General features: G+C 48.2%; 8 protein-coding genes and 1 long non-coding RNA gene across 9 annotated transcripts; 5 read left to right on the forward strand and 4 right to left on the reverse strand.

Moving 5' to 3' along the window:
- Positions 1-14,434: 14,434 nt before the first annotated feature.
- Positions 14,435-16,483, reverse strand: LOC125343363 (crooked neck-like protein 1). Its single transcript, XM_048335742.1, has one exon. The coding sequence runs from the start codon at positions 16,481-16,483 to the stop codon at positions 14,435-14,437; it is 2,049 nt and encodes a 682-aa protein (XP_048191699.1).
- A 6,729-nt stretch (positions 16,484-23,212) lies between these two features.
- Positions 23,213-24,826, forward strand: LOC125344068 (SNW domain-containing protein 1-like). The gene has a single exon (XM_048336671.1). The coding sequence runs from the start codon at positions 23,213-23,215 to the stop codon at positions 24,824-24,826; it is 1,614 nt and encodes a 537-aa protein (XP_048192628.1).
- Positions 24,827-51,321: 26,495 nt separating this feature from the next.
- Positions 51,322-52,935, reverse strand: LOC125344079 (SNW domain-containing protein 1-like). The gene has a single exon (XM_048336681.1). It carries the CDS (start codon positions 52,933-52,935, stop codon positions 51,322-51,324), a length of 1,614 nt encoding a protein of 537 aa, XP_048192638.1.
- Positions 52,936-60,429: 7,494 nt separating this feature from the next.
- LOC125343371 (crooked neck-like protein 1) lies at positions 60,430-62,478 on the forward strand. Its single transcript, XM_048335754.1, has one exon. The coding sequence runs from the start codon at positions 60,430-60,432 to the stop codon at positions 62,476-62,478; it is 2,049 nt and encodes a 682-aa protein (XP_048191711.1).
- Positions 62,479-75,855: 13,377 nt separating this feature from the next.
- LOC125344089 (SNW domain-containing protein 1-like) lies at positions 75,856-77,469 on the reverse strand. The gene has a single exon (XM_048336692.1). It carries the CDS (start codon positions 77,467-77,469, stop codon positions 75,856-75,858), a length of 1,614 nt encoding a protein of 537 aa, XP_048192649.1.
- Positions 77,470-85,477: 8,008 nt separating this feature from the next.
- On the forward strand, positions 85,478-87,526 carry LOC125343377 (crooked neck-like protein 1). Its single transcript, XM_048335768.1, has one exon. It carries the CDS (start codon positions 85,478-85,480, stop codon positions 87,524-87,526), a length of 2,049 nt encoding a protein of 682 aa, XP_048191725.1.
- A 704-nt stretch (positions 87,527-88,230) lies between these two features.
- LOC125343384 lies at positions 88,231-98,987 on the forward strand. The gene is made up of 3 exons (XR_007209324.1): positions 88,231-88,352; positions 89,137-89,138; positions 98,942-98,987. It is a non-coding gene; the product is annotated as an uncharacterized LOC125343384 (long non-coding RNA).
- A 7,744-nt stretch (positions 98,988-106,731) lies between these two features.
- On the reverse strand, positions 106,732-108,346 carry LOC125344096 (SNW domain-containing protein 1-like). The gene is given in 2 exon segments (XM_048336703.1): positions 106,732-107,952; positions 107,954-108,346. Coding segments are annotated over 2 exon segments (1,614 nt in total).
- A 6,723-nt stretch (positions 108,347-115,069) lies between these two features.
- On the forward strand, positions 115,070-117,118 carry LOC125343388 (crooked neck-like protein 1). The gene has a single exon (XM_048335789.1). It carries the CDS (start codon positions 115,070-115,072, stop codon positions 117,116-117,118), a length of 2,049 nt encoding a protein of 682 aa, XP_048191746.1.
- The last annotated feature ends 5,232 nt before the right edge of the window (positions 117,119-122,350 follow it).

The following is a 122,350-nucleotide window of genomic DNA, read 5'->3' on the forward strand; positions in this document are numbered from 1 at the left end:
AGAGTTCTTAGGAAAACCCAGAGAAAGGTTTGAGCATCTGTCCTTACAGTTACCACTACATTTATCCCATTCCAAGACAAATGTGCATAGATCTTTCTACAAAAATGGAACACCAGAAGACAAACAAGAGTTGCTAATATCTGTCCAACAGGTGATGTCTAGCTTTCACCAAAATTTAGAAGTCAATGCTACTAGGAAAATTACTCCAAAGAGAATCAGAGGACACATTTTTGAATGATCAGAATATGAGAGCAACATGTGTAAACCTCTAACAATTAGTCACACCATGAGGGAACAGATGAGTGATATAAAAGAGAACTTCAAAAAGCCCTCCAGGTCTTAGTAACAGTGGACCAGAATTAGTGAGCTTGAAGCTAGGTTAATAGAAGTTTCCCAAGCTAAAATACAAAGAATACACAGCTTCTCAGGACATCTGACTGTGCAGAATTCAGCATCCCTACACTCAGATAGACATGTTCCCAGAGTGGAGAAGAGGTACCTGGACCACATGGGTGGTGGATTTTCTCTACCTGGGGCATCCCCAAGTCCTGTCTGTGGCCAAGAGGCAAGAGGTCTAGAGCCTTCCCTTTTTCTACACACCCCTAGTTTTCATGCTACAATTGTGGTTTTCCTGCTGAGGCTTTGCTATACACCAGTGGTCAGTGGTATCTTTTCTGTTGGCCTTGTTTCCCTCTTCTTGGTAGGGAAACTCCTAAGTTTGGATGCACAGCCAAAGCCCCAGACAAATATTTACAGTACTAGTATTGCAATTCAGGGCGTACTGCTTGCTCGGTGGGCACTCTGCCACTTCAGATCTGTTTCCAATCCCTTAAATAGTAATTTTGGTAGGTAAGAAGCAGTGTCCCAGAATTCTAGCAATACTTTGATTTCCAGCATGGCTTGGAACCCCCAACTTTTTGACATCAGGTAGCTATCAGGAGCTATTAGCTATTATGGAGATAATAGCTATTAGGATATAAGGGAGATCATACATATATATGTATATATAAACACACATGTATATACATATATATGCATATTCCATGAGACTGGCCCCCATACCATTCCCTGTGGAGGCTCTCTCTCTGCAGGGGGAAATAGGAAGTGTTCACATGTCTTCTAGAATGAAAAGTAGGTTATCAGGCAACTGAATATTGAGCCAGGATGGTCTTTCAAAGACACCTGACACTACTTTCATAGTTTTGTCAAAGCTTGGGAGGCCTAGGAGGTTAAGAGCTGCCAAGAAAGCAAGACCCCAGTATTTGCTCATCTGCATATAGATACACTAAAATGCCCTTAACTCCAAGAAATGAGCAGCCAGAAGACAGTGGATCATCATCTTCATTGTGCAGAGGGATAGAAAACAAGCCAGAGTTTTGCTTGATGATCTTCAGATATTATGGTTGTAAAGCTGTGAGACACCAAAAGACTCACACTAGAAATGATCAGGGAGGGGTGAGAGATCAGGAAGGAATGAAAAAAATTCAATGGAGTCCGGAGAAATTGTAGATGCAGAGAAAGTTGTTCATGCCCATAGCAAAGACTAAGAGAAAATGTGGGTTAGACCTAGAAAGCCCTGCTGACAGCTGAGCAAGTATCTTCCATAGCCAGTTACCTCAGTGTTAAAGTAACCCTGGTGTCCTTCTGCCACAATGATCTCTTATCTTCCCTTGTCCACGCTGGCCCTAGAGACACTTGTGAAAATTCTCATCTGGTGGACTGCAAGCTGGCTCCTGTACTCAAGGAACAGCAGGCCCAATGAGACAGCCATGCGTCCTAGTGAAGAGGGCAGCATCATAGACCCAGCTGTCATCTGACTTAAGAGCTAGGGAACCTAGATGGAAGACAGGATTACAATTACAGGAGAAGAAAAACACGAGAATTTTTTTTAAGTGCTGGAAAGTAGTTTTACAGAAGAATGTTTACCACTTTTCGTTCTCAGCAAGTAAAAAAGCCAAATGTGAGGCTGTAGGCAGCCTGAAGAGGGCTCACCCAGCATAACCTGAGCCCCAAAGGAAAATGGAGTAAACCATCAGTCAGGTAGGGTATGGATTCCAAGACAGAAGCCCTCAGCACTTCCTCTTAATAAAGGAAAGCCTTGGCTTGTTCTAACCTCTCCTTTCCCACTTTTAGGCTGTCTGACTCCTTCCCACAAACAGGATAGACACAATCCTGCAGATCTGCTTCAATCTTGCCAGGATTCCTTTTTCCTCATAACATATTAGGTCAACAGACACATTCATTCCCCTTCTATCCTCCACATTATGACAGAAGCAGGAGGCAGGCAGACACAGAACCCATCCAGTGCAATCGTCAAAGCAATGAGAATGTGAGTTTAAGCTTTGTGTCCTTGTCTTTCAGGACATCCAGGTAGGATTCAGGAACTGGCTGTGTCCCCTTTCAGGTGCCTGGTAGCTCCCTGAGCTCAAGGCTGAGCTTCTGTGCAGTCTTTAGAACCAGACATCAATCTCAATGGGAGGCATGTCAGCTCATCCTCAGAGTGACAGGGAGTAGAGTCAGGTTCAGATTGTGATCCAATTGGGCTTCTTGAATTGTGCAAGGACTTTTGGAGTCACCAAGACTTTAGCTCAATAAAAAGTCAGAGGGTAGAAACAGAACAGGTTTGGAAGCTTTGATCCTGTTAATGAGGCCAAGGGAACAGGGATGTAAGTCAGTACAGAACAGGTTTATGCATTTGACATTGGGCCTTTGAGTCCATACAACCAAGTATTGGATTTGCTTCTCTTTACTGGGAGTAGCGAAGGCAGGGCAAAGTCCTAGCTCAGCAAGTCAGTACTAATCTCTTTGAGTCAAGGATTATACCTGGTGCTAGCCCTCAAGATTCTTGGCACATTTTCCAAGAATTTCTACTAGGTTCAGAACTAAAGAAATTCTTGAAGGGAAAAGACAAAGCCTCCAGATAGGGTGCTGCTAGACCTGGTAGAAGTGGGTGGCTCTGTTGCCCAAGCAGGAGGTAGCTTGGCACACCTGAAGGGAATGGACCAAGCTGAGTTCAACTCCTGCTCCGCCCCAGATAGATCACGGCATAGCTTGCTTCATACCTGCAGGAACTGACATCTCTGGGTGTGGTGTTTTCATTAAGACAATCTAGTCAGAAAGTCTTGATGTAAACAGGTGAGAAGTCCCCACATCTTCCTTGACAAGAAGCCTCCTTCCCCCTCTTCACCATCCCTGTTAACACCCACTCCCAAGGCTGTATGCTCCATCCTGGCTTCTTGTGGTTCTCTGCCTGGTAGCCAAAGGAGGCTCTGCCCAAGAAATCATTTGAGATGTTTCAGGATGCTCTGATGCCAAACTCATCCCTCTCTACTTCTGCTCCCTGGCGATGAAGAATGCTTCAAAGGCTGAGGTTTGGCCCTCCTCATAGACATTACTGGATAGGTGCAAAGTTCTCCAGGAGAAATGATCTCAAACCAAAGTGAAGCAGACTCCTTCAAGATAGTTAACTACATCACCTGCCTGGGGTTAAGCATTTCACATAGGCCAAGGGGTTCAAGGTGGTAAGCCAAATACTAAATAAGGCCTGAAAAACCATTTTATATATAGTAATCTAACAGCTCTACAAGGAATTGATCCAACAAAAAAGCAAGTGAGTTTTGTTGAAATCAGGATTGACCAAAAATAAAGTCCTTCCAGTATAGTTAAGAGGAAGAGAGGGGATGTATGTCTGAAGGGAACATAATGAATCAGATTGAAGAGAGCACAAGGACCCAGACCCCAGGCCAGCTGGCATGCACTGTTAGGCGCTTTACTGGGAAGGAAGACATGAAATTAGAAGGCGGGTGACTGACATTAGCAGGCTCCTAGAGAGTGGGAGACAAGGCTTCTTGGAGATAGTAACCTGCCAGAGAAAATTTCCCCTCCTGTCAATACCATACAGGAAGTTGCCCCTTCTGGGGATGCTACTTCCTGAGGAGACTATAGAGAAAGAAGTGGGCTAGGACAAAGAAAAGCCTCTACCTCCCTGGAACAGAGCAGCCTCATCCACAATCCACAGGGCAGCGGACATGCTCAGGAGGGCCAGGCAGCCCACATGGACTCTCTACCCCCACTGGGAGCAGGCACTTTGCAAACACCCCATGTCATTTACCCAGCTGCCTACACTTAGCACGATTCTAGCCTTCCTCAGCCCTCTGGGTAAGTGGGCCTCCCCATTCTCCCTTCCCTCGGCTTCTCATTCCAAAGAAACCTCAACCTGGTCTGCACGTTCAGGCCTGTCCACACCACAGCTTGACAGGTTCTCCTTTCAGAGATAGGCATCAATATCCGCCACCTGAGCTAGGGAGAGGCCCTTCATGTTCTTCCTGCTCCTGGCTCTGACATATGAAGTCACTTGTGTCTTTTTGCCCCAAGCACTCAGCCAATGTTAGGGCTCACTTCTTCTCAAGTGCCAATAACCTGGCCTGCTTCATTAGAGGCCTGATGGCCCAAGTTGGGATCTGTCCTTATATCAGGAGACCGATCATGAGCTCTTATTAGCTGATTTGAGGTCCAGTTTGGGCACATTCAACACTCTTGTTCCTTATCCAGGGAGCCCTTCAAGACCTGGGATCTGGCCCCCTTCCTCCCTGTCATAGCTGGTCAGTGGCTCACACACTCGAGACAAGATAGGAACAGACAGCTCAGTAGTCCACACTCAAGCCCTGGGCTCCCAGTGCCTGTCTGAGCCACCAGGCCAGGCAGACTTCATCACCAGAGCTCAGTGGCAGCAAGAGTTCAGAAGCAAACAAAGTTATTTCCTGACACGTGACAGCCATCTCCTTGATTAGTCAAGGGTCTTTACAAGCCTGGACTTGTCAAAGCCCAGCCTTATAGGAAACACACACACAAAAAAAACACTCTTTCTAGACAAAGTACCCAAGCATGGGCTGGGAGAGGCGTTTTCGGGGGTCCTCTCTTTCATGTTGCCTCAGTAACTGCGGTAGCGTTCAGCCCTTTTTGGAGCTAGACAGAGGCTGAAAGACCATTTTTAAGTAACTGAGGCCAACAATCTTTCTCCCTATCCAACTTTCCAACCCCCAAAGCACACCATGCACGCCAGGCAGCCTCAGAAAGCCACTGTCCCATTTCCCCTGTGTTCAGTTTACACAGAATCAGTGGTGGCAGCCTCTCCTGGCTTTCTTCAGCCAACCCAGACGCCAACATTAGCCTCCCTCCAGATCAGAAGTTGCTCCAATTCTAGCTACCTTCTCCCTTCCCTTTCACCTTTAGCAGCGGGGATCCTACTCTATACTCTATACTATATACACACTCTTGAGATATCTTGACCCACTGCCCCGCAGTACTTTCTCCTTTCATGACTGCTTGGCTAAGGACTGCCAGAATCACCCTCCTCCCTGCCTCAGGCCTGTGCCCATAACGCCATGCTGAAGCCAGGCTGAGCATTCTCTGGCATAAAAGGCACAACTGGTCTTCAAGCCCCTTGTCTTCTCCCTTCCTAGAGAAATCCTTTCTCCTGGAGAGGCAGGCCCAGTCCCTGTGGAGGAGACAGGCCCCACTTATCAGCATTTACAGGTTCATGACTTCCCTAAAAGCTAGGAGTCCCCTCCAGTCCCAGCGGGGTATGACTTTTTCCCAGTCCCATCCCTTCCCCTAGTCCATAGAAAGAAGCCCAAGAGACCCACTGGCACAGATAGAAAACGATAACTTCAGCTTCTACTGGAGACCTGCTTTAGCCTAGAAAATGACAGGTTGGATAGAGCAAAGCCCCTGACGGGCTGGCAGTAGGAAGCCAAGCCGAGGCCCTGCTGGGAGGTTTATATAGACCCTCTTGGGCTCCTTCTTCTACCTCAGCTGTTCTCAAACCTGCAGCCTGCATTAGAAACACATGGTGAGCTTGTTAACACCCACTAGCTGGGCCCCACCCCCAGAGTCCTGGATTCATTAGGCCAGGGCAGGAATTGGAGAATTTGTCTCCAAACATGGTTGGTTCCCAGGTGGCACAAGTGTCCCCAGTCTACTGCCCCCACATTGGGACCCTCTGTTCTCAAGTCTCCTGAGCCAACAGGCCAATGGGGGGCCATCAGCCAGGAGCTGTATGGATGGAATGGATTCAGGATTTGGGGAATGGATAAGAATGGAGCAATAGATTTTCTGGGTTTCTTAATGTTTTCTTATGTGTTATTGATTATGGTTGTTGGAGGTGGTGTGTGTGTTAGTCCTGGGCTTGAATTCAGGGCCTGGAACTGTCCCTGAGCATATTTGCTGAAAGTTAGAATTCTATTACTTGTGGCATAGCTCCACTTCCAGCTTTGAGGTGGTTAATTAGACCTAAGAGTCTCACAGATTTTCATGCCTGGGCTCAATTTAAATTATGATCCTCAGATCTTAGCCTCCTGAGTAACTAGGATCACAGGTGTGAGATACCAGTGCCCAGCTTTATTTTGGTTTTGGTTGACCACAATTATACCCATTTATTGGATACAGAAGGCTGTTGGATACATTATATTGATTATACAATAAATACCTTATACATTTGGTTATATATATGTATATATACATATACAGAGAGAGAGTAATGAACAATTTTGATTATGTAGCATACCTGCTACTTAAGATAAACGTTCCATTACTTGTTGGTAATTACTTTCAAAATTCTTCCTCCCAGATATTTTGAAATTGTAATCTCCCTTTCATGAAATAGAACTGCACAAGTGGTTTTGTACACATTGTAATTTTGAGCTCCTTGATAAACTTTACAGCCTCTGGGGCAGTGCTGGCAATGGGAGGGCCATATGGTGCTTCCTGGGACTGGAGGCAGGCTGGGCTGAAGAGAAGAAAAGCAGCCAGTAGGGTAGGTTCCTGCAGCTACTCTGAGGCAGGTGGTCCACCCACCCGTGGGAGACCAAACACCAGCTCTCAGAGACAGAAGTGATGCTTACATCGGATGCAAAACAGGCCTTTGAAAGCATCTATCTCTGGCACCCCAGGTTCACTCAGGCAGACTGGGAGCCTCAAGAGACCCCCACTGTTTCTGTGGTTTTTACCAATTGGATAGTTTGATCAGCATGGCAAGGGAGAGAACACAGACACAACCCAAGCAGGTAAGCAGAATCTCTGGGAGGGCACTCAGGCAGCTGGAATTTCTCTGCAGAATCCTTAGTTGCTGGAGAAATGGGTGTTGCAGTTCAGAAAGGAAACCTATTTCAACAGCAGCTTCAGCAGGGGTTACTGGGAAGCAGAGCATCCCATGGAAGTGCTGGGGAGGATGCATGAGAGACAGGGTGGGGTGTGAAGCCAGGGTGAATCAGCTTTAGAAGGCAGGTGGGCCTTCCTCAGTAAACTGAAGGAGCAGGTAGCATCTTCTCCCAGGAGAATGTGGAACCATGAAGGTCTCAGAGGAGAGGCATGATGTCAAAAGTTGGCAAGTACAGCAGTCTGTCTCTCCTCCTGCTGTTTCTTTTATTCCCAGGCTTTATTACTTTTAATTATTTGTAATTCTGTCGGCTGTGGGACTTGACCTGAGGGCCTGAGTGCTATCCCTGAGCTTGTTCTGCTTAAGGCTAGCACTCTACCACTGGAGCCACATCTCTACCTATAGTTAAGTGGAAATAAGAATGTCATAGACTTTCTTGCGTGGGCTAGCTTTCCTTCTGATTACCTTGGATTGCAGGCATGAGCCATTTGCACCCCATTTAGACTTTATTTTTATCGTGTGGCATAATGGAAGCGGCTGCAGCCTCAGAACTCATTATACAAGAGAATGCAACTTTAGACAATGGTAGCAACACAGAGGGTACAGATAGCCCAACTTAGGAGATTAGGGAATTGTCAGAAGCAACTCCTGCTCTTCATAACATTGACATTTCCCTAAGTGTCCTCTGGACAAGGAGGTCAGCATCTATTAGACCCAGTGGTCAAGTAAGGTTCTTGAGTGTGGAAGAATACACAGATGATGCTAAATTATGCTTGGAATGAATAAACGCCCTATGTAGAACAAAGATGAATCTTAGCCTCCTTTGCTGAGCCTAGCAGGCAGTGTTGAGAGGGGCAGAGAATTGGATGATTGGAAGAACGTGTGAACAAGTCACTTCCTATTAAGTTCCAAACCTGAACAAAAGCACCAAGGTTGGTGGTGTAAACCCATCTATTTTTCATGCTCCCAATCTCAGACCCAAGAAGTCATTCAGAGTCGCATTTTCAATCTTTCTATGTTCCTGATTAGCTGGGGCATTGTCGCTTAACAGCAAGACAGTCAAATTTTGCAAAAGACATCTGGGGTCAGCCTTCAGCAGTTATCACCTAAATTTCAGATCTCAATAAGGACACAATCTCAGAGAACCCAACAACCTGGCCCAAGGGTTCCAGCTTCGCTATATATACTGAGGACACTTTCAGGAGAGGTCAGGAGATGAGCAGATTATCCACTTTCCCACATGAAACAGAATTACCCCTGTCCCTCCCTGGCCAAACTCCTGTTGGCCAAACTGGTCTTGCCACCAATTGAATCTCTAATGGTCTCCAGTACCCATTTTAAGGTGGAGCAGAAGATTTACTTCTACACTTTACTTTCAGCTTTCTTCTTTTTCACCCCTGCATCCTAAGACTCTTTTGCATATACGCATATACACATTCACAACCAAGGACCTGTTATGGTACCTTACTCTCATCCTTCTCCCCCTACAAATGATCCCCTGTGTAACCAGGATTTAGCCAGAAAGCATTGTGGGGCTTTCCACACAAAGAAGGTGGAATTTTTGCTCTCCCTGGGCGAATAGCCCCCTCAACTCACCTCTTCCTCTTGTAGAAAAAGAGCATGGTAGCATTATTCTCAATCACCTTTGGATAGGAAGGAGAAAGAGGAAGGAGTACATACTCATCTCTTCTGACTCATTGAAATTTGTCCAGAACCCTAATGTAACAAGTCATGGGGGAGAGCTTATAAATGATCAAAATTGCACAGAAATGTGGGTGCCAAATACCACTGATAGGTTCTATTATAAAAAAAAAATTAGGGGGGATTGAAAATGCAACCTTGAATGACTTCCTTTGTTAGGAGTGTGCTGTGTTTGTGCTTCTGCCACCATGTGGCACTTAGAGGACTTACCCTCCCTTTCCCTGCCCAACCCCATAATCAAAACCACTTCCTTTTGTATGCCATTAGTAGTCACAGGGGTGATCTTTTGCATAAGAATGGCTGCTTATCAATGAAATAACCCCAGTTGCAATGAGGAGAGTGTTCACAGTCTGGAAATGTGCTAGCAAGTGAAACTTTCCCCTACTGTTCTGTTTGACTTTGACGTGGAGAAAAGGAGGTCTTGTTTAGGGCAACTGTTTGTATTGATTGAAAATACACATACAAATAAGTACCTATGTAAGTAAATGAGTGAATCAATAAATGAATAAATTCATTTTGGAGAGTTGCTGACTCACAAGACGGTATGTCTCCAGGAACTTGGAGACTGATCTGATCCACAAGGTTTATAGGACTCCTCACTAGGGGACCAGAGGGAGAAAATCTAGCTTGAGTTTAATGAGCTCCCTGCCATGGAGAAGATCATCCTCAGTCATCTCTCCCAGAGCAACCATCAGAAGCCCTTTCAGGCCCTGATATCAGACTTATGAGAGAAGGAAAGAGTGTGAGGATAAGAGAAACATAGAAGGCCTAGGGTAGTGCTGAAGTAGAATAGAAAGTTAGAAGTATAAGGATAGAGACAGAAGGGAAAATGGAGGCAGATGGGAAGGGTAGAAGGTGACAGGAATGGGAGAGGATGAAGGGGAAGATGGAAGTTGAGGAGAAGTGTGGTGGGAGCATGGAAGTTTGGAGGGGAAGTGAAGTGTAGAGCAGAAAAGGAAGGATGAATGGAATGATACATAGGAAAGGAAGGGTGGAAGGGAAAGAGAGGAGTGATTCAAAAAGGGAAGGGTGAAGAGAAAAGAAAGGTTGGAGAAAGAGGGCAAGGATAGATGTGAATAGAAAGGTACAGGTGAAGGAGAGAGTAGAGAGGAGGTAGTGTTGGGGGAGAAGAGAAGGTTTGAGGTGGAAAGGATGGGTGGATGTGAAGTGAAGGCTGAGAGAGAAGAAAACCTTTGAGGCAGACAGGAAAGAATGTGAAAGAAGGATGCAGGAACCGAGCTACCGGGCTGTGGGAAGGGAGTATTGCATATGTAGCCCCTCAAGTCCAGGATAGGGGGAGAGTGGGAAAAGACAGTCTGGGACTTGAGCCGATAAGTGTATCAACCACTTGAAGTGCCATGGCTGTTGTCACTCTGGTATTTTTCATTCCCACAAGTTATGTCCACACAGCAAAGCCAATCTTTGTACCAACTGTTTGGTTTAGTTTGTTTCACTGTGTTTTATTGGCTGTTGCTTATTGCTTTTGTTTTGGTTCTGTTTTAGTTTTGGGTTTTTTTTTTAACAATTTTTTTTTGTCTTTGGTATTTTATTACTAGGGATCGAACCCAGGATGTTGCACTTGCTAGGCAGGTGCTTTGCCACTGAGCTACATCCCAGCCCTGTTTTTGTTTTTTTTTGGTGGGTTATATGGGTTTTGTGGCAGCACTGTGGCTTTAAATCAAGGCATTGCACATGGCTCAGCTGGTCCTCTGCAATTTGAGCCATTCCACCCGCCTGGCTTCTTGTCTGCTGGTTCATTTTGCTTTGTGGGTTAGTTTCCAGTCCTGGCACTTGAATTGAGGCCTGAGCCCTGTCCCTGAGCCTGAGGTGCTGCTTTCAGTTATTTTTGAGCAGTTTACTGGAGATGAGAGTCTCACAGACTTTCTTTCCTACCTGGGCTGGCTTCCAACCATGATCCTCAGAGCTCAGCCTCATGGGTAGGTAAGTTCACAGGTAGGAGCCACCAGAGCCATGCACACATTGTTTTAGAGAAAGGACTAAGCATCCTAGCATTCTGGTAGCCAAAATGGTCCTGGAGCCAATCCCCTGTGGCCAATAGGGGGCAGACGTTGCTCATTGCTACTGTGGGAAGAAGAGTTTCCAGTTGTCCCCCTCCTAGGCAGAACCAGGAAACTTGCTGGGTATATTTATTTGATATGTATATATCCTGGTTCCAGTCCTGGGTCTTGAATTCAGGCCTGGGGCACTGTCCCTGGGATTCATTTGGCTCAAGGCTAATTTTCAGCCTCTCGGCCACAGATCCAACTTCCAGCTTTTTCTGAAAATTTCATTAGAGGTAGGAGTCTCATGAACGTTCCTACCGTAGTTGGCTTTGAACCCCAATGCGCAGATCTCAGCCTCCTGGATATCCTGTATTACAGGCTTGAGCCACCAGTGCCCAGCTAGCTGGCTAGCTTTGAATCCGGCCTTCTGCCTTTTCCTGCCACCCACACAGACACTAACACAGTGCACCAAGACAAGAGGAGATGGCTTGACAGCTTGTTCTAGCAGCCACATCCTAATCGTTAGTGACCACTTTTGACCTGCTGCCATCAAACACTGAGAATTTGGTAATTTGAAACAACAGTAACAGAAAAAAGGGTGGGTTTTTTCTTGTGTGTTTTTGTTTTGTGTTTTTTACATTTATCAATGTGGGCCAGGCTGGCCTCAAGCTCTCACTTCTCTTGTCTCAGTCTCACTAGTGCTAGGATGGCAAGCAAGCCCAACTACACCTCAAAACCAAAAAATGTTCTTCCTCTTGCTTCCCTAAGTTGACTGGTCTTACTCGGCACTTGCCTTGGAGCAGCAGTCAGGTGCCTGCTGGGGCTGTAGGGTAAGCAGGTCTGGACATGCACAGAGCTGGCCAATGATGAGCAGAAGCCATGTTTGGGTCACAGCTCCTCACTCAAGTCAACCAGGCACAGGGCAAGTACCTGTCAGATGGGACATAAAAGAAGAAAGCCTCCCAGCAGCATACAGTGAAGACCTAAGATGGAATGAGCAGGGTTAATGTTGCCAACACTACTTCCTTGCTTAATTAATCTCCAGTTGGGCAGAGTTGTTTCCTCGGATATGCCTCTCCCCGAATTGGTCAAAGCACTGTGGCATTTTCCTAGTAGCTTCTAAATAAATACACACCTGCTGTGGTTGTGGCAATCCCTTCCTAGGTACCCAACCAAGTACAATAAAAGCATGTGGTGTCCATCTAAAGTCTCTTATGTGGTTGTCTGAGCGCCGATGTCCACCCTGGTCAATGGGTCAGCACTCTACATGAACTAAGTAATCCTATTAGTTAATTGATTGTACCTAGATATCTTCTATATAGAAAGAAAGGACTAGGATACACAAAGCACTTGGGACAATGTATTCCTGCATTCATGTGTAAGGAGGATTATGGGTAATCTCCCCAGCTCCTCTTTAATGTGCCCTGAGTAAAAATAAAGAAGCCCAACCCTCTGGGCCTGGTTGATAGATTCCCTCATGAGAAAATCACTGAAAGGAGACCACCGCATGTTTCAGGCATGAAATATTTTATTTAATTTCATTTTTTTTATTTTGCCTTCCGCAAGGAAACAGTCATTTAATTCTACAAGCTTACAAATCAAAATGTAAAGAAAGAAAACATGGAAGGATGCAGAGGAAGTGTACTGAGTCAGGTGTGGTGGTTGAAGGCCGCTCTGGATGGAGGAGCCAAGTCTGCATGAAGCTGGGTGGCTGGAACTTCATAGCTGGAGGCTGAAGCCCCAGCCCCCAGCTAAGGCCCCCAAGCTTGTGGTGGTGAGGTGCAAGCCGGTCTCCTTCAGGTCTTGTCCCCTGGATGGCTGTAACCTAGACCCCAGGGCTGGTGGGTGCTTCCGCGTGTGCCATTCAGAAAAGGCAGGCCCTGTGGGGAAAAAGGAAGGCTCTATGGCTGGGGTAGAGGGTGAGGAGTTGCAGGGGAGGGGGAGGTGTCTCATGGAACAAGTACTGCTTGAGGCCATCAGACTCCCAGGGAACAGGTCAGGAACTTTCCCATGAGATCCAAGTCCTGGTCTGAGAGCAGGGCCCCAAGGGGTTTCCGGAGCTGGTTGTAGAGCCATTGGCTGAAGGTCATCTTCTTCAGGGCCAGGCACTCTGTCCTTGGAGCCTGGCCAGATTTTCTCACTTGGCATCCCCAAGGGAGGGGTCCTTGCAAACCTTGTGGATCAGATCAATTTCCAACTTCCCTGGGACACAGGGGCTTGTGAGTCAGCAGATCTTTCAAAAAGCATTTATTGACTGATTCATTCATTTACTTACATAGGTTGTTATGTATTTATTTGCATGTGTGATTTGAATCAACCATTTGAATACAAACAGTTCCCCTAAACAAGACCATCTTTTCCCCACTCCAAAGTCTAACAGCACAGCAGGGGAAAGTTTCACTTGCTAGCACATTTTCACACTGAGAACATCCTCCTCATTGTGATTGGTGTTACCTCATTGATAAGCAGCCATTCTTATTCAAAAGATCACCCCTGTGACTACTAATGGCACACAAAAGGAAGTGGTCTTGACTGTGGGGCTGGGCAGGGAGAGGGATGGTATGTTCTCTAAGTGCCACATGGTGGCAGAAGCACTAACACAACACACTCTTGGCAAAAAGGCAGTCATTCAGAGCCATATTTTCAATCCTTCTATGTCTTATAATGAAAATTAGCCCTGGGAGCTGGCACCCAGATATGATTTCATGCTGACCATTTACAGAGTGTACCCCCCTCACTTGCGTCATTAGGGTTCTGGACAAAGTGCACTGAGCGGGAAGAGAGGAGTATCTACTGCTAACTCCTCTTCTTGCCTTCAACATCATGTTCCTCGGTGCTGGAGGAGAAGGTGGTCCCCATGGAATTTTATGCTTGATCTTCAACCTCAGAGCATCCATGGGAGCTTTGCCTTTTCTTTCTTTCTGTGTGCGTGTGTGTGTGTGTGTGTGTGTGTGTTTGTGTGTGTGAGTGTATGTGTGTCGGTCATGGCACTTGATCTCTGGACCTGGCAGCTGTCCCTGAGCTCATCAGCTCAAGGCTAGCACTCTACTACTTGAGCCACAGTGCCACTTCCAATTTTCTGGTGGTTGATTGGAGATAAGGCTCTCACACACTTTCCTGTCTGGCTTAGCGTTGAACCTCGATCCTCACATCTCAGTCTCCTGAGGAGCTAGGATTCATTCTGCATGTCTACTGTCCAAAAAACCCTCCTTTTAGCTCCAGATGTCAGCGTGTAAGATGTACAGTGAGCATGAGACAGTGTCTCAGCTGCTCAAGTTGGCAGAGCTTCAGCAGCCTTATTCGGGAAGAGTTTCTTTCTCTTTTAGATTTTCATTCAGTGGTGAAAAATTCTTTCACTCAAAACTCCCCACCCCTGACTAATCCAAAACGTCTCTGTGAAACCATTAACAAATATACCTGTCAAAGCTTTGAAAGCTTTCTAGTGAAAGATAGGTAAAGTTCCAGGGGCGAAGAGTCCCAAAGGAAGTTTATAAACCACAAGACCAAAGAGAACCACAATGCCCAATGCTTCTTGCTTTGCAGGAATGTTGGAACTGCACTCTCCTTCATGTCCTCATGAGCACGTTGCTCGGCAGCCTCCTTTCTCCTGTTGTTGTTTCTTCCAATGTTTGGCCATGGCCAGGAGCTTGAGGTTAGCTAGGTTGGCGGCTGCGTCTTCTGGGAAGATATAGTCATAGTATTCTTCCCAGGCTGCCTCAGACCCATAGTCAGTCTGGACCTTTCTTCTCTTCTTGGCTTTCTTTGGCATGAGTTTGTTTACTCGGTCCTTCTCTGATACTGTCCCAAATTCATCTTCGAAGCTCCTCCAAGATTCCAGCAGCAGCAGCCTGTCTTCCTTGTCTTCACAGTTCCTCATGGTTTGGTTAGCCTCCTCATAGATCTGTCTGCATCTAGCCACACTTCCTTCTTCTCCTGTAGACAACTCAAAGCGAGCCCAGCTGATCCATACTTTGACGTGTTGCGTGCGCTGGAGCAAGCGTCGGTAAAGGTTTCGTGGTCTCTCCGTTTCTTCCTGCTCCATTTCAAAGTCGATGTACGATTTCCAAAGCACCTCTGGCATGTCTAAGCGTGGCTGGCTGATGGCTAACTCATAAATCGCCCGGGCTCTCTCCAGATCCCCAAGGAGTGTCTCTACTTCCGCAAACTGAATCCACGAGGCACAATTCTCAGGTGCAAATTCCAGCCACTTCTCGTAAAGCTTCCGGCATCTGTCGAATTCTCGCAGCTGCAGTTCCAGCTCTATGTAGCCTTTGAACAACTTGTTCTTTGGACATTTGCCCAGGGAAGTCCCCAAAACTCTCCTGGCAAATGGTACATTTTTCTGTCGTATTTCAAATTTGGCGTAATAGAGCCACATTTTGGCAAATGTGAACTTGCGGTGAGGAATTAATTGCAAAGAGGCCTGATACACCTGTCTGGTCCTGTCGGGATCCTTTGCCTCCAGTTCTTCATAGAGCGCATAGTGGACCCAGAGGTAGATGTAGCGCTTCCAGTGCCTCTTCTCCTCACTGGGGGGGACGTTGGCCACGGCTCTCTCATAAACCTCTCGCACTGTTTCCGCTTCTGCGTGGCTTTCCAGCAGGCGCAAGTAATCAAACCAGGCATCGAAATTGAGCGGATTAGCCCTCACTTCTGCTTCATACTTGGCCCTGCATTTGCTCTCGATGAGAGCTTCAATACCCGGCCTGTCACCAAACTTCTTCTCAAAGATGGTGTAGCTTTTCAAGAGCTCCTGGGCCCGGTGTTTGGGAATTCTGTCCAAGGCATACTTGTAGATGACTCGGGCCCTCTCCACTTCTTTCTGGTTTTCCTCAAACTTGGCAAACGCAACGAAAAGGCGTTCATCCATGTGTTCTTCTCCAAAGAACTCCACAGCTCTCTCATACACTTGGCGGGCATGGGCAAAGGCAGCCTGCTTCTCTTCGGAGCGGGCATATTTGATCCAGTTCTTCACGTGCGGGTGCACAAGAACAAATCGTTGATAAATGGTGCGTGCCCGCTCCACCTCTCTGTATCTCAGCTCCAAGTTAATGTAGGCGTGCCAGGCTTGCTCCTCGGGCTGCCATTCCATCCAGCGCTCAAACACCTGCCGGGCACCGGCAATGTTCCCCAGCATCTCCTCCATGGCCGTGTACTTGTACCAGAACTGGCTGACTCGCGGCAGCGTGGTGACGGCCCGCTCCCACACATTCCGGGCATGGTTGACCTGGCGATTCTTCATTTCCATTTCTGCGTAGCTCAGCCAGAGGGGGATGTTGCCATAGTCCACATCTAAAGCACGCTCGTAGATGGACCGAGCCCTTTGGATCTCCTTTAGACTTTCTTCCCACCTGGCGTATTTGATCCAGTTCCTCAGCACAGTCCTGTTTTTCCTGAGGTTGTCTTCGAAAGTCTTCCTTCTCCTCAGCTTGTAGTCACTGAGTTCTTCCTGGTCCGCGATCCTCTGTGCAGGCGGAGGCGGCCGAAGTTCGAGCTCTCGTTCTTTGGCTTCTCGGAGCAGTTGCTCGGCAGTGATCTGAACGGGAGCTGCAGCTTTGTTTTTGACCTTGGCTGCTTGAGGAATCCTCTGTTTCCCGGCTGTGGCGGAGGAGGAGGCCGCCATGTCTGCAGGAGGAGAGCCCCGGAGACACCCGCGCAGCACGCACTGGAAACCCAGTCAGCGGCCCAAGTTCAGGAGAGTTGCCTACACTGCGAAGAGTCCCCAAGACAAAGCGAATCGCTGGGCAGAGCTGAGCCCTAGGAGAGACAAACAGCAGCCAACTCGCCTGCCTGCCCGCTGGCCCAGCTGCAGGAGATGGGGGCTGGCTGAGAGGCCTTTGCCTCCTGAGGTGGAGCAGAGGGATTATATAAGGGAGGGTGAGGAGGAGGCGTGGCCAGGGTGGATCCGGAATTGTCTTGGAACCCAGGGAACCTGTCACTGGGCACGGGAGGCGGGACCAGGGGGAAGGAGGGCGTGGACTCAGAGCAGCAGGAAGTGACCTCCAAGCCTGGGGCACTTTGCTGACTCATGCTCAGGAGCTGGACAGCGGTGATCACATGATTCCCTCAGGGGGAGTCTGAACAAAAGCCTATGGAGGAGAGCAGGGGAAGGGGAGGGGAGGGCATCATGCTCCCTTCTAGACCGAACTTTCAAAAATCTTTATAGTTAGGGAGGCTCATGGAAAACCAATCATCCAGAAGCCTAAGCCAGTGAGACCCAGCAAGAATATCTTGAAGGAGAAGGATGAGATGGAACTTGACCCACCAGATATCCCACTAGAGAAATGGACATGGCGCAGAGTGGATTGATGGGCTAAGGGAAGCAGGCACTGAGCTACGTGGAAAGGGAGCATTGCACAAGTAGCCTCTCAAGTCCAGGATAGGGGGAGGGTGGGAACAGACAGCCTGGGACTTGAGCCCATAAAGTGTATCAGCCACTTTAAGTGCCATGGCTGTTGTCACTCTGGTGTTTTCCATTCCTACAAGTTATGTCTACACAGCAAAGCAAATCTTTGTAGCAACTGTTTAGTTTTCTGTTTGTTTCTCTGGGTTTTATTGGCTGTTGCTTATTGGCTTTGTTTTGGGTTTTGTTTTTTGGTGGGGTATGTGGGTTTTGTGGCAGCACTGTGGCTTTAACTCAAGGCCTTGCATGTGGCTCAGCTGGTACTCTGCCATTTGAGCCATACCACCAGCCTGGCTTCCTGTCTGCTGGTTCGTTTTGCTTAGTGGGTTGGTTTCTAGTCCTGGCACTTGAATTGGGGCCCAGGCCCTTTCCCTGAGCCTGAGGTGCTGCTTTCAGTTATTTTTGAGCAGTTTACTGGAGATGAGAGTCTCACAGACTTTCCTACCTGGGCTGGCTTCCAACCATGATCCTCGGAGCTCAGCCTCCTGTGTAGATAAGTTTACAGGTAGGAGCCTCCAGAGACTTGCACAGGTTGTTTCATTGAGAGGACTTAAACATCCTAGGATTCTGGTGGCCAAAATGGTCCTGGAGCCCCCTGTGGCCAACAGGGGGCAGACTTTGCTGACTGTAACTGTAGGAAGAACACTTTCCAATTGTCCACCTCCTAGGGAGAACCAGGAAACTTGGTGGGTATATTTATTTGATATGTTTGTATTGTGGTTCCAGTCCTGGGGCTTTAATTCAGGGCCCTGGCACTGTCCCTGAGCTTCTTCTTGCTCAAGGCTAATTTTCTGCCTTCCAGCCTTTTCTGAATATTTCATTGGAGTGAAGAGTCTCTTGAGCTTTCCTCCCCAGTTTGGCTTTGGACACCAATGTGCAGATCTTAGCCTCCTGGATATCCTGTATTACAGGCATGAGCTACCAGTGCCCAGCTAGCTGGCTAGCTTTGAATCTTGCCTTCTGCCTTCTTCTGCCACCCACCCAGAAACTAACACAGTGTACCAAGACAAGAAGAGATGTCTTGACAGCTTGTTCTAGCAGCCACATCCTAATCGTTAGTGACCACTTTTGACCTGCTGCCCATCAAATACTGAGAATTTGGTGATTTGAAACAACAATAAGAGAAAAAATATTATTTTTAACGTTTAGCAATGTGCTCTAGGCTGGCCTCAAGCTCTCACTCCTCTTGCCTCAGTCTCACTCGTGCTAGCATGGCAAGCAAGCCTGACTATTCCTCAAAACAAAAAATTGTTCTTCCTCATGTTTCCCTATGTTGACTGGTGTTTCTCGGCTCTTGCCTTGGGGTGGCAGTCAGGTACCTTCTAGGGCTATAGGCTAAGCAGGTCTGGACATGCCCAAGGCTGGCCAATGATGAGCATAGCTCCTCACTCAAGTCAACCAGGACCTGTCAGGTGTGAGATAAAAGAAGAAAGCCTCCCACCTCCTTACAATGAAGACCTATGATGGAATGAGCATGATTAATGTTGGCAACACTGCTTCCTTGCTTAATCTCCAGTAGGGCAGAGTTGTTCCCTCTGATCTGTCTGTCCCCGACTTGGTCAAAGCACTGTGGCATTTTCCTAGTCGCTTTTAAATAAATACACCCCTGTTGTGGTTGTGGCAATCCCTCCCTATGTATCCAACCAAGTACAATGAAAGCATGTGTGCATTCAAATTCTGTTATGTGGTTGTTCCTAACAGCTTCAGGTGTCTGAATGGTTCAGCACTGTACATGAACTAGGTAATCCTATCAAATAGTCGATTGTTCCTAGATACCTTCCATATAGAAATGACTATGATACACATAGCGCTTAGGACAATGTGTTCCTGCATTTATGTGTCAAGGTGGATAATCACTAAACTCCTGAGGCCCCTCTAAGGTGTCCTCGGTAATATGAAGAAGCTGAACCCTCTGGGCCTGGTTGGTGGGTTCCCCCATGGAAGGTTTGCAGAAAGGAGACTGCCACATGCTTGAGGCAGGATAGAGTTTATTTCATTTTAGTTTCTTTATTTTGCCTTCCACAAGGAAATAATCATTTAACTCTACAAGCTTACAAATGAAAGTGTAGGGAAAGAAAACATGGAAAGGCTCAGAGGAAGCATTCTGAGTCAGGTATGGTAGCCGAAGGTGGAGGAGCTGAGTTGGATGAGGCTGGGTGGCTGGAATTTCAGAGCTGGAGGTTAAAGCCTGGGCCCTTGGCTGTCAGCTGAGGCCCCGTGGTTTGTGGTGGTGAGGTGCAAGCTGGTCTCCTTCAGGTCTCCTCCCCATGCTGGCTGTAACCTGGACCCAAGGGCTGGTGGAGTGCTTCAGGGCCTGCCACTCCAAATAGGCAGGCTATGTGGAGAACAAGGAAGGGTCTATAGCAGTGTTGGGTTGGGGGATGGGGGAAAGTGTGTCATGGAAAAACTCCTGCTTGAGGCCATCTTCCATGTTCATCAGACTCCCCAGGTCAGGAACTTTTTCATGAGATCCAAGTCCTGGTCTGAGAGCAGGGCCCCAAGTGGTTCCGGAGCTGGTTGTAGAGCTGTTGGCTGAAGGTCATCTTCTTCAGGGCCAGGCACTCTCTCATTGGAGCCTGGCCAGATGAGTCAGCAGCTCTCCCAAAAGAATTGATTGATTGATTGATTGATTCATTCATTCATTCATTCACTCATTTACTTACGTAGATATTCATTTGCATGTGTGTTTTGAATGAATACAGTTGCCCTAGACAAGACCTTCATTCTCCACTCCAAAGTCAAACAGCACAGTGACGGGAATCAAATGGCTGTCATATTGTTACATGAAAAAACCTATAGTGCTTAACTGAAAAGAATGTTTGGTTTCTGTGATATCTCATCCATGCAGGTTGGTCAGTCTTGATATCCTCTTTGGCAGTACATACTACCTACCCTTCATTGAAAATCACCCACCCATAACCTTCTTGTAACGTACATCTTGTAGTTTAGTAACCTAGCAGCCTAACAGCCCTGCTTACGTTAGCTACCATTTTTAATCACTATATAAGCGGCTGTGCAAAAAATAAAGTTTGAGACCTTGATCAGAATCCTGTCTTGGTCTCCTTCCTTGTGTCTGATTTGTCTCTCATTCAGGTCCACTCCCCCTCGGGTTCCTGTTGACAAAACCCAGCTGGCTGGGACAAGCACAGTAGGGTTAAATTTTATTTTCTAGCACATTTTCAGGCTGTGAATATCCTCCTCATTGTGTTTGGGGCTACTTCATTGATAAGCAGCAATTCTTACACAAAAGATCACCCCTGTGGCTACTAATGGCACACAAAAGGAAGTGGTCTTGACTGTGGGGTTGGCCAGGGAGAGGGAGGATATGTTCTCTAGTGGTGTCAGAAGCACAAACACAACACACTCTTGGAAACAAGGCAGTCATTCAGAGTCGCATTTTCAATCCTTCTATGTTCCTGATTAGCTGGGGCATTGTCGCTTAACAGCAAGACAGTCAAAGTTTGCAAAAGACATCTGGGGTCAGCCTTCACCAGTTATGGACCTGGAGACTGTTAGTGGGGGATGCTACAAGGGACTTTTGGTGCCAGTCCCCTCCTGCTATGTATACATTAGTTACTTATTGGGGCAGTAACTTGATTGCCTGGTGGAGCACCTGGCATTTCAAATATTTATCTGCTGATATTCCAGTACACAGCACAATTATCAAGCAAGGCAGTGAAGCATCTTACAAACAATGGCTAAAGCATCCTAACTTTAACTGACCTCTGGTCAAATGAATTCTCTCTGGCTACCTTGATTATTTTAGACTGCATTTTGTGCAGGCTTCACACTGACATGTTCCGCAGTTATTCCAGGACGTTTCAGGGCCCAGTCAGGCCCAAGCTACAATATGGAGGTGCACTAGCTGCTCAGGCTCCTCAAGGATTGAAGTAGTCAGGTCTCTTCTCTACCATCTCTCATGTGATTCAGGGAGGAGGTGTGGAAGCATGATCAGTAAAAGCTAAGAATCCACCCCTGCTCAACCTGGAAGTGCTTTGCTTGATCTGAGTCCCTGACTAGCCAGTGAGTGCCTGCAAAACTGACAATAAGGAGAGGTGGGGGTTGAGTTAATTTTCATATACGCTCAGGTTCCCTGATTAAACTTAAGAGCCATACTGTTAACACAGAGATGAAACGACCAGGGTAGACCATCCCCTGCAGAACTCTAGGCCCCTTAGCTTGTTGACTGTGCAAAGGTGACTTGGGTACAGTGGTTAGATCTCAAGAAAAAATTCTTGACATATTTTCAGAGGAGTAGGTTAACTTGGAGGAGAGTCTCCACCATGATTTTTTCTAGGAGTCCTCCTAGGCACCCACCAATATTTTCATGTTCAGCATGAGGTCTGCCTAGACCAAGCAACAGAAGTGCAGCTCGCCACTACCCCATACTCGCCACTATCGCATAGGCCTTCAGGGTAGTCTACGCCACAGCCAACTTGCACAGGAGTGCTGGAGGACAAGGGCCTTGCACCTGCCACCACACATCAGGGGGCATCAGCCTTGGGCCCCAGATTCAGCCCCTGGCTGTGAAGCTCCAAAACCCAGGCCCCTCCAGATGGGGCTCCTCCATCCAGAGCCGCCTTCAACCAAGAAACCCAGCTGACGTGGCTCGCTTCCTCTTAATGATTCTTTTCAGTTTAGAGTGTGATCTGTGAACTTGTGCAATTCAATGAATATTTCCTCGTGGGAGGTAAAAATGAAATGAAATAAACTGATTGTTGCCTGAACCATGGACAGGGTGGTCTGTCTCCTCTCAGGGAACCTTTCACAAGGGAAGCCAACCACCTGGCCTGGCTTCTCTATATTTACTGAGGATGAAAGAGGCCAGTCCATACCAGCCCCCCTTGAGTAGGAAGTTACCTGAGCCCCTCTCCCTCCAGCATACAAGGACAAACCCGCGTCCTGTTATTTACTGTTATCTGAACTTTGCAGCCTGCAAGCAGGAACAAGCAGAAGGCACCAGCCCTGCTCCGGAAAATTGTGTCTAAAAGGACACTTCATCATTCCAAAAATCTGCGCACCCATGCAGCTTGGCACGTATCCCCTACTAGCCCAAATTAGTGTAAAGGAAAAGAAAATTCTTTCCCTAAACAAGGGTAGAGTTGGGGACTCCACCGTGTGAAGGAAACATCTGCAATTGGTAACCGCTAGACAAGGACACTTTCAGGAGAGGTCAGGAGGTGAGCGGATTACCCACCTTCCCACAGAAAATGGAATTATCATGTCAAATCCAATCAGCCCACACCCCTCCCCATTGCTCCAATGCCGGCCCTTATCTTGGATCAAACTCCTGTTGCCACCAGGGGAAACACCAAGTGGAACAGGAGTTCTCATTCTCCACTAGACTCTCAGCTCTCTTCTTGTGCAGCCCCTGCATCCAGACTCCTCTGCGTAGACCCATGTGCACATTTACTACCATGGGACGGTTACTGCTGCCTTCATCTGATCCTTCTCCCCCTAAACTCCATGCCCCTGAGTGACCAGGAAGGAGCCAGAGAGAATGGGTGGCCCTTCTGAAGCACAGAGACAATGCAGTGCAATGTTCCCTCTCTCTGGGGAAGGGCCCCTCAACTCCTCCCCTTTCAGAAGGAAAGCATGATAGGCCTTATGCCAAATCACCCGAGCATACCCAACCAATTACCTCCAAGGGACCATCCCTTGACTGTGAGTCAGCCAAAGGGCCCCAGGCACTGAGGCCACTTCCCCTCTACCCAGACAGACCGACCACGCCCTCACCCACCCTGGCCACCTCTCCTTCAGACAGTGAGAGGTCCCCTAGGCTCTGAGGCCCTTTCCCCATCTGCTCTGGCCACACCTCCTCCCTGCCTTCCCCTATATAGGCTTCTCCACCCCTAAGCTTGGCCAGTCCCGTGGCAGTCTCACCTGAGCAAGCAGGAAGTTTGATCTTGCTGGCGGGCCCCTCCTCAACCCACTCTTTCCCCTGAGGAGATGGTGCTCACCGCATGCTTGCCTGCGCCCACTGGGCTATCTCAGAACCAAACTGAAGCCAGAGAGAAGGCTAGATGTCACGGACACTGGCAGGCCTCCCTGGCCTCCTCCCGCAGAGAACCTCCCCCATATGGGCTCCGCAAAGGCTGGACACCCTGCTGCTTAGAGGACTTTGGAGACGGAGGCGCGTTCCCAGAGATCCCTGTGGCCCAGTGGCCGCTGGATATGGGTCGCGGGAAAACAAGGGCCAATGCACTGGCCATTCAGGTCGATTCCCGAGGGCGACTCCAATACCAAGCAATTGCTCGACAAGGACAGCCAAAAGCCAGGGTCATTTACAGCCAGCACGCTGACCTGGTCCCAAAGGAGGTGACCAATGCAGAGGATCCAGACCTGCGGAGACCCGACCAAGAGGCCATTCAAGAGACCACAGCAAAGACTCGGGCAGCCTTAGAGAAGCTTGTGTGGCAGAAGGTTGCTGCAGCCATGCCGGCTGGAGAAGCTGAGAGACCGGCCCCTGCTCAGTATGTGCGATACACGCCCTCTCAACAAGGAGAGGCATGGAACTCAGGGGCTAAGCAGAGGGTGATTCGGGTGGTGGACATGCAGAAAGATCCCATGGAGCCTCCGAGATTCAAGATCAATCAGAAGATTCCCCGGCCACCGCCTTCTCCTCCTGTACCTGTGCTGCGGTCCCCAAGTCGACGGATGACTGTGAAGGAACAACAAGAGTGGAAGATCCCCCCTTGCATTTCCAACTGGAAAAATGCAAAGGGTTATACAATTCCACTAGACAAGCGTCTGGCCACTGGTGCGAGAGGACTCCAGGCGGTGTGCATCAAGGATACCTTTGCTAAGCTGGCCCAAGCTCTCTATATTGCTGACCGCAAGGCTCGGGAGGCTGTCGAGGCCCGGGCCCAAGTGGAGAGGAAGATGGCTCACAAAGCAAAACAGAAACATGAGGAGAGACTGAGAGAGCTGGCCCAAAGGACCAGGGAGAGCAGAGCTGGGAGCAAAGCCCGAGTGGACAGAGAGGATGGGGAGCCACAGGAGAGGGCAGGGATCCGACAGGAGAGGCAGAAAGACAGGCGGTGTGACCGCAATCTTTACAGGGCAGCTCCGAAGAGGACGTGGAAACGACAGCATATTGAGCAACGAGATATCACTGAAGTCATTGCTCTCAGTGTCCCCAATCCTGGAACCTCCAATGAAGGTCAGTATTATGACCCAAGGCTCTTCAAGCAGCCCAAGGGTATGGACAGTGGCTTTGCCGGTGGAGAAGATGACTTTTACAACCTTTATGGCCACTCCTGGAGAGGGGCTGAACCCATGGCCCATACTATCTATAGGCCCAGGCCAGATCTGGACAAGGACATGTATGGCAACGACCTAGAAGCCAGAATGGAGACCCACAGGTTCTTTCCATGCAAAGAGTTTTCCGATTCAGAACAGAGGCAGGGAAGATTAGAAGGACCTGTTGAGTTTGAGGAAGATCCTTTTGGTTTGGACAAGTTTCTGCAAGAAGCAAAGCGGCAAGGCGGCTCAAAAAGACCCTCGGAGAGGAGCCAAGCCCTGGAACAGGAGCATGGAGGCAAGAAGAGGAGGAAGGCATAGATACTCCTTTCTTCCCCCTCGGTGAACTTGGTCCACAACCCTGATGGTGCCATTCCTGGGGGTACACTGTGTAGATGGTCAGAAGAAATCCAAATCTGGGAACCAGTTTCCAGGTTTGCAGGTGCTTCTGCCACCATGTGGCACTTAGAGAACATACCCTCCCTCTCCCTGCCCAACTCCACAATCAAAGCCACTTCCGTTTGTATGCCATTCGGAGTCACAGGGGTGATCTTTTGTGTAAGAATGGCTGCTTCTCAATGAAGTAACCCCAATGGCAATGAGGAGGATGTTCACAGGCTGGAAATGTGCTAGCAAGGGAAACTTTCCTCTACTGTTCTGTTTGACTTTGAAGTGGGGAAAAGGAGGTGTTGTTTCGGGCAACTGTTTGTATTGATTGAAAACACACATACAAATAAATAAATGCCTATGTAAGTAAATGAATGAATCAATAAATGAATAAACTCATTTTGGAGAGTTGCTGACTCACAAGACCTTATGTCCCCAGGAAGTTGGAAACTGATCTGATCCACAAGGTTTATAGGACCACAAGTGAGAACATCCCTGCCATCAAGAAGATCATCCTCAGTCATCTCTCCCAGAGCAAACTTCACAAGCCCTTTCAGGCGCTGATATCAGACTTATGAGAGAATGAACGAGTGTGGGGATAAGAGAAGCACAGAAGGCCTAGGGTAGTGTTGAAGTAGAATAGAAAGACAGATGGTTAAGGATAGAGACAGTGTTAGGTTTTTAAAGTAGGTAGCTGGTAAAGGAGAATGCCACACGGTATTCAGGCAGGAGAGAACATTTATTACTGAACTGCTGGCCTGTGGCCAAGATGATCCATGGCCAGAGAGAAGGGAGAGAGAGAGAGAGAGCGCGACCCCCACCCAGCCCTGCTTTATTTAGGGCAGGGGCAAGGGGTGTGGCCAGGTGGATTAGGAGGTGACCTCAGGGAAAGGGGAGGTAACTTCCTCCAGGTCTGCTGGTTACCCAGGTAACTGGATGGAGACTTAATGAGGTGGAGGCATCTGCATGTAGCCCTCAGGGAGAGGACCTTACAGACAGAAGGGACAATGGAGGCAGATGGGAAGGGTAGAAGGTGACAGGAACGGTAGAGGATGAAGGGGAAGATGGAAGCTGAGGAGAAGTGTGGTGGGAGCTTGGAAGTTTGGAGGGGAAGTGAAGTGTAGAGCAGAAAAGGAAGGATGAATGGAATGATACATAGGAAAGGAGGGTGGAAGGGAAAGAAAAGAGTGATTCAAAAAGGGATGGGTGAAGAGGAAAGAAAGGTTGGAGAAAGAGGGGAAGGATAGATGTGATTAGAAAGGTGCAGGTGAAGGAGAGAGTAGACAGGAGGTAGTGTTGGGGGAAAAGAGAAGGTTTGAGATGGAAAGGATGGGTGGATGTGAAGTGAAGGCTGTGAGAGAAGAAAACCTTTGAGGAAGAAGGGAAAGAATGTGAAAGAAGGATGCAGGCACCGAGCTACCACCAGGCTATGGGAAGGGAGCATTGCCCTAGTAGTCCCTCAAGTCCAGGATAGGGGGAGAGTGGGAAAAGACAGTCTGGTACTTGAGTCAATAATGTGATTCAGCCACGTTAACTGCTATGGCTGTTGTCACTCTAGTATTTTTCATTCCCACAAATTATGTCCACACAGTAAAGCAAATCTTTGTACCAACTGTTTGGTTTTTGTGTTTGTTTCTCTGGGTTTTATTGGATGTTGCTTATTGCTTTGTTTTGGTTCTGTTTTAGTTTTGGGTTTGTTTGATTTTAAAGATTTTTTGTCTTTTGATTTTTAGTACTAGGGATCAAACCCAGGTCGTTGCACTTGCTAGGCAGGTGCTTTGCCACTGATCTATATCCCAGCCCTGTTTTTGTTTTTTAATGGGGTATATGTGTTTTGTGACAGCATTGGGTCTTTAAATCAGGCATTGCACATGGTTCAGCTGTTGCTCTGCGATTTGAGCCATTCGAGTAGCCCGGCCACCTATCTGCTGGTTCATTTTGCTTTGTGGGTTGGTTTCCAGTCCTGGCACTTGAATTGAGGCCTGGGCCCTGTCCTTGAGTCTGAGGTGCAGCTTTTAGTTATTTTTGAGCAGTTTACTGGAGATGAGAGTCTCATGGAATTTCCTACCTGGGCTGACTTCCAACCCTGATCCTCAGAGCTCAGACTTCTGGGTAGATAAGTTTACAGGTAGGAGCCTCCAGAGCCCAGCACACATTGTTTTATAGAAAGGATTTAAGCATCCTAGCATTCTAGTAGCCAAAATGGTCCTGGAGCCAATCCCCTGGGGCCAACAGGGGGCAGACTGTGCTCATTGTTACTGTGGGAAGAACACTTTCCTAGGCAGAGCGAGGAACATTGCTGGGTATATTTATTGGATATGCATGTAATCTGGTTCCAGCCCTGGGTCTTGAATTCAGGCCTGGGGCACTGTCCCTGAGATTCAATTGGCTCAAGGCTAATTTTCTGCCTCTCAGCCAAAGATCTAACTTCCTGCTTTTTCTGAGAATTTCATTAGAGGTATGAGTCTCATGAACTTTCCTACCTAGGTTGACTGTGAACCCCCATGCGCAGATCTCAGCCTCCTGGATATCCTGTATTACAGGCATGAGCCACCAGTGCCCACCTAGCTGGCTAGCTTTGAATCTGGCCTTCTGCCTCTCCTGCCACCCACACAGACACTAACACAGTGTAACAAGACAAGAAGATATGGGTTGACAGCTTGTTCTAGTAGCCACATCCTAATCATTAGTGACCACCTTTGACCTGCTGCCCATCAAATACTGAGAATTTGGTGATTTGAAACAACAGTAACAGAAAAAAAGATTTCTTTCCTTTTTTTTTTTTTTTTTAACATTTAGCAATGTGATCCAGACTGGCTTCAAGCTCTCACTCCTCTTGCCTCAGTCTCACTACTGCTAGTTTGGCAAGCAAGCCCGATTACACCTCAAAACCAAAAATTGTTCTTCCTAATGCTTCCTTAAGTTGACTGGTCTCGTTCAGCTCTTGACTGGGGGCAGCAGTCAGGTACCTGTTGGGGCTGTAGGGTAAGCAGGTCTGGACTTGCACACGGCTGGCCAATGATGAGCAGAAGCCATGTTTGGGTCACAGCTTCTCACTCAAGTCAACCAGGAACAGGGCAAGGACCTGTCAGGTATGACATTAAAAAAGCCTCACAGCTGCTTACAATGAAGACCTATGATAGAATGAGCAGGGTTAATGTTGCCAATACTACTTCCATGCTTAATCTCCAGTTGGGCAGAGTTGTTCCCTTGGATCTGCCTCTCCCTGACTTGTTCAAAGCACTGTGGCATTTTCCTAGTAGCTTCTAAATAAATACACACCTGATGTGGTTGTGGCAATCCCTTCCTAGGTACCAAACCAAGTACAATAAAAGGATGTTTCTATCTAAAGTCTCTTATGCAGTTTTCCGAGCGCTGATATCCACCATGGTCAATGATTAAGCACTGTACATGAACTAAGTAATCCTATCAGGTTGTACCTAGTTGATTGTACCGAGTTATCTTCCATATATAGAAAGAAATGGCTAGGATACACACAGCACTTGGGGCAATGTATTCCTGCATTCATGTGTCAAGGTGGATAATGGCTAATCTTCCCAGCTCCCCTTTTAATGTGCCCTGAGTAAATATAAAGAAGCCCAACCCTGTGGGCCTGGTTGATGGATTCGCTCATGAGAGGATCGCTGAAAGGAGACCACCGCATGTTTCAGGCAGGAAAGAGTTTATTCCATTTTATTTTCTTTATTTTGCCTCCCACAAGAAAACAGTCGTTTAATTCTACAAGCCTAAAAATCAAAATGGAGGGAAAGAAAATATGGAAAGGCTCAGAGGAAGTGTTCTGAGTCAGGTGTGGTGGCCAAAGGTGGCTCTGGATGGAGGAGCCAAGTCTGCTTGAGGTTGGGTGGCTGGAAATTCACAGGTGGAGGCTAAAGCCCGGGGCCCCAGCTAAGGCCCCTCAGGTTGTGGTGGTGAGATTCAAGCCAGTCTCCTTCAGGTCTTGTCCCCCAGCTGGCTGTAACCTAGAACCCAGGGCTGGTGGGGTGCTTCAGCGTGTGCCACTCAGAACAGGCAGGCCCTGTGGGGAAAAAGGAAGGCTCTATGGCTGCGAAGAAGGCGTGGGAGGGGGGCAGGTAGGGGTGGGAGGGAGGTGCCTCATGGGAAAACTCCTGCTTGAGGCCATCTTTTCATCAGACTCCCCAGGGAACAGGTCAGGAACTTTTCCATGAGATCCAAGTCCTGGTCTCAGAGCAGGGCCCCAAGAAGCTGGTTGTAGAGCTGTTGGCCGAAGGTCATCTTCTTCAGGGCCAGGCACTCTCTCCTTGGAGCCTGGCCAGATTTTCTCACTTGGCATCCCCAAGGGAGGGGTCCTTGCAAACCTTGTGGATCAGATCAATCTCCAACTTCCCTGGGACACAGGGGCTTGTGATTCAGCAGCTCTTTTGAAAAGTGTTTATTGATTGATTGATTCATTTATTTATTTGCATGTGCTTGTGTGTGTGTGTGTGTGTGTGTGTGTGTGTGATTTGAATCAACCATTTGAATACAAACATTTCCCCTAAACAAGACCTTCTTTTCCCCACTCCAAAGTCCAACAGCACAGTAGGAGAAAGTTTCACTGGCTAGCACATTTCCAGACTGTGAACATTGTCCTCATTTGCCCAGGCCCGCGGGGTTTTGTCAACAGGAGCCCGAGGGGGAATTGACCTGAATGAGAGACAAACCAGACATAAGGAAGGAGACCAAGACAGGATTCTGATCAAGGTCTCAAACTTTATTTTTACACAGCAGCTTATATAGTGATTAGCAAGGGGGTAACTGACGTGAGCAGGGCTGTTGGGGGTGCTCGGCTCCTAAATCACAAAATGTACATTACAAGAAGGTTATGGGTGGGTGATTTTCAATGAAGGGTAAGATGTACTGCCAAACAGGATATCAGAACTAACCAACCTGCATGGATGAGGTATCACAGACACCAACCATTCTTTTCAATTAGCCCTATAGATTATTCATGTTACAATATGACAGCCATTTGGCTCCTGGCACTCATTGTGATTGGAGAAACTTCATTGATAAGCAGCCATTCTTACACAAAAGATCATCCCTGTGACTACTAATGGCACACAAAAGGAAGTGGTCTTTGTTAGGTCTTTTAAAGTAGGTAGCCAGTAAAGGAGAATGCCACATGGTATTCAGGCAGGAGAGAACATTTATTACTGAACTGCTCGCCTGTGGCCAAGATGATCGATGGCCTGAGAGAAGGGAGAGAGAGAGGGAGAGAGAGCGACCCCCACCCAGCCCTGCTTTATTTAGGGCAGGGGCAAGGGGTGTGGCTAGGTGGATTAGGAGGTGACCTCAGGGAAAGGGGAGGTAACTGCCTCCAGGTCTGCTGGTTACCCAGGTAACTGGGTGGAGACTTAATGAGGTGGGGGTATCTGCATGTAGCCCTCAGGGAGAGGACCTTACATTCCAGCCTTTTAATAGTTATGAAGAAGGGTGGAGACTCTCTCTGGCTGCTTCCTGCTGGCAAGGAGCGTAGGCATTAGGGGTAAAAGGCAGAAATGTGGCCCTTCCTGGAGAAAGCGAGCAGCAGGGTCCCTTGGTGGTAGATGCCAGTCCTTGAATGAAGCCTGGAAGAAGTCTCATGAGGCAGGGGCTGGGAAAAAAAAATATTAAGGCAAAAGGAAGAGTTTAGGGCACAAAATTAAAAATTGGGTGACTTGGACAGTTCTTATACTCAGGCATGGACATTAGATGGACAAGCTACTATCTCTTGATCCCCCGGCTCTGATTAATTTTGAAAGGGCGAGACAAAGTGACTCCATTTAGGATGCGATCATTCTCCTCTTACTCCACTCCATGATACTTGTTCCCGGAACTGGCTGAGTCCCAGTGGTCTAGGTGCTTGTTGCTGGGATGGCTTGCCCCCATTGGCATTCACGGGGTTTGAACTCCGGGCCTGGGCACTGTCCCTGAGCACTTCTGCTCAAGGCTAGTCCTCTACCACTTGAGCCATAGCTCCACTTCCAGCATTTGGCTGGTAAGAGATAAGTCTCTTCAGCCATGCTTCCAGCCTGGCTCTTCGCTGGTTAGTTGGGAGATGGAGTTTGAGGGATTTTCTGCCTGGGCTGGCTTCGAACTACAATCCCAGGCGTCTTTGCCACAAAAGCCCTTTTTGATTTCCAATTAAAACAACAAAGAGACCAAGGGGACTAGAGCTTACCTGTACCTTGTCAAGAATTGACCAAATACTTGCCAGAATTCTGCAATGACAAAACTCAGTAGATGTGATGAGTTTTAGCACAGATATATAGCTAGATGGACATACTAACAAATGACATTTACACAGACATACAGACTGTGCACATAGGTTTTACAGAATGCAAAAATGAATTTCAGCAGTAGACTCTTTTGTTTTTTTTTGTTGTTTTTTTTTTTTTTTTTTTGCCAGTCCTGGGCCTTGGACTCAGGGCCTGAGCACTGTCCCTGGCTTGTTCCCGCTCAAGGCTAGCACTCTGCCACTTGAGCCACAGCGCCGCTTCTGGCCATTTTCTGTATATGTGGTGCTGGGGAATCGAACCTAGGGCCTCGTGTATCCGAGGCAGGCACTCTTGCCACTAGGCTATATCCCCAGCCCAGCAGTAGACTCTTTTAGAATTCCAATAGTAAATGACTTTTTTTTTTTTTCCTCAATATTTTAAAACCACGTGGTCGGTTAGAAAAACAATTTTGCTAGCAAACAACAATTTTCAGATTATAAAATGGAGAAACCATATTTTGATAAACTCCAGTGGGATGCCATGTTTAGGGGGGTGGCAGGAGGACACAAACACACTAATAGAGAACACGTGGCATGGCATAATGGCGCCTGAGCTGATGCCTGTTAAACCCAATATCCACCACGTGGTCAATGCTAGAGAAAAGAACTTTTAGATATCTTTGCTGACAAAGCACATTGGTGGTCAAGCCTCAGTTTCGAAGGTCTGTGAAAAGAGGCAGCTTTGTGAGCAAGGCACACAACGATGGTACGACTTGGGAATTTTATAAAGTAAGCAAGTAAGCAGGAAGATGAGAGAGAGAGGGAGAAAAAGAGAGGAAAAGAGAAAGAGAGAGAGCCTGAATATAAGTGACTTCTAACCATTTACCATTGCAGTAGCAAAACCTGTATCTGAGCGAGTATTTCGAGCAGGCCTCATTGTCAAGAGGTGTGCTAGCAGTTTCCTGGCTTGGGTGTGACTGATGCAAAACCCAAAAAAGCATGGGAGGAAGGCGCCTGGTGAGTGGATGAGCGGCAGAAGCGGCGGACGGAGCGGCAGAGAACCGAGCAGCAGCAGTTTCACTCACCAGGGTAGACAAGTGGTGTGGAGGTGGAGGTGGATGTGGAGGCCAGCAATGGTATTAGTGAAAAGTGCCACGTGGCGACTCGCAGCAGGCAAATAGAAGGGAATTCCACCTGTCCTAATTCTGAAGCCCTATCCGAGTCACAACACCATATATGTTAGGTTTTTTTAAAGTAGGTAGCCGGTAAAGGAGAACGCCACGCAGTATTCAGGCAGGAAAGAAAGTTTATTACCAAACTGCTGGACTGTGGCCAAGATGATCCATGGCCGGAGAGAAGGGAGAGAGAGAGAGAGAGAGAGAGAGAGAGAGAGAGAGAGAGAGAGAGGGAGAGAGAGCGACCCCCACCCAGCCCTGACTTGTATCTATGGCAGGGGCAAGGGGTGTGGCCAGGTGGATTAGGAGGTGACCTCAGGGAAAGGGGAGGTAACTGCCTCCAGGTCTGCTGGTTACCCAGGTAACTGGGTGAGACTTAATGAGGTGGGGGCATCTACGTGGAGCCTTCCAGGGACAGACCTAACAGTCTTGACTGTGGGGTTGGGCAGGAAGAGGAAATATATGTTCTCTACGTGGTGACAGAAGCACAAACACAACACACTATTGGAGACAAGGCAGGCATTCAAAGTCTCATTTTCAATACTTCTATGTCTCATAATGAAACTCAGTATGGGAGCTGGCACCCAGATCTGATTTCATTCTGACCATTTACAGAGTGTACCCCCCCTCACTTGCATCATTACAGTTCTGGACAAAGTGCATTGAGCAGGAAGAGAGGAGTATCTACTCCTAACTCTTCTTGCCTTCATGATCATGTTCCTCGGTGCTGGAGGAGAAGGTGGTCCCCATGGAATTTACTGGTTGATCTTCAACCTCACAGGATCCGTGGGAGGTTTGCCTTTTCTTGATGTGTGTGTGTGTGTGTGTGTGTGTGTGTGTGTGTGTGTGTGTGTGTTGGTCCTGGCACTTGATCTATGGGCCGAGGAGCTGTCTCTGAGCTCTTCAGCTCAAGGCTAGCACTCTACTACTTGAGCCACAGTGCCACTTCCAATTTTCTGGTGGTTGATTGGAGATAAGGCTCTCACACACTCTCCTACCCAGGCTGGCTTTGAACCTCGATCCTCACATCTCAGTCTCTTGAGGAGCTAGGATTCATTCTGCATGTCTACTGTCCAAAACCCTCCTTTTAGCTTCAGAGCTAGATGCCATTCCTTGTGGAGACAGCGTGTAAGGTGTACAAAGAGCAGGAACCAGTTTCTCAGCTGCTCAACTTGGCAGGACTGCAGCAGCCTTATTCGGGAAGAGTTTCTTTCTCTTTTGGATTATCTTTCAGCGGTGAAAAATTCTTTCACTCACAACTCCCCACCCCTGACTAACCCAAAACGTCTCTGTGAAACCATTAACAAATATACCTGTCAAAGCTTTGGAACTTTTCTAGTGAAAAATAGGAAAACTTCCAGGGCTCAAGAGTCTCCGACCAAGTTTGTAAACCACAAAACCAAAGAGAACCACAACGCCCAATGCTTCTTGCTCTGCGGGAATGTTGGAGCTGCACTCTCCTCCATGTCCTCATGAGCATGATGCTCAGCAGCCTCCTTTCTCCTGTTGTTGTTTCTTCCAAAGTTTAGCCATGGCCAGGAGCTTGAGGTTAGCTAGGTTGGCGGCTGTATCTTCTGGGAAGATGTAGTCATAGTATTCTTACCAGGCTGCCTCAGACCCATTGTCAGTTTGGACCTTTCTTCTCTTCTTGGATTTCTCTGGCATGAGTTTGTTTACTCAGTCCTTCTCTGATACTGTCCCAAATTCATCTTCAAAGCTCCTCCAGGATTCCAGCAGCAGCAGCAGCCTGTCTTCCTTGTCTTCACAGTTCCTCATGGTTTGGTTAGCCTCCTCATAAATCTGTCTGCATCTAGCCTCACTTCCTTCTTCTCCCATAGACACCTTGAAGTGAGCCCTACTGGTACATACTTTGACGTGAGCTGGAGGAAGGGTCAGTAAAGATTTTGTGTTTCTCCGTTTCTTCCTGCTCCATTGTAAGGTGGATGCATTATTTCCATAGCAATCTAACCCTTATTTTCAAGAATTTTTATAGTTGCGAAGGGTCTGCAATTTTGGTGGGCGACTTCCTGATAACACAGGGTTGTCATTTTTAGAGGTAGAATTTGGGGATTTCATCTGGTCTGAGACAAGACAGCAGTATCAGTTCCTTAATAGTGAATGTGAATGTGGGTCCATTGAAAGAAGTCTTAAACTGGCAGGTTTGATCAATAAGAAAATAATTATTTATTAGAGGGCACAAAAATGGCAGAGGAAAGGCAGCCATCTATGCATTGAAGAAATGAGGTGGAGATACAGGAGAGCATTCAGGTTGCTATTCATCTCATCTTTAGCGATTGGAGACAGCTTACCTTAGAAGGTCTGAGAGAGAAGCAGGCATGCCTTAGAATCACAATAGGAGTGACAGGAGCATAGACCTTTCTTACTCTTCACAGATGAAACCACTGTGGCTGTCCATTGAGCTTACCTGTGATGTTAGAGCTGGTTAGAGCCTGTCCACTTAGGACCTAAACCAGATGGATTAAGGGTTTGAAGAAAGACTTGATCCCCAGGAAACACTGGTAGAGGAGGGAAAGGGCCTTGATGAGGCTGGGGGAGGCATTGGTCAGCAGGTTGGTATAACATATGTCTAAGAAAGTTTAGGAGAGGAAAATAATCCATTTTGAAAATGGCAACGTTTGTGAGTTATGTGACTCTGACCCAGAGAGCTAGTCTTTCCCTCTGGTCTCCTTGTCAGGCCTCTCTGAGCCCCAACCATGTGTAGTTAGTCTGAACTAATAGGAAATTGTATACCTGAGAACTGAAGACCTTCAGGAGTTCTTCTCAACTGAAGCCAACCAGGAATGCTCTACTTTTGTTGTAATTTTGAATATTTTTTCCAGTTGAAATAGGACTTTATGTATGAAGTGTACAGTTTTGCTGTGTGACCTGGACACTTGATATTACTTCTCTTAGCCTCATAAGGGCTCATACACCTGTTGTCCCATGTTAGGCTAGTTCAGGTCATTCGCACATTGCTATGATCAGTTTGGTATTTAAAGCTGGAGGAAAGCTTAGGAGAGGTGAGTCATAAAATCAGTGTAAATAACTAGCGTCTTCATAGCCTGGCTCACTTCAACTCCTGACCTACCCCTTAGACTGCATCATTCCTTGTGGCCCTTCCTCAAGCTGCAGTTGGTTTAGTCTTCTCCTACCTGTTCCCTTCCATTCCTCTTTGGAGTCCTTTTTCTGAAATTTAGCTGTCCTCGGAGGAAACCCTGGGGCCAGGAAGCATTTTCTAGAGACTGCAAGCCCAGGAGACCCTGACGTCATACTAGAGGGTCAGTCTTCAAGGCTTGTGGCAAGGCAGGAGCACCCAACCTGGCCATGACTTCCCTAGGGCCAGAATGCTACAGGGCTGGGAGCCCAGCATGATCAGGGTAAGCCATGCTTGGGCCCCCAAATCTCCTGGGTTTTTGCTCTGTTCTACCTCCACGGGTTGGTGGCAAGCTCAGGAGGGAAACCAAGAATCTCACCAGATTCCTTATGATTCCATCCCAACCCTGCAGATGGCCCAGATGGCCCCATGGAATGGGGACAAGTCCCACACCCCTTAGAGAGCCTCATGCCAGGGTTTCTACAAACAACTTTGCAGAACAACAGTTCAGTGAGGCATTTGGGATTTGAAATGCCACGTGCTTAATTAAGGTTGAATTAGGATTCCCACATTCATTTGCTGGGTGACTTTAGGTAACTTGCTTAACCATTCTGAGTCTTTGTTTTTGTTTTGTTTCTTCTTAAATGAGGTGAATTCTTTCTCTTAGAATTTTTGACAGGCTTTAATGTGATGCTAAAATAAACTCACCAGGTTGGAATCCCGCTGCCCCTGCCCACAGCATGCCTTTGCTGTGGGTGGAATTTAGCTATGGGCTTAGGCCCACCACAGGGCCAAACTGCTTAAGGCCAAGAAGGCTCTTGGCTCCATCGGTGTCATTGTGCGAAGCTTTCATAGAATGACCACAGAAAGGGCTGTGGTCTCCAGACCTGCAGGGGCCCCATCTTTGAGTTCTAGTGGTGGCCTGACTTAGGCTACCTATACTTTTTATGTCCCAAGCTGCCTGGCCTTTGTCATAGACTAAAAGTCCAGCCCCCAGATGTGGGAATGACCCCATCCTCATGTGGAGCTGATGGCAGGCTCACTGTCCACCTCATCCAGCACTCCAGCTGCCCGGAGGCAGCCTCCGTCCACAGCTGAAGTAGATGGGCCAGGGACCAACACCTTCTAGGGCGTGACTCCTGCTGATTGTAAGTCAAACTGATGTCAGGGCTCAGGTGACCCATCAATGGAATTTCTTTTGCCAGAACCTAAAACAGACATACTTTGACTATTTCAATTTTTTTCAAGCCCCAGTCCTGGGGCTTGAACTCAGTGTCTGAGCACTGTCACTGAGCTTCTTTGGCTCAAGGCTAGCACTCCATTACTTGAGCCATAATACCTCTTCTGGTGGATTCTCTTCTTGTGGAACTGAGAAATCAGTCCCAGGGCTTTGGGCATGCTAGGCAAGTAATCTACCACTAAGCACATTCCCAGATCACTATTTCCAATTTTGACCCCTGTTAAACCTCAGCATCTTACTGGAATCTAGTGGATCTTACCTCGAATCCTAGCTAATCAGGAGGCTGAGATCTAAGAATTGCGGTTTGAAGCTAGCCTGGGCAGGAAAGCCCATGAGACACTTAGATTCAGTTAAATACCAAAAAAGCCAGAAGTGTAGCTGTAGCTCAAGTGGTACAGTGCTAGCACTGAGCACAAAAGCTCAGTCCAGCCTCAGACCCTGAGGTCAAGCCCCTAAACATTCACACACACGCGCGCGCACACACACACACACACACACACACACACACACACAAATATCAGGATCTTTTGCAGAGCAAATATGCATTTCCATTTCTTCCTGACAGGCGAGTGGGGCAGGAATCCACGTGGTAATGTCTGCTAATGTCCAATGGCCATCCCCTATTCTAGGTAGGATACCGTCTGCACAGCTTCGCATTCAGCTGGCTCCATCCACAGTGTATTACTGCCTGTCTACAGAAGCTTTGAGGACACAGTTCTGTGTGCCCGAGTTCCCTCTGCTTTCTGCATGCTTAGTCACTGCTTGAAAGGCATGGAGGACCTTTCTCCATGATCCAGTCCTTTGTCTGGTTTCTGGTGGCCTCAAAGCCCTCTGTCAGCTTCTTAGTCAGGCTCCTCCCTGCGTCCTGGCTGCTTTGAGGTGGCATGGCCTGGCAGGTGTAAGAGGGCACTGCCAGTCACTTGGGTGGTGAATTTGGGACTAAGCTCACACCTCTGTCTTAGACTTTGGGGCAGAGACACTAAGGAAGAACTAAGTTAGCCCTGATGGGAATCTGAGGCCTATTGCTCCTCTGGGGATGAAATGAAGCAACTAGGTAAGATGAGCAGAGCACTGACACCCTACCCTGCTACCTCAGCCAGAGCTACCTCAGAGCTTCTCCCAAGTCCTGGGAATCCTGTTTTGGGGGAGTGGGGTGAGCAGGACCCAGGCTTGCACACTTGAGGAGTAACACAACTCTATGGAGAGCTGTAAAACATTATTGCCTATACATTATTCCCTGACATCCATAAATTATTGAGAGAACTGAGAGGATGGCAAGGTGAGCTGATGCTGGGTCTAGGGACAATGCCAGAGGGGTAGGGAAGGGGGCTGACTTTTCTCTCCACCTTCTGCAACTCCTGTATCCTTTCACCCACTTCCCTTTGCTGGCACTGTCTCCTCCCTTCCCTCCCCTTCTCCTTTCCTAGCCTCCCCTGTTCCTCCTCCTCACCCTATCAGACCTAGAAGAAGACTTCAGTGAACTGATGGACAGCCAATAGAAGCAGAAGGGCAATTAACCATGCTCAGACACCAAGGGCCAGCATCTCATTGCCTCAGACAGGCAAAGTCACAGAGACAAACATTTGTGGGGGCAGTGGGAACAAGACTCCTGGTCAGCCTATTCACAAGGCTGGTAGCAGTTATACCAAGTACTGCCAAGGGGTCGCATTGCTTGTCCTATTAAAGCAAGTGGTTTAGATGGTCTGGAAGCATTTTTACACACTGACACATACAAATCACACACACACTTAGAAGCAGCTCAAATGCCTCTTGAAGAAGAAGCAGCACTGCAGTGCCCGTTGTGGCTGACTGAGTACTTCAGGGGTTGTGAGCCAGGTGTACCCAGCCAGTTGTGTGCTGGGTTGGACAACACTGCTATCCTCTCAAAGGTCACCATCTTCAAAGAGCTAGGAGATCCCATTGGACAGCTGGGAAAACTGAGGCTCAGAAATCTTGGGGGCCCAGGGCCCAGAGCCCAGAGGAGAGTTACAAGCCCATCTAGAGGAGCCTGGGGAGCTTTAGCCTGCCCTCCTGGGATACCCTAGCAAGTCCCCATGCCCCAAGCAGCTCAGCTCTGAAGAGGGGCACAAGGCTGAGGGAGTCTCCTTCCCATCCACCCACAGGCCTGAAGAGTCCAGAGAAGGAGCCAGCAAGGACAGTTGCTTTGACTCTGAGCACTGTGGCTACACTTGACGGCTAGGCAAGGCACCTGGAAGATGGAGGATACAGGGAAGTGAGTCTTGCCCCTGTCAGCTTCCCATGTGGTGGTCGCTGAGCTGTGGGGCAGGAAAGGACAGAAGCCACAGGCAGTCCACCCTCTCCTGTAGCCATGAAAACCCAGGTTTGGAGCTGAGAATGGAGGCAGAGGCCTATCTATCTTGCCCCAGATGGTAGACTAGGATTTCTGAAAGAGGTGGGGTCTGGGCAGGGTCCGGGGCCTAGGGAGGGCAGGGTAACCTGGAAGAAGATCTGTGTGAGAAGACACAGGAAGGCACAAAGGCCCAGACCAGAAAACTCAGCAGAGCCTGGGAGTGGGGCAGTATCTGCTATCTAATGTTGTGGCCAAGGCCATTGGAGCCACAACCACGGTCACTGAAAAACCCAACTCTTCTGTTGTTTGTTTTTTTTCTCTTTCTTTCATTTATCTATGTATTTATTTTGGGGTACTTGGGATCAAACTCAAAACCTCATGCATGTTAGGCTAGTGATTAACCATTTATTCCATATCCCATCTCCTGGCTTTTTCTTTGTTGTTGGAGAGAGAGAGAGAGAGAGAGAGAGAGAGAGAGAGAGAGAGAGAGAGAGAGAATGTATGTATGCCATCCTGGGACATGAACTCTGAGCCTTTCACTCTTGCTCTGCTTTCTTGCTCATGGTTGTCAAAATTTGTGTGTGTGCACACCTGTGCACCAATCCTTGGCCCTTTCCCTGAGCTTCTTTAGCTCAAAGCTGGTACCCTACAACTTAAACCACAGTTCCACTGACATCAGTTTGACTTACAATCAGCAGGAGTCACGCCCTAGAAGGTGTTGGTCCCTGGCCCATCTACTTCAGCTGTGGACGGTGGCTGCCTCCGGGCAGCTGGAGTGCTGGATGAGGTGGACAGTGAGCCTGCCATCAGCTCCACATGAGGATGGGGTCATTCCCACATCTGGGGGCTGGACTTTTAGTCTATGACAAAGGCCAGGCAGCTTGGGACATAAAAAGTATAGGTAGCCTAAGTCAGGCCACCACTAGAACTCAAAGATGGGGCCCCTGCAGGTCTGGAGACCACAGCCCTTTCTGTGGTCATTCTATGAAAGCTTCGCACAATGACACCGATGGAGCCAAGAGCCTTCTTGGCCTTAAGCAGTTTGGCCCTGTGGTGGGCCTAAGCCCATAGCTAAATTCCACCCACAGCAAAGGCATGCTGTGGGCAGGGGCAGCGGGATTCCAACCTGGTGAGTTTATTTTAGCATCACATTAAAGCCTGTCAAAAATTCTAAGAGAAAGAATTCACCTCATTTAAGAAGAAACAAAACAAAAACAAAGACTCAGAATGGTTAAGCAAGTTACCTAAAGTCACCCAGCAAATGAATGTGGGAATCCTAATTCAACCTTAATTAAGCACGTGGCATTTCAAATCCCAAATGCCTCACTGAACTGTTGTTCTGCAAAGTTGTTTGTAGAAACCCTGGCATGAGGCTCTCTAAGGGGTGTGGGACTTGTCCCCATTCCATGGGGCCATCTGGGCCATCTGCAGGGTTGGGATGGAATCATAAGGAATCTGGTGAGATTCTTGGTTTCCCTCCTGAGCTTGCCACCAACCCGTGGAGGTAGAACAGAGCAAAAACCCAGGAGATTTGGGGGCCCAAGCATGGCTTACCCTGATCATGCTGGGCTCCCAGCCCTGTAGCATTCTGGCCCTAGGGAAGTCATGGCCAGGTTGGGTGCTCCTGCCTTGCCACAAGCCTTGAAGACTGACCCTCTAGTATGACGTCAGGGTCTCCTGGGCTTGCAGTCTCTAGAAAATGCTTCCTGGCCCCAGGGTTTCCTCCGAGGACAGCTAAATTTCAGAAAAAGGACTCCAAAGAGGAATGGAAGGGAACAGGTAGGAGAAGACTAAACCAACTGCAGCTTGAGGAAGGGCCACAAGGAATGATGCAGTCTAAGGGGTAGGTCAGGAGTTGAAGTGAGCCAGGCTATGAAGACGCTAGTTATTTACACTGATTTTATGACTCACCTCTCCTAAGCTTTCCTCCAGCTTTAAATACCAAACTGATCATAGCAATGTGCGAATGACCTGAACTAGCCTAACATGGGACAACAGGTGTATGAGCCCTTATGAGGCTAAGAGAAGTAATATCAAGTGTCCAGGTCACACAGCAAAACTGTACACTTCATACATAAAGTCCTATTTCAACTGGAAAAAATATTCAAAATTACAACAAAAGTAGAGCATTCCTGGTTGGCTTCAGTTGAGAAGAACTCCTGAAGGTCTTCAGTTCTCAGGTATACAATTTCCTATTAGTTCAGACTAACTACACATGGTTGGGGCTCAGAGAGGCCTGACGTGGAGACCAGAGGGAAAGACTAGCTCTCTGGGTCAGAGTCACATAACTCACAAACGTTGCCATTTTCAAAATGGATTATTTTCCTCTCCTAAACTTTCTTAGACATATGTTATACCAACCTGCTGACCAATGCCTCCCCCAGCCTCATCAAGGCCCTTTCCCTCCTCTACCAGTGTTTCCTGGGGATCAAGTCTTTCTTCAAACCCTTAATCCATCTGGTTTAGGTCCTAAGTGGACAGGCTCTAACCAGCTCTAACATCACAGGTAAGCTCAATGGACAGCCACAGTGGTTTCATCTGTGAAGAGTAAGAAAGGTCTATGCTCCTGTCACTCCTATTGTGATTCTAAGGCATGCCTGCTTCTCTCTCAGACCTTCTAAGGTAAGCTGTCTCCAATCGCTAAAGATGAGATGAATAGCAACCTGAATGCTCTCCTGTATCTCCACCTCATTTCTTCAATGCATAGATGGCTGCCTTTCCTCTGCCATTTTTGTGCCCTCTAATAAATAATATTTTCTTATTGATCAAACCTGCCAGTTTAAGACTTCTTTCAATGGACCCACATTCACATTCACTATTAAGGAACTGATACTGCTGTCTTGTCTCAGACCAGATGAAATCCCCAAATTCTACCTCTAAAAATGACAACCCTGTGTTATCAGGAAGTCGCCCACCAAAATTGCAGACCCTTCGCAACTATAAAAATTCTTGAAAATAAGGGTTAGATTGCTATGGAAATAATGCATCCACCTTACAATGGAGCAGGAAGAAACGGAGAAACACAAAATCTTTACTGACCCTTCCTCCAGCTCACGTCAAAGTATGTACCAGTAGGGCTCACTTCAAGGTGTCTATGGGAGAAGAAGGAAGTGAGGCTAGATGCAGACAGATTTATGAGGAGGCTAACCAAACCATGAGGAACTGTGAAGACAAGGAAGACAGGCTGCTGCTGCTGCTGGAATCCTGGAGGAGCTTTGAAGATGAATTTGGGACAGTATCAGAGAAGGACTGAGTAAACAAACTCATGCCAGAGAAATCCAAGAAGAGAAGAAAGGTCCAAACTGACAATGGGTCTGAGGCAGCCTGGTAAGAATACTATGACTACATCTTCCCAGAAGATACAGCCGCCAACCTAGCTAACCTCAAGCTCCTGGCCATGGCTAAACTTTGGAAGAAACAACAACAGGAGAAAGGAGGCTGCTGAGCATCATGCTCATGAGGACATGGAGGAGAGTGCAGCTCCAACATTCCCGCAGAGCAAGAAGCATTGGGCGTTGTGGTTCTCTTTGGTTTTGTGGTTTACAAACTTGGTCGGAGACTCTTGAGCCCTGGAAGTTTTCCTATTTTTCACTAGAAAAGTTCCAAAGCTTTGACAGGTATATTTGTTAATGGTTTCACAGAGACGTTTTGGGTTAGTCAGGGGTGGGGAGTTGTGAGTGAAAGAATTTTTCACCGCTGAAAGATAATCCAAAAGAGAAAGAAACTCTTCCCGAATAAGGCTGCTGCAGTCCTGCCAAGTTGAGCAGCTGAGAAACTGGTTCCTGCTCTTTGTACACCTTACACGCTGTCTCCACAAGGAATGGCATCTAGCTCTGAAGCTAAAAGGAGGGTTTTGGACAGTAGACATGCAGAATGAATCCTAGCTCCTCAAGAGACTGAGATGTGAGGATCGAGGTTCAAAGCCAGCCTGGGTAGGAGAGTGTGTGAGAGCCTTATCTCCAATCAACCACCAGAAAATTGGAAGTGGCACTGTGGCTCAAGTAGTAGAGTGCTAGCCTTGAGCTGAAGAGCTCAGAGACAGCTCCTCGGCCCATAGATCAAGTGCCAGGACCAACACACACACACACACACACACACACACACACACACACACACACACATCAAGAAAAGGCAAACCTCCCACGGATCCTGTGAGGTTGAAGATCAACCAGTAAATTCCATGGGGACCACCTTCTCCTCCAGCACCGAGGAACATGATCATGAAGGCAAGAAGAGTTAGGAGTAGATACTCCTCTCTTCCTGCTCAATGCACTTTGTCCAGAACTGTAATGATGCAAGTGAGGGGGGGTACACTCTGTAAATGGTCAGAATGAAATCAGATCTGGGTGCCAGCTCCCATACTGAGTTTCATTATGAGACATAGAAGTATTGAAAATGAGACTTTGAATGCCTGCCTTGTCTCCAATAGTGTGTTGTGTTTGTGCTTCTGTCACCACGTAGAGAACATATATTTCCTCTTCCTGCCCAACCCCACAGTCAAGACTGTTAGGTCTGTCCCTGGAAGGCTCCACGTAGATGCCCCCACCTCATTAAGTCTCACCCAGTTACCTGGGTAACCAGCAGACCTGGAGGCAGTTACCTCCCCTTTCCCTGAGGTCACCTCCTAATCCACCTGGCCACACCCCTTGCCCCTGCCATAGATACAAGTCAGGGCTGGGTGGGGGTCGCTCTCTCTCCCCTCTCTCTCTCTCTCTCTCTCTCTCTCTCTCTCTCTCTCTCTCTCTCTCCCTTCTCTCCGGCCATGGATCATCTTGGCCACAGTCCAGCAGTTTGGTAATAAACTTTCTTTCCTGCCTGAATACTGCGTGGCGTTCTCCTTTACCGGCTACCTACTTTAAAAAAACCTAACATATATGGTGTTGTGACTCGGATAGGGCTTCAGAATTAGGACAGGTGGAATTCCCTTCTATTTGCCTGCTGCGAGTCGCCACGTGGCACTTTTCACTAATACCATTGCTGGCCTCCACATCCACCTCCACCTCCACACCACTTGTCTACCCTGGTGAGTGAAACTGCTGCTGCTCGGTTCTCTGCCGCTCCGTCCGCCGCTTCTGCCGCTCATCCACTCACCAGGCGCCTTCCTCCCATGCTTTTTTGGGTTTTGCATCAGTCACACCCAAGCCAGGAAACTGCTAGCACACCTCTTGACAATGAGGCCTGCTCGAAATACTCGCTCAGATACAGGTTTTGCTACTGCAATGGTAAATGGTTAGAAGTCACTTATATTCAGGCTCTCTCTCTTTCTCTTTTCCTCTCTTTTTCTCCCTCTCTCTCTCATCTTCCTGCTTACTTGCTTACTTTATAAAATTCCCAAGTCGTACCATCGTTGTGTGCCTTGCTCACAAAGCTGCCTCTTTTCACAGACCTTCGAAACTGAGGCTTGACCACCAATGTGCTTTGTCAGCAAAGATATCTAAAAGTTCTTTTCTCTAGCATTGACCACGTGGTGGATATTGGGTTTAACAGGCATCAGCTCAGGCGCCATTATGCCATGCCACGTGTTCTCTATTAGTGTGTTTGTGTCCTCCTGCCACCCCCCTAAACATGGCATCCCACTGGAGTTTATCAAAATATGGTTTCTCCATTTTATAATCTGAAAATTGTTGTTTGCTAGCAAAATTGTTTTTCTAACCGACCACGTGGTTTTAAAATATTGAGGAAAAAAAAAAAAGTCATTTACTATTGGAATTCTAAAAGAGTCTACTGCTGGGCTGGGGATATAGCCTAGTGGCAAGAGTGCCTGCCTCGGATACACGAGGCCCTAGGTTCGATTCCCCAGCACCACATATACAGAAAATGGCCAGAAGCGGCGCTGTGGCTCAAGTGGCAGAGTGCTAGCCTTGAGCGGGAACAAGCCAGGGACAGTGCTCAGGCCCTGAGTCCAAGGCCCAGGACTGGCAAAAAAAAAAAAAAAAAAACAACAAAAAAAAACAAAAGAGTCTACTGCTGAAATTCATTTTTGCATTCTGTAAAACCTATGTGCACAGTCTGTATGTCTGTGTAAATGTCATTTGTTAGTATGTCCATCTAGCTATATATCTGTGCTAAAACTCATCACATCTACTGAGTTTTGTCATTGCAGAATTCTGGCAAGTATTTGGTCAATTCTTGACAAGGTACAGGTAAGCTCTAGTCCCCTTGGTCTCTTTGTTGTTTTAATTGGAAATCAAAAAGGGCTTTTGTGGCAAAGACGCCTGGGATTGTAGTTCGAAGCCAGCCCAGGCAGAAAATCCCTCAAACTCCATCTCCCAACTAACCAGCGAAGAGCCAGGCTGGAAGCATGGCTGAAGAGACTTATCTCTTACCAGCCAAATGCTGGAAGTGGAGCTATGGCTCAAGTGGTAGAGGACTAGCCTTGAGCAGAAGTGCTCAGGGACAGTGCCCAGGCCCGGAGTTCAAACCCCGTGAATGCCAATGGGGGCAAGCCATCCCAGCAACAAGCACCTAGACCACTGGGACTCAGCCAGTTCCGGGAACAAGTATCATGGAGTGGAGTAAGAGGAGAATGATCGCATCCTAAATGGAGTCACTTTGTCTCGCCCTTTCAAAATTAATCAGAGCCGGGGGATCAAGAGATAGTAGCTTGTCCATCTAATGTCCATGCCTGAGTATAAGAACTGTCCAAGTCACCCAATTTTTAATTTTGTGCCCTAAACTCTTCCTTTTGCCTTAATATTTTTTTTTCCCAGCCCCTGCCTCATGAGACTTCTTCCAGGCTTCATTCAAGGACTGGCATCTACCACCAAGGGACCCTGCTGCTCGCTTTCTCCAGGAAGGGCCACATTTCTGCCTTTTACCCCTAATGCCTACGCTCCTTGCCAGCAGGAAGCAGCCAGAGAGAGTCTCCACCCTTCTTCATAACTATTAAAAGGCTGGAATGTAAGGTCCTCTCCCTGAGGGCTACATGCAGATACCCCCACCTCATTAAGTCTCCACCCAGTTACCTGGGTAACCAGCAGACCTGGAGGCAGTTACCTCCCCTTTCCCTGAGGTCACCTCCTAATCCACCTAGCCACACCCCTTGCCCCTGCCCTAAATAAAGCAGGGCTGGGTGGGGGTCGCTCTCTCTCCCTCTCTCTCTCCCTTCTCTCAGGCCATCGATCATCTTGGCCACAGGCGAGCAGTTCAGTAATAAATGTTCTCTCCTGCCTGAATACCATGTGGCATTCTCCTTTACTGGCTACCTACTTTAAAAGACCTAACAAAGACCACTTCCTTTTGTGTGCCATTAGTAGTCACAGGGATGATCTTTTGTGTAAGAATGGCTGCTTATCAATGAAGTTTCTCCAATCACAATGAGTGCCAGGAGCCAAATGGCTGTCATATTGTAACATGAATAATCTATAGGGCTAATTGAAAAGAATGGTTGGTGTCTGTGATACCTCATCCATGCAGGTTGGTTAGTTCTGATATCCTGTTTGGCAGTACATCTTACCCTTCATTGAAAATCACCCACCCATAACCTTCTTGTAATGTACATTTTGTGATTTAGGAGCCGAGCACCCCCAACAGCCCTGCTCACGTCAGTTACCCCCTTGCTAATCACTATATAAGCTGCTGTGTAAAAATAAAGTTTGAGACCTTGATCAGAATCCTGTCTTGGTCTCCTTCCTTATGTCTGGTTTGTCTCTCATTCAGGTCAATTCCCCCTCGGGCTCCTGTTGACAAAACCCCGCGGGCCTGGGCAAATGAGGACAATGTTCACAGTCTGGAAATGTGCTAGCCAGTGAAACTTTCTCCTACTGTGCTGTTGGACTTTGGAGTGGGGAAAAGAAGGTCTTGTTTAGGGGAAATGTTTGTATTCAAATGGTTGATTCAAATCACACACACACACACACACACACACACACACAAGCACATGCAAATAAATAAATGAATCAATCAATCAATAAACACTTTTCAAAAGAGCTGCTGAATCACAAGCCCCTGTGTCCCAGGGAAGTTGGAGATTGATCTGATCCACAAGGTTTGCAAGGACCCCTCCCTTGGGGATGCCAAGTGAGAAAATCTGGCCAGGCTCCAAGGAGAGAGTGCCTGGCCCTGAAGAAGATGACCTTCGGCCAACAGCTCTACAACCAGCTTCTTGGGGCCCTGCTCTGAGACCAGGACTTGGATCTCATGGAAAAGTTCCTGACCTGTTCCCTGGGGAGTCTGATGAAAAGATGGCCTCAAGCAGGAGTTTTCCCATGAGACACCTCCCTCCCACCCCTACCTGCCCCCCTCCCACGCCTTCTTCGCAGCCATAGAGCCTTCCTTTTTCCCCACAGGGCCTGCCTGTTCTGAGTGGCACACGCTGAAGCACCCCACCAGCCCTGGGTTCTAGGTTACAGCCAGCTGGGGGACAAGACCTGAAGGAGACTGGCTTGAATCTCACCACCACAACCTGAGGGGCCTTAGCTGGGGCCCCGGGCTTTAGCCTCCACCTGTGAATTTCCAGCCACCCAACCTCAAGCAGACTTGGCTCCTCCATCCAGAGCCACCTTTGGCCACCACACCTGACTCAGAACACTTCCTCTGAGCCTTTCCATATTTTCTTTCCCTCCATTTTGATTTTTAGGCTTGTAGAATTAAACGACTGTTTTCTTGTGGGAGGCAAAATAAAGAAAATAAAATGGAATAAACTCTTTCCTGCCTGAAACATGCGGTGGTCTCCTTTCAGCGATCCTCTCATGAGCGAATCCATCAACCAGGCCCACAGGGTTGGGCTTCTTTATATTTACTCAGGGCACATTAAAAGGGGAGCTGGGAAGATTAGCCATTATCCACCTTGACACATGAATGCAGGAATACATTGCCCCAAGTGCTGTGTGTATCCTAGCCATTTCTTTCTATATATGGAAGATAACTCGGTACAATCAACTAGGTACAACCTGATAGGATTACTTAGTTCATGTACAGTGCTTAATCATTGACCATGGTGGATATCAGCGCTCGGAAAACTGCATAAGAGACTTTAGATAGAAACATCCTTTTATTGTACTTGGTTTGGTACCTAGGAAGGGATTGCCACAACCACATCAGGTGTGTATTTATTTAGAAGCTACTAGGAAAACGCCACAGTGCTTTGAACAAGTCAGGGAGAGGCAGATCCAAGGGAACAACTCTGCCCAACTGGAGATTAAGCATGGAAGTAGTATTGGCAACATTAACCCTGCTCATTCTATCATAGGTCTTCATTGTAAGCAGCTGTGAGGCTTTTTTAATGTCATACCTGACAGGTCCTTGCCCTGTTCCTGGTTGACTTGAGTGAGAAGCTGTGACCCAAACATGGCTTCTGCTCATCATTGGCCAGCCGTGTGCAAGTCCAGACCTGCTTACCCTACAGCCCCAACAGGTACCTGACTGCTGCCCCCAGTCAAGAGCTGAACGAGACCAGTCAACTTAAGGAAGCATTAGGAAGAACAATTTTTGGTTTTGAGGTGTAATCGGGCTTGCTTGCCAAACTAGCAGTAGTGAGACTGAGGCAAGAGGAGTGAGAGCTTGAAGCCAGTCTGGATCACATTGCTAAATGTTAAAAAAAAAAAAAAAAAAAGGAAAGAAATCTTTTTTTCTGTTACTGTTGTTTCAAATCACCAAATTCTCAGTATTTGATGGGCAGCAGGTCAAAGGTGGTCACTAATGATTAGGATGTGGCTACTAGAACAAGCTGTCAACCCATATCTTCTTGTCTTGTTACACTGTGTTAGTGTCTGTGTGGGTGGCAGGAGAGGCAGAAGGCCAGATTCAAAGCTAGCCAGCTAGGTGGGCACTGGTGGCTCATGCCTGTAATACAGGATATCCAGGAGGCTGAGATCTGCGCATGGGGGTTCACAGTCAACCTAGGTAGGAAAGTTCATGAGACTCATACCTCTAATGAAATTCTCAGAAAAAGCAGGAAGTTAGATCTTTGGCTGAGAGGCAGAAAATTAGCCTTGAGCCAATTGAATCTCAGGGACAGTGCCCCAGGCCTGAATTCAAGACCCAGGGCTGGAACCAGATTACATGCATATCCAATAAATATACCCAGCAATGTTCCTCGCTCTGCCTAGGAAAGTGTTCTTCCCACAGTAACAATGAGCACAGTCTGCCCCCTGTTGGCCCCAGGGGATTGGCTCCAGGACCATTTTGGCTACTAGAATGCTAGGATGCTTAAATCCTTTCTATAAAACAATGTGTGCTGGGCTCTGGAGGCTCCTACCTGTAAACTTATCTACCCAGAAGTCTGAGCTCTGAGGATCATGGTTGGAAGTCAGCCCAGGTAGGAAATTCCATGAGACTCTCATCTCCAGTAAACTGCTCAAAAATAACTAAAAGCTGCACCTCAGACTCAAGGACAGGGCCCAGGCCTCAATTCAAGTGCCAGGACTGGAAACCAACCCACAAAGCAAAATGAACCAGCAGATAGGTGGCCGGGCTACTCGAATGGCTCAAATCGCAGAGCAACAGCTGAACCATGTGCAATGCCTGATTTAAAGACCCAATGCTGTCACAAAACACATATACCCCATTAAAAAACAAAAACAGGGCTGGGATATAGATCAGTGGCAAAGCACCTGCCTAGCAAGTGCAACGACCTGGGTTTGATCCCTAGTACTAAAAATCAAAAGACAAAAAATCTTTAAAATCAAACAAACCCAAAACTAAAACAGAACCAAAACAAAGCAATAAGCAACATCCAATAAAACCCAGAGAAACAAACACAAAAACCAAACAGTTGGTACAAAGATTTGCTTTACTGTGTGGACATAATTTGTGGGAATGAAAAATACTAGAGTGACAACAGCCATAGCAGTTAACGTGGCTGAATCACATTATTGACTCAAGTACCAGACTGTCTTTTCCCACTCTCCCCCTATCCTGGACTTGAGGGACTACTAGGGCAATGCTCCCTTCCCATAGCCTGGTGGTAGCTCGGTGCCTGCATCCTTCTTTCACATTCTTTCCCTTCTTCCTCAAAGGTTTTCTTCTCTCACAGCCTTCACTTCACATCCACCCATCCTTTCCATCTCAAACCTTCTCTTTTCCCCCAACACTACCTCCTGTCTACTCTCTCCTTCACCTGCACCTTTCTAATCACATCTATCCTTCCCCTCTTTCTCCAACCTTTCTTTCCTCTTCACCCATCCCTTTTTGAATCACTCTTTTCTTTCCCTTCCACCCTCCTTTCCTATGTATCATTCCATTCATCCTTCCTTTTCTGCTCTACACTTCACTTCCCCTCCAAACTTCCAAGCTCCCACCACACTTCTCCTCAGCTTCCATCTTCCCCTTCATCCTCTACCGTTCCTGTCACCTTCTACCCTTCCCATCTGCCTCCATTGTCCCTTCTGTCTGTAAGGTCCTCTCCCTGAGGGCTACATGCAGATGCCTCCACCTCATTAAGTCTCCATCCAGTTACCTGGGTAACCAGCAGACCTGGAGGAAGTTACCTCCCCTTTCCCTGAGGTCACCTCCTAATCCACCTGGCCACACCCCTTGCCCCTGCCCTAAATAAAGCAGGGCTGGGTGGGGGTCGCGCTCTCTCTCTCTCTCTCCCTTCTCTCTGGCCATGGATCATCTTGGCCACAGGCCAGCAGTTCAGTAATAAATGTTCTCTCCTGCCTGAATACCGTGTGGCATTCTCCTTTACCAGCTACCTACTTTAAAAACCTAACACTGTCTCTATCCTTAACCATCTGTCTTTCTATTCTACTTCAACACTACCCTAGGCCTTCTGTGCTTCTCTTATCCCCACACTCGTTCATTCTCTCATAAGTCTGATATCAGCGCCTGAAAGGGCTTGTGAAGTTTGCTCTGGGAGAGATGACTGAGGATGATCTTCTTGATGGCAGGGATGTTCTCACTTGTGGTCCTATAAACCTTGTGGATCAGATCAGTTTCCAACTTCCTGGGGACATAAGGTCTTGTGAGTCAGCAACTCTCCAAAATGAGTTTATTCATTTATTGATTCATTCATTTACTTACATAGGCATTTATTTATTTGTATGTGTGTTTTCAATCAATACAAACAGTTGCCCGAAACAACACCTCCTTTTCCCCACTTCAAAGTCAAACAGAACAGTAGGGGAAAGTTTCCCTTGCTAGCACATTTCCAGCCTGTGAACATCCTCCTCATTGCCATTGGGGTTACTTCATTGATAAGCAGCCATTCTTACACAAAAGATCACCCCTGTGACTCCGAATGGCATACAAACGGAAGTGGCTTTGATTGTGGAGTTGGGCAGGGAGAGGGAGGGTATGTTCTCTAAGTGCCACATGGTGGCAGAAGCACCTGCAAACCTGGAAACTGGTTCCCAGATTTGGATTTCTTCTGACCATCTACACAGTGTACCCCCAGGAATGGCACCATCAGGGTTGTGGACCAAGTTCACCGAGGGGGAAGAAAGGAGTATCTATGCCTTCCTCCTCTTCTTGCCTCCATGCTCCTGTTCCAGGGCTTGGCTCCTCTCCGAGGGTCTTTTTGAGCCGCCTTGCCGCTTTGCTTCTTGCAGAAACTTGTCCAAACCAAAAGGATCTTCCTCAAACTCAACAGGTCCTTCTAATCTTCCCTGCCTCTGTTCTGAATCGGAAAACTCTTTGCATGGAAAGAACCTGTGGGTCTCCATTCTGGCTTCTAGGTCGTTGCCATACATGTCCTTGTCCAGATCTGGCCTGGGCCTATAGATAGTATGGGCCATGGGTTCAGCCCCTCTCCAGGAGTGGCCATAAAGGTTGTAAAAGTCATCTTCTCCACCGGCAAAGCCACTGTCCATACCCTTGGGCTGCTTGAAGAGCCTTGGGTCATAATACTGACCTTCATTGGAGGTTCCAGGATTGGGGACACTGAGAGCAATGACTTCAGTGATATCTCGTTGCTCAATATGCTGTCGTTTCCACGTCCTCTTCGGAGCTGCCCTGTAAAGATTGCGGTCACACCGCCTGTCTTTCTGCCTCTCCTGTCGGATCCCTGCCCTCTCCTGTGGCTCCCCATCCTCTCTGTGCACTCGGGCTTTGCTCCCAGCTCTGCTCTCCCTGGTTCTTTGGGCCAGCTCTCTCAGTCTCTCCTCATGTTTCTGTTTTGCTTTGTGAGCCATCTTCCTCTCCACTTGGGCCCGGGCATCGACAGCCTCCCGAGCCTTACGGTCAGCAATATAGAGAGCTTGGGCCAGCTTAGCAAAGGTATCCTTGATGCACACCGCCTGGAGTCCTCTCGCACCAGTGGCCAGACGCTTGTCTAGTGGAATTGTATAACCCTTTGCATTTTTCCAGTTGGAAATGCAAGGGGGGATCTTCCACTCTTGTTGTTCCTTCACAGTCATCCGTCGACTTGGGGACCGCAGCACAGGTACAGGAGGAGAAGGCGGTGGCCGGGGAATCTTCTGATTGATCTTGAATCTCGGAGGCTCCATGGGATCTTTCTGCATGTCCACCACCCGAATCACCCTCTGCTTAGCCCCTGAGTTCCATGCCTCTCCTTGTTGAGAGGGCGTGTATCGCACATACTGAGCAGGGGCCGGTCTCTCAGCTTCTCCAGCCGGCATGGCTGCAGCAACCTTCTGCCACACAAGCTTCTCTAAGGCTGCCCGAGTCTTTGCTGTGGTCTCTTGAATGGCCTCTTGGTCGGGTCTCCGCAGGTCTGGATCCTCTGCATTGGTCACCTCCTTTGGGACCAGGTCAGCGTGCTGGCTGTAAATGACCCTGGCTTTTGGCTGTCCTTGTCGAGCAATTGCTTGGTATTGGAGTCGCCCTCGGAAATCGACCTGAATGGCCAGTGCATTGGCCCTTGTTTTCCCGCGACCCATATCCAGCGGCCACTGGGCCACAGGGATCTCTGGGAACGCGCCTCCGTCTCCAAAGTCCTCTAAGCAGCAGGGTGTCCAGCCTTTGCGGAGCCCATATGGGGGAGGTTCTCTGCGGGAGGAGGCCAGGGAGGCCTGCCAGGGTCCGTGACATCTAGCCTTCTCTCTGGCTTCAGTTTGGTTCTGAGATAGCCCAGTGGGCGCAGGCAAGCATGCGGTGAGCACCATCTCCTCAGGGGAAAGAGTGGGTTGAGGAGGGGCCCGCCAGCAAGATCAAACTTCCTGCTTGCTCAGGTGAGACTGCCACGGGACTGGCCAAGCTTAGGGTTGGAGAAGCCTATATAGGGGAAGGCAGGGAGGAGGTGTGGCCAGAGCAGATGGGGAAAGGGCCTCAGAGCCTAGGGGACCTCTCACTTTCTGAAGGAGAGGTGGCCAGGGTGGGTGAGGGCGTGGTCGGTCCGTCTGGGTAGAGGGGAAGTGGCCTCAGTGCCTGGGGCCCTTTGGCTGACTCACAGTCAAGGGATGGTCCCTTGGAGGTAATTGGTTGGTTATGCTCGGGTGATTTGGCATAAGGCCTATCATGCTTTCCTTCTGAAAGGGGAGGAGTTGAGGGGCCCTTCCCCAGAGAGAGGGAACATTGCACTCCATTGTCTCTGTGCTTCAGAAGGGCCACCCATTCTCTCTGGCTCCTTCCTGGTCACTCAGGGGCATGGAGTTTAGGGGGAGAAGGACCAGAAGAATGCAGCAGTTACCGTCCCATGGTAGTAAATGTGCACATGGGTCTACGCAGAGGAGTCTGGATGCAGGGGCTGCACAAGAAGAGAGCTGAGAGTCTAGTGGAGAATGAGAACTCCTGTTCCACTTGGTGTTTCCCCTGGTGGCAACAGGAGTTTGATCCAAGATAAGGGCCGGCATTGGAGCAATGGGGAGGGGTGTGGGCTGATTGGATTTGACATGATAATTCCATTTTCTGTGGGAAGGTGGGTAATCCGCTCACCTCCTGACCTCTCCTGAAAGTGTCCTTGTCTAGCGGTTACCAATTGCAGATGTTTCCTTCACACGGTGGAGTCCCCAACTCTACCCTTGTTTAGGGAAAGAATTTTCTTTTCCTTTGCACTAATTTGGGCTAGTAGGGGTTACGTGCCAAGCTGCATGGGTGCGCAGATTTTTGGAATGATGAAGTGTCCTTTTAGACACAATTTTCCGGAGCAGGGCTGGTGCCTTCTGCTTGTTCCTGCTTGCAGGCTGCAAAGTTCAGATAACAGTAAATAACAGGACGTGGGTTTGTCCTTGTATGCTGGAGGGAGAGGGGCTCAGGTAACTTCCTACTCAAGGGGGGCTGGTATGGACTGGCCTCTTTCATCCTCAGTAAATATAGAGAAGCCAGGCCAGGTGGTTGGCTTCCCTTGTGAAAGGTTCCCTGAGAGGAGACAGACCACCCCGTCCATGGTTCTGTAATGGGGAGACCAGATCTGCCCAGTGCCATCAATAGCTGTGGAGGGACTTCAGGTTGACTCCAGCTCTGATTAGAGCAGAAGCCAACTCCACCTCCATTAAGCCCTCCCCCACCCTATTCAGGGAAGCTCCCTTTACTATGTAGATTGACTACCTGAGGCCTGGGAGCTTCAAGGGAACCTGTGTCCTCCTCTTTATTATGATAAGTTATGTAGATTAACCACCTGAGGCTTGGGAGCTTCAAGGAAACCAGCTATGAATAGGCATATCCGCCTGCATCATGTGTGCCCCGCCAAATCCATGCATCAATTCTAACTAGAATGATAGGTTAGTTCAAATGAATATTATGAGACAGACTGTAACTCTATTGGCCACCTGCGTGCGGCCTAGCATGCTCTGTAAGTGTTGTATCTTCATTGGTCACCTGCGTGTGACAAGTTTGTCTGTGATGTTTGCCTTATAACCAGGCTGGAAGGCCACACGGGGGCGGTCCCAGCTCCCGAGTCTGGGCCGCCCAGGTGTGTACAAGCCCAGCTCCCGAGTCTGGGCTCCACACGTGGTTGGCAGTTTCGGACCCCGAGTCCGGGCTGCGACCAAGGCCTGTCGGTTCACTTTTTGTTCACTTTTTACTTCCCCAATAAAACTGTCTTTTTGTCACCTTGTAGCTGGAGACTGTGTGGTGGACTCTTGGGGGAACCAGGAATCCCCTCCCTTGGGGGGAACTCTGTTTCATTGTAGCGAACCCCCACTCTACTTCAGTTCAGGCAGCAATCAGTTTATTTCATTTCATTTTTACCTCCCACGAGGAAATATTCATTGAATTGCACAAGTTCACAGATCACACTCTAAACTGAAAAGAATCATTAAGAGGAAGCGAGCCACGTCAGCTGGGTTTCTTGGTTGAAGGCGGCTCTGGATAGAGGAGCCCCATCTGGAGGGGCCTGGGTTTTGGAGCTTCACAGCCAGGGGCTGAATCTGGGGCCCAAGGCTGATGCCCCCTGATGTGTGGTGGCAGGTGCAAGGCCTTGTCCTCCAGCACTCCTGTGCAAGTTGGCTGTGGCGTAGACTACCCTGAAGGCCTATGCGATAGTGGCGAGTATGGGGTAGTGGCGAGCTGCACTTCTGTTGCTTGGTCTAGGCAGACCTCATGCTGAACATGAAAATATTGGTGGGTGCCTAGGAGGACTCCTAGAAAGAATCATGGTGGAGGCTGTCCAACAAGTTCACCTACTCCTCTGAGAATATGTCAAGAATTTTTTCTTGAGATCTAACCACTGTACCCAAGTCACCTTTGCACAGAGTCAACAAGCTAAGGGGCCTAGAGTTCTGCAGGGGATGGTCTACCCTGGTCGTTTCATCTCTGTGTTAACAGTATGGCTCTTAAGTTTAATCAGGGAACATGAGCGTATATGAAAATTAACTCAACCCCCACCTCTCCTTCTTGTCAGGTTTGCCAGCACTCACTAGCTAGTCAGGGACTCAGATCAAGCAAAGCACTTCCAGGTTGAGCAGGGGTGGATTCTTAGCTTTTACTGATCATGCTTCCACACCTCCTCCCTGAATCACATGAGAGATGGTAGAGAAGAGACCTGACTACATCAATCCTTGAGGAGCCCGAACAGCCAGTGCACCTCCATATTGTAGCTTGGGCCTGACTGGGCCCTGAAACTTCCTGGAATAACTGCAGAACATGTCAGTGTGAAGCCTGCACAAAATGCAGTCTAAAATAATCAAGGTAGCCAGAGAGAATTCATTTGACCAGAGGTCAGTTAAAGTTAGGATGCTTTAGCAATTGTTTGTAAGATGCTTCACTGCCTTGCTTGATAATTGTGCTGTGTACTGGAATATCAGCAGATAAATATTTGAAATGCCAGGTGCTCCACCAGGCAATCAAGTTACTGCCCCAATAAGTAACTAATGTATACATAGCAGGAGGGGACTGGCACCAAAAGTCCCTTGTAGCATCCCCCACTAACAGTCTCGAGGTCCATAACTGGTGAAGGCTGACCCCAGATGTCTTTTGCAAAATTTGACTGTCTTGCTGTTAAGCGACAATGCCCCAGCTAATCAGGAACATAGAAGGATAGAAAATGCGACTCTGAATGACTGCCTTGTTTCCAAGAGTGTGTTGTGTTTGTGCTTCTGACACCACTAGAGAACATATCCTCCCTCTCCCTGGCCAACCCCACAGTCAAGACCACTTCCTTTTGTGTGCCATTAGTAGCCACAGGGGTGATCTTTTGTGTAAGAATTGCTGCTTATCAATGAAGTAGCCCCAAACACAATGAGGAGGATATTCACAGCCTGAAAATGTGCTAGAAAATAAAATTTAACCCTACTGTGCTTGTCCCAGCCAGCTGGGTTTTGTCAACAGGAACCCGAGGGGGAGTGGACCTGAATGAGAGACAAATCAGACACCAGGAAGGAGACCAAGACAGGATTCTGATCAAGGTCTCAAACTTTATTTTTTGCACAGCCGCTTATATAGTGATTAAAAATGGTAGCTAACGTAAGCAGGGCTGTTAGGCTGCTAGGTTACTAAACTACAAGATGTACGTTACAAGAAGGTTATGGGTGGGTGATTTTCAATGAAGGGTAGGTAGTATGTACTGCCAAAGAGGATATCAAGACTGACCAACCTGCATGGATGAGATATCACAGAAACCAAACATTCTTTTCAGTTAAGCACTATAGGTTTTTTCATGTAACAATATGACTGCCATTTGGTTCCCGTCACTGTGCTGTTTGACTTTGGAGTGGAGAATGAAGGTCTTGTCTAGGGCAACTGTATTCATTCAAAACACACATGCAAATGAATATCTACGTAAGTAAATGAATGAATGAATGAATCAATCAATCAATCAATCAATTCTTTTGGGAGAGCTGCTGACTCATCTGTCCAGGCTCCAATGAGAGAGTGCCTGGCCCTGAAGAAGATGACCTTCAGCCAACAGCTCTACAACCAGCTCCGGAAACACTTGGGGCCCTGCTCTCAGACCAGGACTTGGATCTCATGAAAAAGTTCTTGACCTGGGGAGTCTGATGAACATGGAAGATGGCCTCAAGCAGGAGTTTTTCCATGACACACTTTCCCCCATCCCCCAACCCAACACTGCTATAGACCCTTCCTTGTTCTCCACATAGCCTGCCTATTTGGAGTGGCAGGCCCTGAAGCACTCCACCAGCCCTTGGGTCCAGGTTACAGCCAGCATGGGGAGGAGACCTGAAGGAGACCAGCTTGCACCTCACCACCACAAACCACGGGGCCTCAGCTGACAGCCAAGGGCCCAGGCTTTAACCTCCAGCTCTGAAATTCCAGCCACCCAGCCTCATCCAACTCAGCTCCTCCACCTTCGGCTACCATACCTGACTCAGAATGCTTCCTCTGAGCCTTTCCATGTTTTCTTTCCCTACATTTTCATTTGTAAGCTTGTAGAGTTAAATGATTATTTCCTTGTGGAAGGCAAAATAAAGAAACTAAAATGAAATAAACTCTATCCTGCCTCAAGCATGTGGCAGTCTCCTTTCTGCAAACCTTCCATGGGGGAACCCACCAACCAGGCCCAGAGGGTTCAGCTTCTTCATATTACCGAGGACACCTTAGAGGGGCCTCAGGAGTTTAGTGATTATCCACCTTGACACATAAATGCAGGAACACATTGTCCTAAGCGCTATGTGTATCATAGTCATTTCTATATGGAAGATATCTAGGAACAATCGACTATTTGATAGGATTACCTAGTTCATGTACAGTGCTGAACCATTCAGACACCTGAAGCTGTTAGAACAACCACATAACAGAATTTGAATGCACACATGCTTTCATTGTACTTGGTTGGATACCTAGGGAGGGATTGCCACAACCACAACAGGGGTGTATTTATTTAAAAGCGACTAGGAAAATGCCACAGTGCTTTGACCAAGTCGGGGACAGGCAGATCAGAGGGAACAACTCTGCCCTACTGGAGATTAGGCAAGGAAGTAGTGTTGGCAACATTAATCATGCTCATTCCATCATAGGTCTTCATTGTAAGGAGGTGGGAGGCTTTCTTCTTTTATCTCACACCTGACAGGTCCTGGTTGACTTGAGTGAGGAGCTATGCTCATCATTGGCCAGCCTTGGGCATGTCCAGACCTGCTTAGCCTATAGCCCTAGAAGGTACCTGACTGCCACCCCAAGGCAAGAGCCGAGAAAGACCAGTCAACATAGGGAAACATGAGGAAGAACAATTTTTTGTTTTGAGGAATAGTCAGGCTTGCTTGCCATGCTAGCACGAGTGAGACTGAGGCAAGAGGAGTGAGAGCTTGAGGCCAGCCTAGAGCACACTGCTAAACGTTAAAAATAATATTTTTTCTCTTATTGTTGTGTCAAATCACAAAATTCTCAGTATTTGATGGGCAGCAGGTCAAAAGTGTTCACTAACGATTAGGATGTGGCTGCTAGTACAAGCTGTCAAGCCATCTCTTCTTGTCTTGGTACACTGTGTTAGTTTCTGGGTGGGTGGCAGAAGAAGGCAGAAGGCAAGATTCAAAGCTAGCCAGCTAGCTGGGCACTGGTAGCTCATGCCTGTAATACAGGATATCCAGGAGGCTAAGATCTGCGCATTGGTGTCCAAAGCCAAACTGGGGAGGAAAGCTCAAGAGACTCTTCACTCCAATGAAATATTCAGAAAAGGCTGGAAGGCAGAAAATTAGCCTTGAGCAAGAAGAAGCTCAGGGACAGTGCCAGGGTCCTGAATTAAAGCCCCAGGACTGGAACCACAATACAAATATATCAAATAAATATACCCACCAAATTTCCTGGTTCTCCCTAGGAGGTGGACAATTGGAAAGTGTTCTTCCTACAGTTACAGTCAGCAAAGTCTGCCCCCTGTTGGCCACAGGGGATTGGCTCGAGGACCATTTTGGCCACCAGAATCCTAGGATGTTTAAGTCCTCCCAATGAAACAACCTGTGCAAGGCTCTGGAGGCTCCTACCTGTAAACTTATCTACACAGGAGGCTGAGCTCCGAGGATCATGGTTGGAAGCCAGCCCAGGTAGGAAAGTCTGTGAGACTCTCATCTCCAGTAAACTGCTCAAAAATAACTGAAAGCAGCACCTCAGGCTCAGGGAAAGGGCCTGGGCCCCAATTCAAGTGCCAGGACTAGAAACCAACCCACTAAGCAAAACGAACCAGCAGACAGGAAGCCAGGCTGGTGGTATGGCTCAAATGGCAGAGTACCAGCTGAGCCACATGCAAGGCCTTGAGTTAAAGCCACAGTGCTGCCACAAAACCCACATACCCCACCAAAAAACAAAACCCAAAACAAAGCCAATAAGCAACAGCCAATAAAACCTAGAGAAACAAACAGAAAACTAAACAGTTGCTACAAAGATTTGCTTTGCTGTGTAGACATAACTTGTAGGAATGGAAAACACCAGAGTGACAACAGCCATGGCACTTAAAGTGGCTGATATACTTTATGGGCTCAAGTCCCAGGCTGTCTGTTCCCACCCTCCCCCTATCCTGGACTTGAGAGGCTACTTGTGCAATGCTCCCTTTCCACGTAGCTCAGTGCCTGCTTCCCTTAGCCCATCAATCCACTCTGCGCCATGTCCATTTCTCTAGTGGGATATCTGGTGGGTCAAGTTCCATCTCATCCTTCTCCTTCAAGATATTCTTGCTGGGTCTCACTGGCTTAGGCTTCTGGATGATTGGTTTTCCATGAGCCTCCCTAACTATAAAGATTTTTGAAAGTTCGGTCTAGAAGGGAGCATGATGCCCTCCCCTCCCCTTCCCCTGCTCTCCTCCATAGGCTTTTGTTCAGACTCCCCCTGAGGGAATCATGTGATCACCGCTGTCCAGCTCCTGAGCATGAGTCAGCAAAGTGCCCCAGGCTTGGAGGTCACTTCCTGCTGCTCTGAGTCCACGCCCTCCTTCCCCCTGGTCCCGCCTCCTGTGCCCAGTGACAGGTTCCCTGGGTTCCAAGACAATTCCGGATCCACCCTGGCCACGCCTCCTCCTCACCCTCCCTTATATAATCCCTCTGCTCCACCTCAGGAGGCAAAGGCCTCTCAGCCAGCCCCCATCTCTTGCAGCTGGGCCAGCGGGCAGGCAGGCAGGCGAGTCGGCTGCTGTTTGTCTCTGCTAGGGCTCAGCTCTGCCCAGTGATTCTCTTTGTCTTGGGGACTCTTCGCAGTGTAGGAAAACTCTCCTGAACTTGGGCCGCTGACTGGGCTTCCAGTGCGTGCTGCGCGGGTGTCTCCGGGGCTCTCCTCCTGCAGACATGGCGGCCTCCTCCTCCGCCACAGCCGGGAAACAGAGGATTCCTCAAGCAGCCAAGGTCAAAAACAAAGCTGCAGCTCCCGTTCAGATCACTGCCGAGCAACTGCTCCGAGAAGCCAAAGAACGAGAGCTCGAACTTCGGCCGCCTCCGCCTGCACAGAGGATCGCGGACCAGGAAGAACTCAGTGACTACAAGCTGAGGAGAAGGAAGACTTTCGAAGACAACCTCAGGAAAAACAGGACTGTGCTGAGGAACTGGATCAAATACGCCAGATGGGAAGAAAGTCTAAAGGAGATTCAAAGGGCTCGGTCCATCTACGAGCGTGCTTTAGATGTGGACTATGGCAACATCCCCCTCTGGCTGAGCTACGCAGAAATGGAAATGAAGAATCGCCAGGTCAACCATGCCCGGAATGTGTGGGAGCGGGCCGTCACCACGCTGCCGCGAGTCAGCCAGTTCTGGTACAAGTACACGGCCATGGAGGAGATGCTGGGGAACATTGCCGGTGCCCGGCAGGTGTTTGAGCGCTGGATGGAATGGCAGCCCGAGGAGCAAGCCTGGCACGCCTACATTAACTTGGAGCTGAGATACAGAGAGGTGGAGCGGGCACGCACCATTTATCAACGATTTGTTCTTGTGCACCCGCACGTGAAGAACTGGATCAAATATGCCCGCTCCGAAGAGAAGCAGGCTGCCTTTGCCCATGCCCGCCAAGTGTATGAGAGAGCTGTGGAGTTCTTTGGAGAAGAACACATGGATGAACGCCTTTTCGTTGCGTTTGCCAAGTTTGAGGAAAACCAGAAAGAAGTGGAGAGGGCCCGAGTCATCTACAAGTATGCCTTGGACAGAATTCCCAAACACCGGGCCCAGGAGCTCTTGAAAAACTACACCATCTTTGAGAAGAAGTTTGGTGACAGGCCGGGTATTGAAGCTCTCATCGAGAGCAAATGCAGGGCCAAGTATGAAGCAGAAGTGAGGGCTAATCCGCTCAATTTCGATGCCTGGTTTGATTACTTGAGCCTGCTGGAAAGCCACGCAGAAGCGGAAACAGTGCGAGAGGTTTATGAGAGAGCCGTGGCCAATGTCCCCCCCAGTGAGGAGAAGAGGCACTGGAAGCGCTACATCTACCTCTGGGTCCGCTATGCGCTCTATGAAGAACTGGAGGCAAAGGATCCCGACAGGACCAGACAGGTGTATCAGGCCTCTTTGCAATTAATTCCTCACCGCAAGTTCACATTTGCCAAAATGTGGCTCTATTACGCCAAATTTGAAATACGACAGAAAAATGTACCATTTGCCAGGAGAGTTTTGGGGACTTCCCTGGGCAAATGTCCAAAGAACAAGTTGTTCAAAGGCTACATAGAGCTGGAACTGCAGCTGCGAGAATTCGACAGATGCCGGAAGCTTTACGAGAAGTGGCTGGAATTTGCACCTGAGAATTGTGCCTCGTGGATTCAGTTTGCGGAAGTAGAGACACTCCTTGGGGATCTGGAGAGAGCCCGGGCGATTTATGAGTTAGCCATCAGCCAGCCACGCTTAGACATGCCAGAGGTGCTTTGGAAATCGTACATCGACTTTGAAATGGAGCAGGAAGAAACGGAGAGACCACGAAACCTTTACCGACGCTTGCTCCAGCGCACGCAACACGTCAAAGTATGGATCAGCTGGGCTCGCTTTGAGTTGTCTACAGGAGAAGAAGGAAGTGTGGCTAGATGCAGACAGATCTATGAGGAGGCTAACCAAACCATGAGGAACTGTGAAGACAAGGAAGACAGGCTGCTGCTGCTGGAATCTTGGAGGAGCTTCGAAGATGAATTTGGGACAGTATCAGAGAAGGACCGAGTAAACAAACTCATGCCAAAGAAAGCCAAGAAGAGAAGAAAGGTCCAGACTGACTATGGGTCTGAGGCAGCCTGGGAAGAATACTATGACTATATCTTCCCAGAAGACGCAGCCGCCAACCTAGCTAACCTCAAGCTCCTGGCCATGGCCAAACATTGGAAGAAACAACAACAGGAGAAAGGAGGCTGCCGAGCAACGTGCTCATGAGGACATGAAGGAGAGTGCAGTTCCAACATTCCTGCAAAGCAAGAAGCATTGGGCATTGTGGTTCTCTTTGGTCTTGTGGTTTATAAACTTCCTTTGGGACTCTTCGCCCCTGGAACTTTACCTATCTTTCACTAGAAAGCTTTCAAAGCTTTGACGGGTATATTTGTTAATGGTTTCACAGAGACGTTTTGGATTAGTCAGGGGTGGGGAGTTTTGAGTGAAAGAATTTTTCACCACTGAATGAAAATCTAAAAGAGAAAGAAACTCTTCCCGAATAAGGCTGCTGAAGCTCTGCCAACTTGAGCAGCTGAGACACTGTCTCATGCTCACTGTACATCTTACACGCTGACATCTGGAGCTAAAAGGAGGGTTTTTTGGACAGTAGACATGCAGAATGAATCCTAGCTCCTCAGGAGACTGAGATGTGAGGATCGAGGTTCAACGCTAAGCCAGACAGGAAAGTGTGTGAGAGCCTTATCTCCAATCAACCACCAGAAAATTGGAAGTGGCACTGTGGCTCAAGTAGTAGAGTGCTAGCCTTGAGCTGATGAGCTCAGGGACAGCTGCCAGGTCCAGAGATCAAGTGCCATGACCGACACACATACACTCACACACACACACACACACACACACACACACACACACACGCACACAGAAAGAAAGAAAAGGCAAAGCTCCCATGGATGCTCTGAGGTTGAAGATCAAGCATAAAATTCCATGGGGACCACCTTCTCCTCCAGCACCGAGGAACATGATGTTGAAGGCAAGAAGAGGAGTTAGCAGTAGATACTCCTCTCTTCCCGCTCAGTGCACTTTGTCCAGAACCCTAATGACGCAAGTGAGGGGGGTACACTCTGTAAATGGTCAGCATGAAATCATATCTGGGTGCCAGCTCCCAGGGCTAATTTTCATTATAAGACATAGAAGGATTGAAAATATGGCTCTGAATGACTGCCTTTTTGCCAAGAGTGTGTTGTGTTAGTGCTTCTGCCACCATGTGGCACTTAGAGAACATACCATCCCTCTCCCTGCCCAACCCCACAGTCAAGACCACTTCCTTTTGTGTGCCATTAGTAGTCACAGGGGTGATCTTTTGAATAAGAATGGCTGCTTATCAATGAAGTAACACCAATCACAATGAGGAGGATGTTCTCAGTGTGAAAATGTGCTAGCAAGTGAAACTTTCCCCTGCTGTGCTGTTAGACTTTGGAGTGGGGAAAAGATGGTCTTGTTTAGGGGAACTGTTTGTATTCAAATGGTTGATTCAAATCACACATGCAAATAAATACATAACAACCTATGTAAGTAAATGAATGAATCAGTCAATAAATGCTTTTTGAAAGATCTGCTGACTCACAAGCCCCTGTGTCCCAGGGAAGTTGGAAATTGATCTGATCCACAAGGTTTGCAAGGACCCCTCCCTTGGGGATGCCAAGTGAGAAAATCTGGCCAGGCTCCAAGGACAGAGTGCCTGGCCCTGAAGAAGATGACCTTCAGCCAATGGCTCTACAACCAGCTCCGGAAACCCCTTGGGGCCCTGCTCTCAGACCAGGACTTGGATCTCATGGGAAAGTTCCTGACCTGTTCCCTGGGAGTCTGATGGCCTCAAGCAGTACTTGTTCCATGAGACACCTCCCCCTCCCCTGCAACTCCTCACCCTCTACCCCAGCCATAGAGCCTTCCTTTTTCCCCACAGGGCCTGCCTTTTCTGAATGGCACACGCGGAAGCACCCACCAGCCCTGGGGTCTAGGTTACAGCCAGCCAGAGGATAAGACCTGAAGGAGACCGGCTTGCACCTCACCACCACAAACTAGGGGGCCTTAGCTCGGGGCTGGGGCTTCAGCCTCCAGCTATGATGTTCCAGCCACCCAGATTCATGCAGACTTGGCTCCTCCAACCAGAGCCGCCTTCAACCACCACACCTGACTCAGTACACTTCCTCTGCATCCTTCCATGTTTTCTTTCTTTACATTTTGATTTGTAAGCTTATAGAATTAAATGACTGTTTCCTTGCGGAAGGCAAAGTAAAAAAAATAAAATTAAATAAAATATTTCATGCCTGAAACATGCGGTGGTCTCCTTTCAGTGATTTTCTCATGAGGGAATCTATCACCCAGGCCCAGAGGGTTGGGCTTCTTTATTTTTACTCAGGGCACATTAAAGAGGAGCTGGGGAGATTACCCATAATCCACCTTACACATGAATGCAGGAATACATTGTCCCAAGTGCTTTGTGTATCCTAGTCCTTTCTTTCTATATAGAAGATATCTAGGTACAATCAATTAACTAATAGGATTACTTAGTTCATGTAGAGTGCTGACCCATTGACCAGGGTGGACATCGGCGCTCAGACAACCACATAAGAGACTTTAGATGGACACCACATGCTTTTATTGTACTTGGTTGGGTACCTAGGAAGGGATTGCCACAACCACAGCAGGTGTGTATTTATTTAGAAGCTACTAGGAAAATGCCACAGTGCTTTGACCAATTCGGGGAGAGGCATATCCGAGGAAACAACTCTGCCCAACTGGAGATTAATTAAGCAAGGAAGTAGTGTTGGCAACATTAACCCTGCTCATTCCATCTTAGGTCTTCACTGTATGCTGCTGGGAGGCTTTCTTCTTTTATGTCCCATCTGACAGGTACTTGCCCTGTGCCTGGTTGACTTGAGTGAGGAGCTGAGACCCAAACATGGCTTCTGCTCATCATTGGCCAGCTCTGTGCATGTCCAGACCTGCTTACCCTACAGCCCCAGGAGGCACCTGACTGCTGCTCCAAGGCAAGTGCTGAGTAAGACCAGTCTTACCAGTGACATAATGGAAGTGGCTGCAGCCTCAGAACTCATTATACAAGAGAATGCAACTTTAGACAATGGTAGCAACACAGAGGGTACAGGTAGCCCAATTTAGGAGATTGGGGAATTGTCAGAACCAACTCCTGCTCTTCATAACATTGACATTTCCCTAAGTGGCCTCTGGACAAGGAGGTCAGCATCTATAAGCCCCAATGGTCAAGTAAGGCTCTCGAGTGTGGAAGAATACACAGATGATGCTAAATTATGCTTGGAATGAATAAACACCCTATGTAGAATGAAGATGAATCTTAGTCTCATTTGCTTAGCCTAGCAGGCAGTGTTGAGAGGGGCAGAGAATTGGATGATTGGAAGAACATTTGAACAAGACACTTCCCATTAAATTCCAAACCTTAACAAAAGCACCAAGGTTGGTGGTGTAAACCCATCTATTTTTCATGCTCCCGATCTCAGACCCAAAAAGTCAGTATCAGTGGTAATATAGAATAGAAAATGGATAAAAGCTTAATAACAGCTAGATTAATATTGCAGAAGGAGCCAGGACAGAAGTGAGTGATGGAGGTGAGAGATAGCATGGCTTTCCCAGGTGTGGTCTGTCTGGAAAGATGCAATGGGCAGACAGGCTTCAAGGGATGGGCGGGTTCTGGGTGGGGCTCTGGGAACTTCAGCAGTAGGATGAGGGAGAAGATTAAGGGGAGAGTCCTCTTTTCCATTCTGGCCCCAGTTTTGCTGTGTGACCTGGACACTTGATATTACTTCTCTTAGCCTCATAAGGGCTCATACACCTGTTGTCCCATGTTAGGCTAGTTCAGGTCATTCGCACATTGCTATGATCAGTTTGGTATTTAAAGCTGGAGGAAAGCTTAGGAGAGGTGAGTCATAAAATCAGTGTAAATAACAAGAGTCTTCATAGCCTGGCTCACTTCAACTCCTGACCTACCCCTTAGACTGCATCATTCCTTGTGGCCCTTCCTCAAGCTGCAGTTGGTTTAGTCCTCTCCTACCTGTTCCCTTCCATTCCTCTTTGGAGTCCTTTTTCTGAAATTTAGGTGTCCTCGGAGGAAACCCTGGGGCCAGAAAGCATTCTCTAGAGACTGCAAGCCCAGGATAGACCCGAAAGTCATACTAGAGGGTCAGTCTTCAAGGCTTGTGGCAAAGCAGGAGCACCCAACCTGGCCATGACTTCCCTAGGGCCAGAATGCTACAGGGCTGGGAGCCCAGCATGATCAGGGTAAGCCATGCTTGGGCCCCCAAATCTCCTGGGTTTTTGCTCTGTTCTACCTCCACGGGTTGGTGGCAAGCTCAGGAGGGAAACCAAGAATCTCACCAGATTCCTTATGATTCCATCCCAGCTCTGCAGATGGCCCAGATGGCCCCATGGAATGGGGACAAGTCCCACAGCCCTTAGCCTCATGCCAGGGTTTCTACAAACAACTTTGCAGAACAACAGTTCAGTGAGGCATTTGGGATTTGAAATGCCACATGCTTAATTAAGGTTGAATTAGGATTCCCACATTCATTTGCTGGGTGACTTTAGGTAACTTGCTAAACCTTTCTGAGTCTTTGTTTTTGTTTGGTTTCTTCTTAAATGAGGTGAATTCTTTCTCTTGGAATTTTTGAGAGGATTCAATGTGATGGTAAAAGAACAAACTTGCCAGGTTGGAATCCTGCTACCCCTGCCCACAGCATACCTTTCTGTGGGTGGAATTCAGCTATGGGCTAAGGCCCACCACTGGGCCAAACTGCTTAAGGCCAAGAAGCCTCTTGGCTCCATCGGTGTCATTGTGAGAAGCTTTCATAGAATGACTACAGTAAGGGCTGTGGTCTCTAGACCTGCAGGGTCCCCATCTTTGAGTTCTAGTGGTGGCCTGACTTAGGCTACCTATACTTTTTATGTGCTAAGCTGCCTGGCCTTTGTCATAGACTAAAAGTCCAGACCCCAGATGTGGGAATGACCCCATCCTCATGTGGAGCTGATGGCAGGCTCACTGTCTACCTCATCCAGCACTCCAGCTGCCCGGGGGCAGCCTCCCTCCACAGCTGAAATAGATGGGCCAGGGACTATACCTTCTAGGGCGTGACCCCTGCTGATTGTAAGTCAAACTGATGCCTGGGCTCAGGTGACCCATCAATGGAATTTCTTTTGCCAGAACCCAAAATAGACACACTTTGACTATTTCAATTTTGTTTTGCCAGTCCTGGGGCTTGAACTCAGTGTCTGAGCACTGTCCCTGAGCTTCTTTGGCTCAAGGCTAGCACTCCATCACTTGAGCCATAATACCTCTTCTGGTGTATTCTCTTCTTGTGGAACTGAGAAATCAATCCCAGGGCTTTGGGCATGCTAGGCAAGTAATCTACCACTAAGCACATTCCCAGATCACTATTTCCAATTTTGACAGCTGTTAAACCTCAGCATCTTACTGGACTCTAGTGGATCTTACCTCGAATCCTAGCTAATCAGGAGGCTGAGATCTAAGAATTGCGGTTTGAAGCTAGCCTGGGCAGGAAAGCCCATGAGACGCTTAGATCCAGTGAAATACCAAAAAAGCCAGAAGTGTAGCTGTAGCTCAAGTGGTACAGTGCTAGCACTGAGCACAAAAGCTCAGGCCAGCCCCAGGCCCTGAGGTCAAGTCCCTGCACATCCACACACATGCACACACACACACACACACACACACACACACACACACACACACACACACATCAGGATCTTTTGCAGAGCAAATATGCATTTCCATTTCTTCCTGACAGGCTAGTGGGGCAGGAATCCACATGGTAATGTTTGCTAATGTCCAATGGCCATCCCTTATTCTAGGTAGGATACCGTCTGCACAGCTTCGCATCCAGCTGGCTCCATTCACAGTGTATTACTGCCTGTCTACAGAAGCTTTGAGGACACAGTTCTGTGTGCCCGAGTTCCCTCTGCTTTCTGCACGCTTAGTCACTGCTTGAAAGGCATGGAGGACCTTTCTCCATGATCCAGTCCTTTGTCTGGTTTCTGGTGGCCTCAAAGCCCTCTGTCAGCTTCTTAGTCAGGCTCCTCCCTGTGTCCTGGCTGCTTTGAGGTGGCATGGCCTGGCAGGTGTAAGAGGGCACTGCCAGTCACGTGGGTGGTGAATTTGGGACTAAGCATACACTTCTGTCTTAGACTTTGGGGCAGAGACACTAAGGAAGAACTAAGTTAGCCCTGATGGGAATCTGAGGCCTATTGTTCCTCTGGGGATGGAATGAAGCAACTAGGTAAGATGAGCAGAGCACTGATACCCTACCCTGCTACCTCAGCCAGAGCTACCTCAGAGCTTCTCCCAAGTCCTGGGAATCCTGTTTTGGGGGAGAGGGGTGAGCAGGACCCAAGCTTGCACACTTGAGGAGTAACACAACTCTATGGAGAGCTGTAAAACATTATTGCCTATGCATTATACACTGACATCCATAAATTATTGAGAGAATTGAGAGGATGGCAAGGTGAGCTGATGCTGGGTCTAGGGACAATGCCAGAGGGGTAGGGAAGGGGGCTGACTTTTCTCTCCACCTTCTGCAACTCCTGTATCCTTTCACCCACTTCCCTTTGCTGGCACTGTCTCCTCCCTTCCCCCCTTTCTCCTTTCCTAGCCTCCCCTGTTCCTCCTCCTCACCCTATCAGACCTAGAAGAAGACTTCAGTGAACTGATGGACAGCCAATAGAAGCAGAAGGGCAATTCACCATGCTCAGAAACCAATGGCCAGCATCTCATTGCCTCAGACAGGCAAAGTCACAGAGACAAACATTTGTGGGGGCAGTGTGACCAAGACTCCTGGTCAGCCTATTCACAAGGCTGGTAGCAGTTATACCAAGTACTGCCAAGGGGTCGCATTGCTTGTCCTATTAAAGCAAGTGGTTTAGATGGTCTGGAAGCATTTTTACACACTCACACATACAACTCACAAACACACAGTTAGAAGCAGCTCAAATGCCTCTTGAAGAAGAAGCAGCACTGCAGTGCCCGTTGTGGCTGACTGAGTACTCCGGGGGTTGTGAGCCAGTTGTACCCACCCAGTTGTGTGCTGGGTTAGACAACACAGCTATCCTCTCAAAGGTCACCATCTTCAAAGAGCTAGGAGATCCCATTGGACAGCTGGGAAAACTGAGGGTCAGAAATCTTGGGGGCCCTGGCCCCAGAGCCCAGAGGAGAGTTACAAGCCCATCTAGAGGAGCCTGGGGAGCTTTAGCCTGCCCTCCTGGGACACCCTAGCAAGTCCCCATGCCCCAAGCAGCTCAGCTCTGAAGAGGGGCACAAGGCTGAGGGAGTTTCCCTTCCATCCCCCCACAGGCCTGAAGAGTCCAGAGAAGGAGCCAGCAAGGACAGTTGCTTTGACTCTGAGCACTGTGGCTACACTTGACGGCTAGGCAAGGCACCTGGAAGATGGAGGATAGAGGGAACTGAGTCTTGCCCCTGTCAGCTTCCCAGGCTGGAAGCATGGCTGAAGAGACTTATCTCTTACCAGCCAAATGCTGGAAGTGGAGCTATGGCTCAAGTGGTAGAGTGCTAGCCTTGAGCAGAAGTGCTCAGGGACAGTGCCCAGGCCCTGAGTTCAAACCCCGTGAATGCCAATGGGGGCAAGCCATCCCAGCAACAAGCACCTAGACCACTGGGACTCAGCCAGTTCCGGAACAAGTATCATGGAGTGGAGTAAGAGGAGAATGATCGCATCCTAAATGGAGTCACTTTGTCTTGCCCTTTCAAAATTAATCAGAGCCGGGGGATCAAGAGATAGTAGCTTGTCCATCTAATGTCCATACCTGAGTATAAGAACTGTCCAAGTCATCCAATTTTTAATTTTGTGCCCTAAACCCTTCCTTTTGCCTTAATATTTTTTTTGCCCAGCCCCTGCCTCATGAGACTTCTTCCAGGTTTCATTCAAGGACTGGCATCTACCACCAAGGGACCCTGCTGCTCGCTTTCTCCAGGAGGGGCCACATTTCTGCCTTTTACCCCTAATGCCTACGCTCCTTGCCAGCAGGAAGCAGCCAGAGAGAGTCTTCACCCTTCTTCATCACTATTAAAAGGCTGGAATGTAAGGTCCTCTCCCTGAGGGCTACATGCAGATGCCCCCACCTCATTAAGTCTCCACCCAGTTACCTGGGTAACCAGCAGACCTGGAGGCAGTTACCTCCCCTTTCCCTGAGGTCACCTCCTAATCCACCTAGCCACACCCCTTGCCCCTGCCCTAAATAAAGCAGGGCTAGGTGGGGGTTGCTCTCTCTCCCTCTCTCTCTCCCTTCTCTCAGGCCATCGATCATCTTGGCCACAGGCGAGCAGTTCAGTAATAAATGTTCTCTCCTGCCTGAATACCATGTGGCATTCTCCTTTACTGGCTACCTACTTTAAAAAACCTAACAAAGACCACTTTCTTTTGTGTGCCATTAGTAGTCACAGGGATGATCTTTGGTGTAAGAATGGCTGCTTATCAATGAAGTATCTCCAATCACAATGAGTGCCAGGAACCAAATGGCTGTCATATTGTAACATGAATAATCTATAGGGCTTAATTGAAAAGAATGTTTGGTGTCTGTGATACCTCATCCATGCAGGTTGGTTAGTTCTGATATCCTGTTTGGCAGTACATCTTACCCTTCATTGAAAATCACCCACCCATAACCTTCTTGTAATGTACATTTTGTGATTTAGGAGCCGAGCACCCCCAACAGCCCTGCTCACGTCAGTTACCCCCTTGCTAATCACTATATAAGCTGCTGTATAAAAATAAAGTTTGAGACCTTTATCAGAATCCTGTCTTGGTCTCCTTCCTTATGTCTGGTTTGTCTCTCATTCAGGTCAATTCCCCCTCGGGCTCCTGTTGACAAAACCCCGCGGGCCTGGGCAAATGAGGACAATGTTCACAGTCTGGAAATGTGGTAGCCAGTGAAACTTTCTCCTACTGTGCTGTTGGACTTTGGAGTGGGGAAAAGAAGGTCTTGTTTAGGGGAAATGTTTGTATTCAAATGGTTGATTCAAATCACACACACACACACAAGCACATGCAAATAAATAAATAAATAAATAAATAAATAAATAAATAAATAAATGAATCAATAAACACTTTTCAAAAGAGCTGCTGAATCACAAGCCCCTGTGTCCCAGGGAAGTTGGAGATTGATCTGATCCACAAGGTTTGCAAGGACCCCTCCCTTGGGGATGCCAAGTGAGAAAATCTGGCCAGGCTCCAAGGAGAGAGTGCCTGGCCCTGAAGAAGATGACCTTTGGCCAATAGCTCTACAACCAGCTTCTTGGGGCCCTGCTCTGAGACCAGGACTTGGATCTCATGGAAAAGTTCCTGACCTGTTCCCTGGGGAGTCTGATGAACATGGAAGATGGCCTCAAGCAGGAGTTTTCCCATGAGACACCTCCCTCCCACCCCTACCTGCCCCCCTCCCACGCCTTCTTCCCACCCATAGAGCCTTCCTTTTTCCCCACAGGGCCTGCCTGTTCTGAGTGGCACACGCTGAAGCACCCCACCAGCCCTGGGTTCTAGGTTCTAGGTTACAGCCAGCTGGGGGACAAGACTTGCACCTCACCACCACAACCTGAGGGGCCTTAGCTGGGGCCCCGGGCTTTAGCCTCCACCTGTGAATTTCCAGCCACCCAACCTCAAGCAGACTGGGCTCCTCCATCCAGAGCCGCCTTTGGCCACCACACCTGACTCAGAACGCTTCCTCTGAGCCTTTCCATATTTTCTTTCCCTCCATTTTGATTTTTATGCTTGTAGAATTAAACGACTGTTTTCTTGTGGGAGGCAAAATAAAGAAAATAAAATGAAATAAACTCTTTCCGGCCTGAAACATGCGGTGGTCTCTTTCAGCGATCCTCTCATGAGCGAATCCATCAACCAGGCCCACAGGGTTGGGCTTCTTTATATTTACTCAGGGCACATTAAAGGGGAGCTGGGAAGATTAGCCATTATCCACCTTGACACATGAATGCAGGAATACATTGCCCCAAGTGCTGTGGGTATCCTAGCCATTTCTTTCTATATATGGAAGATAACTAGGTACAATCAATTACCTGATAGGATTACTTTGTTCATGTACAGTGCTTAATCATTGACCATGGTGGATATCAGCGCTTGGAAAACTGCATAAGAGACTTTAGATAGAAACATCCTTTTATTTTACTTGGTTTGGTACCTAGGAAGGGATTGCCACAACCACATCAGGTGTGTATTTATTTAGAAGCTACTAGGAAAACGCCACAGTGCTTTGAACAAGTCAGGGAGAGGCAGATCCAAGGGAACAACTCTGCCCAACTGGAGATTAAGCATGGAAGTAGTATTGGCAACATTAACCCTGCTCATTCTATCACAGGTCTTCATTGTAAGCAGCTGTGAGGCTTTTGTAATGTCATACCTGACAGGTCCTTGCCCTGTTCCTGGTTGACTTGAGTGAGAAGCTGTGACCCAAACATGGCTTCTGCTCATCATTGGCCAGCCGTGTGCAAGTCCAGACCTGCTTACCCTACAGCCCCAACAGGCACCTGACTGCTGCCCCAAGTCAAGAGCTGAACGAGACCAGTCAACTTAAGGAAGCATTAGGAAGAACAATTTTTGGTTTTGAGGTGTAATCGGGCTTGCTTGCCAAACTAGCAGTAGTGAGACTGAGGCAAGAGGAGTGAGAGCTTGAAGCCAGTCTGGATCACATTGCTAAATGTTAAAAAAAAAAAAAAAAAAGAAAAGAAATCTTTTTTTCTGTTACTGTTGTTTCAAATCACCAAATTCTCAGTATTTGATGGACAGCAGGTCAAAGGTGGTCACTAATGATTAGGATGTGGCTACTAGAACAAGCTGTCAACCCATATCTTCTTGTCTTGTTACACTGTGTTAGTGTCTGTGTGGGTGGCAGGAGAGGCAGAAGGCCAGATTCAAAGCTAGCCAGCTAGGTGGGCACTGGTGGCTCATGCCTGTAATACAGGATATCCAGGAGGCTGAGATCTGCGCATGGGGGTTCACAGTCAACCTAGGTAGGAAAGTTCATGAGACTCATACCTCTAATGAAATTCTCAGAAAAAGCTGGAAGTTAGATCTTTGGCTGAGAGGCAGAAAATTAGCCTTGAGCCAATTGAATCTCAGGGACAGTGCCCCAGGCCTGAATTCAAGACCCAGGGCTGGAACCAGATTACATGCATATCCAATAAATATACCCAGCAATGTTCCTCGTTCTGCCTAGGAAAGTGTTCTTCCCACAGTAACAATGAGCACAGTCTGCCCCCTGTTGGCCCAGGGGATTGGCTCCAGGACCATTTTGACTACTAGAATGCTAGGATGCTTAAATCCTTTCTATAAAACAATGTGTGCATGGCTCTGGAGGCTCCTACCTGTAAACTTATCTACCCAGAAGTCTGAGCTCTGAGGATCATGGTTGGAAGTCAGCCCAGGTAGGAAATTCCATGAGACTCTCATCTCCAGTAAACTGCTAAAAAATAACTAAAAGCTGCACCTCAGACTCAAGGACAGGGCCCAGGCCTCAATTCAAGTGCCAGGACTGGAAACCAACCCACAAAGCAAAATGAACCAGCAGATAGGAGGCCGGGCTACTCGAATGGCTCAAATCACAGAGCAACAGCTGAACCATGTGCAATGCCTGATTTAAAGACCCAATGCTGTCACAAAACACATATACCCCATTAAAAAACAAAAACAGGGCTGGGATATAGATCAGTGGCAAAGCACCTGCCTAGCAAGTGCAACGACCTGGGTTTGATCCCTAGTACTAAAAATCAAAAGACAAAAAATCTTTAAAATCAAACAAACCCAAAACTAAAACAGAACCAAAACAAAGCAATAAGCAACAACCAATAAAACCCAGAGAAACAAACACAAAAACCAAACAGTTGGTACAAAGATTTGCTTTACTGTGTGGACATAATTTGTGGGAATGAAAAATACTAGAGTGACAACAGCCAGAGCAGTTAACTTGGCTGAACCACATTATTGACTCAAGTACCAGACTGTCTTTTCCCACTCTCCCCCTATCCTGGACTTGAGGGACTACTAGGGCAATGCTCCCTTCCCATAGCCTGGTGGTAGCTCGGTGACTGCATCCTTCTTTCACATTCTTTCCCTTCTTCCTCAAAGGTTTTCTTCTCTCACAGCCTTCACTTCACATCCACCCATCCTTTCCACCTCAAACCTTCTCTTTTCCCCCAACACTACCTCCTGTCTACTCTCTCCTTCACCTGCACCTTTCTAATCACATCTATCCTTCCCCTCTTTCTCCAACCTTTCTTTCCTCTTCACCCATCCCTTTTTGAATCACTCTTTTCTTTCCCTTCCACCCTCCTTTCCTATGTATCATTCCATTCATCCTTCCTTTTCTGCTCTACACTTCACTTCCCCTCCAAACTTCCAAGCTCCCACCACACTTCTCCTCAGCTTCCATCTTCCCCTTCATCCTCTACCGTTCCTGTCACCTTCTACCCTTCCCATCTGCCTCCATTGTCCCTTCTGTCTGTAAGGTCCTCTCCCTGAGGGCTACATGCAGATGCCTCCACCTCATTAAGTCTCCATCTAGTTACCTGGGTAACCAGCAGACCTGGAGGAAGTTACCTCCCCTTTCCCTGAGGTCACCTCCTAATCCACCTGGCCACACCCCTTGCCCCTGCCCTAAATAAAGCAGGGCTGGGTGGGGGTCACTCTCTCTCTCTCTCTCCCTTCTCTCTGGCCATGGATCATCTTGGCCACAGGCCAGCAGTTCAGTAATAAATGTTCTCTCCTGCCTGAATACCGTGTGGCATTCTCCTTTACCAGCTACCTACTTTAAAAACCTAACAATGTCTCTATCCTTAACCATCTGATTTTCTATTCTACTTCAACACTACCCTAGGCCTTCTGTGCTTCTCTTATCCCCACACTTGTTCATTCTCTCATAAGTCTGATATCAGGGCCTGAAAGGGCTTCTGAAGTTTGCTCTCGGAGAGATGACTGAGGATGATCTTCTTGATGGCAGGGAGCTCATTAAACTCAAGCTAGATGTTCTCCCTTGTGGTCCTATAAACCTTGTGGATCAGATCAGTTTCCAACTTCCTGGGGACATAAGGTCTTGTGAGTCAGCAACTCTCCAAAATGAGTTTATTCATTTATTGATTCATTCATTTACTTACATAGGCATTTATTTATTTGTATGTGTGTTTTCAATCGAAACAAACAGTTGCCCGAAACAACATCTCCTTTTCCCCACTTCAAAGTCAAACAGAACAGTAGGGGAAAGTTTCCCTTGCTAGCACATTTCCAGCCTGTGAACATCCTCCTCATTGCCATTGGGGTTACTTCATTGATAAGCAGCCATTCTTACACAAAAGATCACCCCTGTGACTCCGAATGGCATACAAACGGAAGTGGCTTTGATTGTGGAGTTGGGCAGGGAGAGGGAGGGTATGTTCTCTAAGTGCCACATGGTGGCAGAAGCACCTGCAAACCTGGAAACTGGTTCCCAGATTTGGATTTCTTCTGACCATCTACACAGTGTACCCCCAGGAATGGCACCATCAGGGTTGTGGACCAAGTTCACCGAGGGGGAAGAAAGGAGTATCTATGCCTTCCTCCTCTTCTTGCCTCCATGCTCCTGTTCCAGGGCTTTGCTCCTCTCCGAGGGTCTTTTTGAGCCGCCTTGCCGCTTTGCTTCTTGCAGAAACTTGTCCAAACCAAAAGGATCTTCCTCAAACTCAACAGGTCCTTCTAATCTTCCCTGCCTCTGTTCTGAATCGGAAAACTCTTTGCATGGAAAGAACCTGTGGGTCTCCATTCTGGCTTCTAGGTCATTGCCATACATGTCCTTGTCCAGATCTGGCCTGGGCCTATAGATAGTATGGGCCATGGGTTCAGCCCCTCTCCAGGAGTGGCCATAAAGGTTGTAAAAGTCATCTTCTCCACCGGCAAAGCCACTGTCCATACCCTTGGGCTGGTTGAAGAGCCTTGGGTCATAATACTGACCTTCATTGGAGGTTCCAGGATTGGGGACACCGAGAGCAATGTCTTCAGTGATATCTCGTTGCTCAATATGCTGTCGTTTCCACATCCTCTTCGGAGCTGCCCTGTAAAGATTGCGGTCACACCGCCTGTCTTTCTGCCTCTCCTGTCGGATCCCTGCCCTCTCCTGTGGCTCCCCATCCTCTCCATCCACTCGGGCTTTGCTCCCAGCTCTGCTCTCCCTGGTTCTTTGGGCCAGCTCTCTCAGTCTCTCCTCATGTTTCTGTTTTGCTTTGTGAGCCATCTTCCTCTCCACTTGGGCCCGGGCCTCGACAGCCTCCCGAGCCTTGCGGTCAGCAATATAGAGAGCTTGGGCCAGCTTAGCAAAGGTATCCTTGATGCACACCGCCTGGAGTCCTCTCGCACCAGTGGCCAGACGCTTGTCTAGTGGAATTGTATAACCCTTTGCATTTTTCCAGTTGGAAATGCAAGGAGGGATCTTCCACTCTTGTTGTTCCTTCACAGTCATCCGTCGACTTGGGGACCGCAGCACAGGTACAGGAGGAGAAGGCGGTGGCCGGGGAATCTTCTGATTGATCTTGAATCTCAGAGGCTCCATGGGATCTTTCTGCATGTCCACCACCCGAATCACCCTCTGCTTAGCCCCTGAGTTCCATGCCTCTCCTTGTTGAGAGGGCGTGTATCGCACATACTGAGCAGGGGCCGGTCTCTCAGCTTCTCCAGCCGGCATGGCTGCAGCAACCTTCTGCCACACAAGCTTCTCTAAGGCTGCCCGAGTCTTTGCTGTGGTCTCTTGAATGGCCTCTTGGTCGGGTCTCCACAGGTCTGGATCCTCTGCATTGGTCACCTCCTTTGGGACCAGGTCAGCGTGCTGGCTGTAAATGACCCTGGCTTTTGGCTGTCCTTGTCGAGCAATTGCTTGGTATTGGAGTCGCCCTCGGGAATCGACCGGAATGGCCAGTGCATTGGCCCTTGTTTTCCCGCGACCCATATCCTGCGGCCACTGGGCCACAGGGATCTCTGGGAACGCGCCTCCGTCTCCAAAGTCCTCTAAGCAGCAGGGTGTCCAGCCTTTGCGGAGCCCATATGGGGGAGGTTCTCTGCGGGAGGAGGCCAGGGAGGCCTGCCAGGGTCCGTGACATCTAGCCTTCTCTCTGGCTTCAGTTTGGTTCTGAGATAGCCCAGTGGGCGCAGGCAAGCATGCGGTGAGCACCATCTCCTCAGGGGAAAGAGTGGGTTGAGGAGGGGCCCGCCAGCAAGATCAAACTTCCTGCTTGCTCAGGTGAGACTGCCACGGGACTGGCCAAGCTTAGGGGTGGAGAAGCCTATATAGGGGAAGGCAGGGAGGAGGTGTGGCCAGAGCAGATGGGGAAAGGGCCTCAGAGCCTAGGGGACCTCTCACTGTCTGAAGGAGAGGTGGCCAGGGTGGGTGAGGGCGTGGTTGGTCCGTCTTGGTAGAGGGGAAGTGGCCTCAGTGCCTGGGGCCCTTTGGCTGACTCACAGTCAAGGGATGGTCCCTTGGAGGTAATTGGTTGGTTATGCTCCGGTGATTTGGCATAAGGCCTATCATGCTTTCCTTCTGAAAGGGGAGGAGTTGAGGGGCCCTTCCCCAGAGAGAGGGAACATTGCACTGCATTGTCTCTGTGCTTCAGAAGGGCCGCCCATTCTCTCTGGCTCCTTCTTGGTCACTCAGGGGCATGGAGTTTAGGGGGAGAAGGACCAGAAGAAGGCAGCAGTAACCGTCCCATGGTAGTAAATGTGCACATGGGTCTACGCAGAGGAGTCTGGATGCAGGGGCTGCACAAGAAGAGAGCTGACTTCAACTACTGGTGCTGGGAGAACTGGGCAGCCATATGCAGAAAACTCAAAGTAGACCCAAGCCTATCACCATGCACCAAGATCAACTCAAAATGGATCAAGGACCTCAACATCAGACCTGAATCCTTGAAACTACTGAAGGACAGAGTAGGAAAGACACTAGAACTTATAGGCACAGGAAGGAACTTCCTGAATAGAGTCCCAGGGGCACAACAAATAGGGGAAAGACTCAACAAATGGGACTACTACAAATTAAAAAGTTTCTGCACAGCTAAGGTCATAGCCACCAAAATAGAAAGACAGCCAACGATATGGGAAAGGATATTTACCAGCACAACAACAGACAAAGGCCTGATATCTGTCATCTACAGAGAACTCAAAAAACTAAGCCCCTCCAAGCCCAATAAACCTATTAGGAAATGGGCAAAAGAGCTAAAGAGAGACTTCACAAGAGAAGATATAAAAATGGCAAAGAAACACATGAGGAAATGCTCAACATCCCTGCTAGTAAAGGAAATGCAAATAAAAACAACCCTGAGATACCACCTCACCCCAGTTAGAATGGCCTATACTCTGAACTCAGGAAACAACAAATGCTGGAGGGGCTGTGGGGAAAGAGGAACCCTTCTCCATTGTTGGTGGGAGTGCAAATTAGTACAGCCACTTTGGAGAACAGTATGGAGGTTTCTCAAAAAGCTCAATATAGACCTACCCTATGACCCAGCCATACCACTCCTAGGCATCTATCCTAAACAGCAAAACCCAAGATATCAAAAGGACATTTGTACTTCCATGTTTATCGCAGCACAATTCACAATAGCCAAAATTTGGAAACAACCCAGATGCCCCTCCACAGATGAATGGATCCAAAAAATATGGTACTTATACACAATGGAATACTACATAGCGATTAGGAATGGTGAAATATTGTTATTTGCAGGGAAATGGTCAGAACTCGAACAAATAATGTTGAGTGAGACAAGCCTAGAACACAGAAAACAAAGGGGCATGATCTCCCTGATATATGACTGTTAACAAAGGGAGATGGAGAGACAGTAGAGACCAAGTCTGTGAACACTGTATATGTGCTTGATACATTGTATACTGCATATGGGTCTACCTGACCTAGACAAGGGATGGGAAAACAGGTTGTAAGATATCACAAGAAATGTACACAATGCCCTACTATGTAACTGCACCCTCTTTGCACAGCACCTTGTAAAAAAAAAAAAATTTATGTTCAATTGATAATAAAAAAAAAAAAAAAAAGAAGAGAGCTGAGAGTCTAGTGGAGAATGAGAACTCCTGTTCCACTTGGTGTTTCCCCTGGTGGCAACAGGAGTTTGATCCAAGATAAGGGCCGGCATTGGAGCAATGGGGAGGGGTGTGGGCTGATTGGATTTGACATGATAATTCCATTTTCTGTGGGAGGGTGGGTAATCCGCTCACCTCCTGACCTCTCCTGAAAGTGTCCTTGTCTAGCGGTTACCAATTGCAGATGTTTCCTTCACACGGTGGAGACCCCAACTCTACCCTTGTTTAGGGAAATAATTTTCTTTTCCTTTACATTAATTTGGGCTAGTAGGGGATACGTGCCAAGCTGCATGGGTGCGCAGATTTATGGAATGATGAAGTGTCCTTTTAGACACAATTTTCTGGAGCAGGGCTGGTGCCTTCTGCTTGTTCCTGCTTGCAGGCTGCAAAGTTCAGATAACAGTAAATAACAGGACGCGGGTTTGTCCTCATATGCTGGAGGGAGAGGGGCTCAGGTAACTTCCTACTCAAGGGGGGCTGGTATGGACTGGCCTCTTTCATCCTCAGTAAATATAGAGAAGCCAGGCCAGGTGGTTGGCTTCCCTTGTGAAAGGTTCCCTGAGAGGAGACAGACCACCCCGTCCATGGTTCAGGCAGCAATCAGTTTATTTCATTTCATTTTTACCTCCCACGAGGAAATATTCATTGAATTGCACAAGTTCACAGATCACACTCTAAACTGAAAAGAATCATTAAGAGGAAGCGAGCCACGTCAGCTGGGTTTCTTGGTTGAAGGCGGCTCTGGATAGAGGAGCCCCATCTGGAGGGGCCTGGGTTTTGGAGCTTCACAGCCAGGGGCTGAATCTGGGGCCCAAGGCTGATGCCCCCTGATGTGTGGTGGCAGGTGCAAGGCCTTGTCCTCCAGCACTCCTGTGCAAGTTGGCTGTGGCGTAGACTACCCTGAAGGCCTATGCGATAGTGGCGAGTATGGGGTAGTGGCGAGCTGCACTTCTGTTGCTTGGTCTAGGCAGACCTCATGCTGAACATCAAAATATTGGTGGGTGCCTAGGAGGACTCCTAGAAAAAATCATGGTGGAGGCTGTCCAACAAGTTCACCTACTCCTCTGAGAATATGTCAAGAATTTTTTCTTGAGATCTAACCACTGTACCCACGTCACATTTGCACAGAGTCAACAAGCTAAGGGGCCTAGAGTTCTGCAGGGGATGGTCTACCCTGGTCGTTTCATCTCTGTGTTAACAGTATGGCTCTTAAGTTTAATCAGGGAACCTGAGCGTATATGAAAATTAACTCAACCCCCACCTCTCCTTCTTGTCAGGTTTGCCAGCACTCACTGGCTAGTCAGGGACTCAGATCAAGCAAAGCACTTCCAGGTTGAGCAGGGGTGGATTCTTAGCTTTTACTGATCATGCTTCCACACCTCCTCCCTGAATCACATGAGAGATGGTAGAGAAGAGACCTGACTACATCAATCCTTGAGGAGCCCGAACAGCCAGTGCACCTCCATATTGTAGCTTGGGCCTGATGGCCCTGAAACTTCCTGGAATAACTGCAGAACATGTCAGTGTGAAGCCTGCACAAAATGCAGTCTAAAATAATCAAGGTAGCCAGAGAGAATTCATTTGACCAGAGGTCAGTTAAAGTTAGGATGCTTTAGCAATTGTTTGTAAGATGCTTCACTGCCTTGCTTAATAATTGTGCTGTGTACTGGAATATCAGCAGATAAATATTTGAAATGCCAGGTGCTCCACCAGGCAATCAAGTTACTGCCCCAATAAGTAACTAATGTATACATAGCAGGAGGGGACTGGCACCAAAAGTCCCTTGTAGCATCCCCCACTAACAGTCTCCAGGTCCATAACTGGTGAAGGCTGACCCCAGATGTCTTTTGCAAAATTTGACTGTCTTGCTGTTAAGCGACAATGCCCCAGCTAATCAGGAACATAGAAGGATTGAAAATGCGACTCTGAATGACTGCCTTGTTTCCAAGAGTGTGTTGTGTTTGTGCTTCTGACACCACTAGAGAACATATCCTCCCTCTCCCTGGCCAACCCCACAGTCAAGACCACTTCTTTTTGTGTGCCATTAGTAGCCACAGGGGTGATCGTTTGTGTAAGAATTGCTGCTTATCAATGAAGTAGCCCCAAACACAATGAGGAGGATATTCACAGCCTGAAAATGTGCTAGAAAATAAAATTTAACCCTACTGTGCTTGTCCCAGCCAGCTGGGTTTTGTCAACAGGAACCCGAGGGGGAGTGGACCTGAATGAGAGACAAATCAGACACCAGGAAGGAGACCAAGACAGGATTCTGATCAAGGTCTCAAACTTTATTTTTTGCACAGCCGCTTATATAGTGATTAAAAATGGTAGCTAACGTAAGCAGGGCTGTTAGGCTGCTAGGTTACTAAACTACAAGATGTACGTTACAAGAAGGTTATGGGTGGGTGATTTTCAATGAAGGGTAGGTAGTATGTACTGCCAAAGAGGATATCAAGACTGACCAACCTGCATGGATGAGATATCACAGAAACCAAACATTCTTTTCAGTTAAGCACTATAGGTTTTTTCATATAACAATATGATAGCCATTTGATTCCCGTCACTGTGCTGTTTGACTTTGGAGTGGAGAATGAAGGTCTTGTCTAGGGCAACTGTATTCATTCAAAACACACATGCAAATGAATATCTAATGTAAGTAAATGAATGAATGAATCAATCAATCAATCAATCAATTCTTTTGGAAGAGCTGCTGACTCATGTGTCCAGGCTCCAATGAGAGAGTGCCTGGCCCTGAAGAAGATGACCTTCAGCCAACAGCTCTACAACCAGCTCCGGAAACACTTGGGGCCCTGCTCTCAGACCAGGACTTGGATCTCATGAAAAAGTTCTTGACCTGGGGAGTCTGATGAACATGGAAGATGGCCTCAAGCAGGAGTTTTTCCATGACACACTTTCCCCCATCCCCCAACCCAACACTGCTATAGACCCTTCCTTGTTCTCCACATAGCCTGCCTATTTGGAGTGGCAGGCCCTGAAGCACTCCACCAGCCCTTGGGTCCAGGTTACAGCCAGCATGGGGAGGAGACCTGAAGGAGACCAGCTTGCACCTCACCACCACAAACCACGGGGCCTCAGCTGACAGCCAAGGGCCCAGGCTTTAACCTCCAGCTCTGAAATTCCAGCCACCCAGCCTCATCCAACTCAGCTCCTCCACCTTCGGCTACCATACCTGACTCAGAATGCTTCCTCTGAGCCTTTCCATGTTTTCTTTCCCTACATTTTCATTTGTAAGCTTGTAGAGTTAAATGATTATTTCCTTGTGGAAGGCAAAATAAAGAAACTAAAATGAAATAAACTCTATCCTGCCTCAAGCATGTGGCAGTCCCGTTTCTGCAAACCTTCCATGGGGGAACCCACCAACCAGGCCCAGAGGGTTCAGCTTCTTCATATTACCGAGGACACCTTAGAGGGGCCTCAGGAGTTTAGTGATTATCCACCTTGACACATAAATGCAGGAACACATTGTCCTAAGCGCTATGTGTATCATAGTCATTTCTATATGGAAGATATCTAGGAACAATCGACTATTTGATAGGATTACCTAGTTCATGTACAGTGCTGAACCATTCAGACACCTGAAGCTGTTAGGAACAACCACATAACAGAATTTGAATGCACACATGCTTTCATTGTACTTGGTTGGATACCTAGGGAGGGATTGCCACAACCACAACAGGGGTGTATTTATTTAAAAGCGACTAGGAAAATGCCACAGTGCTTTGACCAAGTCGGGGACAGGCAGATCAGAGGGAACAACTCTGCCCTACTGGAGATTAAGCAAGGAAGCAGTGTTGGCAACATTAACCATGCTCATTCCATCATAGGTCTTCATTGTAAGGAGGTGGGAGGCTTTCTTCTTTTATCTCACACCTGACAGGTCCTGGTTGACTTGAGTGAGGAGCTATGCTCATCATTGGCCAGCCTTGGGCATGTCCAGACCTGCTTAGCCTATAGCCCTAGAAGGTACCTGACTGCCACCCCAAGGCAAGAGCCGAGAAAGACCAGTCAACATAGGGAAACATGAGGAAGAACAATTTTTTGTTTTGAGGAATAGTCAGGCTTGCTTGCCATGCTAGCACGAGTGAGACTGAGGCAAGAGGAGTGAGAGCTTGAGGCCAGCCTAGAGCACACTGCTATACGTTAAAAATAATATTTTTTCTCTTATTGTTGTGTCAAATCACCAAATTCTCAGTATTTGATGGGCAGCAGGTCAAAAGTGTTCACTAACGATTAGGATGTGGCTGCTAGTACAAGCTGTCAAGCCATCTCTTCTTGTCTTGGTACACTGTGTTAGTTTCTGGGTGGGTGGCAGAAGAAGGCAGAAGGCAAGATTCAAAGCTAGCCAGCTAGCTGGGCACTGGTAGCTCATGCCTGTAATACAGGATATCCAGGAGGCTAAGATCTGCGCATTGGTGTCCAAAGCCAAACTGGGGAGGAAAGCTCACGAGACTCTTCACTCCAATGAAATATTCAGAAAAGGCTGGAAGGCAGAAAATTAGCCTTGAGCAAGAAGAAGCTCAGGGACAGTGCCAGGGTCCTGAATTAAAGCCCCAGGACTGGAACCACAATACAAACATATCAAATAAATATACCCACCAAATTTCCTGGTTCTCCCTAGGAGGTGGACAATTGGAAAGTGTTCTTCCTACAGTTACAGTCAGCAAAGTCTGCCCCCTGTTGGCCACAGGGGATTGGCTCCAGGACAATTTTGGCCACCAGAATCCTAGGATGTTTAAGTCCTCCCAATGAAACAACCTGTGCAAGTCTCTGGAGGCTCCTACCTGTAAACTTATCTACACAGGAGGCTGAGCTCCGAGGATCATGGTTGGAAGCCAGCCCAGGTAGGAAAGTCTGTGAGACTCTCATCTCCAGTAAACTGCTCAAAAATAACTGAAAGCAGCACCTCAGGCTCAGGGAAAGGGCCTGGGCCCCAATTCAAGTGCCAGGACTAGAAACCAACCCACTAAGCAAAACGAACCAGCAGACAGGAAGCCAGGCTGGTGGTATGGCTCAAATGGCAGAGTACCAGCTGAGCCACATGCAAGGCCTTGAGTTAAAGCCACAGTGCTGCCACAAAACCCACATACCCCACCAAAAAACAAAACCCAAAACAAAGCCAATAAGCAACAGGCAATAAAACCTAGAGAAACAAACAGAAAACTAAACAGTTGCTACAAAGATTTGCTTTGCTGTGTAGACATAACTTGTAGGAATGGAAAACACCAGAGTGACAACAGCCATGGCACTTAAAGTGGCTGATACACTTTATGGGCTCAAGTCCCAGGCTGTCTGTTCCCACCCTCCCCCTATCCTGGACTTGAGAGGCTACTTGTGCAATGCTCCCTTTCCACGTAGCTCAGTGCCTGCTTCCCTTAGCCCATCAATCCACTCTGCGCCATGTCCATTTCTCTAGTGGGATATCTGGTGGGTCAAGTTCCATCTCATCCTTCTCCTTCAAGATATTCTTGCTGGGTCTCACTGGCTTAGGCTTCTGGATGATTGGTTTTCCATGAGCCTCCCTAACTATAAAGATTTTTGAAAGTTCGGTCTAGAAGGGAGCATGATGCCCTCCCCTCCCCTTCCCCTGCTCTCCTCCATAGGCTTTTGTTCAGACTCCCCCTGAGGGAATCATGTGATCACCGCTGTCCAGCTCCTGAGCATGAGTCAGCAAAGTGCCCCAGGCTTGGAGGTCACTTCCTGCTGCTCTGAGTCCACGCCCTCCTTCCCCCTGGTCCCGCCTCCTGTGCCCAGTGACAGGTTCCCTGGGTTCCAAGACAATTCCGGATCCACCCTGGCCACGCCTCCTCCTCACCCTCCCTTATATAATCCCTCTGCTCCACCTCAGGAGGCAAAGGCCTCTCAGCCAGCCCCCATCTCCTGCAGCTGGGCCAGCGGGCAGGCAGGCAGGCGAGTCGGCTGCTGTTTGTCTCTCCTAGGGCTCAGCTCTGCCCAGCGATTCGCTTTGTCTTGGGGACTCTTCGCAGTGTAGGAAAACTCTCCTGAACTTGGGCCGCTGACTGGGCTTCCAGTGCGTGCTGCGCGGGTGTCTCCGGGGCTCTCCTCCTGCAGACATGGCGGCCTCCTCCTCCGCCACAGCCGGGAAACAGAGGATTCCTCAAGCAGCCAAGGTCAAAAACAAAGCTGCAGCTCCCGTTCAGATCACTGCCGAGCAACTGCTCCGAGAAGCCAAAGAACGAGAGCTCGAACTTCGGCCGCCTCCGCCTGCACAGAGGATCGCGGACCAGGAAGAACTCAGTGACTACAAGCTGAGGAGAAGGAAGACTTTCGAAGACAACCTCAGGAAAAACAGGACTGTGCTGAGGAACTGGATCAAATACGCCAGGTGGGAAGAAAGTCTAAAGGAGATCCAAAGGGCTCGGTCCATCTACGAGCGTGCTTTAGATGTGGACTATGGCAACATCCCCCTCTGGCTGAGCTACGCAGAAATGGAAATGAAGAATCGCCAGGTCAACCATGCCCGGAATGTGTGGGAGCGGGCCGTCACCACGCTGCCGCGAGTCAGCCAGTTCTGGTACAAGTACACGGCCATGGAGGAGATGCTGGGGAACATTGCCGGTGCCCGGCAGGTGTTTGAGCGCTGGATGGAATGGCAGCCCGAGGAGCAAGCCTGGCACGCCTACATTAACTTGGAGCTGAGATACAGAGAGGTGGAGCGGGCACGCACCATTTATCAACGATTTGTTCTTGTGCACCCGCACGTGAAGAACTGGATCAAATATGCCCGCTCCGAAGAGAAGCAGGCTGCCTTTGCCCATGCCCGCCAAGTGTATGAGAGAGCTGTGGAGTTCTTTGGAGAAGAACACATGGATGAACGCCTTTTCGTTGCGTTTGCCAAGTTTGAGGAAAACCAGAAAGAAGTGGAGAGGGCCCGAGTCATCTACAAGTATGCCTTGGACAGAATTCCCAAACACCGGGCCCAGGAGCTCTTGAAAAACTACACCATCTTTGAGAAGAAGTTTGGTGACAGGCCGGGTATTGAAGCTCTCATCGAGAGCAAATGCAGGGCCAAGTATGAAGCAGAAGTGAGGGCTAATCCGCTCAATTTCGATGCCTGGTTTGATTACTTGCGCCTGCTGGAAAGCCACGCAGAAGCGGAAACAGTGCGAGAGGTTTATGAGAGAGCCGTGGCCAATGTCCCCCCCAGTGAGGAGAAGAGGCACTGGAAGCGCTACATCTACCTCTGGGTCCGCTATGCGCTCTATGAAGAACTGGAGGCAAAGGATCCCGACAGGACCAGACAGGTGTATCAGGCCTCTTTGCAATTAATTCCTCACCGCAAGTTCACATTTGCCAAAATGTGGCTCTATTACGCCAAATTTGAAATACGACAGAAAAATGTACCATTTGCCAGGAGAGTTTTGGGGACTTCCCTGGGCAAATGTCCAAAGAACAAGTTGTTCAAAGGCTACATAGAGCTGGAACTGCAGCTGCGAGAATTCGACAGATGCCGGAAGCTTTACGAGAAGTGGCTGGAATTTGCACCTGAGAATTGTGCCTCGTGGATTCAGTTTGCGGAAGTAGAGACACTCCTTGGGGATCTGGAGAGAGCCCGGGCGATTTATGAGTTAGCCATCAGCCAGCCACGCTTAGACATGCCAGAGGTGCTTTGGAAATCGTACATCGACTTTGAAATGGAGCAGGAAGAAACGGAGAGACCACGAAACCTTTACCGACGCTTGCTCCAGCGCACGCAACACGTCAAAGTATGGATCAGCTGGGCTCGCTTTGAGTTGTCTACAGGAGAAGAAGGAAGTGTGGCTAGATGCAGACAGATCTATGAGGAGGCTAACCAAACCATGAGGAACTGTGAAGACAAGGAAGACAGGCTGCTGCTGCTGGAATCTTGGAGGAGCTTCGAAGATGAATTTGGGACAGTATCAGAGAAGGACCGAGTAAACAAACTCATGCCAAAGAAAGCCAAGAAGAGAAGAAAGGTCCAGACTGACTATGGGTCTGAGGCAGCCTGGGAAGAATACTATGACTATATCTTCCCAGAAGACGCAGCCGCCAACCTAGCTAACCTCAAGCTCCTGGCCATGGCCAAACATTGGAAGAAACAACAACAGGAGAAAGGAGGCTGCCGAGCAACGTGCTCATGAGGACATGAAGGAGAGTGCAGTTCCAACATTCCTGCAAAGCAAGAAGCATTGGGCATTGTGGTTCTCTTTGGTCTTGTGGTTTATAAACTTCCTTTGGGACTCTTCGCCCCTGGAACTTTACCTATCTTTCACTAGAAAGCTTTCAAAGCTTTGACAGGTATATTTGTTAATGGTTTCACAGAGACGTTTTGGATTAGTCAGGGGTGGGGAGTTTTGAGTGAAAGAATTTTTCACCACTGAATGAAAATCTAAAAGAGAAAGAAACTCTTCCCGAATAAGGCTGCTGAAGCTCTGCCAACTTGAGCAGCTGAGACACTGTCTCATGCTCACTGTACATCTTACACGCTGACATCTGGAGCTAAAAGGAGGGTTTTTTGGACAGTAGACATGCACAATGAATCCTAGCTCCTCAGGAGACTGAGATGTGAGGATCGAGGTTCAACGCTAAGCCAGACAGGAAAGTGTGTGAGAGCCTTATCTCCAATCAACCACCAGAAAATTGGAAGTGGCACTGTGGCTCAAGTAGTAGAGTGCTAGCCTTGAGCTGATGAGCTCAGGGACAGCTGCCAGGTCCAGAGATCAAGTGCAATGACCGACACACATACACTCACACACACACACACACACACACACACGCACACAAAAAGAAAGAAAAGGCAAAGCTCCCATGGATCCTCTGAGGTTGAAGATCAAGCATAAAATTCCATGGGGACCACCTTCTCCTCCAGCACCGAGGAACATGATGTTGAAGGCAAGAAGAGGAGTTAGCAGTAGATACTCCTCTCTTCCCGCTCAGTGCACTTTGTCCAGAACCCTAATGACGCAAGTGAGGTGACCATTTACAGAGGTACACTCTGTAAATGGTCAGCATGAAATCATATCTGGGTGCCAGCTCCCAGGGCTAATTTTCATTATAAGACATAGAAGGATTGAAAATATGGCTCTGAATGACTGCCTTTTTTCCAAGAGTGTGTTGTGTTAGTGCTTCTGCCACCATGTGGCACTTAGAGAACATACCATCCCTCTCCCTGCCCAACCCCACAGTCAAGACCACTTCCTTTTGTGTGCCATTAGTAGTCACAGGGGTGATCTTTTGAATAAGAATGGCTGCTTATCAATGAAGTAACACCAATCACAATGAGGAGGATGTTCTCAGTGTGAAAATGTGCTAGCAAGTGAAACTTTCCCCTGCTGTGCTGTTAGACTTTGGAGTGGGGAAAAGATGGTCTTGTTTAGGGGAACTGTTTGTATTCAAATGGTTGATTCAAATCACACATGCAAATAAATACATAACAACCTATGTAAGTAAATGAATGAATCAGTCAATAAATGCTTTTTGAAAGATCTGCTGACTCACAAGCCCCTGTGTCCCAGGGAAGTTGGAAATTGATCTGATCCACAAGGTTTGTAAGGACCCCTCCCTTGGGGATGCCAAGTGAGAAAATCTGGCCAGGCTCCAAGGACAGAGTGCCTGGCCCTGAAGAAGATGACCTTCAGCCAATGGCTCTACAACCAGCTCCGGAAACCCCTTGGGGCCCTGCTCTCAGACCAGGACTTGGATCTCATGGGAAAGTTCCTGACCTGTTCCCTGGGAGTCTGATGGCCTCAAGCAGTACTTGTTCCATGAGACACCTCCCCCTCCCCTGCAACTCCTCACCCTCTACCCCAGCCATAGAGCCTTCCTTTTTCCCCACAGGGCCTGCCTTTTCTGAATGGCACACGCGGAAGCACCCACCAGCCCTGGGGTCTAGGTTACAGCCATCCAGGGGACAAGACCTGAAGGAGACCGGCTTGCACCTCACCACCACAAACTAGGGGGCCTTAGCTCGGGGCTGGGGCTTCAGCCTCCAGCTATGATGTTCCAGCCACCCAGCTTCATGCAGACTTGGCTCCTCCATCCAGAGCCGCCTTCAACCACCACACCTGACTCAGTACACTTCCTCTGCATCCTTCCATGTTTTCTTTCTGTACATTTTGATTTGTAAGCTTGTAGAATTAAATGACTGTTTCCTTGCGGAAGGCAAAATAAAAAAAATAAAATTAAATAAAATATTTCATGCCTGAAACATGCGGTGGTCTCCATTCAGTGATTTTCTCATGAGGGAATCTATCACCCAGGCCCAGAGGGTTGGGCTTCTTTATTTTTACTCAGGGCACATTAAAGAGGAGCTGGGGAGATTACCCATAATCCACCTTACACATGAATGCAGGAATACATTGTCCCAAGTGCTTTGTGTATCCTAGTCCTTTCTTTCTATATAGAAGATATCTAGGTACAATCAATTAACTAATAGGATTACTTAGTTCATGTAGAGTGCTGACCCATTGACCAGGGTGGACATCGGCGCTCAGACAACCACATAAGAGACTTTAGATGGACACCACATGCTTTTATTGTACTTGGTTGGGTACCTAGGAAGGGATTGCCACAACCACAGCAGGTGTGTATTTATTTAGAAGCTACTAGGAAAATGCCACAGTGCTTTGACCAATTCGGGGAGAGGCATATCCGAGGAAACAACTCTGCCCAACTGGAGATTAATTAAGAAAGGAAGTAGTGTTGGCAACATTAACCCTGCTCATTCCATCTTAGGTCTTCACTGTATGCTGCTGGGAGGCTTTCTTCTTTTATGTCCCATCTGACAGGTACTTGCCCTGTGCCTGGTTGACTTGAGTGAGGAGCTGTGACCCAAACATGGCTTCTGCTCATCATTGGCCAGCTCTGTGCATGTCCAGACCTGCTTACCCTACAGCCCCAGGAGGCACCTGACTGCTGCTCCAAGGCAAGTGCCGAGTAAAACCAGTCTTACCAGTGACACAATGGAAGTGGCTGCAGCCTCAGAACTCATTATACAAGAGAATGCAACTTTAGACAATGGTAGCAACACAGAGGGTACAGGTAGCCCAATTTAGGAGATTGGAGAATTGTCAGAACCAACTCCTGCTCTTCATAACATTGACATTTCCCTAAGTGGCCTCTGGACAAGGAGGTCAGCATCTGTAAGCCCAAGTGGTCAAGTAAGGCTCTCGAGTGTGGAAGAAAACACAGATGATGCTAAATTATGCTTGGAATGAATAAACACCCTATGTAGAATGAAGATGAATCTTAGCCTCATTTGCTTAGCCTAGCAGGCAATGTTGAGAGGGGCAGAGAATTGGATGATTGGAAGAATATTTGAACAAGACACTTCCCATTAAATTCCAAACCTTAACAAAAGCACCAAGGTTGGTGGTGTAAACCCATCTATTTTTCATGCTCCCGATCTCAGACCCAAGAAGTCAGTATCAGTGGTAATATAGAATAGAAAATGGATAAAAGCTTAATAACAGCTAGATTAATATTGCAGAAGGAGCCAGGACAGAAGTGAGTGATGGGGGTGAGAGATAGCATGGCTTTCCCAGGTGTGGTTTGTTTGGAAAGATGCAATGGGCAGACAGGCTTCAAGGGATGGGCGGGTTCTGGGTGGGGCTCTGGGAACTTCAGCAGTAGGATGAGGGAGAAGATTAAGGGGAGAGTCCTCTTTTCGATTCAGGCCCCAGTTTTGCTGTGTGACCTAGACACTTGATATTACTTCTCTTAGCCTCATAAGGGCTCATACACCTGTTGTCCCATGTTAGGCTAGTTCAGGTCATTCGCACATTGCTATGATTAGTTTGGTATTTAAAGCTGGAGGAAAGCTTAGGAGAGGTGAGTCATAAAATCAGTGTAAATAACAAGAGTCTTCATAGCCTGGCTCACTTCAACTCCTGACCTACCCCTTAGACTGCATCATTCCTTGTGGCCCTTCCTCAAGCTGCAGTTGGTTTAGTCCTCTCCTACCTGTTCCCTTCCATTCCTCTTTGGAGTCCTTTTTCTGAAATTTAGCTGTCCTCGGAGGAAACCCTGGGGCCAGGAAGCATTTTCTAGAGACTGCAAGCCCAGGAGACCCTGACGTCATACTAGAGGGTCAGTCTTCAAGGCTGTGGCAAGGCAGGAGCACCCAACCTGGCCATGACTTCCCTAGGGCCAGAATGCTACAGGGCTGGGAGCCCAGCATGATCAGGGTAAGCCATGCTTGGGCCCCCAAATCTCCTGGGTTTTTGCTCTGTTCTACCTCCACGGGTTGGTGGCAAGCTCAGGAGGGAAACCAAGAATCTCACCAGATTCCTTATGATTCCATCCCAACCCTGCAGATGGCCCAGATGGCCCCATGGAATGGGGACAAGTCCCAAAGCCCTTAGAGAGCCTCATGCCACGGTTTCTACAAACAACTTTGCAGCAGAACAGTTCAGTGAGGCATTTGGGATTTGAAATGCCACGTGCTTAATTAAGGTTGAATTAGGATTCCCACATTCATTTGCTGGGTGACTTTAGGTAACTTGCTTAACCATTCTGAGTCTTTGTTTTTGTTTTGTTTCTTCTTAAATGAGGTGAATTCTTTCTCCTGGAATTTTTGAGAGGCTTTAATGTGATGCTAAAATAAACTCACCAGGTTGGAATCCCGCTGCCCCTGCCCACAGCATGCCTTTGCTGTGGGTGGAATTTAGCTATGGGCTTAGGCCCACCACAGGGCCAAACTGCTTAAGGCCAAGAAGGCTCTTGGCTCCATCGGTGTCATTGTGCGAAGCTTTCATAGAATGACCACAGAAAGGGCTGTGGTCTCCAGACCTGCAGGGGCCCCATCTTTGAGTTCTAGTGGTGGCCTGACTTAGGCTACCTATACTTTTTATGTCCCAAGCTGCCTGGCCTTTGTCATAGACTAAAAGTCCAGCCCCCAGATGTGGGAATGACCCCATCCTCATGTGGAGCTGATGGCAGGCTCACTGTCCACCTCATCCAGCACTCCAGCTGCCCGGAGGCAGCCTCCGTCCACAGCTGAAGTAGATGGGCCAGGGACCAACACCTTCTAGGGCGTGACTCCTGCTGATTGTAAGTCAAACTGATGCCTGGGCTCAGGTGACCCATCAATGGAATTTCTTTTGCCAGAACCTAAAACAGACACACTTTGACTATTTCAATTTTGTTCAAGCCCCAGTCCTGGGGCTTGAACTCAGTGTCTGAGCACTGTCACTGAGCTTCTTTGGCTCAAGGCTAGCACTCCATCACTTGAGCCATAATACCTCTTCTGGTGTATTCACTTCTTGTGGAACTGAGAAATCAATCCCAGGGCTTTGGGCATGCTAGGCAAGTAATCTACCACTAAGCACATTCCCAGATCACTATTTCCAATTTTGACCCCTGTTAAACCTCAGCATCTTACTGGAATCTAGTGGATCTTACCTTGAATCCTAGCTAATCAGGAGGCTGAGATCTAAGGATTGCGGTTTGAAGCTAGCCTGGGCAGGAAAGCCCATGAGACACTTAGATCCAGTGAAATACCAAAAAAGCCAGAAGTGTAGCTGTAGCTCAAGTGGTACAGTGCTAGCACTGAGCACAAAAGCTCAGGCCAGCCCCAGGCCCTGAGGTCAAGCCCCTGAACATTCACACACATGCACACACACACACACACACACACACACACACACACACACACACACACACACACACAAATATCAGGATCTTTTGCAGAGCAAATATGCATTTCCATTTCTTCCTGACAGGCAAGTGGGGCAGGAATCCACGTGGTAATGTCTGCTAATGTCCAATTGCCATCCCCTATTCTAGGTAGGATACCGTCTGCACAGCTTCACATCCAGCTGGCTCCATCCACAGTGTATTACTGCCTGTCTACAGAAGCTTTGAGGACACAGTTCTGTGTGCCCGAGTTCCCTCTGCTTTCTGCATGCTTAGTCACTGCTTGAAAGGCATGGAGGACCTTTCTCCATGATCCAGTCCTTTGTCTGGTTTCTGGTGGCCTCAAAGCCCTCTGTCAGCTTCTTAGTCAGGCTCCTCCCTGCGTCCTGGCTGCTTTGAGGTGGCATGGCCTGGCAGGTGTAAGAGGGCACTGCCAGTCACTTGGGTGGTGAATTTGGGACTAAGCATACGCTTCTGTCTTAGACTTTGGGGCAGAGACACTAAGGAAGAACTAAGTTAGCCCTGATGGGAATCTGAGGCCTATTGCTCCTCTGGGGATGAAATGAAGCAACTAGGTAAGATGAGCAGAGCACTGACACCCTACCCTGCTACCTCAGCCAGAGCTACCTCAGAGCTTCTCCCAAGTCCTGGGAATCCTGTTTTGGGGGAGAGGGGTGAGCAGGACCCAGGCTTGCATACTTGAGGAGTAACACAACTCTATGGAGAGCTGTAAAACATTATTGCCTATGCATTATACCCTGACGTCCATAAATTATTGAGAGAACTGAGAGGATGGCAAGGTGAGCTGATGCTGGGTCTAGGGACAATGCCAGAGGGGTAGGGAAGGGGGCTGACTTTTCTCTCCACCTTCTGCAACTCCTGTATCCTTTCACCCACTTCCCTTTGCTGGCACTGTCTCCTCCCTTCCCTCCCCTTCTCCTTTCCTAGCCTCCCCTGTTCCTCCTCCTCACCCTATCAGACCTAGAAGAAGACTTCAGTGAACTGATGGACAGCCAATAGAAGCAGAAGGGCAATTCACCATGCTCAGACACCAAGGGCCAGCATCTCATTGCCTCAGACAGGCAAAGTCACAGAGACAAACATTTGTGGGGGCAGTGGGAACAAGACTCCTGGTCAGCCTATTCACAAGGCTGGTAGCAGTTATACCAAGTACTGCCAAGGGGTCGCATTGCTTGTCCTATTAAAGCAAGTGGTTTAGATGGTCTGGGAGCATTTTTACACACTCACACATACAACTTACACACACACTTAGAAGCAGCTCAAATGCCTCTTGAAGAAGAACCAGCACTGCAGTGCCCGTTGTGGCTGACTGAGTACTTCAGGGGTTGTGAGACAGGTGTACCCACCCAGTTGTGTGCTGGGTTGGACAACACTGCTATCCTCTCAAAGGTCACCATCTTCAAAGAGCTAGGAGATCCCATTGGACAGCTGGGAAAACTGAGGGTCAGAAATCGTGGGGGCCCTGGGCCCAGAGCCCAGAGGAGAGTTACAAGCCCATCTAGCGGAGCCTGGAGAGCTTTAGCCTGCCCTCCTGGGACACCCTAGCAAGTCCCCATGCCCCAAGCAGCTCAGCTCTGAAGAGGGGCACAAGGCTGAGGGAGTCTCCTTCCCATCCACCCGCAGCCCTGCAGAGTCCAGAGAAGGAGCCAGCAAGGACAGTTGCTTTGACTCTGAGCACTGTGGCTACACTTGACGGCTAGGCAAGGCACCTGGAAGATGGAGGATAGAGGGAACTGAGTCTTGCCCCTGTCAGCTTCCCATGTGGTGGTCGCTAGCTGTGGGGCATGAAAGGACAGAAGCCACAGGCAGTCCACCCTCTCCTGTAGCCATGAAAACCCAGGTTTGGAGCTGAGAATGGAGGCAGAGGCCTATCTATATTGCCCCAGATGGTAAACTAGGATTTCTGAAAGAGGTGGGGTCTGGGCAGGGTCCGGGGCCTAGGGAGGGCAGGGTAACCTGGAAGAAGATCTGTGTGAGAAGACACAGGAAGGCACAAAGGCCCAGACCAGAAAACTCAGCAGAGCCTGGGAGTGGGGCAGTATCTGCTATCTAATGTTGTGGCCAAGGCCATTGGAGCCACAACCACAGTCACTGAAAAACCCAACTCTTCTGTTTTTTTTTTTTCTCTTTCTTTCATTTATCTATGTATTTATTTTGGGGTACTTGGGATCAAACTCAAAACCTCATGCATGTTAGGCTAATGCTTAACCATTTATTCCATATCCCATCTCCTGGCTTTTACTTTGTTTGTTAGAGAGAGAGAGAGAGAGAGAGAGAGAGAGAGAGACAGAGAGAGAGAGAGAGAGAGAGAGAGAGAGAGAGAGAGAGAGAGAGAATGTATGTATGCCATCCTGGGACATGAACTCTGAGCCTTTCACTCTTGCTCTGCTTTCTTGCTCATGGTTGTGAAAATTTGTGTGTGTGCGCACCTGTGCACCAATCCTTGGCCCTGTCCCTGAGCTTCTTTAGCTCAAAGCTGGTACCCTACAACTTAAACCACAGTTCCACTTCCAGCAGGTTTAATAATTTATTGTAGTTAAGATTCTCATGAATTCTTTTTGCCCAGGCTGGCTTTTTACTCTGATCCTCAGATCTCAGCCTCCTGAGTAGTTAGATTATAGTTATGAGCCATCTGAAATAGGCACAGAGGTGTTGGGCAATTGCTATCAGCTAGTGTGAACATCACTTCTTTCCCCAAGGTAATGCTGGAATCAGTTTTGGTGGTCACAACTTGGGATGGAGATGCTACACATCAAAGACACAGCTACACATCTCCTAAATAGAGATGACAGAGTTTAAAACACCAGCAGCAATACCAGCAGGCCTAAACTTGAAGAACGCTGGCTACTGTGGCAATGCCCAATGGGCAGATAATGGCATCCTCAGAAGGACAAGGCCACCCTCTGGAAAAGGGTTGGTCAACACTTGTGGGACTTATGACAGAAATTAGCTCAACAGAGTATTCTTACTGTCAAGTCTACCCCTAATAATATGATTCAGGATTGTCTCTCCTATAAGCCAGACAAAAACAGCACAGGAATAACAACATCAAATCAACATGCAGTCCCACACCTTCAGGAAGATGCAACACAGAGCCTCCTAGAGCAAGCAGCATTAGAAACATGGACCTCTTCATTTTCTCCCATCCTTAGCACCCACTTGGTTTAGATAGCCAACAGACAACAGGGGAGAATACTGCATGTCTCTGTGCCCTTGTTTACAGAGATCTCCGAATTTTCTAATGCAGCAGTAGAATTTCCATCACTAAGCCTAAAGGCTTCAAGCAATGTTGAAAAGCCAACTATCCAATTGTCATGGATCTTTAGCTAAAAGGTGGAGCATTGCTTCAATATCAGGAACTCATTAGACTGAGGCAAAAGGTCACAAGGTTAAGGTTACCTTACTTCATTTCCAAAACCAATGTACTATAGTTCATGTAGGATTTCCGATCCCCAGCACCAAAGAGGGGAAAATGATCCTAAAGGAAGATCGTTTTATACCTTTAGGATAGTTCTGCTGGCTCATCCCAGCATCCTGTGAGCTGTGAGGTGAAGTGCTCCTTCCCTGAGAAAACACTTTCTGCCATGCTACTGTATGAACAATCCATCTACACTCCATTCCCATGTCTTCACCACTTCACACTATCTGTACACTTCATACATAAAGTCCTATTTCAACTGGAAAAAATATTCAAAATTACAACAAAAGTAGAGCATTCCTGGTTGGCTTCAGTTGAGAAGAACTCCTGAAGGTCTTCAGTTCTCAGGTATACAATTTCCTATTAGTTCAGACTAACTACACATGGTTGGGGCTCAGAGAGGCCTGACGTGGAGACCAGAGGGAAAGACTAGCTCTCTGGGTCAGAGTCACATAACTCACAAACGTTGCCATTTTCAAAATGGATTATTTTCCTCTCCTAAACTTTCTTAGACATATGTTATATCAACCTGCTGACCAATGCCTCCCCCAGCCTCATCAAGGCCCTTTCCCTCCTCTACCAGTGTTTCCTGGGGATCAAGTCTTTCTTCAAACCCTTAATCCATCTGGTTTAGGTCCTAAGTGGACAGGCTATAACCAGCTCTAACATCACAGGTAAGCTCAATGGACAGCCACAGTGGTTTCATCTGTGAAGAGTAAGAAAGGTCTATGCTCCTGTCACTCCTATTGTAAGAGTGATTCTAAGGCATGCCTGCTTCTCTCTCAGACCTTCTAAGGTAAGCTGTCTCCAATCGCTAAAGATGAGATGAATAGCAACCTGAATGCTCTCCTCTATCTCCACCTCATTTCTTCAATGCATAGATGGCTGCCTTTCCTCTGCCATTTTTGTGCCCGCTAATAAATAATTATTTTCTTATTGATCAAACCTGCCAGTTTAAGACTTCTTTCAATGGACCCACATTCACATTCACTATTAAGGAACTGATACTGCTGTCTTGTCTCAGACCAGATGAAATCCCCAAATTCTACCTCTAAAAATGACAACCCTGTGTTATCAGGAAGTAGCCCACCAAAATTGAAGACCCTTCGCAACTATAAAAATTCTTGAAAATAAGGGTTAGATTGCTATGGAAATAATGCATCCACCTTACAATGGAGCAGGAAGAAACGGAGAAACACAAAATCTTTACTGACCCTTCCTCCAGCTCACGTCAAGGTATGTACCAGTAGGGTTCACTTCAAGGTGTCTATGGGAGAAGAAGGAAGTGAGGCTAGATGCAGACAGATTTATGAGGAGGCTAACCAAACCATGAGGAACTGTGAAGACAAGGAAGACAGGCTGCTGCTGCTGCTGGAATCCTGGAGGAGCTTTGAAGATGAATTTGGGACAGTATCAGAGAAGGACTGAGTAAACAAACTCATGCCAGAGAAAGCCAAGAAGAGAAGAAAGGTCCAAACTGACAATGGGTCTGAGGCAGCCTGGTAAGAATACTATGACTACATCTTCCCAGAAGATAGAGCCGCCAACCTAGCTAACCTCAAGCTCCTGGCCATGGCTAAACTTTGGAAGAAACAACAACAGGAGAAAGGAGGCTGCTGAGCATCATGCTCATGAGGACATGGAGGAGAGTGCAGCTCCAACATTCCCGCAGAGCAAGAAGCATTGGGCGTTGTGGTTCTCTTTGGTTTTGTGGTTTACAAACTTGGTTGGAGACTCTTGAGCCCTGGAAGTTTTCCTATTTTTCACTAGAAAAGTTCCAAAGCTTTGACAGGTATATTTGTTAATGGTTTCACAGAGACGTTTTGGGTTAGTCAGGGGTGGGGAGTTGTGAGTGAAAGAATTTTTCACCGCTGAAAGATAATCCAAAAGAGAAAGAAACTCTTCCCGAATAAGGCTGCTGCAGTCCTGCCAAGTTGAGCAGCTGAGAAACTGGTTCCTGCTCTTTGTACACCTTACACGCTGTCTCCACAAGGAATGGCATCTAGCTCTGAAGCTAAAAGGAGGGTTTTGGACAGTAGACATGCAGAATGAATCCTAGCTCCTCAAGAGACTGAGATGTGAGGATCGAGGTTCAAAGCCAGCCTGGGTAGGAGAGTGTGAGAGCCTTATCTCCAATCAACCACCAGAAAATTGGAAGTGGCACTGTGGCTCAAGTAGTAGAGTGCTAGCCTTGAGCTGAAGAGCTCAGAGACAGCTCCTCGGCCCATAGATCAAGTGCCAGGACCAACACACACACACACACACACACACACACACACACACACACACACACACACATATCAAGAAAAGGCAAACCTCCCACGGATCCTGTGAGGTTGAAGATCAACCAGTAAATTCCATGGGGACCACCTTCTCCTCCAGCACCGAGGAACATGATCATGAAGGCAAGAAGAGTTAGGAGTAGATACTCCTCTCTTCCTGCTCAATGCACTTTGTCCAGAACTGTAATGATGCAAGTGAGGGGGGGTACACTCTGTAAATGGTCAGAATGAAATCAGATCTGGGTGCCAGCTCCCATACTGAGTTTCATTATGAGACATAGAAGTATTGAAAATGAGACTTTGAATGACTGCCTTGTCTCCAACAGTGTGTTGTGTTTGTGCTTCTGTCACCACGTAGAGAACATATCCTTCCTCTTCCTGCCCAACCCCACAGTCAAGACTGTTAGGTCTGTCCCTGGAAGCCTCCACGTAGATGCCCCCACCTCATTAAGTCTCACCCAGTTACCTGGGTAACCAGCAGACCTGGAGGCAGTTACCTCCCCTTTCCCTGAGGTCACCTCCTAATCCACCTGGCCACACCCCTTGCCCCTGCCATAGATACAAGGCAGGGCTGGGTGGGGGTCACTCTCTCTCTCTCTCTTTCTCTCTCTCTCTCTCTCTCTCTCTCTCTCTCTCTCTCTCTCCCTTCTCTCCGGCCATGGATCATCTTGACCACAGTCCAGCAGTTTGGTAATAAACTTTCTTTCCTGCCTGAATACTGCGTGGCGTTCTCCTTTACCGGCTACCTACTTTAAAAAAACCTAACATATATGGTGTTGTGACTCGGATAGGGCTTCAGAATTAGGACAGGTGGAATTCTCTTCTATTTGCCTGCTGCGAGTCGCCACGTGGCACTTTTCACTAATACCATTGCTGGCCTCCACATCCACCTCCACCTCCACACCACTTGTCTACCCTGGTGAATGAAACTGCTGCTGCTCGGTTCTCTGCTGCTCCGTCCGCCGCTTCTGCCGCTCATCCACTCACCAGGCGCCTTCCTCCCATGCTTTTTTGGGTTTTGCATCAGTCACACCCAAGCCAGGAAACTGCTAGCACACCTCTTGACAATGAGGCCTGCTCGAAATACTCGCTCAGATACAGGTTTTGCTACTGCAATGGTAAATGGTTAGAAGTCACTTATATTCAGGCTCTCTCTCTTTCTCTTTTCCTCTCTTTTTCTCCCTCTCTCTCTCATCTTCCTGCTTACTTGCTTACTTTATAAAATTCCCAAGTCGTACCATCGTTGTGTGCCTTGCTCACAAAGCTGCCTCTTTTCACAGACCTTCGAAACTGAGGCTTGACCACCAATGTGCTTTGTCAGCAAAGATATCTAAAAGTTCTTTTCTCTAGCATTGACCACGTGGTGGATATTGGGTTTAACAGGCATCAGCTCAGGCGCCATTATGCCATGCCACGTGTTCTCTATTAGTGTGTTTGTGTCCTCCTGCCACCCCCCTAAACATGGCATCCCACTGGAGTTTATCAAAATATGGTTTCTCCATTTTATAATCTGAAAATTGTTGTTTGCTAGCAAAATTGTTTTTCTAACCGACCACGTGGTTTTAAAATATTGAGCAAAAAAAAAAAAGTCATTTACTATTGGAATTCCAAAAGAGTCTACTGCTGAAATTCATTTTTGCATTCTGTAAAACCTATGTGCACAGTCTGTATGTCTGTGTAAATGTCATTTGTTAGTATGTCCATCTAGCTATATATCTGTGCTAAAACTCATCACATCTACTGAGTTTTGTCATTGTAGAATTCTGGCAAGTATTTGGTCAATTCTTGACAAGGTACAGGTAAGCTCTAGTCCCCTTGGTCTCTTTGTTGTTTTAATTGGAAATCAAAAAGGGCTTTTGTGGCAAAGACGCCTGGGATTATAGTTCGAAGCCAGCCCAGGCAGAAAATCTCTCAAACTCCATCTCCCAACTAACCAGCAAAGAGCCAGGCTGGAAGCATGGCTGAAGAGACTTATCTCTTACCAGCCAAATGCTGGAAGTGGAGCTATGGCTCAAGTGGTAGAGTACTAGCCTTGAGCAGAAGTGCTCAGGGACAGTGCCCAGGCCCTGAGTTCAAACCCCGTGAATGCCAATGGGGGCAAGCCATCCCAGCAACAAGCACCTAGACCACTGGGACTCAGCCAGTTCCGGGAACAAGTATCATGGAGTGGAGTAAGAGGAGAATGATCGCATCCTAAATGGAGTCACTTTGTCTCGCCCTTTCAAAATTAATCAGAGCCGGGGGATCAAGAGATAGTAGCTTGTCCATCTAATGTCCATGCCTGAGTATAAGAACTGTCCAAGTCACCCAATTTTTAATTTTGTGCCCTAAACCCTTCCTTTTGCCTTAATATTTTTTTTTCCCAGCCCCTGCCTCATGAGACTTCTTCCAGGCTTCATTCAAGGACTGGCATCTACCACCAAGGGACCCTGCTGCTCGCTTTCTCCAGGAAGGGCCACATTTCTGCCTTTTACCCCTAATGCCTACGCTCCTTGCCAGCAGGAAGCAGCCAGAGAGAGTCTCCACCCTTCTTCATAACTATTAAAAGGCTGGAATGTAAGGTCCTCTCCCTGAGGGCTACATGCAGATACCCCCACCTCATTAAGTCTCCACCCAGTTACCTGGGTAACCAGCAGACCTGGAGGCAGTTACCTCCCCTTTCCCTGAGGTCACCTCCTAATCCACCTAGCCACACCCCTTGCCCCTGCCCTAAATAAAGCAGGGCTGGGTGGGGGTCGCTCTCTCTCCCTCTCTCTCTCCCTTCTCTCAGGCCATCGATCATCTTGGCCACAGGCGAGCAGTTCAGTAATAAATGTTCTCTCCTGCCTGAATACCATGTGGCAGTCTCCTTTACTGGCTACCTACTTTAAAAAACCTAACAAAGACCACTTTCTTTTGTGTGCCATTAGTAGTCACAGGGATGATCTTTTGTGTAAGAATGGCTGCTTATCAATGAAGTATCTCCAATCACAATGAGTGCCAGGCGCCAAATGGCTGTCATATTGTAACATGAATAATCTATAGGGCTTAATTGAAAAGAATGTTTGGTGTCTGTGATACCTCATCCATGCAGGTTGGTTAGTTCTGATATCCTGTTTGGCAGTACATCTTACCCTTCATTGAAAATCACCCACCCATAACCTTCTTGTAATGTACATTTTGTGATTTAGGAGCCGAGCACCCCCAACAGCCCTGCTCACGTCAGTTACCCCCTTGCTAATCACTATATAAGCTGCTGTGTAAAAATAAAGTTTGAGACCTTGATCAGAATCCTGTCTTGGTCTCCTTCCTTATGTCTGGTTTGTCTCTCATTCAGGTCAATTCCCCCTTGGGCTCCTGTTGACAAAACCCCGGGGGACTGGGCAAATGAGGACAATATTCACAGTCTGGAAATGTGCTAGCCAGTGAACCTTTCTCCTACTGTGCTGTTGGACTTTGGAGTGGGGAAAAGAAGGTCTTGTTTAGGGGAAATGTTTGTATTCAAATGGTTGATTCAAATCACACACACACACACACATACACACGCACACAAGCACATGCAAATAAATAAATAAATGAATGAATGAATCAATCAATCAATCAATAAACACTTTTCAAAAGAGCTGCTGAATCACAAGCCCCTGTGTCCCAGGGAAGTTGGAGATTCATCTGATCCACAAGGTTTGCAAGGACCCCTCCCTTGGGGATGCCAAGTGAGAAAATCTGGCCAGGCTCCAAGGACAGAGTGCCTGGCCCTGAAGAAGATGACCTTCGGCCAACAGCTCTACAACCAGCTTCTTGGGGCCCTGCTCTGAGACCAGGACTTGGATCTCATGGAAAAGTTCCTGACCTGTTCCCTGGGGAGTCTGATGAACATGGAAGATGGCCCCACAGGGCCTGCCTGTTCTGAGTGGCACACGCTGAAGCAACCCACCAGCCCTGGGTTCTAGGTTACAGCCAGCTGGGGGACAAGACCTGAAGGAGACTGGCTTGCACCTCACCACCACAACCTGAGGGGCCTTAGCTGGGGCCCCGGGCTTTAGCCTCCACCTGTGAATTTCCAGCCACTCAACCTCAAGCAGACTCGGCTCCTCCATCCAGAGCCACCTTTGGCCACCACACCTGACTCAGAACACTTCCTCTGAGCCTTTCCATATTTTCTTTCCCTCCATTTTGATTTTTAGGCTTGTAGAATTAAACGACTGTTTTCTTGTGGGAGGCAAAATAAAGAAAATAAAATGAAATAAACTCTTTCCGGCCTGAAACATGCGGTGGTCTCCTTTCAGCGATCCTCTCATGAGCGAATCCATCAACCAGGCCCACAGGGATGGGCTTCTTTATATTTACTCAGGGCACATTAAAAGGGGAGCTGGGAAGATTAGCCATTATCCACCTTGACACATGAATGCAGGAATACATTGCCCCAAGTGCTGTGTGTATCCTAGCCATTTCTTTCTATATATGGAAGATAACTAGGTACAATCAATTACCTGATAGGATTACTTAGTTCATGTACAGTGCTTAATCATTGACCATGGTGGATATCAGCGCTCGGAAAACTGCATAAGAGACTTTAGATAGAAACATCCTTTTATTGTACTTGGTTAGGTACCTAGGAAGGGATTGCCACAACCACATCAGGTGTGTATTTATTTAGAAGCTACTAGGAAAACGCCACAGTGCTTTGAACAAGTCAGGGAGAGGCAGATCCAAGGGAACAACTCTGCCCAACTGGAGATTAAGCATGGAAGTAGTATTGGCAACATTAACCCTGCTCATTCTATCATAGGTCTTCATTGTAAGCAGCTGTGAGGCTTTTGTAATGTCATACCTGACAGGTCCTTGCCCTGTTCCTGGTTGACTTGAGTGAGAAGCTGTGACCCAAACATGGCTTCTGCTCATCATTGGCCAGCCGTGTGCAAGTCTAGACCTGCTTACCCTACAGCCCCAACAGGCACCTGACTGCTGCCCCAAGTCAAGAGCTGAACGAGACCAGTCAACTTAAGGAAGCATTAGGAAGAACAATTTTTGGTTTTGAGGTGTAATCGGGCTTGCTTGCCAAACTAGCAGTAGTGAGACTGAGGCAAGAGGAGTGAGAGCTTGAAGCCAGTCTGGATCACATTGCTAAATGTTAAAAAAAAAAAAGAAAAGAAATCTTTTTTTCTGTTACTGTTGTTTCAAATCACCAAATTCTCAGTATTTGATGGGCAGCAGGTCAAAGGTGGTCACTAATGATTAGGATGTGGCTACTAGAACAAGCTGTCAACCGATATCTTCTCGTCTTGTTACACTGTGTTAGTTTCTGGGTGGGTGGCAGGAGAGGCAGAAGGCCGGATTCAAAGCTAGCCAGCTAGATGGGCACTGGTGGCTCATGCCTGTAATACAGGATATCCAGGAGGCTGAGATCTGCGCATGGGGGTTCACAGTCAACGTAGGTAGGAAAGTTCATGAGACTCATACCTCTAATGAAATTCTCAGAAAAAGCTGGAAGTTAGAACTTTGGCTGAGAGGCAGAAAATTAACCTTGAGCCAATTGAATCTCAGGGACAGTGCCCCAGGCCTGAATTCAAGACCCAGGGCTGGAACCAGATTACATGCATATCCAATAAATATACCCAGCAATGTTCCTTGCTCTGCCTAGGAAAGTGTTCTTCCCACAGTAACAATGAGCACAGTCTGCCCCCTGTTGGCCCAGGGGATTGGCTCCAGGACCATTTTGGCTACTAGAATGCTAGGATGCTTAAATCCTTTCTATAAAACAATGTGTGCATGGCTCTGGAGGCTCCTACCTGTAAACTTATCTACCCAGAAGTCTGAGCTCTGAGGATCATGGTTGGAAGTCAGCCCAGGTAGGAAATTCCATGAGACTCTCATCTCCAGTAAACTGCTCAAAAATAACTAAAAGCTGCACCTCAGACTCAAGGACAGGGCCCAGGCCTCAATTCAAGTGCCAGGACTGGAAACCAACCCACAAAGCAAAATGAACCAGCAGATAGGAGGCCGGGCTACTCGAATGGCTCAAATCACAGAGCAACAGCTGAACCATGTGCAATGCCTGATTTAAAGACCCAATGCTGTCACAAAACACATATACCCCATTAAAAAACAAAAACAGGGCTGGGATATAGATCAGTGGCAAAGCACCTGCCTAGCAAGTGCAACGACCTGGGTTTGATCCCTAGTACTAAAAATCAAAAGACAAAAAATCTTTAAAATCAAACAAACCCAAAACTAAAACAGAACCAAAACAAAGCAATAAGCAACAACCAATAAAACCCAGAGAAACAAACACAAAAACCAAACAGTTGGTACAAAGATTTGCTTTACTGTGTGGACATAATTTGTGGGAATGAAAAATACTAGAGTGACAACAGCCATAGCAGTTAACGTGGCTGAATCCACATTATTGACTCAAGTACCAGACTGTCTTTTCCCACTCTCCCCCTATCCTGGACTTGAGGGACTACTAGGGCAATGCTCCCTTCCCATAGCCTGGTGGTAGCTCGGTGCCTGCATCCTTCTTTCACATTCTTTCCCTTCTTCCTCAAAGGTTTTCTTCTCTCACAGCCTTCACTTCACATCCACCCATCCTTTCCACCTCAAACCTTCTCTTTTCCCCCAACACTACCTACTGTCTACTCTCTCCTTCGCTTGCACCTTTCTAATCACATCTATCCTTCCCCTCTTTCTCCAACCTTTCTTTCCTCTTCACCCATCCCTTTTTGAATCACTCTTTTCTTTCCCTTCCACCCTCCTTTCCTATGTATCATTCCATTCATCCTTCCTTTTCTGCTCTACACTTCACTTCCCCTCCAAACTTCCAAGCTCCCACCACACTTCTCCTCAGCTTCCATCTTCCCCTTCATCCTCTACCGTTCCTGTCACCTTCTACCCTTCCCATCTGCCTCCATTGTCCCTTCTGTCTGTAAGGTCCTCTCCCTGAGGGCTACATGCAGATGCCTCCACCTCATTAAGTCTCCATCCAGTTACCTGGGTAACCAGCAGACCTGGAGGAAGTTACCTCCCCTTTCCCTGAGGTCACCTCCTAATCCACCTGGCCACACCCCTTGCCCCTGCCCTAAATAAAGCAGGGCTGGGTGGGGGTCGCTCTCTCTCTCTCTCTCTCTCTCTCCCTTCTCTCTGGCCATGGATCATCTTGGCCACAGGCCAGCAGTTCAGTAATAAATGTTCTCTCCTGCCTGAATACCGTGTGGCATTCTCCTTTACCAGCTACCTACTTTAAAAACCTAACACTGTCTCTATCCTTAACCATCTGTCTTTCTATTCTACTTCAACACTACCCTAGGCCTTCTGTGCTTCTCTTATCCCCACACTTGTTCATTCTCTCATAAGTCTGATATCAGCGCCTGAAAGGGCTTGTGAAGTTTGCTCTGGGAGAGATGACTGAGGATGATCTTCTTGATGGCAGGGAGCTCATTAAACTCAAGCTAGATGTTCTCCCTTGTGGTCCTATAAACCTTGTGGATCAGATCAGTTTCCAACTTCCTGGGGACATAAGGTCTTGTGAGTCAGCAACTCTCCAAAATGAGTTTATTCATTTATTGATTCATTCATTTACTTACATAGGCATTTATTTATTTGTATGTGTGTTTTCAATCAATACAAACAGTTGCCCGAAACAACACCTCCTTTTCCCCACTTCAAAGTCAAACAGAACAGTAGGGGAAAGTTTCCCTTGCTAGCACATTTCCAGCCTGTGAACATCCTCCTCATTGCCATTGGGGTTACTTCATTGAGAAGCAGCCATTCTTACACAAAAGATCACCCCTGTGACTCCGAATGGCATACAAACGGAAGTGGCTTTGATTGTGGAGTTGGGCAGGGAGAGGGAGGGTATGTTCTCTAAGTGCCACATGGTGGCAGAAGCACCTGCAAACCTGGAAACTGGTTCCCAGATTTGGATTTCTTCTGACCATCTACACAGTGTACCCCCAGGAATGGCACCATCAGGGTTGTGGACCAAGTTCACCGAGGGGGAAGAAAGGAGTATCTATGCCTTCCTCCTCTTCTTGCCTCCATGCTCCTGTTCCTGGGCTTGGCTCCTCTCCGAGGGTCTTTTTGAGCCGCCTTGCCGCTTTGCTTCTTGCAGAAACTTGTCCAAACCAAAAGGATCTTCCTCAAACTCAACAGGTCCTTCTAATCTTCCCTGCCTCTGTTCTGAATCGGAAAACTCTTTGCATGGAAAGAACCTGTGGGTCTCCATTCTGGCTTCTAGGTCATTGCCATACATGTCCTTGTCCAGATCTGGCCTGGGCCTATAGATAGTATGGGCCATGGGTTCAGCCCCTCTCCAGGAGTGGCCATAAAGGTTGTAAAAGTCATCTTCTCCACCGGCAAAGCCACTGTCCATACCCTTGGGCTGCTTGAAGAGCCTTGGGTCATAATACTGACCTTCATTGGAGGTTCCAGGATTGGGGACACCGAGAGCAATGACTTCAGTGATATCTCGTTGCTCAATATGCTGTCGTTTCCACGTCCTCTTCGGAGCTGCCCTGTAAAGATTGCGGTCACACCGCCTGTCTTTCTGCCTCTCCTGTCGGATCCCTGCCCTCTCCTGTGGCTCCCCATCCTCTCTGTCCACTCGGGCTTTGCTCCCAGCTCTGCTCTCCCTGGTCCTTTGGGCCAGCTCTCTCAGTCTCTCCTCATGTTTCTGTTTTGCTTTGTGAGCCATCTTCCTCTCCACTTGGGCCCGGGCCTCGACAGCCTCCCGAGCCTTGCGGTCAGCAATATAGAGAGCTTGGGCCAGCTTAGCAAAGGTATCCTTGATGCACACCGCCTGGAGTCCTCTCGCACCAGTGGCCAGACGCTTGTCTAGTGGAATTGTATAACCCTTTGCATTTTTCCAGTTGGAAATGCAAGGGGGGATCTTCCACTCTTGTTGTTCCTTCACAGTCATCCGTCGACTTGGGGACCGCAGCACAGGTACAGGAGGAGAAGGCGGTGGCCGGGGAATCTTCTGATTGATCTTGAATCTCGGAGGCTCCATGGGATCTTTCTGCATGTCCACCACCCGAATCACCCTCTGCTTAGCCCCTGAGTTCCATGCCTCTCCTTGTTGAGAGGGCGTGTATCGCACATACTGAGCAGGGGCCGGTCTCTCAGCTTCTCCAGCCGGCATGGCTGCAGCAACCTTCTGCCACACAAGCTTCTCTAAGGCTGCCCGAGTCTTTGCTGTGGTCTCTTGAATGGCCTCTTGGTCGGGTCTCCGCAAGGTCTGGATCCTCTGCATTGGTCACCTCCTTTGGGACCAGGTCAGCGTGCTGGCTGTAAATGACCCTGGCTTTTGGCTGTCCTTGTCGAGCAATTGCTTGGTATTGGAGTCGCCCTCGGAAATCGACCTGAATGGCCAGTGCATTGGCCCTTGTTTTCCCGCGACCCATATCCAGCGGCCACTGGGCCACAGGGATCTCTGGGAACGCGCCTCCGTCTCCAAAGTCCTCTAAGCAGCAGGGTGTCCAGCCTTTGCGGAGCCCATATGGGGGAGGTTCTCTGCGGGAGGAGGCCAGGGAGGCCTGCCAGGGTCCGTGACATCTAGCCTTCTCTCTGGCTTCAGTTTGGTTCTGAGATAGCCCAGTGGGCGCAGGCAAGCATGCGGTGAGCACCATCTCCTCAGGGGAAAGAGTGGGTTGAGGAGGGGCCCGCCAGCAAGATCAAACTTCCTGCTTGCTCAGGTGAGACTGCCACGGGACTGGCCAAGCTTAGGGGTGGAGAAGCCTATATAGGGGAAGGCAGGGAGGAGGTGTGGCCAGAGCAGATGGGGAAAGGGCCTCAGAGCCTAGGGGACCTCTCACTGTCTGAAGGAGAGGTGGCCAGGGTGGGTGAGGGCGTGGTCGGTCTGTCTGGGTAGAGGGGAAGTGGCCTCAGTGCCTGGGGCCCTTTGGCTGACTCACAGTCAAGGGATGGTCCCTTGGAGGTAATTGGTTGGGTATGCTCGGGTGATTTGGCATAAGGCCTATCATGCTTTCCTTCTGAAAGGGGAGGAGTTGAGGGGCCCTTCCCCAGAGAGAGGGAACATTGCACTGCATTGTCTCTGTGCTTCAGAAGGGCCACCCATTCTCTCTGGCTCCTTCCTGGTCACTCAGGGGCATGGAGTTTAGGGGGAGAAGGACCAGATGAAGGCAGCAGTAACCGTCCCATGGTAGTAAATGTGCACATGGGTCTACGCAGAGGAGTCTGGATGCAGGGGCTGCACAAGAAGAGAGCTGAGAGTCTAGTGGAGAATGAGAACTCCTGTTCCACTTGGTGTTTCCCCTGGTGGCAACAGGAGTTTGATCCAAGATAAGGGCCGGCATTGGAGCAATGGGGAGGGGTGTGGGCTGATTGGATTTGACATGATAATTCCATTTTCTGTGGGAAGGTGGGTAATCCGCTCACCTCTGACCTCTCCTGAAAGTGTCCTTGTCTAGCGGTTACCAATTGCAGATGTTTCCTTCACACGGTGGAGTCCCCAACTCTACCCTTGTTTAGGGAAAGAATTTTCTTTTCCTTTACACTAATTTGGGCTAGTAGGGGATACGTGCCAAGCTGCATGGGTGCGCAGATTTTTGGAATGATGAAGTGTCCTTTTAGACACAATTTTCCGGAGCAGGGCTGGTGCCTTCTGCTTGTTCCTGCTTGCAGGCTGCAAAGTTCAGATAACAGTAAATAACAGGACGCGGGTTTGTCCTCGTATGCTGGAGGGAGAGGGGCTCAGGTAACTTCCTACTCAAGGGGGGCTGGTATGGACTGGCCTCTTTCATCCTCAGTAAATATAGAGAAGCCAGGCCAGGTGGTTGGCTTCCCTTGTGAAAGGTTCCCTGAGAGGAGACAGACCACCCCGTCCATGGTTCAGGCAGCAATCAGTTTATTTCATTTCATTTTTACCTCCCACGAGGAAATATTCATTGAATTGCACAAGTTCACAGATCACACTCTAAACTGAAAAGAATCATTAAGAGGAAGCGAGCCACGTCAGCTGGGTTTCTTGGTTGAAGGCGGCTCTGGATAGAGGAGCCCCATCTGGAGGGGCCTGGGTTTTGGAGCTTCACAGCCAGGGGCTGAATCTGGGGCCCAAGGCTGATGCCCCCTGATGTGTGGTGGCAGGTGCAAGCCCTTGTCCTCCAGCACTCCTGTGCAAGTTGGCTGTGGCGTAGACTACCCTGAAGGCCTATGCGATAGTGGCGAGTATGGGGTAGTGGCGAGCTGCACTTCTGTTGCTTGGTCTAGGCAGACCTCATGCTGAACATGAAAATATTGGTGGGTGCCTAGGAGGACTCCTAGAAAAAATCATGGTGGAGACTCTCCTCCAAGTTCACCTACTCCTCTGAAAATATGTCAAGAATTTTTTCTTGAGATCTAACCACTGTACCCAAGTCACCTTTGCACAGTCAACAAGCTAAGGGGCCTAGAGTTCTGCAGGGGATGGTCTACCCTGGTCGTTTCATCTCTGTGTTAACAGTATGGCTCTTAAGTTTAATCAGGGAACCTGAGCGTATATGAAAATTAGCTCAACCCCCACCTCTCCTTATTGTCAGTTTTGCCAGCACTCACTGGCTAGTCAGGGACTCATATCAAGCAAAGCACTTCCAGGGTGAGCACGGGTGGATTCTTAGCTTTTACTGATCATGCTTCCACACCTCCTCCCTGAATCACATGAGAGATGGTAGAGAAGAGACCTGACTACATCAATCCTTGAGGAGCCTGAGCAGCCAGTGCACCTCCATATTGTAGCTTGGGCCTGACTGGGCCCTGAAACGTCCTGGAATAACTGCGGAACATGTCAGTGTGAAGCCTGCACAAAATGCAGTCTAAAATAATCAAGGTAGCCAGAGAGAATTCATTTGACCAGAGGTCAGTTAAAGTTAGGATGCTTTAGCCATTGTTTGTAAGATGCTTCACTGCCTTGCTTGATAATTGTGCTGTGTACTGGAATATCAGCAGATAAATATTTGAAATGCCAGGTGCTCCACCAGGCAATCAAGTTACTGCCCCAATAAGTAACTAATGTATACATAGCAGGAGGGGACTGGCACCAAAAGTCCCTTGTAGCATCCCCCACTAACAGTCTCCAGGTCCATAACTGGTGAAGGCTGACCCCAGATGTCTTTTGCAAACTTTGACTGTCTTGCTGTTAAGCGACAATGCCCCAGCTAATCAGGAACATAGAAGGATTGAAAATGCGACTCTGAATGACTGCCTTGTTTCCAAGAGTGTGTTGTGTTTGTGCTTCTGACACCACTAGAGAACACATCCTCCCTCTCCCTGGCCAACCCCACAGTCAAGACCACTTCTTTTTGTGTGCCATTAGTAGCCACAGGGGTGATCTTTTGTGTAAGAATTGCTGCTTATCAATGAAGTAGCCCCAAACACAATGAGGAGGATATTCACAGCCTGAAAATGTGCTAGAAAATAAAATTTAACCCTACTGTGCTTGTCCCAGCCAGCTGGGTTTTGTCAACAGGAACCCGAGGGGGAGTGGACCTGAATGAGAGACAAATCAGACACAAGGAAGGAGACCAAGACAGGATTCTGATCAAGGTCTCAAACTTTATTTTTTGCACAGCCGCTTATATAGTGATTAAAAATGGTAGCTAACGTAAGCAGGGCTGTTAGGCTGCTAGGTTACTAAACTACAAGATGTACGTTACAAGAAGGTTATGGGTGGGTGATTTTCAATGAAGGGTAGGTAGTATGTACTGCCAAAGAGGATATCAAGACTGACCAACCTGCATGGATGAGATATCACAGAAACCAAACATTCTTTTCAGTTAAGCACTATAGGTTTTTTCATGTAACAATATGACAGCCATTTGATTCCCGTCACTGTGCTGTTTGACTTTGGAGTGGAGAATGAAGGTCTTGTCTAGGGCAACTGTATTCATTCAAAACACACATGCAAATGAATATCTACGTAAGTAAATGAGTGAATGAATGAATGAATGAATGAATCAATCAATCAATTCTTTTGGGAGAGCTGCTGACTCATCTGGCCAGGCTCCAATGAGAGAGTGCCTGGCCCTGAAGAAGATGACCTTCAGCCAACAGCTCTACAACCAGCTCCGGAACCACTTGGGGCCCTGCTCTCAGACCAGGACTTGGATCTCATGAAAAAGTTCCTGACCTGGGGAGTCTGATGAACATGGAAGATGGCCTCAAGCAGGAGTTTTTCCATGACACACTTTCCCCCATCCCCCAACCCAACACTGCTATAGACCCTTCCTTGTTCTCCACATAGCCTGCCTATTTGGAGTGGCAGGCCCTGAAGCACTCCACCAGCCCTTGGGTCCAGGTTACAGCCAGCATGGGGAGGAGACCTGAAGGAGACCAGCTTGCACCTCACCACCACAAACCACGGGGCCTCAGCTGACAGCCAAGGGCCCAGGCTTTAACCTCCAGCTCTGAAATTCCAGCCACCCAGCCTCATCCAACTCAGCTCCTCCACCTTCGGCTACCATACCTGACTCAGAATGCTTCCTCTGAGCCTTTCCATGTTTTCTTTCCCTACACTTTCATTTGTAAGCTTGTAGAGTTAAATGATTATTTCCTTGTGGAAGGCAAAATAAAGAAACTAAAATGAAATAAACTCTATCCTGCCTCAAGCATGTGGCAGTCTCCTTTCTGCAAACCTTCCATGGGGGAACCCACCAACCAGGCCCAGAGGGTTCAGCTTCTTCATATTACCGAGGACACCTTAGAGGGGCCTCAGGAGTTTAGTGATTATCCACCTTGACACATAAATGCAGGAACACATTGTCCTAAGCGCTATGTGTATCATAGTCATTTCTATATGGAAGGTACCTAGGAACAATCGACTATTTGATAGGATTACCTAGTTCATGTACAGTGCTGAACCATTCAGACACCTGAAGCTGTTAGGAACAACCACATAACAGAATTTGAATGCACACATGCTTTCATTGTACTTGGTTGGATACATAGGGAGGGATTGCCACAACCACAACAGGGGTGTATTTATTTAAAAGCGACTAGGAAAATGCCACAGTGCTTTGACCAAGTCGGGGACAGACAGATCAGAGGGAACAACTCTGCCCTACTGGAGATTAAGCAAGGAAGCAGTGTTGGCAACATTAATCATGCTCATTCCATCATAGGTCTTCATTGTAAGGAGGTGGGAGGCTTTCTTCTTTTATCTCACACCTGACAGGTCCTGGTTGACTTGAGTGAGGAGCTATGCTCATCATTGGCCAGCCTTGTGCATGTCCAGACCTGCTTAGCCTATAGCCCTAGAAGGTACCTGACTGCCACCCCAAGGCAAGAGCCGAGAAAGACCAGTCAACATAGGGAAACATGAGGAAGAACAATTTTTTGTTTTGAGGAATAGTCAGGCTTGCTTGCCATGCTAGCACGAGTGAGACTGAGGCAAGAGGAGTGAGAGCTTGAGGCCAGCCTAGAGCACATTGCTAAACGTTAAAAATAATATTTTTTCTCTTATTGTTGTTTCAAATCACCAAATTCTCAGTATTTGATGGGCAGCAGGTCAAAAGTGGTCACTAACGATTAGGATGTGGCTGCTAGAACAAGCTGTCAAGACATCTCTTCTTGTCTTGGTACACTGTGTTAGTTTCTGGGTGGGTGGCAGAAGAAGGCAGAAGGCAAGATTCAAAGCTAGCCAGCTAGCTGGGCACTGGTAGCTCATGCCTGTAATACAGGATATCCAGGAGGCTAAGATCTGCACATTGGTGTCCAAAGCCAAACTGGGGAGGAAAGCTCAAGAGACTCTTCACTCCAATGAAATATTCAGAAAAGGCTGGAAGGCAGAAAATTAGCCTTGAGCAAGAAGAAGCTCAGGGACAGTGCCAGGGCCCTGAATTAAAGCCCCAGGACTGGAACCACAATACAAACATATCAAATAAATATACCCACCAAGTTTCCTGGTTCTCCCTAGGAGGTGGACAATTGGAAAGTGTTCTTCCTACAGTTACAGTCAGCAAAGTCTGCCCCCTGTTGGCCACAGGGGGCTCCAGGACCATTTTGGCCACCAGAATCCTAGGATGTTTAAGTCCTCTCAATGAAACAACCTGTGCAAGTCTCTGGAGGCTCCTACCTGTAAACTTATCTACACAGGAGGCTGAGCTCCGAGGATCATGGTTGGAAGCCAGCCCAGGTAGGAAAGTCTGTGAGACTCTCATCTCCAGTAAACTGCTCAAAAATAACTGAAAGCAGCACCTCAGGCTCAGGGAAAGGGCCTGGGCCCCAATTCAAGTGCCAGGACTAGAAACCAACCCACTAAGCAAAACGAACCAGCAGACAGGAAGCCAGGCTGGTGGTATGGCTCAAATGGCAGAGTACCAGCTGAGCCACATGCAAGGCCTTGAGTTAAAGCCACAGTGCTGCCACAAAACCCACATACCCCACCAAAAAACAAAACCCAAAACAAAGCCAATAAGCAACAGCCAATAAAACCCAGAGAAACAAACAGAAAACTAAACAGTTGCTACAAAGATTTGCTTTGCTGTGTAGACATAACTTGTAGGAATGGAAAACACCAGAGTGACAACAGCCATGGCACTTAAAGTGGCTGATACACTTTATGGGCTCAAGTCCCAGGCTGTCTGTTCCCACCCTCCCCCTATCCTGGACTTGAGAGGCTACTTGTGCAATGCTCCCTTTCCACGTAGCTCAGTGCCTGCTTCCCTTAGCCCATCAATCCACTCTGCGCCATGTCCATTTCTCTAGTGGGATATCTGTGGGTCAAGTTCCATCTCATCCTTCTCCTTCAAGATATTCTTGCTGGGTCTCACTGGCTTAGGCTTCTGGATGATTGGTTTTCCATGAGCCTCCCTAACTATAAAGATTTTTGAAAGTTCGGTCTAGAAGGGAGCATGATGCCCTCCCCTCCCCTTCCCCTGCTCTCCTCCATAGGCTTTTGTTCAGACTCCCCCTGAGGGAATCATGTGATCACCGCTGTCCAGCTCCTGAGCATGAGTCAGCAAAGTGCCCCAGGCTTGGAGGTCACTTCCTGCTGCTCTGAGTCCACGCCCTCCTTCCCCCTGGTCCCGCCTCCCGTGCCCAGTGACAGGTTCCCTGGGTTCCAAGACAATTCCGGATCCACCCTGGCCACGCCTCCTCCTCACCCTCCCTTATATAATCCCTCTGCTCCACCTCAGGAGGCAAAGGCCTCTCAGCCAGCCCCCATCTCCTGCAGCTGGGCCAGCGGGCAGGCAGGCGAGTTGGCTGCTGTTTGTCTCTCCTAGGGCTCAGCTCTGCCCAGCGATTTGCTTTGTCTTGGGGACTCTTCGCAGTGTAGGCAAACTCTCCTGAACTTGGGCCGCTGACTGGGTTTCCAGTGCGTGCTGCGCGGGTGTCTCCGGGGCTCTCCTCCTGCAGACATGGCGGCCTCCTCCTCCGCCACAGCCGGGAAACAGAGGATTCCTCAAGCAGCCAAGGTCAAAAACAAAGCTGCAGCTCCCGTTCAGATCACTGCCGAGCAACTGCTCCGAGAAGCCAAAGAACGAGAGCTCGAACTTCGGCCGCCTCCGCCTGCACAGAGGATCGCGGACCAGGAAGAACTCAGTGACTACAAGCTGAGGAGAAGGAAGACTTTCGAAGACAACCTCAGGAAAAACAGGACTGTGCTGAGGAACTGGATCAAATACGCCAGGTGGGAAGAAAGTCTAAAGGAGATCCAAAGGGCTCGGTCCATCTACGAGCGTGCTTTAGATGTGGACTATGGCAACATCCCCCTCTGGCTGAGCTACGCAGAAATGGAAATGAAGAATCGCCAGGTCAACCATGCCCGGAATGTGTGGGAGCGGGCCGTCACCACGCTGCCGCGAGTCAGCCAGTTCTGGTACAAGTACACGGCCATGGAGGAGATGCTGGGGAACATTGCCGGTGCCCGGCAGGTGTTTGAGCGCTGGATGGAATGGCAGCCCGAGGAGCAAGCCTGGCACGCCTACATTAACTTGGAGCTGAGATACAGAGAGGTGGAGCGGGCACGCACCATTTATCAACGATTTGTTCTTGTGCACCCGCACGTGAAGAACTGGATCAAATATGCCCGCTCCGAAGAGAAGCAGGCTGCCTTTGCCCATGCCCGCCAAGTGTATGAGAGAGCTGTGGAGTTCTTCGGAGAAGAACACATGGATGAACGCCTTTTCGTTGCGTTTGCCAAGTTTGAGGAAAACCAGAAAGAAGTGGAGAGGGCCCGAGTCATCTACAAGTATGCCTTGGACAGAATTCCCAAACACCGGGCCCAGGAGCTCTTGAAAAACTACACCATCTTTGAGAAGAAGTTTGGTGACAGGCCGGGTATTGAAGCTCTCATCGAGAGCAAATGCAGGGCCAAGTATGAAGCAGAAGTGAGGGCTAATCCGCTCAATTTCGATGCCTGGTTTGATTACTTGCGCCTGCTGGAAAGCCACGCAGAAGCGGAAACAGTGCGAGAGGTTTATGAGAGAGCCGTGGCCAACGTCCCCCCCAGTGAGGAGAAGAGGCACTGGAAGCGCTACATCTACCTCTGGGTCCGCTATGCGCTCTATGAAGAACTGGAGGCAAAGGATCCCGACAGGACCAGACAGGTGTATCAGGCCTCTTTGCAATTAATTCCTCACCGCAAGTTCACATTTGCCAAAATGTGGCTCTATTACGCAAAATTTGAAATACGACAGAAAAATGTACCATTTGCCAGGAGAGTTTTGGGGACTTCCCTGGGCAAATGTCCAAAGAACAAGTTGTTCAAAGGCTACATAGAGCTGGAACTGCAGCTGCGAGAATTCGACAGATGCCGGAAGCTTTACGAGAAGTGGCTGGAATTTGCACCTGAGAATTGTGCCTCGTGGATTCAGTTTGCGGAAGTAGAGACACTCCTTGGGGATCTGGAGAGAGCCCGGGCGATTTATGAGTTAGCCATCAGCCAGCCACGCTTAGACATGCCAGAGGTGCTTTGGAAATCGTACATCGACTTTGAAATGGAGCAGGAAGAAACGGAGAGACCACGAAACCTTTACCGACGCTTGCTCCAGCGCACGCAACACGTCAAAGTATGGATCAGCTGGGCTCGCTTTGAGTTGTCTACAGGAGAAGAAGGAAGTGTGGCTAGATGCAGACAGATCTATGAGGAGGCTAACCAAACCATGAGGAACTGTGAAGACAAGGAAGACAGGCTGCTGCTGCTGGAATCTTGGAGGAGCTTCGAAGATGAATTTGGGACAGTATCAGAGAAGGACCGAGTAAACAAACTCATGCCAAAGAAAGCCAAGAAGAGAAGAAAGGTCCAGACTGACTATGGGTCTGAGGCAGCCTGGGAAGAATACTATGACTATATCTTCCCAGAAGACGCAGCCGCCAACCTAGCTAACCTCAAGCTCCTGGCCATGGCCAAACATTGGAAGAAACAACAACAGGAGAAAGGAGGCTGCCGAGCAACGTGCTCATGAGGACATGAAGGAGAGTGCAGTTCCAACATTCCTGCAAAGCAAGAAGCATTGGGCATTGTGGTTCTCTTTGGTCTTGTGGTTTATAAACTTCCTTTGGGACTCTTCGCCCCTGGAACTTTACCTATCTTTCACTAGAAAGCTTTCAAAGCTTTGACAGGTATATTTGTTAATGGTTTCACAGAGACGTTTTGGATTAGTCAGGGGTGGGGAGTTTTGAGTGAAAGAATTTTTCACCACTGAATGAAAATCTAAAAGAGAAAGAAACTCTTCCCGAATAAGGCTGCTGAAGCTCTGCCAACTTGAGCAGCTGAGACACTGTCTCATGCTCACTGTACATCTTACACGCTGACATCTGGAGCTAAAAGGAGGGTTTTTTGGACAGTAGACATGCAGAATGAATCCTAGCTCCTCAGGAGACTGAGATGTGAGGATCGAGGTTCAACGCTAAGCCAGACAGGAAAGTGTGTGAGAGCCTTATCTCCAATCAACCACCAGAAAATTGGAAGTGGCACTGTGGCTCAAGTAGTAGAGTGCTAGCCTTGAGCTGATGAGCTCAGGGACAGCTGCCAGGTCCAGAGATCAAGTGCCATGACCGACACACATACACTCACACACACACACACACACACACACACACACACGCACACAGAAAGAAAGAAAAGGCAAAGCTCCCATGGATCCTCTGAGGTTGAAGATCAAGCATAAAATTCCATGGGGACCACCTTCTCCTCCAGCACCGAGGAACATGATGTTGAAGGCAAGAAGAGGAGTTAGCAGTAGATACTCCTCTCTTCCCGCTCAGTGCACTTTGTCCAGAACCCTAATGACGCAAGTGAGGGGGGTACACTCTGTAAATGGTCAGCATGAAATCATATCTGGGTGCCAGCTCCCAGGGCTAATTTTCATTATAAGACATAGAAGGATTGAAAATATGGCTCTGAATGACTGCCTTTTTTCCAAGAGTGTGTTGTGTTAGTGCTTCTGCCACCATGTGGCACTTAGAGAACATACCATCCCTCTCCCTGCCCAACCCCACAGTCAAGACCACTTCCTTTTGTGTGCCATTAGTAGTCACAGGGGTGATCTTTTGAATAAGAATGGCTGCTTATCAATGAGTAACACCAATCACAATGAGGAGGATGTTCTCAGTGTGAAAATGTGCTAGCAAGTGAAACTTTCCCCTGCTGTGCTGTTAGACTTTGGAGTGGGGAAAAGATGGTCTTGTTTAGGGGAACTGTTTGTATTCAAATGGTTGATTCAAATCACACATGCAAATAAATACATAACAACCTATGTAAGTAAATGAATGAATCAGTCAATAAATGCTTTTTGAAAGATCTGCTGACTCACAAGCCCCTGTGTCCCAGGGAAGTTGGAAATTGATCTGATCCACAAGGTTTGCAAGGACCCCTCCCTTGGGGATGCCAAGTGAGAAAATCTGGCCAGGCTCCAAGGACAGAGTGCCTGGCCCTGAAGAAGATGACCTTCAGCCAATGGCTCTACAACCAGCTCCGGAAACCCCTTGGGGCCCTGCTCTCAGACCAGGACTTGGATCTCATGGGAAAGTTCCTGACCTGTTCCCTGGGAGTCTGATGGCCTCAAGCAGTACTTGTTCCATGAGACACCTCCCCCTCCCCTGCAACTCCTCACCCTCTACCCCAGCCATAGAGCCTTCCTTTTTCCCCACAGGGCCTGCCTTTTCTGAATGGCCCACGAGGAAGCACCCACCAGCCCTGGGGTCTAGGTTACAGCCATCCAGGGGACAAGACCTGAAGGAGACCGGCTTGCACCTCACCACCACAAGCTTGGGGGCCTTAGCTGGGGGCTGGGGCTTCAGCCTCCAGCTATGATGTTCCAGCCACCCAGCTTCATGCAGACTTGGCTCCTCCATCCAGAGCTGCCTTCAACCACCACACCTGACTCAGTACACTTCCTCTGCATCCTTCCATGTTTTCTTTCTTTACATTTTGATTTGTAAGCTTGTAGAATTAAATGACTGTTTCCTTGCGGAAGGCAAAATAAAAAAAATAAAATTAAATAAAATATTTCATGCCTGAAACATGCGGTGGTCTCCTTTCAGTGATTTTCTCATGAGGGAATCTATCAACCAGGCCCAGAGGGTTGGGCTTCTTTATTTTTACTCAGGGCACATTAAAGAGGAGCTGGGGAGATTACCCATAATCCTCCTTACACATGAATGCAGGAATACATTGTCCCAAGTGCTTTGTGTATCCTAGTCCTTTCTTTCTATATAGAAGATATCTAGGTACAATCAATTAACTAATAGGATTACTTAGTTCATGTACAGTGCTGACCCATTGACCAGGGTGGACATCGGCGCTCAGACAACCACATAAGAGACTTTAGATGGACACCACATGCTTTTATTGTACTTGGTTGGGTACCTAGGAAGGGATTGCCACAACCACAGCAGGTGTGTATTTATTTAGAAACTACTAGGAAAATGCCACAGTGCTTTGACCAATTCGGGGAGAGGCATATCCGAGGAAACAACTCTGCCCAACTGGAGATTAATTAAGCAAGGAAGTAGTGTTGGCAACATTAACCCTGCTCATTCCATCTTAGGTCTTCACTGTATGCTGCTGGGAGGCTTTCTTCTTTTATGTCACATCTGACAGGTACTTGCCCTGTGCCTGGTTGACATGAGTGAGGAGCTGTGACCCAAACATGGCTTCTGCTCATCATTGGCCAGCTCTGTGCATGTCCAGACCTGCTTACCCTACAGCCCCAGCAGGCACCTGACTGCTGCTCCAAGGCAAGTGCCGAGTAAGACCAGTCAACTTAGGGAAGCAAGAGGAAGAACATTTTTTGGTTTTGAGGTGTAGTCGGGCTTGCTTGCCATCCTAGCACTAGTGAGACTGAGGCAAGAGAAGTGAGAGCTTGAGGCCAGCCTGGCCCACATTGATAAATGTAATAAACACAAAACAAAAACACACAAGAAAAAACCCACCTTTTTTTCTGTTACTGTTGTTTCAAATTACCAAATTCTCAGTGTTTGATGGCAGCAGGTCAAAAGTGGTCACTAACGATTAGGATGTGGCTGCTAGAACAAGCTGTCAAGCCAACTCCTCTTGTCTTGGTGCACTGTGTTAGTGTCTGTGTGGGTGGCAGGAAAAGGCAGAAGGCCGGATTCAAAGCTAGCCAGCTAGCTGGGCACTGGTGGCTCAAGCCTGTAATACAGGATATCCAGGAGGCTGAGATCTGCGCATTGGGGTTCAAAGCCAACTACGGTAGGAACGTTCATGAGACTCCTACCTCTAATGAAATTTTCAGAAAAAGCTGGAAGTTGGATCTGTGGCCGAGAGGCTGAAAATTAGCCTTGAGCCAAATGAATCCCAGGGACAGTGCCCCAGGCCTGAATTCAAGACCCAGGACTGGAACCAGGATATATACATATCAAATAAATATACCCAGCAAGTTTCCTGGTTCTGCCTAGGAGGGGGACAACTGGAAACTCTTCTTCCCACAGTAGCAATGAGCAACGTCTGCCCCCTATTGGCCACAGGGGATTGGCTCCAGGACCATTTTGGCTACCAGAATGCTAGGATGCTTAAGTCCTTTCTGTAAAACAATGTGTGCATGGCTCTGGTGGCTCCTACCTGTGAACTTACCTACCCATGAGGCTGAGCTCTGAGGATCATGGTTGGAAGCCAGCCCAGGTAGGAAAGAAAGTCTGTGAGACTATCATCTCCAGTAAACTGCTCAAAAATAACTGAAAGCAGCACCTCAGGCTCAGGGACAGGGCTCAGGCCTCAATTCAAGTGCCAGGACTGGAAACTAACCCACAAAGCAAAATGAACCAGCAGACAAGAAGCCAGGCGGGTGGAATGGCTCAAATTGCAGAGGACCAGCTGAGCCATGTGCAATGCCTTGATTTAAAGCCACAGTGCTGCCACAAAACCCATATAACCCACCAAAAAAAAACAAAAACAAAAACAAAAACAGGGCTGGGATGTAGCTCAGTGGCAAAGCACCTGCCTAGCAAGTGCAACATCCTGGGTTCGATCCCTAGTAATAAAATACCAAAGACAAAAAAAATTGTTAAAAAAAAAACCAAAACTAAAACAGAACCAAAACAAAAGCAATAAGCAACAGCCAATAAAACACAGTGAAACAAACTAAACCAAACAGTTGGTACAAAGATTGGCTTTGCTGTGTGGACATAACTTGTGGGAATGAAAAATACCAGAGTGACAACAGCCATGGCACTTCAAGTGGTTGATACACTTATCGGCTCAAGTCCCAGACTGTCTTTTCCCACTCTCCCCCTATCCTGGACTTGAGGGGCTACATATGCAATACTCCCTTCCCACAGCCCGGTAGCTCGGTGCCTGCATCCTTCTTTCACATTCTTTCCTGTCTGCCTCAAAGGTTTTCTTCTCTCTCAGCCTTCACTTCACATCCACCCATCCTTTCCACCTCAAACCTTCTCTTCTCCCCCAACACTACCTCCTCTCTACTCTCTCCTTCACCTGTACCTTTCTATTCACATCTATCCTTGCCCTCTTTCTCCAACCTTTCTTTTCTCTTCACCCTTCCCTTTTAGAATCACTCCTCTCTTTCCCTTCCACCCTTCCTTTCCTATGTATCATTCCATTCATCCTTCCTTTTCTGCTCTACACTTCACTTCCCCTCCAAACTTCCATGCTCCCACCACACTTCTCCTCAACTTCCATCTTCCCCTTCATCCTCTCCCATTCCTGTCACCTTCTACCCTTCCCATCTGCCTCCATTTTCCCTTCTGTCTCTATCCTTATACTTCTAACTTTCTATTCTACTTCAGCACTACCCTAGGCCTTCTATGTTTCTCTTATCCTCACACTCTTTCCTTCTCTCATAAGTCTGATATCAGGGCCTGAAAGGGCTTCTGATGGTTGCTCTGGGAGAGATGACTGAGGATGATCTTCTCCATGGCAGGGAGCTCATTAAACTCAAGCTAGATTTTCTCCCTCTGGTCCCCTAGTGAGGAGTCCTATAAACCTTGTGGATCAGATCAGTCTCCAAGTTCCTGGAGACATACCGTCTTGTGAGTCAGCAACTCTCCAAAATGAATTTATTCATTTATTGATTCACTCATTTACTTACATAGGTACTTATTTGTATGTGTATTTTCAATCAATACAAACAGTTGCCCTAAACAAGACCTCCTTTTCTCCACGTCAAAGTCAAACAGAACAGTAGGGGAAAGTTTCACTTGCTAGCACATTTCCA

The sequence above is a fragment of the Perognathus longimembris genome, chromosome 2, assembly GCF_023159225.1.
Source record: "Perognathus longimembris pacificus isolate PPM17 chromosome 2, ASM2315922v1, whole genome shotgun sequence".
Classification (NCBI taxonomy): Eukaryota; Metazoa; Chordata; class Mammalia; order Rodentia; family Heteromyidae; genus Perognathus; species Perognathus longimembris.

Bases quoted from the DNA above. Each gene is read 5' to 3' on its own strand.
- LOC125343377 (XM_048335768.1), top strand. From the start codon at position 85,478: ATGGCGGCCTCCTCCTCCGCCACAGCCGGGAAACAGAGGATTCCTCAA.
- LOC125343388 (XM_048335789.1), top strand. From the start codon at position 115,070: ATGGCGGCCTCCTCCTCCGCCACAGCCGGGAAACAGAGGATTCCTCAA.
- LOC125343371 (XM_048335754.1), top strand. From the start codon at position 60,430: ATGGCGGCCTCCTCCTCCGCCACAGCCGGGAAACAGAGGATTCCTCAA.
- LOC125344068 (XM_048336671.1), top strand. From the start codon at position 23,213: ATGGTGCTCACCGCATGCTTGCCTGCGCCCACTGGGCTATCTCAGAAC.
- LOC125344089 (XM_048336692.1), bottom strand. From the start codon at position 77,469: ATGGTGCTCACCGCATGCTTGCCTGCGCCCACTGGGCTATCTCAGAAC.
- LOC125343363 (XM_048335742.1), bottom strand. From the start codon at position 16,483: ATGGCGGCCTCCTCCTCCGCCACAGCCGGGAAACAGAGGATTCCTCAA.
- LOC125344079 (XM_048336681.1), bottom strand. From the start codon at position 52,935: ATGGTGCTCACCGCATGCTTGCCTGCGCCCACTGGGCTATCTCAGAAC.